Here is a 109,764-nt window from a genome sequence, read left to right as displayed (position 1 = left end):
CACCCCTCTCTCTCATCGCTTTTCTCATTCAACATATCCCCCTATCCGGACTTATATAATAGATATCACCCTCCCCACCCCACCTTCTGTTTATTGTTGTTGGCTAGTTGTATATCTTATTTCTTCCTACCCCTCCCCTAATCATTTTCTTCTGCCCACATTCTGCGTGTCCTTTGCTTATTTCAACATTTGGGAAACATACCGCATCATCATACTCATCATCATCACCATCATCATCATCATCATCATCATCATCATCATCATCATCATCATCATCATCATCATCATCATCATCATCATCATCATCACCACCATCTTATTCTCATCTGTTTCTTCTCATCGGGCATCCTGCCTGTGGCTTGATCCATATTTATTTCCCATCCCCTAATTTAAGTAATACACATTTTGGCCTTCCCGAGAAAACAACCCCAAGGAATGATTAGTCTCCAAACCTCATCCTCTTTTCGATTACCATCCCTCTTCCAGATACGGTGTGAAAACCCAGTCCGACTCATACACATCCGGTCCTCCTCGTCGTGTCCTTAATAGTCCCTCCAGAAATCCTTTTACAAGCTCTATTGAGAAGAAAGCGAAGAAATGGCTCCCGCTGCTTTATCCGGTAACAATCCACAGACAAAAAAGTCAACTGCCCCTCCAGAGAGGAAATACAAATGCCAGTTTTGTTATCGTGCCTTCAGTCGAAGCGAACATCGTAGTCGCCATGAGCGATCACGTACGTTGAGATTTTTTTCTTTTTCTTATTTACTGTTCTTCTTGTTCCACCATTTTCAAGCTTTTGTTTTTTGGCCCTTGAGCAGTGTGGGGGTTAACCACCGCCCTCCTAAACGCGTTCCTTATCCCCATCATCCTTTTGAGTGGAATTTTTCCAACTCCTTTTGGTGGTCCCTTGCACTCAGCTCCTCCGTATCTCTCTCCGTTCCACTATCAATCTATGTGGGGCCAACTATTAATAATGAATATTTTACCTGACATATACAATCATACAGATACTAAGGAACGACCCTTTAAATGCTTGAAATGTCGAAGTACCTTTGTTAGAAGAGATTTGCTCCTCAGACACGACCGCACAGTCCATGCTAAGGATGGAGGTATACCGCTTGTCACTGAGGGCCGTCGACGTGGTGGACAAAAAGCATCGACAGCATCAAATAAACCGTCGAAACCGTCTATCACAATAGATCCTGCCGCTCTGGGTCAGATCGACGCAAGCAGCGACGGTATGGTAGATATTGAAACCGCTGCGATGTTGATGACAGACTTTCAACACAAGGCCGCTGCGGCAGCCAACAACCAACACCACGACGGCTCTGGTCGTGAACCTACGTATTCGCCTGACCATGCTGTGATTCTGGAACCTTCCGTCGCATACCTATCTGGTAATGCTACTTTACCACAGATGCCTTGGGATACCTTTATGTCTACCCCGGATGTTAAATCGCACCCTTCAAGTCTTGAGTCCCAGGACTCGTCGCACAATCAACACCACCGATCCTCCATTGACAGACATGGCATGGGCTCTGATAGCCTAACCCCAGCCTTACATTCCTTAGTCAACTCGCTTCCAATCTCTGGAAACTCTACTCCAAATGATCTTTCACCTTATCACTCGATGACTGGCCCTGTTTCTCCGGTAAACTATCGACGGTCTCCTGGTCCAAGCCAAGCCCTTACCTCACCGAGAGCCCCACAGATCGCCAACGATGCTGATCGTGATATAATTATCGATCGAGTCAAAAGTGCCGATGTACTCGGGTCTCTCCCTAATAGCTTCCAACTACCATCAACTGCAACTCTAAATGGATACCTGACAACATATTTCGACTTGTACCATCATCACTTACCGTTTCTTCATCAGGAATCGTTCGAGCCATCCGCAGAGTCACCACCGCTCCTTCTTGCCGTCCTGTCCATAGGCGCTTTGTACACCTTTGAGCGCGAGCACGCTTTCATGCTACACATTGGATCCAAAGTGCTGGTTAATCAGTTCCTGCAGCATAAGGAGAACTTCGACTCGCGAAAGTGCCCCCTTTGGGCGATGCAAAGCACTCTCTTGAACATGGTTTTCGAAAGTTGGAGTGGCGATTCCAAGGGTTTGGAGTGGACGTGTTCTATCAAGAGTCTCCTTGCGAATGTAAGATACATATACCATACCGCCCCTTGTTCCATTCATAATTTCAGGTTACTAACACTTAATCCAGATGGTTGCTGGTAATCGTTACCAATTGAAGCTTCGAATAGATGCCCGAGAAGGCAACCGACCAACTCGTGAAGAATGGATCGAGGATGAAGGCTGTCGACGAACATACTACGCTGTATACATCTTTTTTGGAATGCTGACACTGACCTTCAACCATACACCTGCGATTAGTTTTGATGAGATCGAGTCGCTGGACCTTCCTTCGTCAGAGTCAATGTGGAACCTACAGATTTCGAATGATGACGCCTGGCGACGGGCCCTGAGCTCATTATCTCCCGTAACCGTCAGAGAAGCCCACGACAGCCTCTTCCGTGGTGAACCACTGCGATATAGCGCATTTGCCACTCGTGTTATGGTTAATGCTCTCTTTCTTCAAGTTTGGTCTCACAAACGTAGTTCCCAGGCTCTGCAGGACGTTGTGACAGAATTTAAGTTACGTGTCGCCATTGAAACTTGGGAGAGGTCGCTTGAGTTTTGTGAGCCGGAAACAATAGTTGTTCCCCTCAGCACCCCTCAAAGGAGCCACCCACTTATCTTCAATTCAATGGCCATTTATCGCAACACGCATGCCCGACTTGAAGTCGATCTAAAATCGATCCAGGAAGCCCTTCGATATCACTCCCCGTACGAAGTTGCCGCAGCCATGACAGTGGCCCGCGAAAAGGTCAAACGATCCGAAGAAATGAATAAGATTATTCAGCAATGCTTTGAATGCATTGAAATAGCTGCCATTCAAGGCATCAATTGGGTTGCGCAAACGTCTGCAACCAATTGGAGTGTGGAGCACCCCCTCTGCGGTTTGGATATGATGGTTATTCTCAGCCTTTGGCTCTACCGTCTGGAACATGACGCAGAAAAGGCTAGTGAGGCTGAATTGGCCATCTATAACAAAGTGCGGAATCTCTTCGACGACGATGCTGTTGACGCCTGTGGGTCGCATCTCAGTTCCACAGTCGCACGGGTGTGGGGGAATATTCTGGATGGTGTGGTTGTTTGGGGGTATGATTCCCTTCTGTTTCTTCCACAGCGTTTTTTTTACCTTATGATTAACTGACCGTATGCTGACGTTGAAACAACAGAATCACCAAACTAATGGGCGAGGCATTCAAACTGCACTCGCAGGCATTGGTGGGATATGAGGATTCGATGGTGACCTCTACTTCAGAGAATACATTGGAGCCCTTACCCTCCCAAAGCCTTGTAAGTGTAGGAGCAGCATATTAATCGAACCATTTCCCCCTCCCTCCGCTCATTCAAGACTGATTCTCGAACTTCCATTCAACTGTTCTCTATATATTCTCTTCTACTTCTTTCGTTTTCTACGTGCATATACATCTGTCTACTGCAGTTTAATTACCATTTTGTTATTCTTTCTTATTACTTTATTTTCTCTCTCATTTATATTCCTGCAGTAGCGTTCATCACCGGAGTTTTCGGACATCTTACTGTCGTAATACTCTTTCCCTCGCGTTCGTTTAACATCGCAATTGTTTTATGTGTTTTATTCGTCTTTTGAATCAACCTTTTTTTTTTTTGTTGAAGGCCTGATTTCCCCGAAACATCGCATCTAAACGCTGCATTCTCTGGGTTTGCCTCGTGCATTGTCTTCCCCAGTCGATTGGATTGGACCTTGGCCTTTACTGTTGCATTTTGTCGTTTCTTTTCTTTTCTAGTTATCCTTTCCTTACTGATCCCTTTTTAAAGAAGAGCACACAGGAGTCTGGTCTGGTCGGTTTTACTGCGTTGATGGGCTGTCGTATGACAGCATGTATGTTTTACACCGGCTGGTCCTGCGTGTTCTTACCTGGTTTCATCCTCCCTCCACTTATCAAATATATTCGCATACGCACACACAGTCCCTATTCAAAGTATCTCTAATATTTAGGATTTTCCCCATCATATATATATATGCTTTACTTCTGTTCTCGTGCGTGGGAGATAATATGTTTTCCTCCCCATTTGCCTTTTGATTTTGATTTTGGCTTGATACCTTCTTTGTTTATTGCTTAATTCCGCGTTCTTGTTGACTTGTATATATTTTTCGATTCGTTTCCGTTTTGCTCTGATTTTTTGCTCTATTTCCTTTTTCTCGTTTTCATGTAGCTTTTGTTTCTGTTTTCAATTCTCCCTCTTCTCGTCGATCTTTTACCAAAGGTTACCTCTATTTATATTATCGTATAAATCCAGCTTTTAGGGTTATTGTCCTTTTCCTCTTCTCAATCCCCGCTTTGCTATTTTAATTTGGCAGGCAGCCCACACTCATCTATTTTTATTTTAATATTTTCGCATGCTAATTTTCTTAATTCTGCCAGAGCCATTTCTTCTCTATTTGAGTTGAAGCGGTCAGTCTTACTTAACTATCATCGCCATTATCAATCCATCCATCCTATCTATTCGCCTATCAATTTACCCATCTACTTGATTTTATGCGTCGTTTATACTTTTTTATGTCTCTTTTAGCTTGGTTCCCTGTCAGTCTCTCCCCTCTCACCCAAATTGTCCTTCATAATTTCTGCCGCCTCGTCAATGTTTTGAGCACTATTTTTATGGTCTCTAGCTACTCTTTTTTTTTTTTTTTTTTTTTTTTTGTTTGTTTGTTTGTTTGATGTGTTTAACTTAACTAGTTTTCAAAATGCTGAGTCTTTTTGGTTGGTAGGTTTCAATTAACTTACCCCTTCTTTCTCTCCTTAAGCTCTGCGTACGTCTCTTTCCAGCGATTTTGTTTTAACCTGCAATACGGGTTTATATAATATTTCACACAGAAGGTATTTTCCTATTTTCCCCTTGTTCTCGTCTGTTGATCTGTTTTTCTCTCTCTTCCTATTCAAATAAGATGCCATCCCATGTACTATATAGTCACTTGAGTAATACATTTATTTTATATCGGATTCATGGCTTTTGTAGTTCATTATGATTTTTGCATATCATACCTGCGTAGTCTGAAGATTTGACAGTGAACCACGAGTAATTGTTGATGCTGAAGGTTGATATGAAAACAGGATAATTACCGCTTAACTCCCACGAGGGTGATTAAAGTTAGTTGGCATGCAAGCAATTTTGAAAGGTCGATTCACCCCGTTCTCCAAGTTCCTCAAGTAAAAGGCCCTGTTATATATAGCCAGGATCATGACTTCTATTACACCAGTTAACTTAAACATCACGTAGAACGACAGACAGTCGCGAGGTGCTGCATCCATGTCGATGAACGTATGGTTTACATTTATTTTCATGCGCGGGGAATTGAAGTTGTTCTTGCGGGACACGGAGTGAGGTGAACTGCCGGTAGTTAATTACTGCAGCGGATAGATAGATGCCCTGGATCAACATAGCTCCGTCCGGCGAAGTCGGAACGCCCCATTTCCAGGGGAAGCGGTCAGTTCGTCATATCCGTTTCCCCGCGAAACTCTTACGTTCTCGTAAGTGACATATGTGAAGTTCACAAAAGGGAATCAGAAAATACAAGAGGGACAGAAAAGAAAAACGAGAATAGCCGAAAAGATAACCCGAAATTAAGGCATTGTTTGCCCCCATTCCCCTTTCTTATGGATGCACATAATGAAGCTGTTGCGGCGATAGCTGAGCAAGTCCGTCGGTTCCATGCCAACCGCACCCCTTTTCGCATCTACCATGGCTCCACAAACAGCACACGACCCCTCAGCTTCCAGCGCGACAAGCTCGTTGACACTAGCTCTCTCAACAGGGTGCTGCGAGTAGACAAGCAGGCGCGGACGGCGCTGGTGGAGCCCAACGTCCCAATGGATCAGCTCGTAGCAGCAACGCTGGATTATGGTCTGGTGCCACCGGTTGTCATGGAATTTCCGGGGATTACGGTTGGGGGTGGATTTGCGGGGTTGGCTGGGGAAAGTAGCTCGTTTCGCCATGGGATGTTTGATGAAGGGGTGAATTGGATTGAGGTTGTGAAGGGGGATGGAGAGGTTGTTATTGCCTATTCTGCTGATGGTGGTGCTGATGGCAATGGGAAGGGAAGTGCGGATAGGAGAACGGATCTATTTCATGGTGTCGTTGGCACAATGGGGACATTGGGGATCACCACATTACTTGAACTGCGACTCATTGAAGCCAGGGCGTTCGTCGAAGTTACATATTGGCCTGTATCCACCGTGCATGAGGCTGTAGAGAAAGTCCAGATCGAATCCACCCGGCCAGCTGGCCAGGTTGATTATGTGGATGGCATCCTCTTCGCTGCTGACAGGGGTGTGGTAATCTCTGGCCGTCTGACGGATTCCATTACCTCTCCGGGCGGTCGGATTCAGCGCTTCACACGCGCCCGTGACCCGTGGTTTTACCTGCATGCGGAGGAAATACTATCTAAATCAATGCCAGGGACCCAACCCTCTTCACCACGAGGCACAATGCCAGTGGGAGACGCAGAGGCCGATGGAAAGTCTCCTACGATCGAAACCATCCCTCTCACGGATTACCTCTTTCGCTACGACCGCGGCGCCTTCTGGACAGCCTACTATGCCTTCGAATACTTCCGCGTGCCCTTCAATTCCTTCATGCGCTGGCTGGGAGACCACTTCATGCATACCAGAGTCATGTACCACGCCCTTCACCGCAGCGGATTTGCTCAGAAGTACATCATTCAGGATCTGGCGTTGCCACAGGGCCAGGAGGCGGAAGAGTTTGTGGAATTTGTCCAGGAGGAGCTGGGTGACTGTTTCCCTCTGTGGCTGTGTCCGCTACGACAGCGGAAACGGAGGGGCGGGGATGCATATGGCTTAATCCATCCGAAGTTGGCTACATCACCATCATCTGGGGCAGGGGCTGGGAACTCCCCGTTAGGTGAAAAAATGCTACTCAATATCGGCGTCTGGTGTCCCGGTCCGACTGCACACGAAGCATTTGTCAAGGTCAACCGTGCGATAGAACATAAAGTTCGGGCGCTGCGCGGAACCAAATGGCTTTATGCTCATACTTATTATACGGAAGATGAATTTTGGGAAATCTATGATCGAGAGTGGTATGTGGCGCTGCGCGAAAAGTATGGGGCTGGGTATTTGCCGGATGTATACGAGAAGGTTCGGGTTGATGTTGAACGGGGGCAGGGGCAGGGGAAAAGTGTGCTGGGCAAAATAGGAGTTTGGATGTGGGAGATTTGGCCTCTGGCTGGGGTTTATGGGGTGATGAGTGCTTTGGTTGGAGGGAGGGGATATTTGGTCGAGGCGGAACGGAGGGGAAGGAAAGTTGCAGTGGGGATGGGGATTTTGGGGATATTCTTTCTGTGGCGGTTGTGGGTCTTAGTTGCGGTTGACTAGGGGTATCGGGCTTTGAGAAACTCTGGTTTCAAAGTCTTCACGGCATCGAAGTCAAGTAATATGTTTTTCAAGCTGCTTACGCTGTCAAAATTTGGCTCATCAGATGGGCGCCTACTGTTTTCGATTACAACTGGGCATCCGTGTTAGACTCTCTTGGGTCTGGGGGTATTCTGGAGGCTGGATATCTTTCTAGCGGCGTTCTAGATTGGAAGAACATAAAGGGGTGAATGCGTCGAAGTCTATGACCCCACACCGGTCGGTCAGGTATAAAGGTTGCACAGGAGCTCTGTCTATGAGTGTGAATTTCCTAAGTTCCACACTTTGGTGGTTTTATGTGGAGTTGCTGCAGCAGTTATGCATGTACAGTACATCAGGCATAGATAATATATGTAGCTATGTTGCAGACGTAGAGATACATCTATTCATGAGTTGTTGAATAATGTGAACAACTAACTGATGAGTAGTATTGTTGTCAATCAGATCTCCACTGAGAAGAAGAGTTGACTTTCCCAATGAGGATACATTGAACTATGACCATGGGCATTGTGTAGGGATTGGATTTGAATATAGGATTTTTTTATGAATAATTAAATATTTTCTCTCGTCGGAGATGTGAGGGTTACTAGCCTCTTATGGTTTACTATACTAAGCTAGCTAAACAACATTTCATAAATAGACTGGGAGATCTACCCTGACATATCTATGCCATCCTGCAGAGGCTAACTTCGTCTGCTGCCAATGAATTAATGACAGATCCTACTTTGTAAAGCCAATGCCTTAACAAATGAGAATATTGAAAATTTAATTATAGAATAGTTAGTTACCCCAAAAGAATGCAGGGCACGGACCATTCCGTAAAATTAACTTCAAAGATATCTTGAGGAATTGCGGAGGGAATAGCTTTTGGTGCAAACCGAGCCTAACTCAATGAAGGGAAAAAAGAATCAGAAAGATTTTTGATCTCAAAGCGGACCAAGAACGGGTAGTTACTGTAAATTCGATCATCGTAGGCATTGGCATCAGATGATTGACTCGGAAAGTACGCTAAAATTAAGCTTGTTTTCGATGGTTAACCTTAATTAAACGAAAGGTTCCCACCACACCCAACTTTTCGTCTACAGCTGTTTTTCTATGCACCGTCATCCTTCATATTCACTGCCCATGCATTCAGGGTCTTGAAGAGGTAAAACAGCCGTTGGAGGCAATCGTCCATGTCCCGAATGTTTAACGAACGTTTTGTGTCTCTGCAACATGAGCATTGTCTTATTTTTCTGCATCATTCTCCATCTGAGCATTCTTCTTTGAAATCCTAACATAATTTGGGGTTATATTGTTTCCGTGCCGCGGTTGCGGACGGCATCTATTTGCTAGAATTAATTTGTTACACCGTAATCTGTACGGAACTAATAGTGGAACCAAAAACTGCTTCTGAGCTACTTGAAATGTTCTTAACCCACGTTTGAATATTTCATCCCTTACATAATGTACAGTTCATGTACCTTGCCTTTTCCTCCCTCTCGTTTATTTTAAACGCACGAAAAGAAAATGAAAAGGCAACACGAGAACCCCTTTGTCGCCGCTAATAGGTGGCTAAAAAAAAAAGAGTTAACTTTGTTAACTTTCTGGATGAATTTTTTGGGGAGGACCTTGCCTCGGCAGCACTCATATGAAACTAGAACGGGATCACACAATCCGTCCTCGTATGGAGTCGTTCTTTTCATTTCGATTTCACAGAAGTGCAGATAAACACGAATTCCTTCTTAACTGAAGGCTAGCCTATTCTGCAACCTGTCTTTCAGTTCCGTAGCTTGAGTTGAAGCTAGTCTTTGTGTGTTTGACACGTTGGCGCACCATGCGCCTCCCGCCTTTCTCGGGGATCGGGCTGTATAGATATTGTTGTTCAATATCAAAGTTCGATGTTGACAGGCGGGTGATCTACAAGCCTATCCAGGCAGAGGGCATGCTGATATCTGCAAGTAATTAGCCACACCCCTTTAATGCGATGGATATAATGACTGGTAGTTCTAGATTTCTCATTTATTCAAAGAGAATGGTTGTTATGAGTACCAGTGCCCTTCCGGCGGTTCTAAGGTGTTTGTACGAGGGGTCTCCTTCAAAGAAGTCGCCAGAACGGGTCCAGGTGTCAGCTTTGCATTACAGACTGACTCAGCGTGCTCCGTCCATACATATCTGGGTCATGTACTCGTACATACATACAGAGCGCCATGGTCGGGAGTCTGTCTGTGCATTTGACACCTTGAGATTAGCTGCGGCTGTTCTTGGAGTTACCGAAACATATTTCCTGTAGTATACCTCGATTGGGATGTATATAAGTGTGCCGTCTGATTCTGTTTCATATTATCTCTTCAAGGTTGGTATTATCAACATCTCCCTTACAATCGGCTTATAATTCTGTCATTTTCAACCGGCCTTCTATTTCTGCCACCATGACTTCTCATGTGCGATAGTATTTACTGTTGCTTGCTGTGTTCGCTGCCCCTCCAGCGTCTTCCAGATCGTTGGGGATACTTTCTCGTCTCATCTTTCTTTGCCTGTCTACCGCCTTTCAAAAGCCTGCTCCATTTGCCGTTAATATATCCTTTTCGCATTGGCATAACAACTGCGTGCAAGCTCGAGAGGAACTACAAAATTTTCCAATACAACCGCTAGACGTGGCCCTCCGCTTCCCCTTCCGTCCCCGTTGTGTATCCACCTCGCCAGCACTGAATCAACTGCCGCTAATATCCTCCTTGCCCTCACTCTTGATATATCTATCCACAATTGCATACATGCTCATATTCGAATTACACTTCAATGGCTCCCTCAAGTGCACTTCAAGCGCTTGCAACGCGGGTCGAAGTTTTCAACCCAGCAGCCCGTGACATAGTCATTGTAGAGCTTTTAATGCCCAGTGTCGCCCTGCTCTTGGTCATAAATCGCGTTTCCTTTCGCTTGTGGCTCGCTAAATATCTGGGCTGGGATGACTATACTATTGTAGCGTCTATGGTGAGTGTTCTGCCTATTTTCCTACGTTAGATAGATGCCTTTTTCCCCTATTCCTGCTTGGTGCTGGGTAAGTCTTCGTATATTCAGACACTAATTTTGAATCGAATATATTGGTTAGATTGCTGGCATTGCGATGAATTGTTTCCCTCTCATTGGTATGCATCAATCATGCTCGATTTTATTTACAGCTGGTGCATGCTGATTTAATTCTAGGCGTTCATCATGGCTACGGGAAACCCCTTGCTGAGCTCTCCAAAGCCGACGGGATCATGGTTATGAAGGTGCACTTTAAACGACTCTATCTGAAGTAAAATTGCCATCACCCAAATTAACATCTATGCGTTTTCTAGATGTTCTGGGCTGTTCAGATCGCCTACAAGTGTTCCTTGAACCTTTGCAAAATATCTATCCTTCTGCTCTACCGCCGCATCTTCGTCACCCGCAAGTTTCGGATTGCCGTTGACATCTCCTTAACGGTTGTAACCGTCTATTTCATTATCACCCTCCTAACCAACATTGCCGAATGCAGACCTATTGCAAAAAATTTTGATCATTCAGTCCCTGGAAAGTGCCTGAGCCTGACAGCCCATTGGCTTGCAAATGCTATTGCAACGTCACTCACAGATATTGTGACTCTTATTCTCCCCATGCCTGTGATTCATAGGCTACGACTTCCTACCAGACAGAAACTCGGCTTGATAGGTATTTTTGCCCTGGGAATATTGTGAGTGCAACCCATTTCTCCTTTCTTTCTCCCTAGCGAGGCATATGTAAAGTATATATGTAACAATTGAAGATTCTAACCATACTCTCACAAACAGCGCTTGCACACTCTCCATAATACGCATGACAACTATCCCTGGTGGCGGGAAGGCCAGCGACAAAAGCTCCGGAACAAGAGTCACCTTGAAGTGGGCCATGGTCGAATGCAATACCTCGATAATATGCGCATGCCTGCCCATGCTCCGCACACCACTCTCCATGCTATTCCCCAATCTCTTCCCGTCATTCAACTACGGTGGCGGTGGATCATTCTCGCACCAAAGTTCCTTAACGGCCGCTGATACAGCTGAAATATCTCAGAACAACCAACGTATACACGAAGATGAGTTGTTGAATTCTCTAGGTGGCACGAAAACCACCACAGTACAGGTGTCCATTTCTCCGAAGGATGAGGAGGATCTGTGTGCACCTCGGGAAGGGGAAATGGATAGCGAAAAAGGTGGTATGCGGGTGTCAGTGTCATCAAATCAAAACCATAATCATACCCAGAAAGGTGGTGGTATACAATATACTACAATTAGTACCATCAGTTGTCCCAAAAATCCCACGGTTGCTGTACCCCTTTCCTCTCCGCCGGCAACTCCGCCACCGCGACGGGTATAACCTTATAACCTGCCACAAAGATTGTTTAAATCGGATCATATGTCGCGCAAAGTGATTTCAAGAAACCATACGAACACACGAGGCTAACGTGGATATGCACAGTCATGACCCCTTGGATTTCCATCAGCGCTTTTTCGCTTTTCAAACTACCTATATACCTCTGCAACGGATGCTATATTACTTGTTTCAGCTGTCTGTCTACTGGATGATACGATGCTATACGATGAGATATGCTTTTGCTGATATCTTATGTTTTCGTCCATACTGCCTAGCGTATTTCTGTTTATGTTAGATGTTTGCGTATATTTTCCCCTTTACGCCATTCAATTCTCAATATTGCACCGCTTTTCGACCCGTTTCAATAACTGGGAAGACATTTTATGTATGTATTCAATTTTATAATGATTCCTTGCTGTTTTCCTTTTTGTTTTCATATCTGTGCTATTTATTTATTACCTCGTGTTGCTGAGGAAGAAAGCTAGCTACGTGCTGGCAATTGCATTCAAGCACTGGCTGAAATAGTTCAAATGGATGAATATATGAATAAATGAATATATATTTGCACCATTTTCTATGGGCGTTTCCGCGCCTCATTTCTGTCACTAGCTTCGTTTTTTTTATGCCGCATTTCTCTTTATTTTCCGTTTGAAGCTATGGTAAAGGTGGACTGAAAAAGGACGTGGGGAAAGGTGGAATTCTACCAAGTTTATTGCTCTATGCCACAGTAGCAGGCCTGCAGGGATTAAGTCCGAGGCAATCTGTTCAATATTATCTATCAGAGATAGGATCTAGTAGGGCTGTTAGTCGCGACTGTAAGGGAATGAAGTCATTTAAAATGGATTGAGTTGGATAGGAAAGGGGGTATCTGGTGTTGGTTTTCGTCTATGAGCAATTAATACATATTTTTGGTTGTAACCGGTCGACGGATGAACATCTCATCTCCAATAGGCGCAAACGTGAGTCGGAAGGACATAAATAACGTGAAGAGATTTCGGAATCGAAAGAGAGCCATTATTCTATTTCACTGGCGTTCCATGCGGCAGGATGGAAAGTTCAACCAAGATGACCACCAGAGAGATTTGCTAAAAATGACAGCATAGAAACTCTAGCAACAGGAAGGACTCCACAACCCATTTCCCATGCCTCCTTACCTATCACTCTGCCCGACACCATGGAATAGTGCCTTCTTAATCTCTGCAGCCATAAGTCCATTCACCTCATCACCCACAATCCTCTGCCCCTCCTTAACCACTTTCTCCAGCTGCTGATCCTTCTTCATCAGCAACGTAGCAATTCCTCCACCGAGACCACCCCCAGCCACCCGTGATGAACTATGGTCAATCTGCCAAGTAACCTTTTTCATCTTTTGCCCCAGGTCCAGGATCTGCTTGCTCTCATATTCACGATTCGTAAACAGGGGGTTCTGACTGATCGTTGCGACCCAGTACTTATTCCATAGCAGCGATAATATATTAGTATCGAGCGTGCTCTTGAAATGCGAGACCTCGAGCGCATAGTACTGGGCCGCATGCGCGCCAAAATCCTCTACCTTATGCAACGGAATGCTTTGGTATCCATCGTCATCGTCATGCTCGCTTTTGGGCGGCGTGTAGTCCTTTGGGAATGTCCTGAAAGCGCCAATTTCGACTTTACCAGCGGATATTGTGCGATCGGGATCAATCACGACAGCCACGAAGGGGTCGGAATATGTCTGCTGCGTATCTTGCGTGGAAACATCGATGCCTGATAACCAACATCCATATCCAGGATGACTGTGATACCACCCAATGGCATTCTCAAGCCGTCCCGAGTCTCTGCATGCTTGTAGATACGTGACCATATACTCATTTGCCTCATCCTGGGCATTTACACGGGTCTCTGTGCCCTCTACTGGTAAGCGGAAGGCGTCCGTGACAATGAATGTGTTGGCGGCGACGTATCCCTGCATGAGTCCCATGACTTCTAGGTTTCCTCCGGAGCGCGCATGCATTACCATTTTTAACAGAGCGACGGCCGAAATGCGTATGTGTTTGAAGTAATGTGGGTCTTTAGACCAGGGTTTTGCGGCTGTGAGGGCGGCGTGGGCAGAGGGGTTGTAGTTGTAGAGGGCATCACGCTGCGGATCGATGAGTTGAAGGGAATTTTCAAACTCTGTGATGGTTTATTTTTAGTTAATAATGATTTTTGATACTTTTTCTTACTTCTCCACCTTGCTTAAATTAAATTATATACAAAGCAGAGCGGAATATACCCCAAGATTTCATGCCTGCCTCCATGGTCGGTCGAGGCTCACTAGGAGCTCAGGATTGAGGCTCTAGTCGGACTCTTATGTAGGATATGTCATCGGTGAATGCAGATAATCGAGCTGAAAAGTATGGGTAAAATGGAAGCAATTTGATGAGGCAATGATGGATAAATCGCTCGTTGTTAAGTTGGTATAGTTACCGGTTCGGTTGATGATGTAGGTCAAACAGCTTTTGGAGCTTCCAAGATGGGGGGCATCATTTTCACGTGATGTGGGGTAGTTGGACGGAACCAGGACGGTGAGCAGTCTTAGTCAGCGGTTGTCGGGGCAACTTCACCGACGTCAACAAATGGACCGCATCCAACTCTTATGGAACAAATAAAGACGAAGCCCAAAGTCAACAATCCACATCCGTCCCCACCACCCGCAGCAATTGGCGATCCCCTCGGTTCCATACTCCTTACTTTCCTTCCTCATGCTCTCTTTCTTTCTCCCTGCCGTCCTGTTGCTTTCAAGCTAATCATGAGTACAGTCTTCATCGCGGGGCCATTCAAGTCTTTCTTTCAGTTGCTTCCTGCGCGCCATCGTTATTATTTCTGAAACCCCAACAATAGCAACAAGAGCATTTGCGGTGCTGCTCTTGACCCTTTCAAACTATATCTAGCTATAGCTTCTTTATTGCGACTGGTATCTGGCTTACGCGCGTTCGCCACAAGCCTGATTTGTTAGGGATGACAATGGATACCAGCTACCTGACCTCTCAGGTCAACTCCATCGTCGGTCAATTGCATGGACTGTTTGATGAGATAGGCGTTTGTAACCATGATCGTAAGTCGAGAGAGCAAGAGGTAAGCAAGATATTTTAAACACATTGGGTGAAAATCGATACTAATATACCTTTGTATAGCTCTTTGCATCGCTATCAGACACACTCCAAAGCCACTTACGCCGCGCTGATTGGTATGAGAAACCAACGGGCATTTTCTCTTTGTCTACGTTGCTAATTGGTAACAAACAGTGAAAAAAATGACATGATCAGCGAAGCGCAACAAATCATCGAACTGATTAAACAGATGGAAGCATCTCTTGATGACGTCGCCAAACACGACCGCATGGTTGAGGATCCAGAGCTCCGCGTTACTTTCCCTCTAAATCTTTGTCTCAAAGTGTTGAAGGAGAAATACGCTACCATCAGTAAAATCCACCGTGAAAGATTTGAGCAAATAAAGAGTAAGTTGTGTTCTGTTCTCGAAATGATTGCGCAGCAGCTGATGTTTTTTTTTTTTTTTTTTTTGTGTGTAGAGCTAGCCCGAGCACTTGAATCCTATTCCTCCCATCTTGAACCCTCATTTGTGATGATTCCACTTCCCCCAACCACTGATGGTGCTTCCATCCCAACTTCATTTGATCTCTCGCCATCCTATGCGGCCGAACTCGATAAGGAGTTTACCAGAGTTTATGAAGAATATACACGTCGCGTGCAGGTAGTTCAAAGCATTTCAGAGGAAATAGTCAAGCTTTGGGTGGAACTAGGTACCCCGCAAGCACAGACCGATGCGTCAATCGTTAAGCATCACCGCGAGTCCCCAGAGCAGTTGGGATTGCACGATTCAGACCTCGCTTCTCTCAGAGAAATACGAGATAAATTAATAGAAGAAAAACGTGGACGGGAACGGAAACAGAAAGAACTACGAACTGCGGTCGAATCACTGTGGGAACGCCTGGGCATCGAAGAATCCGATAGGAAGAGTTTCCTTGCTGCAAATCGCGGATGTAGTCTCAGGGCGATAAATGAATTCCAGGATGAGCTGAATCGACTGAATGAGTTGAAGAGGCAGAACCTTCACCTGTTTATTGAGGATGCTCGCTGTCGGCTCCAGGAACTTTGGGATAGCTTATATTATTCCGAGGAAGAGATGCTTGATTTTACTCCTGCGTTTTCAGACGTCTACAGCGACGCTCTACTTTTAGCACACGAGGCAGAAATCGAACGTTTAGAGACACTCCGAGAACAACGGGCGCCGACACTTGAACTCATTGAGAAACATCGCACCCTTGTGAATGACCGCAATACCCTGGCTGCCTCTAGCCAGGACGCGTCTCGTCTGATGGCTCGTGGTAACAAGGGGGAACGTCGTGACCCTACCAGACTTCTAAGGGAAGAGAAGATGAGGAAGAGAATAGCGAAGGAGCTACCAAAAGTTGAAGCTGAACTGCGTAGAATACTTGAGCAATGGGAAAATGAATACGGAAGACCATTCCTAGTTCACGGTGAGCGATATCTGGATGAAATCCAACCTCCTGCCCCAGCAAAAATCCCCCCAAGATCAAAAACGCCATGTGTGCCCACTCAGAACAGCCGGGCAAATTCTGTTAGAACTCCATCATCGATGCGTGGCGGAGGATCAATTAGGGGTTTACAGCCTCCTTTCCATTCAAAAACGCCTACCGGAAATGGCACCCTTAGGCGCAATGCTGGGAATCCAACTATTGAAAATGTCATCAAATCGCCTACTAAAATCCCAAGCCGCGTTCCTCTTAGCAACATGCCTTTTGGGAACAACTCACCGGATCGCCGTCCTCCTCAATCACATTCTTCAGATTTCCGGAGCAAAATGCCACCACCCCGGGCTCCTCCTCCTAAGATGCGTGATCTCACTTCAGTTGCGCGCCAGGAAACTCCCCAGAACTCATTTTATGCGGATACGGAGCGCTGCAACAGTGTGATGTCGTTATCTACCTCTTATGTTAGGCAAATCAGCCAGGAGGATGTTTATGATGATAGAAACCAGCACAGCTACATGGGTTCTTCCACGTCCCACTATAGACCGGAATCACCCCATTCCACTTTCAAACCGTTCAACCCAGCTGCCAGTCTACAAGATTCGAACTACTATAACCATCAGAGACATCAATCACAACCTCAGCCAACATGTTACATGCAACAATCACATCACCCGGAGCCAATGGGCCCTCCTCCCCGGCCATCCAGTCGCCAAATTTCAAATACCTCTACCGTTACTACTAGCACATCTAGATCCGAGAACTGGGAAACATATGACGACGCATCTGAGCCCGAAATTGACGCAACAGATGTTTATTACGCAAAGATGAGAGCCGCACAGGGCAAGTTGCACAATGCGGATTCAGGCACTATGAACGGTAAAAAGTTCAAGGGGATCCGTGGTGTTGGCATGGAAGAGAATTTTGTCGAGGAAAATGGACAGATTACGAGAATTGTGGGTAGCGATGCTGGATGGACTGATGATATGGAAACCTATTGACGCAGAAGTCACTTCACTTTGTTTTAATACCAAAAAGGAGCCTTGACGCTGAAACAAGTTCCCTGGTGTGTTTGATCACGCGTGAAACGTCGTGGTGAAGGCTCCCAGTTCTTCTTTTAAAATATACGACTCTACAGGGACGGTTTTATGAACACGATGAAATGAGTTGTTTTCCCTGCCTTGCCATTTCCATTTTTGCCCTGGCTTTCCTCCTTCGCCGTCATCATCTTGTATAATGTGCCCTCCCCGCCCTACCTTACCAACGGATTCCCTTTCCTTTTCTTTCTTTCGTCCCATCGGATGAACGTTTGATACAGGGGTTCTCCCATATCACGTCTTTTTCCCATTAGCACACTTTCTAACCTTCTTTCCGATTCCTGATCTGCCAGGAAATCTAGCCATCTCTTCCCCTATTCGCAAACGGCATGTCTCCATCCAAGGGCGAAAAAGCTGGCAGTTTACGGCAGTTGTTCTTTTGCTTTTATCCCCATTTGCGTTTTTCGACCTTATGACTGGCCTATTAGCTCTTTTGCATGTTTCTTTGATGACAGACCCTTGAGCTCGCTTCACCTAAGCTTGACGCTCTATTTCGTTATTGTCCTTTTTCTTGCTTGTCTTTTATTTCCCCTTCTTGTGTTTTTCAATTGCAATGTTTTGGCGTTTGGTTTATGAACAAAGTTTCGCGTGTTTGACATATTTTTGGCAGTTTTGCTTCGGGATGCTTTTTCTTGTCTGGCTTGGTTTAGTTATTGTGGTTTTCTGTTTCTCTTTCTCCTTGACGTATTCTTTAATCGGTTTCGGTTCTGCCCTTTGCTTTCTTGGTTTGCCATTGCTTTTAATTGCCTGCCCACATTTGTTTTTGTTAAAGAACATCTTTCTCTGTTGTTTATGGGCATCATCTCTTATTTTCCTCTTATAATTTTGCTGTTGATATTGGTACTTTTGTTCGATTATCTGTTGTTTTAATATCTGTTTTTGTTACTGTTGGGTTGTGTGTCTGTGCCGGCTTCGAGAAGCAGCTACGGCTATTGATTCAAAAACAAAAAATCAAATGTGTTCGGCTGTTCATTGCCTCATTAATTACTGTCTAGTATCTCTATTTACTATTGAATCCTTCTTTTAACAACTCGCCAACCGATTTCCGCAAGAAGAATACTTTATATTCTCGTCTGGTGGGAGAATACATTGCAAGGGTTGGTACGCAAGATATGATTTTTAAAAAAGAATTCCAAAAGTCATAATAAAAGTAATTAATATACGAATCTATATCCTCTATACTAAAAGCAATAGCGACATGATAAATGGCTAATACGTTATAGTTAGCCATCATCAAGCATCACTATTAGCAGCCTGTTTCTTCAATGCATCCCAACTCCTGCCCCCGCCCTTCAACCCCGCTCCATCAATTCCACCCTTCAAACTCAAACCTTCCTGCTGCATTGGCATCGTCAGCTGCCGCGCCTCCTGCAATCTCCGCACACATTCTTCACGGCCTAGAATGGCCATCGTTGCCGGGATGTTTATCCCTGGTGCTCCACCTAATAAGGCCCAGCGGAGATAGTGGTAGAGGTCTTTGCGCAATTGTTTTTCGGAGGCAGAGGTGGAGTGTGGCGATGTTGATACTGCAGAACTTGTAGCGCATGGAGATGCGGATGGGGATAGGTTATCGGTAAGGAGGTTAGATATGTTTTGCTTATGGGTTTCTGTGGTCCAGTGTTCGTCTGGCACTAGGCAGAGGGCTGCAGCGGCGGCGTGGAGGACTGTGACCGGGGTAGCGGTCGAAGCATTGGTAAGAGGGACTGTACTGGGTGTTTCAATTTCGGGTTCGAGTTGACTTCTCTTCTTGGATGGAGATGGGGTAACTGGATCGTAGGCTGGTCGGTCGAGGGTGTTGGTGAAGAATGACTTGTTGTCATCGATGAATTTTGACGCGTTGATGTAGGTGCGCGCCCCGCCTTCGCGGATTATGGAGGCGATGCGTTCGCGCAGATTTCGTTGACCTAGGAGCTGTTCACTGGTGTATCGATTTTTCAAGGCCTTTTCTATTCGATCGATCATGAACTTGATTTCGGGGCCTCCTTTGGTTGCATATCGCTGTGCGTGTGCGCTCTGTAAGAACCAGAGTTTCTCGAAAGAAACGATGGTATTTCCTTTCGTGAGTTTTAGGTCAAACTATTGCATAATCTATTAGCATTTACAAGAAAAGGCCTTTTGCAACGGATGGGGCATTCGAATTTCCATACCGTTTGTTCCAGCTCCTTCAGGCTAAAAATGTCGGTTTTGCGGGAATGGGACCAGCCCAGCAGTGCGGCGAAATTGTCCAAAGCTTCGGGGAAAACTTCCTGCCTATCTCTGAAGAGCGAGATATCGATATCCACGTTTCGCTTGCTGAGTTTCTGTCCGCTTTTCTCGGTCAGGAGAGGGACATGGCCGAATGCTGGTGGTTCCCATCCAAAGGCATTATACAATGCAACATGCAACGGTGTTGAGGACATCCATTCCTATACAGTCGATACGTTAGAAAATACACCGAATGGCAGGGGATATTTCTCATCGTACCGTGCCCCGAATGACATGGGATATCTTCATATGATGGTCATCAACCACATTAGCAAGATGGTAAGTTGGATAGCCATCCGATTTGATCAAGATCGGATCGCTCTGCTGGCTACTGAGCCGGCCAGCACTCGCAGTTATATTCTGGCCAGTTTTCCCGAAAACGAGATCTGTGAACATAGGAAATGGCCCAGCCATACGCAAGCGGACTACGTTTGATTCTCCATTCCTAGAACGATCTTCAGCCTCCTCTGGTGATATCCCTCTGCAGGTTCCGTCATAGCCAGGTGGCAATCCCAGCTCATTGCGGTGTCTGGCAAGAGTATCGAGCCGTTCCGGTGAGCAAAAGCATCTATATGCATGTCCCGTAAAAATAAGTTTTCGGATCTCCTCCTTGTATATACCCATGGACGTTCGTTCGGACTAAAATCAGCGACCAGTTAAAATCCACCTTCGCCATTCCATCTACCACAATTGACTACACAAAAGTAGCGTACCTGTCTATAAGGACCATAAGGGCCACCCACAATAGGGCCTATATGCCGTCGTCAGAATTCCAGATGATCTTCTCCCCTACTAGCAATATCAATCAACAAATACCCTCATCCCACTGAAGTCCAGCCCACTGTAAATCCTCACACAGCCGCTGCTCGGCCCCAGCAATTGTCCTTTTCTTCGACAATCAGCACGGAAGGATTCAAAAAGACGCTGTAGGTGTTAATGGGAAAACCAACCTGATCCGTATCCTCTATGCGCAAAAGAAACTGTCCGCCGGTTCTTTTCGCAAGGAGGTAGTTAAACAAGGCTGTCCGCAGGGAGCCAAGGTGCAGGTAGCCCGTAGGAGATGGGGCGAAACGAGTGCGCGCCGGGAAATCTGGGAGCAGCCTGCTCTGTTTGCGCCCATGACTGGAGAAGAAACTTGCGCCGCAAAACCTACAGGGAGCCTTGGTGAGTATAGGACGAAACGGCGGCCTCATTGTCCGGCGTTCCACATTCAAAGGAAAAACGCAAAACAGAGCGCTGAATACTCGCAATGTCGATTCATCTGTAGTAAAAAGAAACGGGGGAAAAGAAAGAAAAAGAAAAAGAAATCTCCCGTGAAGACCTGTGTCGGGGCGAAAGTCCAGTTCCTGTTAGCGACGTTTACTTAGCGGCATGTTGCATGGCTGATTGAGGAGTGTCGCAACGAGAAAACTCGCCGCCCGCTGCCAACCAGTGTTTTTATTGCACTTTAGTTTTTCTTTTTTACTCCTCGAGGATAATTAATACTAACAACCTCCACCAAACAACACAACAACCCCTCATGCACAAAATATCTTCTGCTCCTCTCCTGGTTTTCTTCAAGTCGTTCATTTAACTGTCAATCCTTCTTCAAATCAGAGCCCTAGAGAGTGTAAATTTATCAAATTTATCAAGTTCTTTCCAAAAAGTGAGTTTCTGCATTGCGCCCGAGTTAACTCCCTGCTGACGAGAAAGCCCTTTGTCTGTCGTGGCCAGTCTCACTAATTCACAACAACAGTGGACTTCACCAATGGTGAAACTGATTTATACAGTTAGTCCCCTCTTTCTCTATATCTTATATGTATACATTCATGAGTGGTCCATGCAACTAACCAGTACCAGCTGTATTGAACATTGAGAGATCCGCGACCAAGGAGGAAATTCGAAAGGCGTATCGCAAGGTAACGAAATCCCTAAACCCTCCATCTAGAAGTTCTTTAGGGACCACGAACTAATGAGCATTACTGTTTCTTTCTATAGGCAGCTCTTGCACACCATCCCGATAAGGTCTCGCCAGAAGAAAGAGAACAGGCTGAAGTACGATTCAAAGCTGTTAGCCAAGCTTACGATATCCTTTTTGATGATCAGAAGAGACACATTTATGATACCCATGGAATATCGGCGTTTGATGGGTCGGGGCGACCGGGAATGCAAGGTGGTTCTGATCTTGATGACCTCCTTGCGTCGATGTTTGGTGGTGGTTTGAACATGGGAGGCGGCATGCCAGAGTTTGGCGGACAACGGTCGAGCAGAACTAGGAAGGGCCAAAACGAGGTTCAAAAATATGCGGTGAGCTTGGAGGATTTATACAGGGGCCGGACCGTCAAGTTTTCAAGTACGAAAAATGTCATTTGCACTCTTTGCAAGGGGAAGGGCGGGAAGGAGAGGGCAAAACCAAAACAGTGCTCTCCCTGTGGAGGTACAGGTAAGGGACCCTGATATGCTTGAACAGAGTAGTTCAGTGACTAATAATGAATTTTAACGATAGGTTACAAGGAAACCCTGGTGCAAGTCGGCCCGGGCATGGTTACCCAAACCATGGCAGAATGTAAGGTGTGTGAAGGTTCAGGGAGCTTTTTCCAGCCAAAAGATAAGTGCAAGAAATGCAAAGGGAAAAAGGTTACGGAAGAGAGAAAGCTACTTGAAATCTACATCCCTCGAGGCGCGAAGTATGTTTGGATTGCCCTTCCTGACAGAAACCAGTCCCGCCGCTAACCGTTTCATAGACAAGGTGACAAAATTACACTAGAGGGCGAAGGAGACCAGTTCCCAGATATAGAGCCGGGAGATATCGTGTTTGTCTTGGAAGAAATCGAACACAGCACGTTCCGAAGAGCCGGTGCCGACCTGATGGCCGAGATTGAAATCACGCTGGCGGAGGCAATCTGCGGATTCTCTCGTGTGGTGCTGAAACACCTCGACGGAAGAGGAATCGAGATATCTCATCCTAAGTCAAACGGCGCCATTCTAAGACCGAATCAAGTTCTCAAAGTCGCGGGCGAAGGCATGCCGTTTAAAAAGAGTGATGCAAGAGGTGATCTTTATCTGAAAGTCAAAATAACGTTCCCTGAGGATGGTTGGGCCTCGGACCCGACTGTCCTCGCAAAGCTCCGGGAGGTTTTCCCTGAGCCCAGCACAGCCATCGAAGCTGAGACGGTGGATGATGTCGAGTATGACCCGAATGCAAATATCGAGGACTTCGGATCCAACAACAGCCGGGGAGACTCAGGTTGGGAAGACGAGGAAGAGGAAGAGGGCGGGCAGGCACAGTGTACGACACAGTGAAGGATTTTCTACCTTTCACGCTGTCTGACTAGCCCCGGGGCCGTATGTTATGCCTCGTACTTCCCCGTATTGCCTTGCCATGGCTAGGATAGAGCGTGCATGATTGTGTTGGAAGTCTGAGAGCCTAATTGCCCTGTTACTTTCCTGTTCATTCTGTTCTTCTGTCCCGTTTCTCTGTAATATCTTCTTCGCCGCAAATCAGCGTCGGGTCGAAGGTTTTTCCCCGGAAACGAAGAATACTGTCTTTAAACGTCTCCCAAGGTGGAGCATGATATTCTAACGATTCTTTGTTATGATGATGAATGCGGTTGGGTTTACTGCCATCACATGAATATGTATCATCCTTGTTCTTCCCCCCCACCTCCTTTTTTTATTTTTATTTTATTTTATTAAAGTTTCCATTGTTATCGTTGGGCATCAGGATTAGATCGGTCGGAAGGATTATTGACCTGGGGTCTATAAAACAGAAGGGTTAATGTTAGGGATCAGAACTCGATGAAAAAATTTCTGAATGTACATGTCATGTACATTACGAAGGGTTTAGCCCAGTGCTAGAGACTATCAACCTTGGAAATATGACAGTAACTAGAGTTCACTCATCTCTGGTTCGGAAAGCTTGGTCTTTGGAATCTGTGTGATACATTTTTCTCTATTGAGATGTGCCAAAACTTCTGCTTGACGTAGGCCCAGACACTCTCAGAGCCATAACTTACACAATAACCGAAAATACATGCGAGTGCATCTCTTTTTCAAAAGGAGCACGCAAAGGATCCTGCGCCATCAAACCAACGAAACTCACTACAACTTCGGTATCCCTTCATTCTCTACCCCTTTCACCACCAGCCTCTCCAACCCCTTTCGAATTCTCACATCCATCCCCTTCTTCCCACCTGCGTCTCCGCCCACTGATCTTATCCCTCCCTTCTCCACAAACACATGTGTAAATCCTCCGACGGCTTTAACCGCATCATCTCCACGGCGGAAAATGCCAACTTCGTACTTCACGCTTGAGCTGCCGAGTTTGATGACGCGCAGGCCTAGATCTAGAACATCTGGAAAAGAGACAGAGGAGAAATAATCGCAGTATGAAGAGACAACGAGGCCGATTTGGGTTGGTGGAGATGGGGTTGAGGATGTAGAATTGGGAGTGACCGGGATAGCTGATGGCGAGGGAGATGAAGAGGAAGACCGTGCAGAGAAAGGATCCAGACCGCAGTGGTTTATTAAGTAGGTGTTTACAATGGAGTCAATGAGAAAGGCGTAGATGCTGTTGTTTAGATGTGCGTACATGTCGTTGTCGGACCTGTTGGAGAGGATATCAAAATTAGCTTTGCTTCATATGGGCATTTAATTTTCGCACCAATGACATTTCTACATTCCAAAACAGAGGCAGATATCCATGGATCATGTCTATCAGATACGTAATACGCTAACATTCAAGGTTCGATAATCTATAGACCAGTTTCACTCACCATCTTGTCCGATATTCTAAGTGGAACACATAATCTTTTCTCGTCTTCCGCTTCTTGAGTTCAAGTTCTGTCGGCGCCATTGCATGGCTTCCTCATGCAAAAGTATGTTTTACGGAGAGTAAACTGGCAAAAGCGCTCCTGTTGACCGATCAGTGGGAAGAAATTCTACTTTGAACGCGGGAGCAGGAACCTCGGTTGATTTGAGAGATCGATAAGATAAGCTTAACTAATTAATAAGGATAGTCACATGATAACCTTATTTTAGCCTCAAAAACCATGTTTATCCATTAACATTTTTTTTTTGGCATTTTTTTGACGGGTCACTAAGAGGAGCAATGTTTGTTAAGATAATATATTCTTGCTAACTTTATTCACACTTTCATTTCTCATCTCATCCCTTCCTTTCCTTTCCCTTCGATTATATCTATTCTCTGTGTTATTCAAATCTCCAACGCCCGTGGCTCCCTCTCCCCGCGTTCTCGCCTACCTGGCACAGCGGGGTCGATATCCGACTCCCAGCATGAGTCTCACCACCGTCGATCACTCGTTTCCTTTAGGAGACGACTCTTTTAAACCTCCGCCGGATGTCGTGGTGACACCTTGTGACCCTTTGCCTAGACCATATTATATTGAGGGTGGCTTGCGCAGAGTCGCACCATATCACTTCACTTATAATACTTATTGTAAAGAACGGTGGCGGGGAAGAGGGTTGTTGGATGTTTTTGGAACAGAATTTAGAGATAGGCCTCGCGAGTATTATGTATGTCGATAATTTTCTGCCGTTATTGCTGTTCAGCCTTGCTGAGCTTTCCTGAGAGGCGAATCATTCCAATGTAAAGTTACTAACAGTTTGGACTGTAGAAAAAAGCTATTGAAGACGGCGCCGTATGCATAAACGGAAAGGCAGTTACAATAGATACGAAAATTCAAAACGGCGACGTGATTTCGCATACCCTCCACAGACACGAACCGCCGGTCACCAGTCAACCGATAGGTCTAATCCACGAGGACAATGACATGATCGTAATTGATAAGCCTGCAGGGGTGCCTGTCCACCCTGCCGGAAGATATAATTACAATTCAGTTCTTGAGATAATGAAAGCAGAGCGGGGACACGGATGGGTTCCTTATCCATGTAATCGCCTCGATAGGTTAACGTCGGGTGTCATGTTCATCGGTAAGCACCCCAGGGGTGCCGAACAAATCGGAGAAAAGCTCCGTTCACGCACTGTGCGGAAGGAATATGTTGCACGGGTGAAAGGGAAATTCCCAGATGGCGTGGTATTGTGTGACCAACCTATGTTGAAAATCAGCCCAATTCTCGGCCTCAACCGAGCGAGAGCTTCAGGAAAGGAGGCTAGAACTAAATTCCGTAGAATCGCATATTATCCACCGTATGAACCGGCGGAGAAAAGTTCAGTTTCGTCAGCTGAACCGGCCACCCCACCTGCCACTCTGCCAAATGAAATGAATATCAGCAACTCATCGACCGCTACGCCGACGGGAGTGGCTACTCCTGTTCCCAAGAGCTCAGATGAGGAAGGCTACAGCATCGTCCATTGCCTCCCGTTAACCGGACGTACCCACCAAATCCGTGTCCACCTTCAATATTTAGGATATCCAATAACCAACGACCCGATCTACTCCAACCGTCGAGTTTTTGGCCACAGTCTTGGCAAAGCAGATGCAACTGGAGAAAACGACGAGCAGATAATATACCGGCTGTCTAAAATGGGCAAAACCGAGCCCGCCGACTCCCTCAGTTACCAAACTTTCCAAGCACCTCCGCCCGAATCGGTTACCAAAAATGACCCTGCCGTTGTGGATGACCTGCTGGCCAAAGAACACGAAGTGATGGTTAACGACTATCTGAAACGCAAAGGGGAGAAGATGAACGGAAAACAATGCGAGACGTGCGGAACGGAGCTGTACACTGATCCAGGCGTGCATGAGTTGGGAATTTTCCTGCATGCCGTGGCGTATGCAGATGTCACTGGGGCATGGAAGTACAAGAGTAAAATGCCTGGATGGGCATTACCTCCTGAGGGCATGGAGGGTCCCACTAGTCCCCCGGATTGGGTAGATGATGGAAACGAGGAAGTTATAGGAGAAGGACAGCATGGGGACGCAGCATTGGTGGAGGGGCTAGGTGCGGTGAACTTGCAGGAATTGGTTGATAAGAATAAGAAAGAGGTTTAGGCGAAGGAAAAGAGGAACTATGGTGATGGCATAGGGGTTGCTTGAGAAGTCTGCTGCCGTCTCAATAAAGAGGGGCTGTTGTCAGAATGGATTGATGAGTTGGTGCATTGTTGGCTTCAATTATTTCATATAACATACCAACTAGATAAAGCTACGCCTATTTGGAGGCTTTGGTTTAACCATCAAAATATATATATATATATATATATATATATATATATTTCTATCCTCGAATTCCCCTGTAGAAAGTGCCGAGTTGTCGAAGCTGGTAAGAACAGGCGACTACCTTAGCAATGACCACCTGGGCATAACTAACTAACTAATAGGCGCCCGCCCTGGAAGACTGCAGCTGCACGGGTTCGCTTTAACAATCCTTCTTCTCTTCCGTCCCCGAACCAGTCGCCCTTTTATGGAGCTCCGTGTCGGGCAGAGACCTGCTTTTGTGGTTAAAGGCACCCTGAGAAAACGCAGATGAAATTTCGATGCTACCTTAATCTCTAGTTTGCTTTGCTGACAACAGCTAATTAACCTCCTAAAAAACTCCCTCGCCTCACAATAATGTAGAATGATAACTTCTCAGAGATGCATCGCGTCTTTTCATCTGTTTTGCATTATTCTGTTTGATTCAGATAGTTTCAAATGAGCAATCTTCTCACTAGGGCTTATGAACGCAGGGAGACATCAGAAAGCTCAAGCAATTTGTTTGATTCAGATAACTACGTGTTGCGCTCATAAGAAGTGTGAGGCTGTTCCAATAACGAAGTGGTTATAGTCAGTTGGCGAAGAAGATGTAGTCAATAATGAAGAGGATGTAGACAGACAATTTTCAGTCTTACGACTACATTCTTCTACATGAGATGTTTTTCTGATGTACAAGATAATCACCTACGGAAAAGAAGGTTTGATGGCTTTTGACCAGATTTGGTTCAATCTCATCACAAATCCCCGATTCCTATATGACATTCCTTGTGATAGTCTCTCCCTCATAACAGGAGATGATTTCCCACAGAAATTAATCTACGTTAAGTGAAGCCATGATAGACCATTGACTTCCCTGAGTGTATGCAGGGGTTGCAGGGGTTCCAGCGGGTTAGATGAAAACTGCTACCCCAGTGTGGGTGTGTTAAAAGGGACGGACCTCTTAAAATGTGCCATCAAAACCCTCCCTTGAATAGCTTAAATAGTTTGGATTCATGAAATGGCTGATGTTTCGGAAGCCAATTGTTTTAACTCCATTGTTTTTCAAAGTGGTGAGATCCCAGGAGGGGGGGAGGCAGCGGAAAAGTTTAGGTTTCGACCCGCTAGAACTTCAGGGTCGTCTACATAGTGAACAAGGCTGGAGCAATATATGAAGAACAGAAACAAAGTCCATAATAATATGCGGATATTTGTGATGATCTATAAATTGAGGACCATCTCTGCATCTTCAGAGTTAACCCTTTCCGAAGGAGAAAATAAGCAAAATGAAAATGAAACAAGGGAAAATAAAAAAAATGTGAAAAGTCATCACGCCGGAGAAGCACATAAAATAGCAATTTCATTCCGTTAATTAATTGGAAATGGGGTTTCAAACGGCTATTTTATTTCTCTAAATGCTTTCGTCAAATCCCAAGCCTCCCATCCCGTACATATAAACGTAAAAGGGAAAAAGCAGAAAACAAAAATTGACTACGACTCTGTCGTGAGTCTGCCCTTGGGGTTGGTGACTTTGACACCGAGTGCCTTGGCCTTTGCGATGATGTCGATTCTCTTCCCTGATGAAACAGCATGTCCGATCCTAGAAATAGAGGACCATATTAGTATTGGACATAGGATAATGTCTACTTCCCTCGTTGACTTTTGAGAATGATGCGACCAGGTAGGTAAATGTGAGGTTCAACGTACTCAGCAGCGTATGTCCGGTTGTGCATCAACAGGAGTTCGACATCTTTGGGGTTCTGAACGAGGAAGACCTTGTGGCCGGAGGGAGTCAAGTGTCTGGTCTTCTTGTTGCTTCCGTAACCGATCTATATCATTTCCAAGATGGCAAATCGTCAGCCATGAATCCTAGAGACCCAGTTTCTCAAGATTTCCTTCATGTCTCATCGTGCTGGAGTGACCGGAATCCCGTGTCCCGCCAGGTCAGGCATATATTAATCGTACCTTTGGCATAGCAGCCTGGCCACTGAACCGTCTACGGACGCGGTTGTCGATGCCCTTTGGTTTTCGCCATGACGGATCGACACACTTGTAGCGATCCGACTGGTGGCGGTTGAAGCGTTTCTTGTCTGTATGCCCAGAAATCCTCAAATCAGCCTTCTGATCCCTTCCAGATCCCATTATGAACATTCCCAGAGTGTTGTCATCTCCTCCACATAATTCCCCAACACTATTTCCATCCGTATTCCCACCGACTGTTGTCATAGCTTCATAACCAACGGATATCCCGAATCCTGAAAGACACTGGAATTAATTGGGGGTACGTACGCTTCTTCACGATCGGGATATGCTTCTTTGCGGCGACCATCTGTTCAATTCCCAGTTATTAGCTCGCGTTCCAAGCTCCCAGACAGCCCAAAAATCGATTGCCGCCCGTCAGCGAAGAGCAAAAACATACCTTGACGGTATTGTGCGGTCCCGAAGCTGGTCGTGGGAGGTTGTCGTCGATGGGTGAATTCGGTCGATGGCGGACTATTCGACGACGTTGTCTTTGAATTTTCCAGCCAGAGTGGAATTTCGGCGCTAGTTGGCTTGCTAAGCGAGACTGCTCGACTAGGGTTTCTTAAGAAAGCCCTAATGCCTTTTTGGGTATATCACATGACCGATATTTGCACCTTGGGCTATTAAGTGAACTAACTCAACTTCAACTTCCACCAAGAGAGCCATACCATGGCACGAGAGAATCGAAAACCTGCCCATATAGCACGCAGAAGGCCATGGGAATCAGAAGGTTGCATGACACACCCAACCATGTGCCTCCTAGCTCCCTGCAGTCAGGAGCCAGCCTCTCCTGGTTGTTTCTAGGCAACCTCGCAGCTGGTCCTCCGGTGGTTGTGATGTTAGCCATCCGCCCTTTCAAATACAATGTGATTGTTGGAGATACCGAAGTTATATTCCAATAAATTCAAATATGAGATTGTTGCCAAATGACAAACTATAGGACGACCCTGGAATTATCATAAGGTCGTCGCAGGAAGAACCTCAAGCACATGACCAGAGTCATGTGTAATAGCTACAATGATTGCGTTTTGTTGGCTATAAATGTATAGAATTTCCCACATGAGCCTTACAGATGGAGTGTCCACTGTTTCTTGGTGAAGTGAAATTCCAAATCTCTGAAATGCCTCTGAAGAAATATCTTAAGTCACCATCAGAACACTTTTGTATGCCCCGATACACTAGACAAGCCAACCTCATTGATTTGTCCCCGCTGTCTGCCCTGTTGTGCAACGGAATTATGGGGGATCTTTCTACTGAGATATTTAATGCAATCAGGTAACCTGGGGGCTTACAATCCATCGCGAGATATACATAGCCAGGTGCACAGTCCAAGCTAACCCTACTCACCAGGGACCATCACACATCGTTTGGCAGCATTGTTGTTAAGCGTGTCCCGCTATGTATTCCACCCCACACCGATACGCCAGAGCTCTATGCTCTAGGGATATCGCGTTTCGCAGAAATATACTTTGCCTTTGAATCAGCCTGGCTCTCACAGCTATCTCAGGCTCCATCTACTATAAACTCCAGCAGCCCAGATGAATATGAGATCCTGGATTCCTTCGTAAATGATGAGCACGGCCGCATTAGGAGTATATTGAACCGGATTTACATTCCCGAGTTACTACGAAGCGACAAACTCAAGTCAGACTTGCGCGCATTGGGGCTGTCACCTGGAACAGGGGACGCAGGACAGGACACCTCTAGTGACGACAATACATCAAAGGAAAAATATAGTGCGCAGGGCAATGCCGCATCCGCATTCGCAGCACATATCAAAGCAACCACAGAGGAACACCCGCATCTAATCATAATCTACGCGTGGATAATGTACCTGGCGTTACTCAATGGCGGACGTCGCATCCGCACAAAGCTCGCCGCGGGTGGCCATGACTTCTGGAACTCCGGCACCCGTAGGAATGAAGATGGCAGCAGAAACGGGATCCCAAACGGCCTATCGTTTTGGTTCTTCCACCGCGACGATAAGGACCTGTACGATGACGAAGGCATCACAAAGGAATTTAAACGACGTCTTCTTTCTGCCTCGTCGCTCCTGACCATCTCGGAGCGGGCGCAGATCATCGCTGAAGCGGTCAACATCTTCCGACATTGCAGTCGCATCGTTGCGGAAATTGATGTCGAGGTTGAAAGGGCCGGGCTTGTTCAGAAGAGTGGCGAGAGCCATCGGAAGACACGCGGTGGGATCTTTCCTTCGATCAAGAGTAAGCTGTCCCCCATTGCATCTGGGATCCTACGAAGGCCAACAGATTCATCGACACAACCACGGTCCAGGAGTGGGATTCGTTTTCGCCCCGTTCTGGTTGGGGTTGTAGGGTTGTTGGGAGGGATATGTGCGTGGTTGTGGTCAGCGAATGCAGACACTGCCCAGGGTAGGTATACGTTTTGGAAAGGAGGGAGTGAGCATGAGAGATAGGTTCGGCCTCTCTCTCTCTCTCTCTCTCCTTTTTTTTTTTTTTTTTTCTTCTTTTCCAATTCTTATTTTATTTATTGTTTGGATACATTCTCGTTCTGGATACGTATTTTGGTTTTTACATATACCCCCTGCATTTTTATATACCCATATTGTTTTGCTTACTGCTTTTGTTCTCTGTGATTTCCCTCCTTGCATCCATTCCTTCTGCTCTCTGTACATTATTGTATCATTAAACACTGTACTCTATGATTTCGTATCCTTCCCACAGTCTGCACACCTCCTATTTCTACGTCATAATTCCCTATCCACTGTACATTTTCTATTTCCTAAGCATTTACTATACCCCTGCTCCCATAGATGAACCCCCCGTATCACATCCACCCCTTGCATAATTGCCAGATATATACCTTTTCACTTTCCATATTATTATCATTGTTAGATTGAAATACACCCTATTTTTGATTCAGTATGTTTTCTCTTTGTATTTTTTACCCTTCATTCATAATATGCCTTCTTCCTCCATTGCACTTCTGCTACCTTTCATTCATCTCAACAAACCATTCAGCCCCCTTGAGAAGGAAGTCATGACATTAAAATATTTAAAGTTGGTTGTCCATCCAGTTGATACCCGAGATACAGAGAGTAAAGATGCCACCAATCCATGTCCCATCACAGTAATGAATTCATACTCATACACATAACTACATACACGATAGATATCCCGAATGCACAAAAAAGAAATGGGCATAAAAAGGGGAACAAAAATTTAGGGTAACACAAGACCAACTGACCAATAACAAACAAGCATGTTGGCGCAGCGAGCGCGCGCCGGGCTCATATCCTTGAGTTCCTTGGATCGAGACCAAGATATGCTGAATATATATATATATTTTTTTCGGATTTTGGGGGGGGAGGGGGGGTGTTTTGGGGTGGGGTGTGCTTCTCCGGACAAAAATAAGCGGAACAACGGGCCGGGGAACAAACCATATCGTACCTGCATTTCAACCCATCCCAAACACCCAAAAATCATTCTTATCATATCACCCATTGAAACTTTTTTTTTTTTTTTTTTTTTTTTTTTTTTTTCATAAGTAAAGAATTAACTCCTCCGCCCCTATACCCACCCCGACCATCCCGTCACCAATCCATGCATGTCCCAAACAGAAAAACAAAAACAGTAAATAAAAATAAATAAAGTAAGACACACGAAACACCCCTAACCCTGTATCTCCCCTCCCTCTCTTCTAACCCCCTTCCTGCGGCCACCTACCCAACCATCCCCCTGATCCTCTCCACCCTCTCAACAGCCCTCTCCAGCCTATCCAATCTGTCTCTCTTCTCCGCATCCCTCCGTTCAAGAACGTCAACCCTCTCCTCCAACTTTGCTCTCGCCCTGCGCTCCTGCGCAACCATCTCGTTCGCCTGACAGAAGAGTTGCGCAGTGAGTTCTTCAAGCTCGGAGTTTGTCTGATTGAGGCGGGATTCAGCTTGTTTACGCAGGGCTTGTTCGCGGGATAGGGCACTCTGGAGGACTGTGTCTGGTTCCGGCTGTGGTTGCGGTTGCGGCTGCGGCTGCGCCTGCGCCTGCGCCTGCGCCTGGTCCTGGGGCCGGAATTGGGATTGGGATTGATTATTACTATAATTGTCGCTGTTGTAGGAGGCGGAGGGGGAGATTGGGGGTCTGTTGGTTGGGCTTGGCGAGCGGTTTAGAGGAGGTGGGGTTGGGGCGTTGCGGCGGGCGTAGGGGAGGAGGGAGGCGAGGGTTCCTAGGCGGGATTGGGAGGGTGGGGTGGGGACTTGTTGGTGTTGAGGGGGCGAGGTGAGGAGGGTATTATTATTATTGCTGTTATTATTACTGTTGTTGTTGTTGTTGTTGTCTGTCTGGGAGGAGGAGACGAGGGTGGGAGTTGACGGGGATTGGTTGGTTATTTTGGAACGGAGGAAGCGGATTTCGTCTTCGTAGTCGGCGAGCTTCTCCGCTGCAGAAAAAAAAGGAAAGGTGTTAACGGGAATTTGGTAGAGAGAGACAGCTATATACCCTACGAAGGTATATGGGCGGGATGGGAAGATATATAATATATAATACGGAGTATCCTATCCAATGGAGGAGGATACGGGGCATATTAAAATAACAACAACTCACCGGTCTCCACAGCCCTCTTGTTCAGGAATTTCACCTGTGCCTCCAGCTCAGAGATACGCCGCTGGGCATGGTCGCTGTCCAAGCGCAGCTCAAAACCGCAACTTGGACAACCTGACGTTGCCGTTGTAGTAGTAGTAGTAGTAGTAGTTGCTGTTGTTGTTGCTGTTGCTGTTGTTTTTGCAGCGATGGAAGTGATGGACATGGAAGCCGTGTCGCCAACGAGCAAAGTGGTGGTGGAGCTGCTCATGAGCCGCGGTGGCAGAGGCCAACGGACGTCAGTATGTTCAAGAGGTGGATGGAACACAGGTCAACCAAGAGGAGAAGCAAAGGAGGAGGGCAGTAATATAGAGAGCGAGCAGTCCCCATTCGAAAGGCTAGGTTGTTATAACATTTCCGCGTGGGGTAAAGTTATGTGTGGGTTTGTTGAAAGTAAATTGTTTTATCCATAGGCTGAAGAATTGGAAAGCAAGAAAAACTGGGTTGGCGAAGTAAATCAAGTTTGGCAAAGACCCCTGGGCTTTTGACAAGTCCAACACGGGCGGCTAAATTGATGGAAAGCAGTGAATAAATTATCCGTGTGTGTCGTATTCTCCCGTCCTTATTCGAAATAATTGGATTCAAATTTCCACATCACGGGTTTCCGTACTTTTGGCGGTGACACTGCCCATGCGCGGTGCCAAAGGAGTTCACAGAATACCAAACACTTAACTTATTTCCTATTGTTTGTTAAATGTTCCCAGCCCCTCGGGATGTTGGGCGGATCATCATCCATGGCGATAAATATCAGTTATCAACGTTGGTTACTCCTGCATATCCTTGTTAGGGCCGCAGCCCCGCTGGTCTTGGGTATAAATATTAATCTGGGAGAGGAGATTTTCATATTTAACGGCAGAGAGTAACGAGGGGGAACAAATCGCCTATAAACCAACCCAGATATCTACTCTGGCTTAAACTAAATACTCGATTGCACAGCACATAAACATCGAAATGCACTAATCATGCACACCCGATCTACGGTATCCTTACTCAATCCCCACCATCTTCCCTCTCCCGCCCTCTTCCGCCATCTCCAGGCCGATCTACATCAGAAACAAAGTCTCCGTCGTCCCGATCACCCCAATCGTCGCTCTCACCACCATCTTCATGTTCCGGCTCAACCCTAACCCTTCCAAGCTAAATGTCGGGATTTCCGCGTTGCCCTCAGTATCGTCCTTGGAATGTTTTCTCTGTGTTTGATTGTTTGTGGGAGCCCGCAGGGAACCGCAGCCGTTGCTAGAGGGGATGGCGCCGGTGATGGAGAAGTTGCTTTTGGCTGTTGGTAAGATGGAGAAAGTTGTGAGAGAGGGAGAGGACGAAAGAGAGGGAGAGCATGTTTTGTAGAAGGAGTAGGCTGTGTTGATCGTTGCGGAGGTTAGTTTTGGACGGCGATATGAGTCGGAAGACGAGGTTAGAGGAAGGTTGAGGTCTCGTGGTTCGCCAGCCTATATGTATCTATATATAAATAACGACGGGTCTAAATCTCTATTTCTTAAATGTGGACAGTCGTGGCTGATGGATTGTATATATACGAATGTAGAATCCTGCTGATTGCAACTTGTTCGACGGGTAACTGGGATCTCTCAGTGAATACAGATTCCATTCCGAAGGTGGAGTGTAAAGACGATGTTGGGGCCTCCCTTTCGTATTTATCGCGGTCGGTTGCTGTCCAAGGTGCAAGGGGATGTGCCATCTCGATTTGTCGTAGTTGGGTTGCACGGTATGACTGTCATTTTCGTTTTGCAGTTATGGTTGGACTTCTATGCTTTAAATGTCTGTGTTTAAAATCGAATCGAAAAACTCCAGTTATCCAAAGCACTATCAGAACATGGAATCTACCATTCAATTATTATTTAACGGTAAAATGGGTGATCTGTAACTGACATAAGAGAAGTAAGGGCGAGGCATAGATGGCGGAAATGCTGGGTGACCCAATGACTTTCCAGCTAAAAGTGTAGAAAGAAACCCGATGGGAGAAAGAAAAGGGGGATTTGAAAAGAATAAAAAAGGGGGAAGAAAACCACATTCCCTTCTTGAAAGCGCCGGTTGGTTGGTTATTCTAATAGAAACAGCCAGATACGAAAATAAATACTTCGAGAGAATAGGCGTTCAAATTAATGTCGCCATGCCATTAAAAGAGGCAGTTAAAGGAGGAAGAAAGATGAAGAAAATAACTAAATAGAAAGATGATGCCATTTTGTATTGAAAGAGAAAATTTTTTAAAAAAAATCAATCAACTAACTCCACACTCCAAATATTTCCCAAGGGCATCATCCACCACTTCCCCTTCTTCTTGCACCATCCCCGTTCCCCTTGACGACTGCTTTCATGAATCCCATAAGAAGAGTAACTCGAGACAAGTCATCGTGGGAAAATGTGTGCTTCTATATGACGCTGGATAACATAAGACGCAACGAGAGCAAACGGGGAACTTCCTTAAACAAGAGGGGTTTGTTTTGGTTTTGGGGGGGGAGGGAAACCGAAATTCAACCTATTTTTGCTCCTGTTAGGCCTGTTGATATCTTATTTCTGGTTGGCAACGACTAGTTTCGCCACTGAACCCCGCTTGTAAACACACAAAATACTCGTAACAGCAAAGAACAGGACGGGAGCGGGAGCGGGAGCTAGAGCGAGAGCTAGAGCCATTTTGTACTAGGCTACAGGAGCAGGGGAGAGAAAAGAAGGAAGAGAGATCAAACGTATTCAAGTCATTTAGGGGGGATGCGCCTCGTTGGGAAGCCATAAGTGAGTATGACCGGTGGTGAAAATAACAACTTTACCAAGCCTAGAAGCCTAGAGGATAGAGATGATGGGTAGTGAATGAAAAACAAGAAGATTGGGAATTGCTGACAGCAAAGCGGAAGACATTTCTTAATCGTCAGAGAGAAGAAGACGAAAACCCCATTTAGGAGGAGGGAATGTGTGGAAAAATTAGGCTACTAGAAAAGAATCAGACGGGAAAAAAAAAAAAAAAAAAAAAAAAAAACCCATCAAAGCTAACCAAAAGGGAAAATGGACAAGCAACCTTGGAAAGCTTGGCCAAGCTGGCGCATGAGTTTTCTTTCGTCGAAAACGTCACATAGATAGACAGGCCATAAGATGACGAGAAAGAATGATAAACGAAAGAGAAATAGGGAAAAGCAAAAACGAAAACAGGAAGATTTACCCGGACCCTAGAACAATGATACATAGCACGCGGGATTTGGATAAGCTGAAGAGCCGAATGGATGGCATTTCGAAGTATTTGGATTGAGATGGAAGATGGCACCATTTGTGATGTGTTTTGAGATTTCGTTAAATTCTCGTCACGTTGAAAACGTCTTTCACATGGAGGTAGGAAGCTGGGACGGGGACGGGGGTATGGAGGGCGGGAACGCCGTTGGGCCTCATTATCAAAGTGAGAAAACAAGGACAGCTCTTCAGCCGCGAGCTTGGTTTCCGCGTCGGTTGTTGCGCTGTTTGCTGCTCACGGTGCTCCAGCCCTCCTCCTCAGGCTCAGCGGGGGTAGCAGGAGTAGGAGCTGGCACGTGTTCCTGCGCAGGGGCACCTCTCTGTTGCTGAGCCTTGGCATGGCCCTGGACAAAACCTCTGGGTGGCGCATGACCATGGCCCCCGCCGCGAGATCGGGCGGGACCATTTCGCCAGTTTCCGTTGGCTTTGCTTGGGGGTGCTGATTGCTGCTGTTGCTGTTGCTGTTGCTGCGGTTGTTGCTGGCGAGCCGCCGGCTCTTTGGGAATTCCAGGCTTCTCGTTAGCGGCTGGTGCCGCTGACGCTTGCTCGACTACTGTGGCTTCTTCAGTATGGCCCGTCCTGCGAAGGATCTCGATATTCTTCCCAGCCTGTGGGGCGTCTGAGCCATCCTCCTTAGCGCCATTTGCAGTGGTGATGGCACTTCCACCCTTGACTGCAGCTTCTTCCTTTGTCAGCTGCTCCTGTTCCTTTGCTGCCTTTTGTTTCTCAGCTTTCTCAGCCTTTGCTCTTTCCTCTGCTTCCTTCTTTTGTCGCAGGGCTAGCTGGCGTCTTTCCTCAACTTCACGCTCTCTGGCAGACGTATCAATGGGACGAGCCCCACCGAAGGGGCTCGCCTTGGAGTCGCCAGTTGTGGCTGTGGGGGAAGCGGGTTCAGCCTCAACTGTTCGTTTTTGTAGATTAAGCTTGGGTCGTTGGGCTGGTGCAGGAGGGGCAGCCGGGACAGCTTCAGGAGCTGGGGCGACGGATTTGGGAGCTGGGGGGTCTGGTCGCATCCTTGCTCTCCATTGGTTGTCTAGTTCAGGAGCGGTTGGCGTTCTCTCTGGGGCTGGTCGCTCATGGAACTCACGTCTGGGAGGCCTTGAGCCGTCTTGGGAGCGCGCCTCTCCCCAAGCAGGTGAGGCTTTGCGGAATCCAGGGCCGTCTTTGCTTCTTGGGCGGCCTCCTTCGCTAGCTAAAGATGCAGGGGCAGGGGAAGGGGAGAGGGGTCCCTTGCGTTCCCAATTCCCATAGTCTCTAACTTTACCGTCAGCGGGCTCAAAGGCACGTCGTCCGGTACGGTCTCCGACATCACTCATAGCGTCCTGTCCTCTCGCTCCAAAGCCCGGGCGGTCGGACACTCGTCGCTGTGAAGGAACATCTGGAAGTGGGCCTTTGCGGGACCAGTCGCTGAAATCCCTCGTCTCTTGTCTCTCTTTGGCTGCAGAAATGTTAGATGTGTTTTAAGACTTCATCGCAAGTTTTTTTTTGGGGGGGAGGGGGTGTTATTCCAATAGACATACGAGGTTCTGCGACGCTAACTCTGATATTTCTTCCCTGAAGAGAAGTTCCTTGGAATGTGAGGGCCTTCTTCAAGCCTTCAAGAGTAGCAAATTCGACGTAACCGAAGCCCTTTGGCGCCCTGGTCATTTTGTCCTCAACGATCCGAACGTTTGTCACCTGGCATTCCTTGAACAGCTCCGAAATGTCGGCTTGGGCTGCCTCGAAAGACAAATTGCCAATGTGGGCAGTGTAAGGAGGCTGAGTGGGAAGGGGAAGCTCCTCTCTGATGGCGTACCCACGGTGGTCACGTTCTTTTATGAGTGTTAGCTACAGTGTTCGCAAAAAGGAACAAATATAGAAATTTAGGCTCCATACCTATACCGCCCGTGTCGTTGCCATATCCGCTGAACGCACGTCGTTCTCCACCATAGCTAGCACGGGGTTCGGGAACTATTGACATTCAGATTCAATGCTAAAGATATATGATTGTTCTATAACGGGGTGTGTGTGGAAGAAGGGGGGTTAACGGGGATATAGAGTTTTTCTACTCTTACCGGCTAATGGGGAAGACGAGTCAGTAAAAACCAGCCAAACAAATAATTCAATCAGGAATCGCGACGTACCAGGCAAAGGGAATTCATCCATTTCATCGGCCCACGAGCCAAAATCTACCCCGTATTAGTTTGTGGTAAACCAAAGACATGCCAGGGTGAAGGGCACATACTCTCGTCGGCCAAGAAGGTCCCGACGGACATCTTTTGCGCTTTCGGTTTTGCAGGGGCTGGGAGCGAAACAGTTAGCTACAGGTAAAGCAACCATGATATCTACTACATGAAGCTCGATAGCGATGGAATGACAAGCCAGCGTGGAAATACTCACCCATGATGGCAACTTGGATGACGAAACGCGCAAAGGCGTGTGCGCGTCTCTTTTGGGAACGAAAGGGGATGGAAGATCCGAAGGTCTTTCAGCGATGATGAAAGAAGCCTGATGGGGAATCACTGAGGCAGTGATTGGGAGTGGAAAGGCTGATGTTGAGTGGTCAAAAGGGCGGCCTTGAAGGTTGAAGACACGGAGGGGAAAATTGGTTTGGATCTTTCGAAAGGATAAATTTTAGTGATGACGCTAAGGAAAAGTCAGCCTTAGTGCGTCAAGCGGCAGAGAACCGAAAAAGTAAATAAAGAGATATAAAAAAAAAATCTTGAACCGCCAAACCATGGACCCAACCACAAGGTTGTTGAAATAATGGTAGCATTCACCATTAGGAACTCTGCAAACCTGCAATCATCTCGCATACTTATCGCGGTTGCTGGTAGAAGTGATTTATTTTGATGTCTTAAAAATGAAAATATTTTAGAGATACCCTAACCACCAAAAAGTCGCCCGCTTAACTGCTTACTGCCACAAACTCACTACTAATTATTCTCCGTATCAACAGAACTACCACAAACGTGGACGCAACAATGGCTCAGCTATACATAGGTTAACGTTTTCTCTACGGGCTTCCATTGAAACCCCTTTTTTGTACCCAACTATGGAGGCCGGCAACTCTAACAGAGCCCAAAACCATCCCTTTGTGGTAGGACAACTTTGCGCCCAGAGTTAGAAAGTCATCCATCTCCCTCCGCAGGTACCTTGCACTGCCAGTGCACCGGGGAAACAGAGATCAACGTTAAACGCCAACACAAAGTCAATCCTGACTGGGAGATAGGTTCAACATTCACCCATTAACTCCATGTTGACGGAATTGACGGGCAATGGCGATGAATGGGGATTGGCGGATCATGCATAAAACAAGCCGATATATATTTGATACCCCGGGATTTGCTGGAAAAGTTGCGTTCAACCTGCTTCAATTGGGAATTACGTTAGCAGGAAGGCAACACAAAGAACAACCAGGATATTCTACAGAGCGAGACTCAAATTTGGTTTACTTCAATATATTAGTATTTCATTTCAGTTGTAATCATCAACAACAGCAACTAAAGGGAGTTTTATTTAAACTAAACTATACTAGGATTAGAACATTTTTTTATACATTCAATAATATTATAGATATTGCACTTTTATAAACTATAAATTTGTAATTATAAAATAAAAGAATTATTAATTAATTATATATTTAATAAATACATTAAGAAAAAAAAATAAAATATAAACCTTTTTATAAGATTTATTATAATAAAATATTTTTTTAAATTTTAAATTTTTAATTTTTTTTATTTGAAGTAAATATATCTTAATATTATTTTTTATAAATTTAAATTATATTTATTATTTAATTAAATCTTTAAATAATTACTTTAAATAATAAAAATGATTATATTCATAAATTTCATTAACTAAATAATTGAGATGACTATTAAATAACACTTAGAATGAGAAATCAAAAGTTGTGAGTTTAAATTCTATAGAAATATTATCTCATATCTGATGAGATAACATTTAAAAATCAAATATGTCATCTGGTTCACATCAGATGACATCTAATTGATATCTTTAGTACTACATCATTTCAACTATTCATGAGCCTTCTCCACATATAAATTGCCACTATATCTAAGTTGAAAATGATGTAATGTAAATTCAACAACCAGTTTTTCTTTAGTAACTACCTTTTTATAAGATTTTAGATATAGTTATTTATCATATAAGTATGCTTTCAACATTAGATTTTATTATATAATTAATTTATGTATTTATACATATTATTAACTTGCAATAATTAACTAACTAGTTACTGATTGTATATAAGTATAGAAAAGAAAGAAGAAAAATATTAATAAGTACTTAATATTAATAATAATTTTGATACTTGTGAATATTATATAGCAAAAATTATTTTATTAAAATTATATTTTTTTAAAAAAAAATTAATTTAATTTCAACTAATTTTAATATTCTTATATTTTATTTATTTATAATTATAATATCTGAAATATAATATTGAAACTTGAATCAATATTTAATTATATTCTCAATAAATATTTGCTAAAATAGTAGTTTTTATTTAGTTAAATTAAAAATTTAATAAACTTATAGATTATCTTTAGACTAAGTTAATATAAGTAATATATACATAAATTTACTCATGCTGATCAGCTATTAAATCTATTTTAAAGTAAAATAAAATATATATGTATATATATATATAACTTTAAAAATAAAAGAGAATTTTTTCTTTTTAAAAATATTTATCATGAGTTTTAATTTTTTTTTTTTTTTTTTTTTAAATCTCTATAGAGTTTCTAGTATTTTTTATTTTGAATTGATGGCATAATTCCATATAGCATATATAAGTTAGGAAATTGAAAATATTTAGGTTTGGCAGTTTGCTCAAGGGTTGGATTGCATACATTTAACTGTGAAAAGTGATCTCTCATTTAATAAGCAAAAGTGAAATAACTATGAAACATCATGCGGCTTTGCACCTTTGCAGCTTTGTGAATAAAGATAATATCATTATTATTTTTAAGAAAGTAACTGTGAGCTCAATTCTGTTCTCTATTTCTATAGTGTTTCTTTATTTTTTATCGTGAATTTGTGACATTCTGACTTGTCAAACAAGGTAGGTAGGTAGATAAATTCACTACGCAAACAGAGTTGATGTACCGCTCGGTTGAGAATTACTTTTAGGATTTATGTGGACCACATCTGAGTTATTATAGATGGCTGAAAGCAAGGACTAGGGCGCAAAATCTTGTATTCTGCAGTAGACTTAGGGCCATCTGGCAAGGCAAAGATGGCTTATCGCCACTGTTACTTCTCCATTAGATATGGAGCGGGGTAATGTCTATTTATAAGGGCAAGGTATCTTGTGGGGTAACAGTTATCCAGTCGGATCCTAAATCCCCTTTGTATTTGAAATTTTTGATAATCAGGCTAAAATGCCAGGAAAAGAATTGCAGTGGAAACAAAATAATTACAACCCTAATGATCTCAACACTATGCAACATGCAGACATAGACTAACTACTTAACTAGTTAGTTAAATAACTACCTAGTTACCTAGTTAACTAATCCTGTATGCTATGTCAGCAGCAACAACCCTAACTATGGCCCGCTAAGCGGGATAACCCGATTGGGGTGTTCTGAGTCACGTGCACCTTCATTTGCCTACCCAAATCCCTACTCACATCATTTGTCTCATATTATCTCATCTCTTCACCTAGGAAATCTCACTGTATCACCAGGCCAAAAAGGAGGGCTGAACAATCTTGTCCCTTCATGTATTAGGCCTTAATCTATGCCCTGCCGGATACACGCCGCATACGGCTGGCTGACATCTGGCGCAGAAGCTGAGGATGCGTGGGAAAGGTGCTCGGGATCATGAAAATGATCGTGACCAGGTGCAGAGCCCGTGGACGGCGATGCCTGCGTTGAAGGTTGGGACTTTGAGTGGTTGGTACTCTCACTTTTTTTCTTTCACTTTTATTTTATTTTATGTTTTAAATTTTAATTGTTAATTTTTTCCTTTCTTTGAGATGTGGGTTTTCTCTGTGTCCCTGCCGGGTTGATAGGATGGTTGAATTGTGACATGATATATTCTTTGGTTTTTATTCTTAGAACAAGTACGGGGTCGCTGGAAGATGCATGATATTTTATGCATGTGATCTGTTCTCCATGAATTCTTTGTTTACTATTAAATTTTCGCGTGCAATATTTTTCCAACTTCAATTCTAATATTTTCAATATACAGGTGCATTCGGACTCATCTTTGGAGGGATTACGGGCGTCTTACGCTCACCAAATCCAGCGATCCATTCGATTGCAGCTGGCATCCATTGGTTTGCTTTTGGAACCTCGACATGTTGTAAGAATGGCATTAGCTTTGTCCTGGCTTCATCTCCCTTTACTGAATTCAATCAAACCGATAGGGCTGAGGAGTAACATCCTCCGAGTGCAATTTGACGACAAACCCACTCCCGGCCAACGGGCGTTTGCAAGCTCGATTGCCAGTGGGTTATCCGGGGGAGCAATTTCGTTTTCTAGCCGTAAGTATGAATAAAATAACAAGGAGAGGATCATCGATTTCCTCTAACGTTAGATATCTGTACATCATGTAGATCGCAGGTTTGTTCCTGGAGCGGTAATTTTTGGATTGGCTGGCTTTCTGGGACAGAAGTCATACGATGTCATTAATGGATGTTGGGTATCTCAACATAAAGCTCAAACGGGCCCCCAGAAACCCCTGGCTCAGCGCCTGCTAGAGTCCAAATGGATGCTCTTGAAGCCGCTGTCGGACGGTGAGTATATTGTGATGCTCAATGAGAAGCTTCTGGCTATTGATGCTGAGATTGCGAATATTGATGGTAAGATAGAGGCACTAAGGAAGTTGGAGTCTTCGTGAGATCGATGGACGAGGATATGTATGTATGCATGTATATCTGTATTTATATATTTCTTTTTCCGTATTTTCTGCTGAGGTATGCATGTCATGACTCAAGCTGGAGAGAGGTGTAGGATATTTTAGAAGTGTGATTGGGCGGTTTCTAGTTTTCCGATAAAATTGCTTGACCTGTTGCAGCATGAAAAAGAGGGAACTAAAGAAATAGCAACGTAAGCGATCACCTACATACCGGAACACCTACCTATATTTAAAAAAAAAATAAAATAAATAAAATAAAAATAAAAATAAAATAAAATAAAATAAAATTAAAATTAAGCAACAATTATATGGAATTACTCATAGAAAATTATATACATTATTCTTTAACCCTATGGGCATGCAGCGGCTCTATGTCCTGTATTACCACATTTACTTCAGCGTGCTGGTGCTCACTTAGTAGATTGATTTGAATCCTTCACTACCCTCTTCACAGCTTGTTGAGCAGTTTGAGCCCCTAGTAAATCCTTCCCCTGCTGTTAGTATACCCTCCTAAGCTATATTGGAATGTCCTCATTCTCACTTGTGTTTTGCTTCTCATTTGCAGTCTGTAGGGCCTTGTTTTCTAGTGCAGAATAAGCAGCACTATGCATGACTAACTGGCATTCTTAAACCAGTTGATTAAAGTTTGATTGATTGAGCTAGAAGGGCTCTGTGTATGATGCTTGATATACTACTTGATTTTGTTAAACTGACATTCTAATTGAGTCACATTGCAGGGGGTCTTTGAGGTTTAGAAAGACTGAGGATTATGTAATGTACTATATAAAGTGGGTATATAGCTGAGAATGTAGATGCATAAGAATCATCTTTGTAATATATAATATTATTTTAAATATATTTCGGAAATATAATAACTGAACTTTATAAAATTTTCTTAATAAAATTATTTTAGTTTATATATATAATATTTTAATTTTTATTAATAAGTTTTCAATAAAATATTAAAAATATATTTATCAAATATTTATAAAATTTTAAATTATTAAATTATTAACTGATATAAATAAATATAATTTTAATATAAAATTTATAATTTATAATAATTTTATTATTAAAGTTATTGAAAATATAAATATAAATTTTAAAAAAATAATTATTATTTAAATAATAATATTTAATTTTATTAAATTTTATTAATAGTTTATAAAAAAATATTTAAATATTATATAATTACTAAAAATTTAATTTAAAAATCTATATTTAAATAAAATAATAAAATAAATATAATTTTTAAAAAATTAAAATAAATATTTATAACTATATTTATTTTAATTATAATTAATTTTATTTAATAAATAGTTTTTAATATTAATTTTTATAAATATATTATTAAAAATATTATAATTATATATTTTTATATTTAAAAAATATTTATAAATTATTTTATAATATATATATATAAATAATTATAATATTTCTATAAAATAAAATATATATTTATTAAAAAAAATAAAAGCTATAAGAATAAATATAAAATATTTTATATAAATTAAATTAAAAAAATAATTTAAATAAAAAATTATTATTTAAATATTAGTTTATTTTATATTTATTATATTAAAAAGTAAAATTTAAATTTTATTAATATTAAATATATTATTTAAAATTTTTAAATTATTTTTTTATTTATAATCTACTATTATTTTAAAATATAGAATATATTTTTTAATAATTTATATAAAATATAAAAAATTTAAAAATATTATTTATTTAATTCTATATTTTTTTAAAATTTAATATTATATAAAATTAATTATATCTTTATTATATTATTATAATCAATTGTTAAATTATATTTATTTTATAAATTTTATTATATATTAACTTTTAATAAATAGTTTTAAGTAACTATATAAACTATATATAAAAAAGATAAAAATATTTATTAAAACTTTATATAAAAACTAATATTTTAAAAGTATTTTATTAATAAAAAATAATAATATTTATTATTTAATTAAATAATTTTTTAATAATTTTAAATAAAAAAATATTTATATTTAAAAATTATAATAAATATAATAAATAAAATAAAAATATTATTTTTAATATATTAATAATTAAAAATAAAATATTTTATAAATTTTATAAATCTAATTTATTTAATATTTAATTATTAAAATTAATATATATTTTTTAATTATTTATCAATTTATTGAATTAGTTTTTTAAATATTAAACTTTTGAAAATAATATATAAAAATAGATTTTAATTAAATATATTTATTAATTTAATAACTATAATTTATTTATAATTTTTAAAATAAAGAAGTTTTATATAATTATATTATTTAAAACTTATAATAATTTTAATAGTTAGTTATACAAAATCTCATTACATATTTAATCTTATCAAAGTTATAGATATTTTTAAATTAAATTTTATATTAAGCAAAGATATTATTTAAATTATCAAATCATCTTTGAATAATTGTAATATCTTCACATTTCTCTCAATTGTAATTATAGTCCTTGAATATTGACTTTGAAGCTCTGTACAATGTTTATGAGATTTGAAACTCTGTTCTTATCAACATGAGAGGAGATAATGTAGAATCTCATACAGCAAGAAGATGATTTGTCATATTTTTCACAAATGCAGGTTTAGGGGATAATCCTCATTTGACCAGGCTCAGTTCTCATTGAACAAGTATTTCCTCTTCAGTTTCAGTCAATCAGTGTGAATTTGCCTGTAACATTGTGTGAGAAGAGCAGCCTTTCAATCAATTAGCAAGAGTAGAGTGTGGGATATCATACAGTCTTGCTGCTTCATGAATAAAGGTAATTTCTTTATTTTTCAAGGTGGATATCTCGAGTTCAATTTTTCCCTCTCTTTCTATAGACTTTCTTTAGTTTTTATTGTGAATTGATGGCTTTGTGACGCGTCTAAGTAGGTAGGTTGATAAATTAGATACAAGTCTCTGGTGTCCGACTCGGTTTGGAATTATGTTAATAATTTCCAAGATAACTTAGCTTAGTTATTCATATTTTCCTCCTTTTCGTGGAGCAGCAAACGTCGTATTAGTTGGCTGTTTCAGACTGGACTTTGCCTTATGTCCAAGATTAAATCGTATTCCAAAACATTCGGCCGTTTTTGTTGGGAAGCCATATGGTTGTGCATTGACAGTGGCGATTACCTGGGAGTAACCCCCTAAACCCTCTGTCAAACGGAAGAGACCTCCATTCCCAAAGGGAAAGCCAATATTTTCCCAAGGGAAGCAAGCCAACCATGGTTCTGGTGTGGAATGCTGACGGTTGGCTGCCCGCACCGAGACCCAGCAGTTGTTGGCCAGCACCGCTAGTTAGTTAACTAAACGAGCCGCCATTCGGTGGCTTAAGTAATCCACCGGGCCCAATGAGCCGTAACTCCTCCTCCTGACTTGTGGGAGTAATACTCTTCAGCAGCAAACTGAACTTAACAGCTTCTTCTCCACTTTACTTCCACTCACTTAAATGTATGTAATTCTCTTTTAATCGGACTGCATTGCCAAGGCGACTCTCTCGAGCTCCTCTTCGTCCTCCCTTTTCACCCCTTCTCCCGCAAGGACTTCGATCATGATCCTCCTCCTGCTTATCTCTGAGCTTCCTGCCAACTATCGAGTTTGTGGTAAACTTCACCTTTTCTTTGTTGCCGTCTGGTCTTATTCGGCCGTACCGCTTTTACACTGTTCCTTTGACTTATTCAAGTTGGCAAGTCTTGGAATGTGGGCTAGTCGAGCTTAACTATACTGTAACTTCAACTGTTCTGACGGTTTTCTTACTTCTTTTCTTCTCCCCCTTAGGCTCGAGCCTCCTGATCTAGGTATACTCGTCGATGCCATGTCCCATAGCTTCTGTCAAACGGACTCAAGCCTGTCGCAAGTGCCGTACCGCTTGTGATCCATTATGGCAGTCTGGAGCCCAACTACGGTCTTCGTAGCTCTCCTTCTTGTCTACCTCACCTCCTTCATCTTCCTTGCCATCATTCGCATCGCGACCGGTATTTCGATACAACGAATCGGCTACTTCTCCCTCCGCCGCATTGGATACTCTCCAAAGGAAGGAGTTAAGATCAGTATCCGTCAGCTGGGCCTATCGATCCATCGACCGTCGTTTGCGCAACCTACTTACATAAGCGTGAAGTTGCGGGAACTGGCAGTAACCATTGACCTGCCGGCTCTGAACAGCCACCAACGTGACGCAAAGAAAAGGACACTGGCAGAGGAATCTGATGATGTTTCGGAAAAGGATGATGTGTTGGGTGCCGGTTTTCAACCGGGCCCCGGCCGCAAGACACGGAGTAAGGCCTGGAAAATGCTGACGATATCCAAGGAATGGATTAAAATCCTTCATAGACAGATACAATGGTTGGCGATAGTGGATGTTGTGGCTACAGATGCGATCCTCAAGGTTGTGGATGCTGGGGAGATTCAGATTGGAGGACTCACAATGGCTGTTGACACCAGGAAGAAAATGATGGCGAGGGGCAGGCTGTTCCGACACAAGAGGGATCCGCATGGGGACCGACGACCGGCGGAATGGATTTTCAATGTTCGGAATATTATGCTTGCTGTCGATGACTGCGAAGCAGTGGAAATATTAGACAATCTTGGCCTGACCATCCATGGCATTCTCCACAAGGATCTGGAAGGACTGAGGGACGTTTCAATCGCCGTAAAGGCTGGGAGACTTCATGTTCCGTATGATGACTTGGTAAAACTGGGTACGCGTATGAAGGAATCACTGCCGATTCAAAAGAATGCAGATGGCGAACCAACAGGCGATGGGATATCCTCTGAGGACACTGTGCAGGAACTGGATCAGCCGGGTAGTCGTCAAGAAGCAATTTTCCAGACCGTTACCGATTCTAGGGAGTTTCTTAGTTCGTTGTTGCGTGGAATACAGGAAATACAGGTAGCACTGAGTTTCTTCCGTCTATCCCAGGTTGTACAGACAGTACAGCCTCAAAGACCGCTATATCTCAACATTGTCACTCACGAAGTTGGGATTGATTTGCATCGGATGGATCCCAATCGTCCTGCGCATCGCATGTACTTTCAACGAGATGACATCGCCCATCAGGCTCTTTTAGCTGCAATATCATTGTCCGTTTCCCTCGATGATAATATTGGACAGACCGATAAAATCCTGTACGTCCCCATGGCTACGACTACCATTAAGACTACTTTTCCTTCCAAAACCGTATCCTACTCCGAGCACAGAGGGGTTGCTGAACGCAATACCAATGTCTTATTTGCCAATCTTGTTGTGACATCCCCATCAATCGATCTTGAGCCAAAACATTTGTCCCAAATACGAGATATCCTGCAGAGGACAAAACCGCGTTCCCGAAGCAAAGTTCGAAACAATCACATTCTCATCTCTCATATTCTACCAAAAGCGAGTATTAAGTTATCAATCCATGAACCAGTCCTTCGTTTTGTTCTTCCTTCCCCCGAAACAGGCAAGGATAACAATTACAATCTACTTATTTCTTCCATATCGTCGATTTCACTGGATATCGAATCTTCGCATTCTGCTGAAGACGGAATCCACTATTCTCTATCTTCCATTTATCGGGTAGCTTCACACCAACTTTACTACCAGACTTTCTCTGGAAACAAGCATCGACTATTAGCCACACAGACGATGGAAGTAAATATCCATCTCAATGCAACCCCTGAAGTTTGCGTCGTTGCTTCGGGGACTTTGAACACCTTCTCCATACATCTGGTTAGCGGGGAAGTTAGCCGTGGTGTGAACCAGGTGGTCGACCAGTTCCATTCTCACTTCCAACCAAAAAAGCTACCTTCTCTCGAGGCCAACCATCCAAGCTTCTTCAGGCGTTTACCTCCATGGCTTCTCCAATTTCAGTTCGAGGCCTCCGGCTTCAGCGTTGAGGTTGCCGGAATCGACAATAGCATCGGTACGACTACTCGTGGTATGGTTTTACAGCTTCAAGGATGGACGGCCGATTATGAATCGCAGAAAGCAGAACCGAATCGAAGATCTGTCAAACGTCGAACACCAAGCCATTCCGCCAGTTCCGACGACCATTCCTTCCGATTTGCCTCATCATCCCCTTCTCGAAAGTCTCAGCATGGCCCGGCCGATGGACGACGTCTGGCATTCCATGTTCGCGGTCTGGAAGGCTTTGTGATAGAGTCAGCCGACTTCATGGAGCCGGAATCGTTCGTATCTGTACCTCGCTTCGAAGTGGCATTAAGTACGTCGAGTGACCTACAGGGCCCGATATTTCATATCAATTCTACAGTCAAGTCAATATACCTCGACTGTTCCCTCTACCAGAGCTATGCTGTTGGGATCGCTGTTTCAGTATTACGGGATGCCCTTTTGCGACCAACGACTAAACCTACAACCACTTCTGCGCCGACGAAGATTGTTCCAATCAAATTCCCCATTAATCCTTCATCCGCTGAGATTATTACAATTGATGTTAAAGCATCGTTGATTCAGGTAAAATGTTTGATGCCGGCAGACCCCTCAATGATGCTTCAAATATACGGATTTGCTGCCGGTCGTCACCGATGGTCTGCCCCCTTTATGCGATCACAACTTATTCGGCTTCACGCTGAAGCTCCGAAGTTAAAAGGCGCGTGGGCTCGAGTCGTGAGTGTAAATAACATTCGTGTGGGATTACGGGAATCGCAACGCAGACCAGACGGGACAGTTATTGAAGAAAAGTCTATTGATATTTCTACCGAGTTCATACGACTTGCTGTTCCCCATCAGATGATAATGTACCGAATATTCGATAACTTCATCAATACCGCAAAATCTGTGCAGCAGCTAAATCACCGTTTCAAGACAAGGACGAATGAGTATGTCTTGGAGAAACATCCTGAGGGTCCCAAGCATGTCCCCCGCATATCGCTTCGCAGCAAAGCTTTGCTCTTTGAATTGGAAGATGATGCTTTCGAATGGAAGATAGGAAGCATCTATCGTCTTGGCCTATTGGAACAGAAGCAACGTCTGGCTCGGGAAGAGGCATTCCGCATGAAGTCCAGGAGATTAGAGGAACTTCAGCAACGGCAGGCATCGTCTCGATACCGGACGCAGTCGATCAACGGTATCCCAACTTGTTCAACGGCACGCTCGAGGAAGAGCAATGAGCATGTGAGAAGAAGTAAAAGTGCTGATGGGCGGAGACCGCACACCAGATCACAATCGAGAGGCAGGAGGCCAAACCGTGCCGTACGATATAACCCGGAAGGTGTACCAGCAATTTCTGACTCATTCAAGGTAACCTCCAACGAAGCGTGGTTTAAACTACAAGAACACAATGCCCGGAGTTGGAAAATGAGTATTGACAATAACATGCGTTTTCAAAACACCGCAATCAAAGAAATTCGACTTATGTTTTCCGGCGCAGACGAACCACCGGAAGACATGCAGGACGATGAAAACATCCTTTCAGTTCCCGATAGACCTGGTCTCCTTTCAGCCCTGATTAATGATGTGCATCTTGTTATCGATAAACCTTCTTTCCCTATTGACGAATACCCCATTTTCCTCCATAGAATAGGAAAAGGCATGCCCCTAGACATGAAATATTCCCTGCTGATACCCATGAACGTACAGTTGGATATGGGCGAAGCCCGAGGAAACCTACGCGACTACCCCCTAGATCTAATACACATCCCCGCCTTACGCGCTGGTCAATCCTCTCGCCTCCCAAGTTGGTCTCTGCGCACTGATTTTGTAATCGCCGAAGAGTTCCGTGACTATGAGTCCTCACGCCATGTGATAGTTAACGTTGTGCCACCAAATGAAGTTGCAGATGGCGTCACCCATCCTGGATTTTCGATCGATGTTAGACGAACGGTGTCGCCGGTCAAAACTTATTCCGATGCCATTATTGAAATAAATACAAATCTGCCCACTAGTATATCGTGGGGAATGTCCTATCAGCCGGTCATACAGGATATGATGAAAATAATAGAGGGCTTTTCAAAGCCGGAGATTGATCCTTCGGAGCGTGTTGGGTTCTGGGATAAGATTCGATTAAGTTTCCATTCTAGAATAAATGTGGTTTGGAAAGGGGATGGGGATGTCCATTTGCGGTTGAAAGGTATATTTTGGTTTCATGAGGTTTGTGTTTTCCTTACAACCCAGGGATTTTACTGAAACGATTTCATAGGTTCTCGCGACCCATACGTAGTCACTGGATTTGGAGCAGGTTTCGTAATGTGCTGGAGCAAAGATGTGCAATGGGAAATACACACGAGAGATGACCCGAGAGAGTTCATGGCAGTTACAAGCGGCGAATACGTTCTCGCCATTCCAGATTATAGCCATCAGGCCCGAAACTCGTACGAAGTGACGTTAGATTATGGGTCTACTTCGTCCAGGTGTATCTCGAAGGATTGTGCGTTGTTCAAAAAAGTGATAATGAAACTCTCTGGAAATGTCCGGTGGCTTTCCGGCCTGGTTTTCGAACGAAACGTCGATGGTTCGGAACGGTCGTTTGTGTTCAAGCCGCATTATGATGTGGTTTTGAAGAATCCACGGTATATAAGTCCTGACGAACTAAAAGTATGTTTTCCTTTTTCTCCTTTGACTTACTTTATTAAGCAGCAATCCACGTTAGACGTTTTCAGGGTTTGCTGATATGCGACAGGATTATGACGCTTTCCGTGGATTCCGAAGTAACCATATTCATTTGTCGCTCGCTATTGTCGCGCCAGTAAGTCGGGTTTGGTCCGTATCGAATCGTGAACCATCGACCAGCTACAATACTGTCCATTTGACTCCAAGGTTCTTCACACACTTTTTCAGCTGGTGGTCACTGTTTTCCGGGGTCATGTCATTGCCAGTTCGTCAAGGTTCTCTCTGGCCTGAGTTGACCAAAATAAGCAAGAAATTTGGCCGCCACCTGGCAACTGTCAAGTATAATCTATTTCTCTCGCCATTGTTTGTGGCGCATATTTACAAACACAAGGATGCCCATGATTACGGTGAAGACGTGGCGTCCGCAACCGGAATAAAGGTTCGCCTTGACAGCTTTATGTTGGACCTCCATCAACGGAGGGAACAGGTCAATGTGATGGTGAAAGGTCGTTCGAAACAGACAAAAGCAAGCGAAATGCGAATCAATAGAGCCCAGCTGGATTTTATATCCGCTGATTTCAGGGCGGTATCCGTTTCCATTGCGGGAACAAACCCGGAAGACGGAAACGTGGCCAGCGACATCTTGTCCGCTTATCAACAACCAGTCCCTCCAGCCGATCTATCCCGGTTCACGATCCCTGATAAAGACCTCAACTGGGTTGACATGGATGATTTTGTGGAGCTTGACTGGATGCTTCCGTCAGAATCAAATCCTCGCACTCGAATTCTCCCTCTTGCATACTCTCCCCGATTTTCTTATTTCAGACAAACGGACCATGAGGAACGGAGTGTTGATGAGACCGGATACAGTCCGTTTGGAGACGAGCCGTCACATTACTGTGTGATGTCGCAAGATAATGATCCACGAAGAGTCCAGATGGAGTTGATCAAAGAACGACTTGATATGATTGACGCACAAATAGCTGCTCATAATCGGATGATTGGAGAGCAGGAACTGCGGATAGTTCGAGATAGCCAAGCTGCCGATGGTATTAAGAGCCAGTTTGAACTCTTCGTCAGACAGGGTGAATCGTTACGGAGGCGGAGAAAGTTCTTGGTTTCTGGGCTTCGCCGCCTTGAAAAACATCTCGCTGGCGATGCAGAGCCGAATGGCCTAGGAAGTGAAAGTATCCACAGCAGCCCAGCTTCGGAATCAGAACCATTCACCTCGTCCGAAATTGGAAGTAATGATGCTGATATAGATGGCCTCTATGCTTCACCGGACGAAGAGTTCATCAGCGATTTTGATAATCGCTTCATCATCCATAACATTCAATTGAAATGGAACAACTCACTCCGGAACATCATTCTTCGATATATTCATCAGGTAAACCAGAGGCGAGGATTTGTTTACTACATGTCTCGACGTGCGGTGAAGTTTATTCTCGATATTGTGGAGGAGCAAGGGAAATCAAAACAGCGGCCTAGAGAGGCGGGTAAACAGCCGCCTACTCCGACTCCGTCGCAAGAACACGAGGGACATGATGGCGACGATGACATTTCCATCGAAGACCGTATCGAGCAACTTCTTGGCAATGCTAATCAATTTTTTAATGCTGACGACTCGACGCCTAAAGCAGCTAGACGGCGATCTTCGGTAGTGGGCGGTGCTGAAAAAATTGCTCCAGACTTCACACCACAAAATAGTTACCATCTCCGCCTTATTGCGCCGCAGATTCAGCTTCAAAGTGAGAAGAACAAGAAAGCTGTCGCTCTAATCACGGCCAAAGGCATGCAGTTGAAAGTTATCTCAATTATGGATAAACATCGTGTATCTGATGATGTTTCCGGCTTGGTACAACGTCGATTCACTCTGGATATGGACAGCGCTCAATTCTTTGTTACTACCCAGAAGAGTCTGTTCAAACATCTTCATTTATATTCTGGTAATAGGTACGGAAATGCGCCAGGGTCTGCGTGGCCTCCATGGGTGTCACTGGAAGGTATGGTTGATTTCGACCTGGAGCCATCTGGCTTTTCAAGAATTATCCAGAAAACGTCCGCAAGCCTCAGATATGACAAGTACAATACTCTGCGATTGAAGTACAATGAAAAGATTGCAAGTGGTGATGATGACAGTAAGGTACACCTTCCAGCAAGCAACGAGAACCGGATGGATCAAATCTTGGTCGAGTTTTCCCATGTACGCGCAATCTGCGATTCGGATCAGTACTATTCCATGTACATCATAGTGCTCGACCTATTGCTCTGGAATGAGCCACTTGAAAAAGTGCGGAGCGAGAAGCTGGAGAAGATCATGCTTGCATCAGATTTCAGTGATCTAAGAGGTGCTCCTCAACTGGTGAGCCGGCTGCAGCAACGGATACGACAACTTGAGGAAATTAAAAATGTTTTCCAAATCCAAGCCAAGTATCTTGACGTTCACGGTTGGCAAGATCGTGTCGCCCTGGAAAGAGATTTGACACATTGCGAGGATGAATTGTTCTTTATCATGAAAGCTATCACGACATCACAGCGCAAGAATGAAGAACGAGCAACGTCGCAATCTAGTGGGGTATTGAGGTGGGCCTTGTCTGCTTCCGAGATAGTATGGCATCTCATGACGAGTCCCAAGGACCCTCTTGTGGAATTTCAACTGCGGAACGCAACGTATGCGCGAACCGACAACATCGACGGGTCGAACCGTAATACAATTGAGATTCAGCGAATAAACGGTCTCAATCTTCTCCCCAGTGCTCTCTATCCGCAAATGATTGTACCGTACGTCGATGAGCACCGAAGACCGCCGCAAAGTGAGGATGACAACATGCTTAGGGTTGATTGGTTCATGCTGGAAGCTGTTGCTGGAATACCCGTCCTGAACCATTTCGAAGTGACATTGTTTCCCCTAAAGGTCCAACTGGAGAGAGAGCTTGGAAAGAAACTGTTCGAATACATTTTTCCTGGGATGGGCTCAAACGCCTTTGAAAATGGGGCCTTTTCACCGTTTATGATAAAGCATATGCGGCCTCTGGGTGAAGAATCAGGGAGTGAAGATGATGAGAGTATCGCACCCGTCACTCCAGCCATTAGTATTGCAAGTTCCTCTAAAGATGATTCTCAAGCATCCACTTTAGGCCCAGGATCCATAGAGTTGCGCCTAAAACCTACTCTTTCGCTAGCGGACCATCGCCCTTCAGGTTCCCCGTCAAAACGGATCAGAGGCCTCGAGATGACTCCCCTCCGTCGAGAGCCGGTCCGGCAATTAACTCCTGACGATGGACCACGTTCGGCTTCTCGCCCTTCGACAAGTCGTATACCTAAGAAGGCATCTACTGAAAGTCTCCGTCCTGCCAGCGGGCAGCAATCTGAGATATCATTAGTGAGCAATCAAAGCGTAATTGGATCGGAAGGGAAGCCCAAAAAATTCGGTTTACAGAGGTCCTCTGCCAAGCCTAACATGGCAAAAGGCGATAAGGCCTCTGACGATCTATCGCAAATGGTGTCTCGTGCTTCCAACTTTATGACCCTGGCGCATGTTAAAATCAACGATGTCGTTCTTTGCCTGAGTTATCAGGGGAAAGGGGAGCGCAACATTGAAGATGTGCATGATTTTGTCTTCAGGCTGCCCGTGCTTGAATATCGAAACAAGACCTGGTCAAACCTTGACCTCGCCCTTCGACTCAAGAAAGATGTTATCAAAGCTCTCATCTCCCATACACCAGCGATCCTCGGAAACAAGTTTTCCCACCATCGCCCCACGAAGCAACAACAAAAACGTCTTCGAGAACTCGCCTCCTCATCTCAAGTTCTTAGTGTGACCGACATTGGCCAGGAGATACCCACTGCGCCATCGTCAGATGGAGGAGGTAGTGTTATTAGCCACAGCTCTGCTAGCGAAAGATCTGAATCCCCACCCCGTCGTTCCTTCACTTCAGCTGCTTCACCCCTTGGCCGATCACACTCGGTGTCATCCAGAGGGGCTGCTTCTTCACCGAATCTCCCCGTAGCATCAGACTCACGGTCCGCCAAAAGTGACCACATTTGTAGTCGCGATGATGTATGTAACCCCACGGCTTCCATACTGATCCACATCACTTAACTAAATATTTAGGGCTATCATCTATTCCGTGATAGAGTCTCGAGACAAGTGGCGGGCGACCAACGATCTGTCAACCAAAGTAATGGCGATGGTCATGATAATGACGTGCCAGATGAAGGGTGAGCCTACTTTCTTTGCGCTAGTTTTTAATCTTATTATTTTTGGATGATGTTCTTAGCATATAGAAATGATCAAAGAAACTGATTTGGTGTGTTTGTGTCTTTTCTTGTCTAGACGACTGAAAAACTCTTTCTCCCACTTTGGGCGGAAGCTGCTGGGCTCTCGGGACTCGCGGGACTCGAGATGCTCTTGAGAAACAAGGCTGCTTACTCAAGTCAACATCGTCCTCACCTGCGTCTTCACCATCGACTTTCCTTCTTCGTATGCCTCCCTAACGTGCAACTATTCGAATCAAAATATTCGCATATATACCCTTTCATACCTCTCTACACCGGTCCCCTATTCCCTCAACGTGCATTCCATAACTTTCCAACATTATCTTCACTTCCCGTTTCATACAGAAACTTCTTTCATAATTTACTTGCTCCATTTAGTGTTTCCTTGTTGTATTGTATGGTGCATGTCGACGGGATTGGCTTCATCGGCGGGCAAAAGAGATGACAAGGAAACTGCATATAAATGGCGTTGCCCGAATCTCTTGTGTTGCATCCATTGTCCCACATCTACTATCCACAATATATACCCCTTATCATTCCCTCCGTCACCATTATCACAAAGCCCCCTTTGGGCGCTTTGAATGTTGGATATCTGATTTATATTTCCTTGAACTATTTTGTTTGTCTTTCCTTTCATGTATACCTCCTACATCATGCATTGTCACTGGCGCATTCTTGTTTAATTTTACGCCCTTCGTGTTTTTAATCACAGGTAATTTCCATGTCTGCTTCTACTTTCAAGCCATTCATCTTCTTTGACCTTATTCAAGCTTACATATACTTTTAATGTTCCTGTACGCATCGTTCAACCTTGGGGGGATAAAAAGCAAAGCCACAAGGGCGGAAGAAAACGGCGCCTTGTTCCTAACAGCACTCACTTCGTGTTTTTATGCAGGCACTTCTCTAGTCCTCCGTTTGGCTTCCACATATTTTTTCTTTCGTCCTCATTCCCTTTTGTTCAAGATTTTAGTATGACGCACTTGGATGTGTCTTGTGATTCTGTATGTGCCTGAGGAGATTTCGTCCTTTCGTCCTTTCAAGTTTCCTCCCTTGGCTTTGCTCTCTTTTTCTGTCTAATCCAGTCTACACTCAGTACATAGCAATATCGAACGTGTAGTTACGTTTCGAAACAAGTTTATATTGAGGTGGATAATTTATATGATCAGAGTATAAATACAGAACTGGTGACTTGCAGAGCTCCAGAGTTTTGAGCTTCCAGTTTGCTTTCATCAGTTGCTGTAAAGTTACTCGTTTACCTATCCAGGTAATTAACCAATTAAAAGTCCATTTGGGCTTACCAGGTAGTTAAATGGGCCTCCTTCTATTTCTCTTGAAGGTATCACTGCATTGTTGAACAGCCGATTATTTTGTTCGGTTTAACCAGAGAATATTTTCGAGAATGGACAGGGAGCTATTGTCCGCAAACTCATCAAGGAAGATGCGCAGGACAGAGTCTACGACCTCATTTTCGAGGAGTAGTTCCGCTGAACAGCTCGAGAAAAACCTCAACCAACGAAAACGAGCTACCCTCGGGACTATCCGTGCGGAATCACAGCCTCATAGAAATCAGCTTCTATTGTCTTCATGTCATTTTCATATTTCTTCTCCACCCTTTGCCAATGATCGTCACAATTGGAGCACTGCACCAACTGTCTTCAATTACTCTCTCTTCCGTTCACTTTGTGGATTTAAATTCGTTATTTTCATGTTTTCTTAATGGATAGCTAGAAGTTGAATTCAATCCTATTTGTTCATGCCATCATTTCGATCTGTTTGGTCGAGAGACGGGTATTCCTGAGTGATAAAGCTGACGTTCTGCTTTGGCCGACTCCGGAATTCTCAGAGGGGTCGCTCGAGAAAGAAAATACGCATATGGCATCTCACATCTTTCAGATATCTTTTGTTATCATCATAGGGAGAAACCTACAGATACTGAGAAACGAGGCCTATTTCTGCGATTTAACTGTTGCAGATGAAGTTTACATTCCTAGCACACAAAAGGGAAATGTTGTATGCAGCTTTGAAATCCATGTGCTGCGGAATTGTTAGGGATTTCCTGTCTCAGCTCTATGAATTTCTATGTGCCACGCAGTGTTTTATATAGTCCTAAAATAAAAGCCGAAAATAACGCGAAAACTACTAATGATACAGGGACAGAAGAATGGTAGGTAATGAGGATATAAGGGTTAATGGCAGACAGACAAAGGCCAAAAGTATGCGGAAGATATATGGAATCCCAGGTCCCACGTGCCAAAGAAAGTGGTAGGGTACAAAGTATTATTACAAACTGTTTAGAAAAGCTATAGATTTCATCAAACTTCTTCTGTTGGTGGAGGAGACGTTTCCTTCATCTCATCTCTGTTCTCATCTCTACTCGTAGGTACTGGTTTGTGAAAAGGTCGCATGGAAAACAACCGTCCAGAGGTGGAGAGAAATCGGGTTTCGGGCTTGGGGCCCATAATGGTGTCAGCGTAAGGCTCAATGTTTCGAGTAGCATTTTTTGCCCAACCGGCCTTTTCTCGCCGCAAATCCGCTTGTACCCAGGGAATGGTGATTAGGGTCCATATCGCGGCCCAAACAAATGGGAGAGTCCATCCTATCTAACCAACCAAAACGGGAGAGCTTGTTAGTGTATCATCACGGTTTTCTAGGGATTCAGATTCAGGTAATTAAACTAACCACATAGGCAGGATCTCGTGGTGTTGTAAATATTAAAATAGTCGTAATTGTACCGAAGATGATCGAGCCACCTGCCCAGAAACAGTTCATCTCAAAAAGCATTTCTCGAAAGTATGGGCTTGCTAAATATCTATCTCGCAGTGCTCGTCGATATTTCTGACCACCTCCGCCATCCACTGCGACGATATCTTCTATTAGGACATACAGAGCTGTCGGCATTACTGAGCCTTTGGGCGTGGAAGATATCCGGAATGGCGCTTGGTATCCCTTGGCACGTAGAATATCGAGGGACAGATGTACTATTCCAAAGTAGTACATGACTGTAGGTAGGGGCATTGCAAGGAGGCGGACTTAAGGTTGATAATGTTAACTTTTTGCAAAGCGCTATGCCGCCAGAGGGTGCTACAAGCACAACTTACTAGGTGGATTCTCTTGGACAGTTCCACTGTGAGGACGTTAGCTGGTAATGGAAGAAAACTTCATGGTTAGTCCAGGGTAAAAGACGTACACTATCAGTTCAACAGCCAGAATGAGCCATACTATGGTGAAGTTGATTTGAAAGAAGTCCAGCTATGATATTTATTTTAGTAGTTGAGACACAACATGGTAGATTTCCGATATCCGACCACTTACCCATGACCTCCGCGCATTCAGCGGTCTTGATACAGACCCTTTTCTGAACAAGTGGTAAAATCTATAAAAGTATTCGGCGATAGCAACTCCTCCAAGTGCAGCAGTACTGATAGTAAAAACTGAAAATGAATTTATTCAAATAGTTAGTCCAAGCTTTCAATATTCTGCGTACCAAGGGAAGGAGAGACATGTAATATCAAACACACCTAAATTAGGAGATAAATCGGTAAGATACCATAATGTGAAATAAAGAATCAACGGCTGAGCAAGCGTATCAATGACAAAAACGGCCCAGAAGAGCGCAATTGACCGCTTGCGATCTCTGAGGGAGTAAGGTAGCTCTGGCGGACCAGAAACTGGAGGAACCATAGATTCGTCCATCAAATTAGGGTTAGACAAGATAAGCCTGGTACATGGTAAATATATTTGACAACAATCACAAGAAATTGGCGGTTGTCGACCAATTTATAGAATAACGGATATCAAGCAGAGTCCGGGGTTTTAATAGTAGTAACAAATGCGTCAGTGGGTGGCGGGCATGGGGCTAGCTATATATTAGCCCGATTAGATTTTATGTCCAACATATCAAGCCACTTCAAATAAATATTCCAACCGATAAACAGGCGTGGAAAATGCCTTCTTTTTACCACTAGGTATGAAATTGTAAGTTCTGCGGGCATGGCGTACGTACGCTGTATTGACGTCAGCCGTTGACATCATCCGTTGCAGGGAGCTAGTTAACTAGTGACGTTTTTCGTGTTGATTTTTGAAGACGGACGAATGCTGGAAATATGGAGAAAATTTACCTCGAAGTGGACAGGAAGCTTTGCATATTGGGTCCTGCTGCTTGCCTTATAAAAAAGAAAGATATTGCATGTTCTGAAGGAGAGATGTTTCGAAGACCTGGCAAAGCCAAATTCAAATTCTCAACTGCGAAATCACTTTTCCGGGAATAGCAACGCCGTCTCGTGTTGTGAGTGAACACTTAACGAGTGGACATGCGCCCTCAACATCAGGGTTAGGGGTTAGGATTGGGGTTAGTTAACAATAAGGGCGTCCTTGGGGGGAGAATGTCGAGTTTATTAGATGGAACTGGTCATCAAGTTCCCTCTCAGGCACGTCGGTTCCTGGAGGATATAGTTAACTGATAGTTACATTGGTCGATCCCCTGAGAAGGATCAATTGCAATAAGGCCCAATCAAGGGCGCTCTGGATCTTGCTGGTACACGATTTGTCATACTCAGAATTTTATTAACTAACTAGTTATGCATAAATGCTCCGTAAGTACGGCCGTAAATCCCAGTTGGAAAAACTTAATGCTAGACATGAAGGCATTGGGATGATGCTGCTGCAAGGAAGAAACGACTCTATGGGCACAGCCCCGATAATTGACCTCCAGAGGGATTGCCCGGCCCATCCCGTTCTTGATGTCAGCCAAGTTGAGAGATTCAAAGCGACCAGCCGTTCGACGCAGCGCAAGCTTGAAATGCAGATATGTATCTCTCGCTCTGTGGTTTGTGTCTGAATCGGGGCAATTCTTTAGAACGATCCCGAGGTCATGTGAGGACGTCTGCCATATTACGTAAGCCCGCGATGTTCGCCACAAAACAGAAGATCTGCGGAGTTCCTGTAAATTTTAATTCGACCTCACTGTCAACCTCTACGCCGCAAGTTCGAATCCCGTCATCGGCATCGCGAGGGGAATGGAGAAAATATATCTCTAGTGTTAGAGTTCCTGGCTGACAGGGGAGAATGGGACAATGGCTCGGAGTTTGAGGGATCTTATCGATTTTTTGCTCGCGGAGATATCGCTCTGTGGCGAGCGAGGTGCGTATCACTTTATTTGCTCACCACCCTCTTTTTCCTGCTCTGGTTTTGAAAGCGTCTTAAGGAAAGGGTGGTGTTCACATCCAATTTTTGTGATATTTCATGCGAGAACTTCCTGTAGCTCATAGATGGGCAACTTACTGGAGCTCTCCTATCTGCTGTTTCCGCTACTAGAATTCTTTTTGGATTGGGACGGAGACGTCCGCGTGGCGAAGAATATAAACCAGCTGACACACACACAGGTGCATCTCCGGCTGATGTGCTCTCCTTCATTGATAACTTCTATGTTCCATCACCTCAGCAAAGCCACCTGCATGCTCAGCATGACGGGGTTGCTCGTCGCACCCCAAATGTTGACCATAGATTCAAGCAGAAAGCCTGGTTATGGCTGACAAGGCACCCAGAGGTTTCGGTTGGCAAGAACAAGGAAGGAAACAGCCTTGCGTTGGATGAAGTGGAAGCCCGATATGCCCAAGTCTCTGCCGGGGAGCAGCAGTCTTGTAATACACCAACTGCCTCCCCACCAGATGACCCTGTCCATGTTGACCCTCAGATTTCCGGGTCTATTTTGGCGAAAGGTATACCCCCGAATTCCAGTGGTGCACTCCGAGTGTTTGTTTCAGAAGAGCGAATGTGGCTTGCAATTACGGGCCATGAGCGTGACCACTCAAGGGTTCCTCCTCTGGAGTTTGATCTTTTATCAATCATTGCCTCTCGAAAATGGCAGGGCGTGATGCAACCAGAGTTGCCTAAACTTAGCGGCCAAGATAAGCGCTCAGTTCCCAAACGAACAGACTCTTTAAGTCGGAAAGGATATATCGAAAAAAGGCCTGTTCAATATATGTCGGCACGAACGAGTTTATGCACACTCCGGAAATTTGTCCGCTCAAAATCATCTGGTAATATTGTTGGATTGCCTGTGGAGAATGTGGACTCCGTGCCCCCTGAGCTGAGCACTGTGATTGATTTTCCTGTTCTTCTCGAAAGGCTGTTCCAATGCTTGAAGGAATTCAATGTCATTACTCGTATTGATTTGAAGGCTAAGCTTGGAATGGATGGTCGTTGGCGGGGCAGAGTTCTGGGAAGAGCAATTCGAAAGTTAGAAAGGATAGGTTGCATCCGTCGTGTGAGAGCCGTGTCACAATATTCCGATATGATGAGGACTCGTCATCCGTCTGTCATGCTTATCCGGGATCTTACCGAAAATGATCTTAGGCTTTTCCTAGAAGATAGTCGCAGCCTGGTAACATACCTGGAGCAGGAGGATATGGATGCTGTGGAAATGGACCAGGATCAAGGCCAGCAGGATACTGTGGATGGAATTCCAGAGATCAAAAGAGACATTGCCAGCCCACCTGAGGTACAATATTTCGAGCAGATGGGACGGGTCGTCCCTAGGTGGATCCCAGACCGCACTTTGCCAAACATGATATTTGACATAGTCGACAAAAGCGGGCGAGAAGGTAGTACAAATCATGTGAGTGAGCCAGAGATTGAAACCACTTTTCCTTTCAACTAATCCCGATATTCAAGGATATCACCAATTCCTGTATGGGCGCATTTTATAGGCGGCCAACTGAGTCACTGATGAGCCGCCTTGTTGAGACCTGGCAGCTTTCTCAACCCCTTCACCTTCGACACCTCGCGTTGGTCCGAGACGTCGCCCTTCGGGGCACGGTTTCAATGTACATCCATTACTCTTTGCGCAATTTTGCTTCTCTCGTAAATGAGGGTCAAGTTTCCTGGGAAGCAGTTAAATTTTCACGAGAGGGAAAAGGTGTTGCTAAAGTTCCACCAGTTGATGCTATTCCCCAAATTGATGCGTACGGTTTTCCTGCTGACGAGAGGCCATCCAACCTTCTGAATGACGGGGACGCAACCCTTAAAAGCTGTCTTGAGGCTGTGAGACCCAGTGATTATACTCTTACGACGTTTGATCCTGTCATTATAAAACGCAGAAATGGAAGTTATGGTACGTAATCATAACAGACTATGCGTTTATTAATTTGGTACTGACTTCTCAAAGGCGTAAGTTTCAGAGGCAAAGAATTGTCCGGAAAATCCCAAAAAGCTTTAGGCCTGTTGGGTTTAGAAGCCAGCTCCCCAGCTGCTGAAGGGGAGTCTCCACGCGGTGTTAGTTACCAGGGACGGAAGCGGAAAGAAACCGCAGCAGATGTTGATGAGGAATTTGCGGAAGAGGCAGAAGTTGTACGATCATCAAAGCGCCGGCAGAAGGCGGAAGAGTTTGTTGATCCATACGCTGGAATGACAGAAAAGGAGAAATTAGAAGCTCAAGGGTTTGATGAGAGTTGGACTGAATATAGCGTCCTCCTACTCGAACGACCTGGCCCTGGTATCTTTTTAACTCCAACAGGGAGACGGCGACCCATTGGGAAAGCAAGAGGTCGCCCAGGGAGAAGTCGGATTGCTATAATCAAGTTGGAAAAATTGAAGAAGTTTGATTGGTTTGTTAATGAGCAAGACACGGAGATCCCGCCGGCTGGAGACGGGGATCAGGGCCAAGCCTCTGCAGCAATTAGTAATGCAGAGTCCATTGCAGATCAATCAACATCACAAACTCAGCAGAGAACTACAACAACTCAACTGACTGATTCATCGAAATTAGCGGAAGATGTGGATCTCCAGGAAGTAATCCCTCTTGGTGCTCAGGCTCCAGTGAACAGACCTTTGGTATCCAAAAAAAGGAAATATGTTGCAACTTGTGAGAATGAAAATGGGAAACTGGGAACCTCCTTAACACCCCAGCCAACTCCTAAAAGAAGGGGTAGGCTGGTGAAGAAGAACCCCAAAGTTGCGAGTATCGACGCTACATTGCAGAACGGTGACAAGCGTTTCGACCAGGATACTGTGGCAGGTCATACAAGAATAACTGGTCATGGCTCTCCTGCTCCTCAGCTCAGTGATAAACGTCAGCAAGCCCTACGAGATGTAGCAGCAGAAGTCACACAGACCAAAGCCAAGCGCGGGACGAAACGAAAGTTTGTTGATAATGTTGCGGACTCAGAGCAATCAGCATCACCTCCAACTCCGGAAATCGTGTCAAGTGGGAGTGGCGATGTAGGATCTCCATCTTTTGACTTGGCTCCAGTCCTACCCTCTGAAGATATTCGACCTGTCTCTCAGTTGACTGATTCTGCAATTCATCCACTTTCCACCTCACAAACGTCAGAGGGTGGTAAGGAAAGAATTCCTCAGGGTCAGATAATGCAGAATGAAATCCATGCCACCGACAACGCATTGAATAAAGCAGGCGATGGCTCCCAGGTTGTGGAACATGAAGGAGAGGGTATAACCGACACCACCCACGAACCCCCTTTTCGAGGTGCATCCAATTTAAACATCATAAATATCGATGGAAATAACGAAAGCAGGACAGCTCAATCCCAAACCCAAGACATTGATCTACGAACTCCTGAACCAGTTTTGGCAACCAAGGGCAAAATCAAGTCCAAGAAGTCGGATACCCAAGCTGGTTCAATCGCGTTTCTTCGAAGGAAGATCGTCATGGATATTGTTGAGATATCTGGTGGGGTTTACCCTTATGGCACTGAGCTCTGGTACCCCTTTACCACGGCATGGTTTAAAACGAAACAGACTGGGAGGCCCGACTTCCGAACACTTCGAACTACAGTAAAATATATGACCGAGAGCGGGAAACTTAGGCAACTAACGTTCAGCGGAAGAAATAGTAAAGGGTTAGTGGTTACAAAGTCCATAATTGCGAAACCAGAGATTGCCGCAACTGATTCAGTAGTTATGGATTTGCAGAGAGCAATGTTGGAAGCTGACCCGCAACAATACTTCCCACCCGGCCCTGAGATTAACCCGTCGCTTAGGAAGTCGCATCGGATCGTCCAAATTCCAGAAAAGAGACTTCCAGAGATAGAAGAACAGGTAACCGTAACGTTGCATCAAGTCCCTGTGAGGGCTCGACCTCCTGAATTAAAACCACCGCGTGTCCAGCGACCAAGATCAGGACCTGTAGAGCGTCTAAAGAGTACCATGCGCCGGTCACCTTCACATTCAGCTCTAAATTGGTTGACATCGCCGAATTCTGGCATTGCAGAAGGGGTGCCTCGGCCTTTAGAATATGTATTTCGCGATCCTATTTTATCAGGAGGTTCCATAACGGACTTGGAACTCAGTGTCCCCAGAAGACATCTCCCTCCAAGATCAAAACCTCCACCATATGCCACCATCCTACAGTCTATCCAGTCATTTCATCGTCCAACTGGGACGTTCGGGACTCTATTTGACAACAGGTTATGGCGGGGACCACCAGGAATAAAGCCCCGACTGGGTCAGATGGCTCCAAGTTTGCCTACAACTCTTGAAGATATTCTTTCTATGACAAAGAAACGGCCGTTCGATATATCAAATAACCCAGATCCCGTTTCTACTAGGGTGTTTTCTGAGATAGATGCAGTAGGCAGATGGGAATCAAAACATCCTGAGGTATTTGATTTGGAGAAAGACGGGTGGACGTACATTAACCATCGGATACCGGGCCCCTTCGAGAGTGCGCCGCAGGAGGGGCCTATACGATTTGAACCCAGTGAGCTCTCGCGAGTATCGAAGGAACGCTCAATGCCAATTTCCGAGGCTCCCCTTCGATCTCTAGCATCAGCGTCAGCCAGGGTGACTCAAGAAGAGCAACCTAATGATCACCTACCCTCGTTCCGCGGTCAGAAACGACCCGAGGGGCCCGTCAATCGGCGTCTCGAACAATTCCAGGAGTCTAAGACGGAGAAAAGAATTCCTAAAGCAGTTGGTCCGACTTCCCGAAGGACTAAGCTTATTAAGGTCCTCTCTAGCGACATAGTACAGAAGGTTACCGTGGCAATCGTCGTCGTTCGAGTTTTGGCTGGTGGAATGGAGGGTAAAATGATTGACTGGCAGCTCGTTACGTTGGCCTTTCCAAACCATGACCCTAAATTTATTAGAGACCGGGGAAAAGCTATTCTCTCCAGAAATCGACTTCAAATGTCCAAAATGCAAGGTGATTTCCAGGACCGGTTCGCGGAAGCGTATGAAAGGGATCAGGTGCCCCCTATCGACTATGGAGATCTTACCTCGTATGATTGGCAATGGATTGTCGATTGGGCTTGCACTCAGCTCGAGGGTCCACGAACCGATACGCTTCCAAGTTTACCAGCCACTCGTCAACAGTTCGACAGCCTTTTCGACATTCGCCAGGAACCCATACAAACTCTTGATGAATTGTACCAACACAACGCCCCAGCCACGATTCCTCGCAAGCAAGCTTTGCTGACTGGCACAAGCTTCGTAATTCCCGTTTCTCAGACCAAGATGAAATGGGAACATTCAAGTACTGAGCGACTGAATATAGCTAAAACTTGGGTACGAGCTAATGTTATAACGCCGGAGGAGTCTTATAACCCAGCGGATGCGAGGCGGATTCTCGAATGTCTTGGTGAAGAGCTCATCGGTCAGGCGATACAGTCTCTCATCACTGAACGTGTCATCTCGATGGGCAATAGGGGTAGAATTACTCCAGGACGCAACTATGATGTTACAGAACATTTCGTACACACCTTCGGTCGCAAACGTGCCATCGAAGCTACCCAGTTGAAACGGGCTTTGACCTTCAAAACAACAATCCTAGACACACAATTACATTTGGAAAAGAAATGCGCTGTGAACTATGACGCAGAGGATGGGGATATTCTAGTTCTTATTAATCTATTTGCGGAAGGCAGGATAACAATCTGGCCCGTGGACCCCCCAAAGGATAAATACGGTCTGACCGACGGCGGCTATCTCACCCGGCTCATGGACAAGGGCAAGCTCCGTTTCGATATCCAAGTCCTTCCTGTTCCAGATCGTTACATCTACGGAAATCCTGTGAATCTACCGAAAACGATCCCAAGGGGTGATATGCCCCCTGATTTCCCACCGCCCACTGGCCCCCCACCTCTCTGCAAAATCCCCCTTTGGTTTGACATCCATGGCAACCTTGTAAAGATGCTTTGGGATATGGCTGTTGCTGGAGTTGTAGGTTATCTGGCCTCTAGGCCTGGACTTACTACAGCTGATATTGGTCGCCTATTTCAGCCACATATTGCTGATTGGGAGGTGGCGTTGGTTCTGGAGTGGATGGAAGAAGCTGGTGTTGTTGAGAGACTTGGTGGTTTGTCCGGTTGGGCGGTGAAGGAGTGGTGGTGGATGATTATTCAGAATTGAATGCTCTTGGTTTAGTTGTTTAAGCATAAGTTGTTTCTCAGTGGGTGCAATAATTACTCCAAGAAGGGAGCAAAAAATGTATCATTATATCTTTTACTTTCATCGTTCTGTATATATAAATTGCGATTTGATTAATTAAAAAAAAAAAATAGCTGTTTCTGTGCGCAGCATTTCATCCACTGTTGAATATCCAATGCTGAAATTGTCACGCATTTGACATCTTTTCGTCTGCATGACTACACAGCCAAAAGTCAACGAGATAAAAGAGTCATCAGGCCAGAGGCATTATGTTCCAACCCGTCTCAGTAAATACGAAAAGATACTATCGAGCTACTACTGTCTTCATATATAGAGTAATCAAGTCTTAATTAATGTATGGGTAATTAAAACGGTGATATACATTTATATCTAAAACATGCTCGAACCAGTTATGTTATGACGCATGGGGGAAACAAGGAAAACGCCGTATCCACACGTAGTTATCGTTCATTAAGGAGTACCTTTAAGAAAACAAATGCCGTCCATGAATAAAAAAAAAATATCAAACGGGAATCAATCCCAATGCCGCCATTCATCCTCGCTCGTAGAACGCCCAGGCACACTACAGCCACCCTGCTGTTTATCAGGCGTGCTTTCATTCTCTGACACAACCTCCCCTGAGCGAGGATGGGGAGAGATGGAATGCAGAGTCTTCATCGAAAGGCCAGTTCCCGGCCGTTGCGTATTAGTTGCTCCATTGGAAAATGGGTCGCCATTACCAAGTCGTCGTGAGACATTGCTATGGTGTGTAGATGTTGTATGGGTAGAAGATGGCCAGTTTTCATATTGTGAAGGTGGTGGGACAGTGGCCGGACGCTGATGTTGTGACTGATAATGGTTTAACCGTTGAATTCTTCTACTCTCTATTCTTTGCTTTATCTCAAGCCAGTTGGAGTTTGTTTCCCAATGCCAGCCATCACCGGTGGTGTTACATAAGGGTAGCGCCCAGAGGAGAGGGTTTTCGCCGAAGAGATGTCTCAGGTTACGGCGCCAACCTAAGTCGAATGCATGTGGGAGATTTTCTTCATCTTGCTCGTCGAGATATTCGTCATATCGCGCTCTTTCACGAGCGTTCTCAAGTTCTTCGTAGGAATGATGAAGTGATCGTTGTGCGGGTGATAGTGGTTGATTGTGATTTCCGTATGTTTGTCCCTGCTCCGGGTCATCGGATCGTCGACTGGGAACGATTGGCGAACTCCGTTCTTCGCCCTCTTCAGCTCGTATGACACCAGGGGTGGCATTGGAACGCGCAACAGGGAATCGATGGCCATGGCTGTGATCCATCTGTCCAGGAGCAGGGCTAACCCCTTCTTGCCGGTAACGATCAAATGATCTGCGGATAGGAGCGAGGTATCTAGTCTTTTCTAGACATTCTATCGTAGTCAACCCTCTTGCCGCAAGGGTAATATGCCAGATCGTGAACGCCGACAAGACAAGGCCAATTATCCCAGAAATGAGAGCCAGTAGAATATTGGAGACCGGAACGAATGATTCGATGTATTGAGTCTGGTCCAGAATCTCTGTCCAAACCCAGGTTGCAGAAACTGCAAAGCATAACCAGGAAAACAAACATGTATATATCAAGAATAGCAGGAATGCTTTGTAGTTACGAAATCCTACGCAGGTAGCTAGCCAAGGGCAATGGTGATCCATCTTGAGGACACACCGCTTGCATGACGAGCAGTGGTGAGTCCGATCCGGTTTGACATTCTGACACTTTTTACAGAACCTTCTACCACCAGTTGAGTTTACCGTCAGGGACACGAAATCCGGTGCTTCTATGGAGGGGAGGGAGCTATATTCATGTCGGTTTGCATAATTATTCTTCAAAGGTCCTGTTGAAGGAGAACCCGGGTCCGTGAAGACAGCAACAGTATAGCATGTATTTGAAAGAAGGTAAAGAATTATTCCTAGAACCGATGTTGCAGGACCTAGTTCCCGGTCAGTAAATCCGTTTTGGATATAGCTCGCACGAGCCAGTCGTAGTCCCTCGAGGGGGGGGGGGAAGAAAAAAAAAAAGGGCAACATACCAAACCACCTACTTTTTGACGACTGCATTCCTATGCGTGCCTCGACAAATACAGACCATGTCGTGAGCCCATACACAAACGCCAACGGAAAATATAACAGCACGTTACAACATAGGTGTTCGCATCGTCGAGAAGGATCCCGGCACTTCCGCCTCGATGGCGTTGTTGTGGCCACGGAAGAAAATGCGTCCATCGTGTTAAATCTCCGGTTTAATGGAATGGGTAGAATATATGTATCTCATGAAGAGAATCTGATGGCGGTCATTGTTACGGCGAACGAAGATGTAGGCCGTGGGGGAAAAGGGCTCTGTTTATTCGGATCGTGGGCAGGGACTAAAGTGCTCAGGCTTGCCGAAACGCTGAGACTCAGTGTAAAGGATCAAAGAAAAGAAAGAAGACGGCTATCGTAAATGATGGTGTATTATGTCTTGTCGTCGTTGTTTATTGTTATTGTTATCAACGACCCTCGAAGTCGACGTCCGACGTAAAACTTGGAACTCGGCTCCTACAATTACATAATCATAACTAGTTAACTAGTTAGTTAGTTAGTTGACCCCTAACTATCACCATCAAACATGCTCCGGGTAAAGCCACCGCGTTCACGGTCCACGATCTGAAAGCTTCATCACTCTATTTCTTTACACGCGAGGGACACCGTCGTCAATCTTAGCTTCTTGAATCGAGCGATCCCATAAGTTTGTTTTCCATTCCTTCGTATGAATTGCGGGTTTGTTGGCGGTTGACACGTCCAAATATACAGATGCGTGCTTGACCCGAACAGCTTCACTTGTGTCGAAAGTTTTTGCTCCTTGATCGAGATTTGCTGTTCCTGGGTCAACGGCGACCCAGATCTTGTCCAATAAGTCAACCAGGACAAAATCGGCGATCATTGCAACGCGATCGTTGGGGAGACAGCGGTATTCTGGGAATGCACGTAGTCCATCATCTCAACCTCCCGCTGCTGAAAAGAAGCCCGCTGTTTTGAGAATTTGATGGCAACAGCGCTTCCATCTGTGTGATGGCTCTTGATAACGCAGTTGCAAAGATACTCATATATCAACTGCCCGCGAATCGGACCGTCATAGCGACATGCTCCGTTTTCTAAGGGGGTGGTTTTGCTGTCCTGGACATTCTGCTGGCCGAATTTTCTTGAGAACAAGGCAAGCATTGATGGGAGTGCAAGGAGTGGCAGGTTCGCTGACTTGCTCACTACATAAATAGACGGAAAAGGAGACCGACCCGAATGGGGTGTAGCTGAGGGACGTGATGTGTTTGCAGGCAGGAGAGCAATTGTAATCGAGGTGAATTAATTCATCGTATGCCCTGCAGTTCTCAACGTGTTGTATAGTACCTGTCTCGCCATCGACTGTATGAACACACTCAACAAACCATATACTTGGGATCACGGTATTTAAAACTACAAGATTAGCTTTTCTACCTTTTTGGGATTGTTGTACTTGGGCTTAGGAATTGATATTGCCAAAGCTTTTTAAGCGTTTCCAAGGAAACGAATAGTTAAGTGGGGAAGTTTTACTTCTGTAATCCGGATATAATCCTCACCCCTCAGCCTCTTCATACCCAAGCAGCAAGCAGCACACACAATGGCAAACGAGACCCCTGTCCATTTCTTCGATATCAACTCCAACCTCCCAAGTATGTATATACGTACATGCGCATACATCACACAGCGCAAATCTAACTATTCCCCATTATGAAACCCCCAACCCCTCCCCCCCCACAGCTAACCCAATCAAACACAGTCCCCTCCAAATCCTGGTCCCCCAACACCCTTCGAACCCGCCTCGTCCTCAACTTCAAAAAGATCCCCTACACCCAGTCCTTCATCTCCTACCCAGACATAGCCCCCCTGTTAAGGTCCGCCTCCGTCCCTCCTCTCCAGGGGAGCAGAGTTCCATACACATTACCCGCAATCGCCCATCCATCCAGCATCGGCACCTCCCACGGCGTGCTTAACGATAGCTGGCCCATTGCCTTGCATTTGGAGAAGACATTCCAGTCCCCACAGCATCCCACCCTATTCCCATCGGCAGGCAGCTATGCGCTCGCGCTAGCGGTGGCGAGGGTGTTGAACGCCATGCTCCCCCCAACGCGAATGATCATCCTGCCTAAAATCCCGCAGATTCTAGATGAGCGGGGCGCGGAGTACTTTCGGCGGACAAGGGCTGAGTGGTTTGGGAGGTCTATGGAGGAGATGCTGTCGGACACTGAGGGCGTGGAAAAGTCATGGGCGGACGTGGAGGTTGAGTTGAAATTGTTGGCAGATATGTTAAGGGGCCCACCTGGTGTTAGCGGGGGCAAGAAGAAGGGGCCATTTTTTGAGGGAGAGCAAGCCGGCTTTGCGGATCTTTTGTTTGCGGCGTTTTTGGCATGGTACGAAAGGGGCGATCGGAAGGATTGGGAGCGTGCAGTGAGCATTGGGGATGGGGAGATTAGGAGGTTTTGGGATGCTTGTTTGCCGTGGATCAATGGGCAGGGGGAAGAGAAAGAATATGTCTTTGACAAGTAGGGTTGAGACGCAATTTGCATCCCTGATTTTGCGTTGCGTCAAGGCCCCCTTCCCGCCCCCAAGGGGCATTAATAATAATTGCCTGTGGAAGGACGCCCTTTGGAACGTATTATTTAGGGAACCTTCGTTCGGGATATAATATAACCCCGGACGCCAGGACAAATACCTATCCAAAGTGGTACAAGGAGGAAGGTACTTGGAATCAATTAGTCCCCCAACTAGATATTGAAAAGCGTAGGACACCAAATGGGAGAACGTAGTGTATTAATTTTGTATACAATGCGCAATCAAAGAGTGTGCCTGCTCATACATATGGTTATGTATATATCTACGCCTCGCTCTCCCGGAGGCCAGGGAGAAAACAGTAACCAAAAAGATTATACAAGAGAAACGTATGTATGTGCCACATGGCTTTTATTTATAATATCACGTCCGTACCTTGGGTACTCGCCGCATGAGAAAAGGAAAGACACCAGAATAGTAACGGGGGCATATTCCGTAAAGGGTACCCGGGTGCTGTAAAAAGAAGGGACGTAGAAAGCGAAACAACACAGGAGAGAAAAGGAACAGAAAAAGATAACGCCGATGATATATGCAACTGGCGAAATGCATGCCCCAAATCTTAAGATAGTAGTAAAACAGGGCGAAAAAAATATTAAATAAGTACGTAACGAACAATGAAGAGCGGGGTGAGATTAACAGGAATGTGCAACAGTTTGGCAACGCGAATCATCAAGCATGAAATTGACGAGAAGTCCAATCTATTAGAGTATGGAAGTTGGTATTAAGTCCGAGGAATTATGACTGATATCTAGTATCGGAATGTCATGTTCGGGTATCACAAAGTCGAAAAACGGAGGGCTATGCAAGGCAAAAAAGTCATCGGTAACTTTATTGGAAGCAAAACACGGTGGAGATCCCATTCAGAGGATTTAAACAATCTTTCCAACATCACACCAATTCTTGCCTTGGATAGGCTAAATAAAAACGCCAAAGGTCAGGTTAGCCATATAATGGAAGGATATTAGCGAAGCGGCAACCAGCCTCCGAAGAAACGGCATATCGGGGTAAAAATAAAAACAAAAATAAAAACACAAAGGGGGGGGGAGAAAGAACTCACCAAACACGACAAATACTTGCACCACCCACACTTCGACCGATATTTGTAAAAATTATTCAACAGCAAAATAAACGCAATAACAATTCCCACAAGTGTCCCCGCACGCACAAGCCACCACACCCACCAGAGGGGCTTACGCCCCGTAAAAAACTTCACAGGCTTCGTAGCCATGAACTTATTCTTCTTCTTCTTCTTCTTCTTCTTCTTTGATTCAACTCCGTCCTCGATAAGCGCCCCACTGGCAACCACAGGTTCGTACGGGTCCCCAGCAGCCCCGATGCGCCGTAGTCGATCAGGTGAACGAAGAAGGGAAATGCCCAGCACAAGTCCAACGAGAAACCCTCCGATATGCGAAAAGTTATCCAAACCAGGAAGCAACCCGAGGACAAACGATATCGCAATCGTGATTAGCATGATGATGAGTTCGGTGACGGGTTTTGGTCTGCTACCCCACGTATAAAAGAGGTCTAAACAGGCGAGGGCCAGGATGCCGGAAAGACATCCCGAGGCGCCTGTAGATGCGATGCCGGATGAAGCAAAGTTGGCACCGAGAATAAAGCCAAAGATCCCCGAGGCGAAATAGACGATGGCATATCTCCACCAGCCGATTGTTCGTTCCATGTCCGCACCAATGGTTAACTGGGCCATCATGTTGAAGCCAATGTGGACCAGGCCCGCATGGAGGAACATGGGTACGATGAAGCGGAACCACTGGTTGGGTTCTGGTTTCTGCTTGATGCTCCCGTTGGGTTTTGGATCGGGAACTTTGTGGCGTTTCCTGAACCCGCAGAGTTCGGAGAGGGGACATTGGTTTTCGGGAGCGATGGGGTCTGAGGAGGTGGTATGGGGGCAAGGGAAGGGGACGAGATCGCCTGTGACATTCTTGTTGTTTTGGACACCTTCCTCGTTCCGCATGCAGGGAACGAATCGGGCACCCATGTTAATCTGGATATAGGGTGACGGACCGATCATAGGGTTAAACGCTGGTCTAGTCATGATGGGGGAACCTGTCAATTTGGCTGGAAGAGCAGAGAGACAACACATGAACCGTCAGTAACAAGGTATTTTTCTTTCACAAAAACCATATCATACGGTTAATCAATCGATCGAATAGGGATTTCTTTAAGGACATACCACTTCGCACAAGCTCCCCAATAAAAACCGCAATCTGCACAGCTGTCAGAAAATACGTAACCCACGGTATTTTCTTCTTAAACCAGCGCCTCCCCTTCCAGCCTCTAGGATGATCCCCCATCGGGTTCGGGTTCAACGGCACGCGCTGGCTCTCACGGTCCGGGCGGTAATGCGTATCTGCATGCATCCACTGTGGCTGTCCACCAGTGGCGGTCTGGACATTGTTCTTCAGAGGGATATCGTCTGCATATTGATCAGTCCTATGCTGCCTTCCCATCATGACATCGGCAGCAGCACCACCTCCTGTCACGACGCCATGGCTGTGGACGGTGGGATAAGTAGGATAGTCAAGATTCGAACCGTGAGAATACTGACTAGGATCCCGGTCAAATGGTTTTCCATAGACTCCGTATGGCGAAGGAGAGTGTGCTGGGGGAAAGGTATCGGTGTTGGAGTGTGGATATAACGGTTGTTGAGAGCCGTAGGGATTGTAAAATTCGTTAGCCGCCATCTTCTAGAACCTTTCTGGAGCCTTTCTGGGAGAAATAGGACGAAGGGATGGAGGAATGGAGAGTCGGCTTTTGATGCGCTAAAGGCAAAATAAAAATAAAAAAAATAAAAATAAATAAATAAAAAATAAAAAAAAAAAAATAAAAAAAAATACGCGGAAAACGGAGATGATGGATGGGATGATGCGCAGGACGGGGCAAAGGTAAAGGAAGGTTGTGAATAGCCGTTGTTCAAAACAAGCACGAAGGCGCCTTCTCTGTTGCACCAAGGTGTTCGACGGCTTTGGTGTCTCTACTGCGTCGCAGGAAGTAAAACGAACGTGGTTGACCGTGTCTACAGACCAGCTCTCAGCCTAGCTCTCAGCCTGCAGTGGGAACAAGCGAAGGTTTGGAGTGTTCCGGGGGTTGAGATCAGGAACAAGGGGCTGGGGCTGGAGGCTGAAGCGGGCGGTTGGGTGTCACATGAACACCGCAGGTTGGCATTCCCCAGAGCAGCTTAGCGTGGGAACAGCCCGGCTGAGGCGGTGTGCAGAGGGGCAGAAAGACAGCGGGAAGCACCCCAGTTCGGGGGAACGGTTGACCTTGATGCTCCTACACGGGGATATGCGGGTAAAGCCAACTGGTTATATACACTGCTGGGCGTTGGAATATTTAGATCCACTGGTTTATCAAAATGTTGTTGTTCGTCTTTGATCGCCGGTGATGCATGCCCTCAGATAGAACTATTTGAGTGCAATTGAGTTACGTGTTGTTGTGGCTGGAGAAGCATGGATAGTTGGAACTAGTCGTTAATGTTGCAACCAGCGTCAATGCTAACGTCAACATCAATATTTTTCCCACTGAGCAAAATCGACACCTCACAGAAATTGTATATCTGTCCTATTGATATCCCATTGTAGCCATCGATCCTCAATCTAAGGCAACCATCTTTCTTTCTGTTTATGAAACAATTTCAATCCCTTTTCCTCGTTTCAATGCCATTCCATCCAAAAAGGCGACCTGCCAGGCGCTAAACTAACACCTGGGATATGATCGTGAAACTCAAGATAACTTCCTATGTGGTGATCCTATCTAACCAAGTCCATTCCAAATTCAGAAGTGAAGGGCAAGAGATGAGAAAAATCAAAATCGTCCATAGGGGCTGTGGTTGATGGTGCATCAACCAGGATCCATCATTAATTGATGCAAAACTTGGAGATCCCGCGTGATAATCCGTTCCCTCGCCCGGTCCTCCAATTCCGATGAGTGCACATGTCTCCCTGAAAACACGGGATGGTTCGTCAAGGCCTAAATCTCAAGGATATTTCCATACCAATAATCATCATTATGCCGCTACCATTACTCCTAAGTAAAGGAGTTGCAGGAGGAGCGAAATAGTGCATCGCACCAGAGCACCCAAGGGGATTCTCGATACATGTTTCGGAAAGTGGATGTGATCCGGGGAACGACGATCACAAACCTGAGATCCGGCAGGGAATGCGTCATAGTTGTTTGTTTGTCTTTGCAACCATGAGTGACCATCTCCTCCGCTTTCCAATGGGTATATGTACCTGACCGTGTACCGTTCTCTCCCCGCTCTCCTCCCCCCCCCCAACCACTCTCCCCAACACACACACAAAAAAAAAAAAAGAAAAAGAAAAAAAAAAGAAAAAGAAAAAGAAAAAGAAAAGAAAAGGAAAAAGGAACAATGCCTTTCCTTTTGTTTTGCCAGATGACAAAGGCGCATAGAGGCAGAGTAGAAGATAAACCAAAAGAAGTTCTGCTACTACATGGATGATTCTTTGTCAGCAATACCTGCCTAGGCCTGATAAAATGACAGGAATTCATTTTACCTGGTCACTTATCAACATTTCCAATGGTGGGCATACATACCGGAAGCGAAAGGATAATACAAAAAGCCCCCCCAAAAACCAAGTCTTGCTTCCTAATCCGACCCCTCTTCACCAACATTCATCGGAGCTGATATAACCTGTCAAATCTGTGGCAGCGAAGGCGTTGGCGATATCGCCGCTTCCGCAATTCCGGCACCAGCACAAATCCCAGTTGAAGCCCCCGTCACATTTGCCAAAGTCAACGACACAGTAATCGACTCCTTCACCCCATCCGTCCCCGTAAGAATCCAAACAAGCCTGCTAAGTTTCTGAAACAGCAATGGCGGGAAATACAGAAACAACGCCCATACCAGCAGTGAGAGAAACACGAGCAGGAAGGAATTGGCGACGAATTTCTCCTCGGGCGTCATGACGTAGATGCCATAGGTGACTTCATAGCGGTAGTAGGCGAGCTGGAGACGGTTGGAGAGGCGTTTGAGGATGTTGGGTTGGCGGCGCCGGGAGGCTGGGTCGTTTATGGGGGGTGCGTACGGGTAGGTCCTGGTTGTTGTCATTGGATAGTGTTTGATCAGATGGTTGTATTGGGAGGGATCATAGGGCTTGGGTTGAACTGGAATAGGAGGGGAATGAAGTGTTGATGTTGACGTCCACGTCGAGGTGATGGAGGCTAAAGCCGACGCAAAGGGAAAAGAGAAGCGTTGCGTTTTGGTCGCCATCGTGGATTGAGTATAGAGGGGCATTCGGATGTTGGGGATATGGGAAGGAGATATTGAGATATCCGGCAGCAGGAGCGTGAGAAAGGGAGTTTGCGCTGTTCCAGCAGTTTGGTTTGCTGGTATAACTAATCCGCACAGGTGGCTGTTGCCGCTGTGAAAAGCAGGCAATGGTACGGGTATGGGAGTTGCAGCCACCCACGCTCACCGACTGGCTGCAGACTCGAGAGGAATCTTTTGCTGGGGTCGTAAAGTAGTAGAAGAGAACGTGGGGAAGAACCAAATAAATAAATGACAAGGGCCAAAGTATGGAAACTGGGATGGCAATTTCCGACAACACTTCTATTATAATTGGGGTCTCTTAAGGTAATGAAATCGAACCCCTATTCTAGCAATATTAACAATGGTATGTTCTATTTCGTCAGGCAAAAATCTCCCCGATGCTCAAGCTTCAGTAGTTGATCCAAGAAGAACATGAAGGACATGCAACGAAGGGCGGATGGAAGTGGTTTCCTTGAATATCTAATTGTTATAAATCAAGGTTCCATCCCTTCTTTTTTCCCGAATTTATGATATTCATATACCCCCGGCTTCCAGCCAATCGCTGGCGAGACCAAAGATGGTTTACTCCTGGGAAACTGGTATCAAGGAAAAGCGGGTTCTGGTAGTCGGGCGATCACATCTTGCCAGCTGAGCCTCAAGCCCTAAATTACCGGGTAAGTCCCCGCTGCTTGCAACCAGGAAGAAGCACAACATATGCCGGGGGAGGAGTGGGGTTCGAAGGGACCCGAGGAGGACCCGCAAAGTCCTGCTGGTCGCACCAGTGAAAAGGGGATTGATAAATAATACACTCCACTACCCGGCTAAATACGCTCTCTCCTCAAAAATTAACTATTCTAAAAAAAAAAAAAAAAAAAAAAAAATCAAACATAATTAGCTGAAACGTAAACCCGAAAATAACTAAGCGTTTCAATATAGTCAGTATGTGCCCAACCCCTTCAAACGTCTCAAAACCTGCAAAACTCTCCACAGCGGGGATTGTGAATTGATAAAGAAGAATTATCATCAAAACAGCAACAAACATTCAATTCTATCCTAATTCGTGTTGGGAAAAAAAAAGTAAAAAATAAAAAAAAAAAAAGTAAAAAATAAAAATTACATCTACAGACCTTTTATTCTCATGATGTCGTTTATTACTGTCAGCAGTGCGTGCTGAATGATGAGGAAATGACAAAGTAAATCAAGAGTTAATTCTTTCTTCATGACAGTGAATATGAGGAGGTTGAGTATAAAAAACAGCTGAGCTTCAGCAGTTCGATAGCAACAGATATTTCTTTAGAAAACATCAGCAAAACTAGTATTTTATTGAAATCTCTGAATTAAATAACAGGTCTATACTGTCACAGTGAATAATAGAAAGCTGGCCGACTATGTTAATATGGAATGTAAAAGTATTTGAATATATGATCATCAACTTCAAAACTCAGTCAACAGGGACTCAATATCATCTTGTCTGCTTATCACTCAGAGCTAATCTGTTCCCCTAGCTATACTATTGTCAACAAACTTGAGATACTTCACGGTCACCCCCCCTGTCACTGCTGAGCTGCATACAGTCTATATGACAGATGCTGGGCAGGTAGTTGGTGGCAGCAGCACCAATTCCCCTTCCATAGCGCCTGTAATCCTTGAAGAATATTCGAGAAAAATAAGCTGCCATCCTGACCTCCTCCCTGAACTCCCGGGTGGAGAAATCGAACTGTCTGAAAAGTCCCAAATTTGATATTTGAGAGGAGAGCAGGGACGCAGGAGTTGATTCATTGGATAATACTCTGGTTCTGCAGAGCTGCCATCTGCAGAGCTGCCATACGCAGAGCCAAAGCCTGGCACGAGTGGATTGAGGGGAGGATGAATTTTGTAGATATTTCAGATTATTTTATTAGCAGTTAGTGGATTGGGGAGTTGAGCATATGTTGGAGCTGCTGGGTTTTTGTGGAGCTGGAGCTGGAGCTGGAGCCGAAAAACAGAAAAGTTAGATGGATGTTTATTATTGAACCGTTTCTATTTATTCCGAGAAGCGGCTTTTGAATGTTGATGATAATGATGTTGAAGATGGGCATCACCTCAAGAACAAAAAATATATAAAAACGAAGAAAAATCAAGAATAGGCCATGATCGAACTAGACCAGGGAAAAAGAGTTTGACAGATGTGACTTTTGCTTCTTCCCCCCTTTTGTTGTCATTATCTGCCGACCAGCAACTCTGGGGTCCATAAAAAAAAAATGCACTGCCTGGTCACCACAGCGAGTGTTGCCATTCTCCACAGGAAAACCATGGAGGCAGCGCGATCCCACTCAAATTTTGGTGACACCTGCTGACCCATGGCAATGACATGAAACAATCGTTCAAGCTCAGTAAACCGATGAAAAACGGTTTGGCGATTGTGTTTGGATTGAGATTCCGACTTTATTAATTAATCTCACAAGCACTCGCCGGAGGTGCACACTTCATCAAACATCGCAGAGAACGACGCTGGAAGAAAGCTTGGTTTTTCCGATGGGTTCTTCCATGGTCTTACAATTCATACATATTGTTGTTACACAGAGTATCGTAGGCGATTTTCCATTTTTCCAACAAGGGATCCGGATGCATATGTTTTGCAGATTCAAGTTCACATGGGGTTATGGACAGAAACAGATACACCGACAGACGGGACGACACGGCATCCATAACAGTGAACTTATGTAACTACCGGATCATATGCGCAATGAACCCCGCGTTTCCTCCTCTCGATCATCCTTTATCTCCAGTAACGAATCACTTACTACTACCAGAGGCCTAGAGCCCATGTGAGAACGAGAACTACTGATCAAGCCGACCTTGGAAGACCATCCAGAGCGATGATCCGGACCCCACAACTGGCGGCTTCTCTCTAACTAAAAATATCAAGAAACTTCTTGAAGCTAACTAACTAACGTCACTCCAAGAACGGGATAATGGCGTCAAAGGGCGTGTATACGATATGGGGTTCCTTGCTCAGAGAGGAGCGTGAGAGGATAACCAAACAGATGGACTGTCTTGGACTGCGGTTGCGGAAGGAAAAGTCTTAATGAAGAGCATCGAATGGCCCAAATACATGCGATTGAGGAACCGAGGAAGCTAGTTAACCAACTATTTAACGGTTTGATATCTAGCTTGAAAACGTCGTATTCGATGGGTCTCTTTAGTCGTTTGCAAGGTGAAGGTGCTCATTCCCTTTTATATATATATATATATATATATATATAAACTTAATGGCTATCCTACGTTCGATTTTTGATTGTCATAGCTGCCTTTATTGTAGTTATAGTTATAGGGCCGCTCCCGCTCCTTTATCTCTATGATCAATCGCTACTTTGTCAACTCTTAAATCTAGTTTAGGCACAATTGAGAATCTTGAAGATCTTCACCATACAAAACCTCCCCTCCGACCACAACCAGCACGCTATCTTGGCAAATCTACGTACCAGTTCCAGCAATTGAAAGCCCCAGATTGTGGTTCCGGACAAATAGTTAGTTACCCTAACTCCCTACAGGGTTCAAGTGCCTAGACGCCGGGGTTGTCGGCCAATAAAATGACAACCCGATAGCAACCAAGGTGGCAGTGAACAAGTGTCCGGGAATACCGCACCATCCCCAAGGGATTTTAAGTTGTTGGGCGGATGGAATTGACATATACAGAATCAAGGGTGAAAGAGTTTGAAAGAAACGGTGTAGCAACGCGCTGACTGCAAGGTTACCCACTTGAGACGATTTAGTACCGAGAAAGCAACATCCCTTGCTCCGGATTTTGTCAAGACAGAATAATATATATCAAAGGGGGGTGTTAGATTTTCCTTCTGATGGAACGGCAAATCCCTTGACGATTACCTCATACTTTCGACAGGAGGATACGGAGAATGGCGCTTGCTCTTTTGTTCAGGCGGGTGTTTTAGGCTAGGAAGACGTTTCGGGGGAAGAGGGGTGTATGCTGATAACGAGGAAGTGCTTTTAAGGCTTTTTTTTAATCCGGATAGATTTGTCCGGGCTGGTTTGGAAGATCTGACGAGACTGGCGTTGAGGCGGTATAATGATATCTACAATAGCGGAGCCATTGTGAAGTGACACACCAGTGCTCTACAATACTATCTTCCACGCTACCCTTGGGGGGGCCTTTTTTATATTTGGGATTGTGTGCTCTGTACGTAACTTACATCGATGGTCTGATTTGAGATTCAAAAGGACCAAGGAAAGATGGGAGGGATGTTGATTGGTTGCGGGAACCTTCCAAAAGTTATGATGCACATCACGTGGATAACTATTACATCATCCCCCACCCGCATAGACTCGGGATCATCTTGTAACAACCAGCGACGACGACATCCATGGTTGGAACGAAACCCATCAGGATGATGTACATATGATTGAGAATGTGAAGGAGGGCTGTATTGTACATCCACTATCCCTTATTATTTCCCATCTTCCTGATTTTGGTACTGTACTTCTCTGTTTCTCTGAGCCAGATTAGCAGCTGTCAATCGTACAACTGGCTTGAAATCTCAAATGATAAAAGATTATTCAATAAGGCATAGAGACAACTGCTCACCCTCCGAAGTGCTGCAACCATGGCCATTGACGAGCGCGATGACCCTCTTGTCAAGGCACTCCCTCCCGAAACAGATTATCTCACATATCTCACAATTCTAGAATACCAATTGACCCCCGAACACCTGCCAATCTTGCACAATCTGCTCCAGGATGAGAAGTTAACGACGAATATTGGCTGGGATTTAGTCCAGCTGCTTCTTCCAATGGTTCCTGCTTCGCAGGAATGTCTTCAAGATGTGGCCAGACTTGGGAATCCCAGAGAGGTTATTTTGCGGGTTTCCAATTCGTTGATGAAGCTAGAACCCGTGGATGAGGATGGTGATAATGAAGGAGATTATGAAAAGGGGCTCAGTGAAGCGGTTGGTGGAGTCAGGCTGGAGGAAAACGCAAACGCGAAAGACGATATAGTTATACATGATCAAACTACAGCTACTCCCAAAGTCCCCTTGCACATCTTGCAATTCAACTGCCTCGTTTCCATGCTCGCAGTTCTCCACTCCCGCATCCAGACGAAATATCCCAGTCGTTTTGTCGCTACCTCTCTCCAAGCTGTACTAGAAGCATACACTACTTTCCCGACTGTGGAGACGACTGCAGCAGTGTTGGAATTTTTCAGAGACACAGCAGGAAAAAAACGGCCACGTCTCCCACCCCGGAATATGAGTGAATCACTCGTTCCGCAAGTGACTAAGGAATCAGCGCCAGACCCAGAGGCTGAATCGCATCTGGGGACCGCAGCATCCGAGGAATGGGCCGTGATCCAAAGGCTTATGCAGTTTGGTCTTGTGGAGCTTCTGAAAACATATCTCTTGCACTGTATCGACGAGCCACCTGCTGGAATGCGGTGGGCGCTTCGATTACAGGAGAAATTAGATGCAAACAATCGGATTCCAGCGTCATTAAGTTTCACTGAGGATTTCGGAAAGCTCGAGAGTTTGAAAGAGCGGGATATGGCAGTTGGGAAAATTATTGTATGGTTTCTTAAATAAATATCCGATATCCTGGTTTTTGAGCATTGATTATTTCTAATTTCTTTTTTCAGGCATTATCACGAGACTTTGGCATTGAAACAAAAGAACTTCTTGAGATCATTTCCAAGCCCAACGATCAGCAACTACCGCCTCTAGATTTTGAAGAAACGCCTAAACGAGCTGAAGATATTCCACTTCAAAGACATGGCTGTCTTCTGCTGCTAGCAGCGCGGTGTGCAGCTGATAAACTACTCTCTTCGGGCCAGCCAGTGGAGCCCATTCCCGTCTTCCCTGATCTTGCTGTCATATTTTCCAATTTTCTTGGAGAGGGTGAATCTTCATATTCCACGGTTATCTCAGAGCCCGAAGCTCTCGTTGATTCACTCCTTTCCCTGGCTGTTATCGCCAGTTGTGAACCTGTTGCACCTCCCCATAACCAAACTGAACTTGGCCAATTCATGCTCCAGCTCACTGCTTGCATCCGTGCACCAAGTTTCCGGAGTTTCAGTCGTATGGCCCGGATCCCATCGCAGATATTTCACAGTAACCCTGACTCCCTCTCCCGATTCAACCTAGTCTGCAGAATTCTCGACGACGACAATTTAGAATACTCCCGAGAGACAGCGATGGGATGGGTGAAGGAGGAACTTATTGCAGCAACAGCACCAAGCCCACCGGATCAGAAAGAGAAGAGAGAATGCATATTTACTGATCCCAAGTCCTTTGCCAACCTATTCCCAAAAATCTACAAGCCCATTCCGGACGGGTGGCTTACGCTCAGAACAGCCAAAACCGAAGACCTTATCAACATCTGGATGACGTTTACTCAACATAGCCTCCCCTTCCATCTTTCCATCCTGAACCTGTTGTATTTCCTCACCCAATCGCAAGCACTACTCGAACATCTACAAATGAAAAAACTTTACCCGTACTTCCGGTCCAAGTTTTTGGAGCCGCTTCAGGCATTTATGCAGAGTATTTTGACAGACGCGGAGATCACGGCACGAGTCGAGATGGAAGTTGGCGATGAGGCGGTGCAGGTGGGGAAAGGTGCGGCGGACTTAGTCTTGCATATTATTGGGGAAATTGAGGAAGGGTTAGCAGGGGTATTAGGGGAATATGGAGGGTTAGAAAAGGGTTCTTGAGGTTATTTGGAGGTTTCCACTGGGGCTGACCTGAAGCGCCATTTTCCAAGTTTAGAGGGGTGATTTTGAACCCTGACGTATTTTTTCAAGGAATCTTTCAATGCATGCATGTCCTGGCTTTGGATCAATATGGTGCCAATTGGGCTAATTGGAGCCTTCTCTTCCATAGCTGTAGTTTCCAGATATATATTTTTGTTCTTGCTTTGTGTTATTTAACAGTCGGGCGAAGTCAATATTTGTTTGGCCTTGAGATGTCATTGGTGTCAACATCAATTTTTCTGCTTTGAAGGTCGGGAAATATTCGCACTTCTTTTCCAACTTCTGGGCTTAAGACAGCGCTGCTCGAAGTCAAGACACTGTCTCTTGGTGACTCAACATCCTTGGCATCTTCGTAACTATCCTGAGGAGGGCTGACCATCCCTGCACTGCAGCCAACCTTGGAACATAGCGCGACGACTGATGCGACAAAACACGAGCACTTTCGCTCGTTGTTTCATGGCGAAAATAACACGATTCTTCTGACGAAAATCTCCATTTGAAGACACTTACAAAACGAGGCTCTTTCCTGACCATCAACCTACACCCCAGCTCTCCTCAAGCTCCGAACACGCGGGGTTGATGCCAAAGTCAACAGAGCCAGCACCTGATTTTCATAGATATGAAATAACTATATGCGACAGAATTGCCGATTCCTGTCACGTTAAGCAAACAACCCATTATTCCCATTCTAACCTTGGAGCCAACAGCCTCCTAATCATGATATTTAAACCGTCCCGCAAAATCCCCACCAAAAAACGCAGCTCTCTCATTTTCTACCACGCTCCTCCCCGCTGATACCTCCATATTCCCCATAATTTCAAACTCTCACATATACGCCTGCACCTTAGAGAACCTCGATCCTTCGACGACAATCAACCATTCATTCCTGAAACACTCAACTGTAAAATCCAACAAGCGTAGCGTAACGGAAACCTACGGTTCCAATAATGAGGAAAGCGACTGCTCCGCTGACAGCGGCGGCTGCACCATTTCGCAAAGCCATCTCTCCAACAGCACTATCTCCAGCAGTCACATTTACTGCTGCAACGTGAAAAGTTGCACCCTCTCAAACGCAGGGTATCTCTCAGACACGCACCTGCGCAACTCAACTCTTTCTGGTACCGTGCGAGTCATCCAATGCAAAGTCAAGGCGTCGCAATTCATATACGCATTGGGTGATGACTACATCCCAGATTCTATCACAGAAACTGAAGGACCCGCAATCCAAAAAAGTGACATCCGCAACTCCATAATCGGCCCGTCACCATGTACAATTAGTCGAGCACGACTACGTAAAGTGAAGATCTCCTGCAGTACCGTTGCTGATGCTTGTTTGGATGATTGCGATGTTGCTGATTGTATGATATCAAAGGGGAGGTTTTCTGGGTTATGGTTGAGGAATGGGATTTGGGAAGGCGGGGAATTGGTTGGAAAGATGAAGGAGGGGGAGGATGTGGTGATCAAGGCGAGGGGATTTGCTGAGATTGAAGAGAAGGAGAGGGAGAGAGAGCAAGAGAGGTTTGGCAAACTTAAAGAACAGGGCGAAACGGGGCAAATGATAGGTGTGGGGATTGGGGATGCTGCTGTCCGTGGTGCGCAGGGAGAATTTTCTGTGGAGAGCAACAGCAGTAAAAATATTCCTTTTCGCGAGGATTCTACAGTAAGTGCAGGAGAGAAATCATCTCATGCGTTCCTTTCCATATCTTCTACTTCCCAAAAACTGTTATGTACAAGTTAGCTAACTGTTTACATCGAAATCCAGTCTACCAACCAACCACAAGAACCAATCCAGGTCAATTATGCCTTTCCAATCCCAGGACCAGCAGAATCCCTTGAACAGCTAAACCAAAGCCAACAACCACTTGCCGCTGCCTCAAAAGAACAACCATACATCAGCATATGTGAAGGTACCCCCTCCCCGCCCTCAACAGTCGGCTACTCGACTTCAACAGAAAGTCTTGTTGAGGTTGACGAAGACCATGAATTTCCCCTTCATAGTCCCGATGATGGAATGGTAGGCATTGGTGACGAGAAACTGCCACCCTATTCGCCATAAAGGAACTCTGTCCACAGGCTGATTTATTTTATAATTGGGTTTTGTGTTTTTTACATAGCGAGGAATTTATGGCGCTACTTGTTTCCAAGAACCAACCCCCCTCTTTTTCTTGCGGGTGTTTGTGGTCTACTCACCCTCAAATGGTCCACGATGTCCTACGAAATTATTCACGCAAGTGATAAATGAGGAAATAAGACAAGATTAAAAGCAGACTGGTCCCCCCACCAAATGTCATATAGATAAGCAAGGATAATCTCCTCTTTGCTAACTAATAAAGCGAGAAAAAAAAAAAAAGAAATACTGAAAATGAAAGAAAACGCCCACCAGTGGGAAAAATAGGATGTATATGCAGCTTGTGGTATTTTATGCACGGCACAGCACCTTACATAAAGCGGAGTTCCATATCCACACTGCACACTGGTCTATCCAGCTGTCCACACTGTGGTAGTATGTACAATTCGGCCGGTCCTCTTATGTGCGAAGAACTCAAAATAAACAAAATAAACTAGACATTGCGGAATCCATCGCACGAGAGGTGAAGGTGGAGGAGACAAACGAATGTCGTAATATGGTATACTGGGTAAAGGAACGACTCCACAAGCTGGAAATGGGAACACCAAGAGAAAGTCAAGGAATAGAAACTTCACACACAAAAAAAAAAAAAAAAAAAAAAGTAGAGAGATTATCTGTGGGCGATCTGTTTATATGCATGGGCTGTTGGATTGGACAGGAAGGAAAGAAAGACATTCCATTTTCAAACCAAATATCCAACGACACACGCATATATACATACACCCAAGATGGTTACCCTGTTTCTTATGCACTCCTAGTTTGTTTCTTCGAATACCTTATGTTGGGTCTCAAAGCGCTTTGAAGTCGAAGTGCATGTTGGGGGCTTGTGTGAACTGAGGCCGATACACTGACAGGAATTCGGAGCGGAAGAACAAGACAAGGATGACATGGTGATATGTATCCAATATAAGTAACAATAAACACTCCCAGAATACGTAGGAAAGTCAACAGTAAATTGGTTTGTTTGATTACATTGCGCAAGGTGGGAGAGACGATCAGGGTTTTAAAACATAGCGAATGAACCTAAGATAAAAAAGATTGTTGTGAAGCCTTGGGGAAATGTTCCACAGAGTCTTCGTGCCAAGGTCGGATACATTTGGTATGGGAGAAGCAACAGAATGAGCGTGGATGCGCGGAATCCTGTAGAGCACAGAGAAGAGCAATGTGTCCGTGCGTATCGTGTGTCCGGTGGATACGTAGGAAGGTCAAGTTCTTCCCAAATGGTCTGAGGGAAACTTTTCGGAGTAGACGTTCGCCATTGATGCTGTGGTGTTCCTTTCCTGGTTATCGATGTGATATTTTTCCCGAAGTGAGCAGTCTGCCTTGTTGTATGTGATGTAGGGATTAAGGTCGCGGCGCTTTTCATCTGAACGGAGGAGGGAAGAGAAGGATTCTATTTGCAAGGAAGACAACAAATGGTGTTTGTTGATGATGTGTTTCCATATTTCTGTTCCTCCGGCCTATCAATGCCCCAGCCTGGTCAAGTCCAGGAAAGCGGATAAAACATGTAAAAGAAGCGGATCAGGAGAAATGGCGAATTTCATATATCCATGGTGTGCAGAAAGAGTTTGCGGCGTTCCATGTGAAAACGTATCCTAGGTCGAAGCAGTCTGCAAAACATTCCCATTTGGCATATGCCTTGCGTGGTGATATAGAAAGTCTACATCACGATACACTGGCCTCCGCTGTTGCGGTAGAAAATTGGACCTATAACAAGGTTAGCCTGGTTCACAGGAGGATATTGATGTGTTCAAGAGAAAGGAAGTTAGGCATAGCAGCGGTCTTACCGGTGTTTGGGGGGGTGGGCGCCGAAACGTTGACAGTGTCTGGAGACATTGTGTTCGAAGGTTGCTTGGTATAATCTGAGAAATTAAGTCTCTTGCAAAGTTTGACAATTGGAAGAATTGTTCGGATTTTCCGTTTAGAATATCTCGTAAAATGACCTATTAGAGTAAAACAAAAGAAAAGAAGATTGAGAAAATGAGGGGAAATGGTTCATTCTTATATGCTTCATACTCCGCATATTGCAGCTATTGGCGCCGGTGAAGGCAGGGGCCTCTTCAACAACGGCGAGGCGATACCCAGTAACTTTCGGTTATCATTCAAAGGATGGTAAAAACTCAAAAAACTGTATGAACTCCCAAGGGGCACTGATATTGTTGGTAACCTCCAGTCACTCACACGTAGTTTCGTTATCGTATTATGCATTGTGGTATAATATCTAACACAACAACACGGCCTCCAGAGCCCAATTGTTCCCAAAGGAAACATTATCGGATGATTTTATCTAACTCGAGTCATGGAGAAACCTGGAGAGGGAATGATGGAGAACTCATTGGGGAAAATTAGGCGGGGTGTTCCTCAGTGGCCTGGTAAGCATTGTTCCGCTTAATATTGTTCTTTATCAAAACGGAAAAAGAGTGTGGAGACTGAAACAACCAGCAATGAACTGAAGGACGAATAGAAGTGAATAATGTCATCATCGAGGATTTAAAGTAGGTTTAGCTAAGGCATAGAGGACGTGGTAAGTTGAACATTGTATACGCAACCGTTTGCGGAGGATCACCAAACGGTCTCTTGGTGGGAAATCGCCGGAGGTTGTAATAACGACAACCCGAAACCAGATCAGAGACCAAAGAACGACTGGGGAAAAGCGTCTCCTCCCCAAAAACACACCAATGAAAAAGCCTCAGAGTAAGCTCTTTGACCAGAAAGAAAATAAGAGAATGAAACAAGTTGCTGAGCATATACTTTATGCGACTAAACCTGACGAAATAAAATATGGTTTGGCTGCAAGTCAATTCATTTCAACGTTAAGCTGTGGGCCCACGTTATGTCAAATGCTCCTGTATCCAAAGTCAAAGACATCCAATAATGCAGGCTCGATGCCCATGCCCTCGCTGATAACTTTCTCTTTGAAGCCAGCTGGCCTCCTCAAGCACGCTCTGAGTAGACCCTGATCTGAAATACGTCAACCGAATCTAAAAATTTAAGTTAAGCGTAAGCAACCCCAAAGATCGCGTGTAATGTTTGCTCCTACCTACGGATCAATATTGGTCTCGGTAACCGGGAACGGACTGAACTTGCATCAGATCGAAGGTCCCGTCAGGTCGTGGGCGTGAGATAAATGAGAATACCCTGGGAATGAAACGCGTGTAACAGCGACGAAAAGGTAAAAACAAAGAATGAAAGAAAGAAAAAAAGAATGAAAGAATGAAGAAAGAAAGAAAGAAAGAAAGAAAGAAACAGATGAATCCATCCTATCTGGCTTCATCGTGCCATCACACCAGAAAACTGCCGGGACAGGACTCCCTGCAAGAAAGCTATGTGTGTCCATATCATTTAGAATTAACACACGATATACTGGCCCTTGCTTATGACCTTAGGCTCAACCTTTGGCTGCTAGAATTGCATCCACGTACGCCCGCAGCTGCCCTTTGCAGGAAAATATGCACAATTGTCTGGTGTCATATATCACAGCTCCACGTCCGGCTGGACGCAGAAGAACCCCGGACATTGATCATGATAGTTACCCGATGCTTTTGCTTGGCGACATCTCAACAGAACCATGCCCAAAAGCAAGCAATGGCCCTGACCTCGCCACAAACCTCATCTCCAGGCTTCTGAGTTTGATAGCGAAATGACTTGCAGTAACGGGAAGCCAGGCGGGTTGCAATTGAAACCAATCCAGCGGCGGTCATCGCTCGATATCTTATCCACGGCGCTAAATCAACCTCAAATATTTCCACAAGACTCCACCGGTCCAAGATAACACTGCGGCGGGACCATGTCGATTCAATCTCCCGTGCCCATCAGACCGGGTATGGGATATTCCATAGGGACCCTGTTGTAATGTCCTGAGGTGATAGGGAGTTGTTAATGAAGCATGTCGTTGGAATTAACTTCGCTGGTTGACTCCACCTAACCCAAAGACGTCTTACTCTAAGCACGCTATACCACATGCAAATCAAGTCTCAATCAATAAACCAATCAGAAGTAAGACCTATCCTTGAAAAAAAGAAAAGGCCTCAATCTAAAAGAAGTGATGTGGAAATAAAACGTTCAGCTTACGATTGTTCTTTCGCTGAACAATATCAAACCCTAACCATATTCACCGAGCTTTCACCCCGGACTTCACAATCACTTCACCACGGTGAATAGAGACCTTCCTTCAACTTGGTAAACTGACCAGTCGACGACGAAAGGGAAAATCGGAAACGTCAAAATTTGCGGGGGAGGATGGGGTAGTTATGAGTGTTAGGGAGAAGACGTCATTAGCGAATGTCTACGAAAGCCATAGCTTCCGAATAGATGCCCCCACTACTGGCCTTATTGGAAAGAAGAGATAAGATAAATGTCGTGAATTCACTTTGCATCTCATGTCGTCATTCGTTAGAAGAAGCGGGGGATGTAACCAAAGTAAATCCTAGAGATAAAGGCCAAGATCGGTGCTCATCACCGCAGCGGCCACATGGCTGCCCTGATATATCGAATGATCAAGGAAACCGTTCTGCAACAGGTTACTTAGCCAAGTACCCAAGGTCACCAGTAGTGATCACACATCCACAAACATATCGTATACAAAGAAAAACCCATAAATACAGCATCATATCAAGAAGAAATGTATTAACAAAGCAAACATGTAAAATCACGAAAAATAAGAAGAAGACGGGGAACCGCTTTAGGTATATAGCGTCGCCGTAAGGCTGTTAAATCCAATCCCCTCCTTCGCAATATCTTCCTCGATCAAAAACATCAACGGCATCTCCACAAGGCTACCCTTCACCTTACTCAACTCTTCTTTGACCTGCTGCACACCTTCCGGGAAATCGTCGCGAATGACATGTCCGACCAAATACTGTGGAGTCTCCGCAATCCCTTCCTCTCCTTTCTTCTTTTTTGTCTTGTCATCGACGGGACTGCGGAAATAATATTCGTAGAACTCCTTGTAATCGTTCCAGTTGCGGACCGTGTCATCTGGGACGGCATGGAAGACCTTGCGGAAGACCTCAGTATTCTGCTTCGCGCGGGAATTCCACAAGCTCTGGAACGTATCTGACAGAGGGTCGGAGACGACTTGGTCCTCGGGTGAGTTCATGTCGTAGAGGTTGGGTACGCCGACTGGTTCATAGTTGGGAGTCGGTCGTTGATAATCTTGGACGGGAATCAAGCCCAGGTGCTTCCGGCATAATTGGCGACGAAGGGTGGTCGCAAATTTGCTCACAAGGAATGGTTTTCCATTCATATGGGATTCGATAGGGGTGGGATCCTGGATGATAACAGCAATTTCGGAATCGTTATCTCCCAACTGGGAGCGATCATTGAGATTGGCACTTCCGCAGATAACTGTCCGATCATCGGCAATCAAAACCTACATCCGAGCATTAGAGTCAACATCAGGAAAACGAAAAGTAATGCTCGGGCTAATGACAGGGACACAAACCTTTGAATGCACGTAGAGTTCCTCGCTGACAAAAGCGTCGATTTCAGAAACATCACCATGATGCTCCCAGGGTACCTTGCGAATATCCTCGCCACCAAGCATATAGCACTCACTTACGCTATTCCAACGCCCTGATCCATGCGACTGCGGCTGTGAGACTTGCTGGGCAGCTTGCTGATAGGGTTGATAGGCAGCAGTGGTATCGAACGCGCTGGTTTGGTTCGCAGTAACCTTATTGTCATACTGGTTCTGGGCAGCCTGGTAGTAAACACCACTTTTCTGCTCCACTTTTCTCATCTCCGCACTTGTATTGATCCTGTCATAGTTGCGCAGGTTGTAGAAACGGATATACTCCATCGGATTGTACCCTTCTCTGGCAATTAACTCCATAATACTGTGGCCACCACGGTTAATAGAAGTATACTGAAACTCCATAATCGCGCGAATACCAAGCGCGGGGTCGCTACGGAGCTCGCCCGCAAAACAGGGAATTGATGGGATTACGACAATCATTTTGTATTTCTGTCCCGCCCTTGCAGCACGAAGGATACGCTCGACAATTGCTGCTCCAATCTTGTTTTTGATGGGCTTCTGGGAATCACCTGTAGCTGTGATGAAAAATTGATTCTCGATGTAAATGAAATGTTCGCTGTCACGGATAATAGCAACATACGCATCCGCAATAGAGTGCTCCACCGGGATTCCATGGCTCCATTTGGCGGAACTACGCACAATTTGGCACGACATATTTCCTGGCCGATGCCCTTGCTTACCTGGTGCATGTGAAAAGTAGCGATCCTGATATTGATGCACCTGCCCCGCAAGCTGGCCGCGAAGGACATTACCGAAATTTCCTAGATCATGTTTCAAACCACGAAGCTCGGCTGTAAGGCCACGCTCCTGCTCTTGCTGTTGGTGCAAGCCTGGCTGAAAGCTTTGCTGGTACCCAGGATCGTTGTAGGATTCAGGCCCACGAGATTGCGAATGCTGACCAGCTTGAGACGGTGGCGGAGGGTAGTATGGCGCCGCAGGCTGGGGTTGTTGAGGCGCAGCACTCCATTGTGGCTGGTCCTGTGAGTAGACACTGCCATGTGGAGGTTGGGGGGACGGATGGTGATATTGCTGGCTATGAGTTGCAGGAGGGGGTTGATGACCCTGTGGCTGTTGTTGGTGTTGCCCCTGCGATTCTGTAATTTCCCCATAGAGCACCAGCTTTGAGTATCTCTTATCCTGGCGAACGCGGTATTTCTCGTCATAGATAAAGTTCCATCGCTCAACGAAATGCTTTCGCAGATCCTCAACGACCGGGCCGTGTAAACTGACAGAAATATCAGACCAGCCCATTCGGGAGTTGCTTTTGCGGTCAAGTTTGTTATTCTCCCAATTAACCACATCATTGAAGTCCAGAACACGGGCATTGTTATAATCCTGCCCAGGGAATACAGTCTCCCTGATGTCATTTGGATGGACATCAGAGAGGGCATGTTGATGGGTATCCCAACGCCCATAACATAGATCAAGACCGCCCATGAACGCAATTTTTCCGTCAACAAGGCAAAGTTTCTCGTGATGAGCCCAGTAAAGGACAACGTCACCACTCATCCCGTATAACCCTTTCAAGGCATCTCCAGAAAGTTTAGAAACCCCAGCTGCATCGAGAGTCAAATTCTTAAAAGAATCCAAAACAGAAGAATGGATAGTTTGCCTATCGGGAAGATGATCTGGATGGCGGAACACAGCGATATTTGGGTGAAGATTTTGCAGGGAATGTTTGGTGTGGGAAGAAGACACTGTGACAAGCAATCAATCATCTGTCGCCTTTAAATTCGACAGACATCCATAGCTATGGAGTTGGGGTACCGAGTTAGATACTTACTGGTCAACGCCTGGGTCACCTCCTTATACACAATCACATTGACGCGAACTCCCCGCTGAGCAGCAGCCTGAAGCATTCGATCGACGCGGTACTGCTCATTCTTCGCAGGAGGGCGTCTCAGATATAGTTCTGGGGACAACCACCCTGTACAGATAACAAATATCATTAATAAAAGATGTAGAGTTAATGTGTCATCACAAAAATCACCTACAATCCAAGATCCAAATAGACTCCCTAGCAGTCTCCAATGCCATGGAGACTGCCCACATATAATCACAGCCATCAACATACCACTTGGCATCGCAATGGTCCCTCGGAGGAGCAAAGCTACCAAATCGGTTATGCGCATTTGCAGGTGGTGGGCCATACTGGGCGTACGCCTGGGGGTCCAGACTAGAGCCAATCTTCTGAGCTACACCCGAGCCAATGTCCTGGATCTTGCCGAGCAAACCAGTTACCAAATCAGGTTTGGATGGTTTTGCTCCGTAGTAGGGAGGATTCTGCGGCTGTTGGCCAGGTGTCGCGTAAGGTTGCTGAGACTGCTGGAAAGCCTGTCCATAGCCATGGGAGCCGGATGGTCCCTGGAACTTTGTCAGCAGAACGTAAGCATCAACATCAACATCGTGAAAATGAAATCAACAACTTCGTATATCGCACTAATTCCACAGTACAGCTTCCGGAATACCCACCTGAGGCCCACTTTGTGTATCGAAATGCGATTGTTGATATGGCTGCTGGGAACCAGACCCACCGGAGTAAGTCTTATATTTATCACGGAACTTGCCCAGAGTATCGCTTAAGATACTCCTATCCCTTCCTCCGTCACCAGAACCTCTCTGGGACTCCTCCTGCCCCCCATAATGACCGTAGGCCAGAGGGTCTTCTTTTCCGGACATACCTAAGGGCAAGCTGCGGCTGACTTTAAATTGGTGCGGGGCAGCAGATCGAGAAAGAATGCACTCAAACTTGTTGAAGTTGATACTGTGTAGGTTCGACGGTACCAACAATAGAGATGAATGAACAGCCTATCGCATTGCTCAACTAAGTGTGCAAACAGGATATTCACAGTGATAAAGGAAGCAAGCAAACTGGGAGGAGTGCTGTTGTTAATATATATGGCTCCATGGTTCTCCATCTCGTACGATGCGAAGTTGGGGGGGTTGGTGGTGGCTTGCTCAGCCACTGCACGTGTGGCGTCAACTTCCACCCGCTCCGCGAGAAATTAATTAGTTAACTCCGTTAACTACTGACAGCAAGAGCCATATTCTACTCTCTGCGGGCTCATCTTCTTCAAATTTGATTACGCTGTCAAGATACGTTGATGATTCATGAAACGTAAAACTACACCAACTCGAAACACCTGCGAGGGAAACAAGCAATCCGGCAGCGTGCGGCACCCGCCTAATTGCGGATATTCAGCTTGACTGGGATTCGCATCGAATAACTAGTTTAAACATCAGTTTGGATTATCCTGATGCTAGGCATATACGTTCACCACCAGCAACACCACTGAAAGGTTCAGCCGTTTGGAAAGGATTCCACATATATTTCGTAGAGTGGTTGTCACTCATCCAGGTTGATACACGCAAATAAATCCTTTCATTAGGTCCAGGGCTATCCCAACCAATCGTGCATGGGGATTTTAATAGTTACGCAGTAAAGGGCGAGGGTGAGTGAGTGTGGTCCATGCGAAACCGAGAATATTAAGTTATCGAATGCTGTCAACACTGACCGAAGTAAAAACGGCTAGCCCCGAATTTGTATTGCAAAGCGTTTTCGGATACCAATTTAAGAAGGACATTTTTGATAAAAATATGGGTCTAAAAATGACTTCCGTATGCGCATATTTCAGAGCTCGACTGGAGAAGATATGAAGTTAATTATTATCACCATTTTAGGATTGGTCACCCATTGCTACAACCTAGAACAAACAAATTCTCCTTCATCCATTGTATCTTATGAGCGATATAGGTATATATATCATAATGTTTTCCGAAGGCTACCATGCTCGCTGAGATGTGTATAGCACGGTCAGCGTACACCCGCTGGAAGGCTCTATTCGCTCTGCCATACTACGCCCAGTCGGTATGACAGCAAGCGGTCGGGGATGCAATCCGAAGGCGGTTGACTCTCATTCCAACATTGCTTGCTGCACCGAATCGTTTGAATCACGGCGGGGGAGTACTAAACTCTACCCACCATACCCCTGTTTGGATGCTGCAGTGAGCTTGATTCTTGCGCATAATTGCTTGGCAAACTGATGTCCAAACCCCGCACCCAATCCTCTCCAAACCCCCTTTTCACCGGGAAGATACTCCCCAATTCAATTGCAAGCATCCCGACACCACAAATAGTCGCTCCGAGACACCAACTGCACAATGTATAAATTTCTTGGAAAATTCCCTTCTCTCAGACTGCACTTAACAAGAAACCAGCAAAAGCTCCGAAAATCCTGAAACTCCCAATCAATGTATCACCCTAACCGCAAAAAGGGCTCCAACAGCGGCAGTAATAACCAATTCCCCTTTCCCTTTCTCTCTCTACCACCCGAGATCCGCAATCAAATCTACTACACTCTTTTCAACTGCGACCTGGCTATTCACCTCTTCCACTTAAAAGACAAACTCTACCTCGTCCGCTGCAGCCAATCCACCCCGCATGTCGACCATGCCTGCTGCCGGCACTCCACTCTAGTTGACCGCAGGCTGCAAGAACTAAGCTATACATATGCTCAGGCATTACAGAACGGCAACACGAACAAGCCCATTGCAGGCACGCCTCAGTTTTTCCTCACTCGTCTGCCCACCGCCATCCTATACACCAACAAGCAGCTCTACAACGAGGCATCCGCAATGCTGTACGGCGAAATGTCCTTCGAAGCCGCAGAGCTAACAACCTGGCTCCTATTCGCGCACATGGTATCAGCACGACATCTAGCACTCGTCAAACGGCTGCGGAGTACCTGGGTGGGTCTTCCGTCCCTGACAATGGCGCCTGTGCGTCCTGGTGGAGTTGGTTATGCAGAGTATGAGCAGTATACGTTATGGGATGAGCCGTATGAGGAGTTTTGGGAGCTTGTTAAGGGGAAGATGGAGGGTTTGGTGGAATTGGGTTTTTGTATGAACTATGAAGGCCAGTATTTGGATCGGTCAACGGGGGCGAAATGGTTGAAGCCATTGTTGGAGGTTAGGAGATTGAATAAGTTGGAGGTGTGGGTTAGGGATCGGATTGGGGGAGAAGATGGGAAGGGCGGGGAGGATGTGGTTGCGGCGAAGAGGGAGGGAGATGTTTTGATGCAGTATTTAAGGGGCGTAATGTGTCAGGGGAGGGAGGAAGGGTGGCAGTGACAAAGGTTGAGGGTGTGGAATTGCGATTCTCAATGAATTCTTGTCGATGCTGTGCTGATGAGATATGACCAGATAGTGTAACTGGTCGTATGATTAGGGTTGACACAGGGACGGGCCAAAAGCAGCCGGATGAATTTTTTTTTTTTTTTTTTTTTTTTTTTTTTAACCTATCGTTTTATCAGTCCTGACAACCCCGCGTACCTAGTGTTCGTGTCATCCTCCGCAAGGCTATCTTGCCTATCTGGCGCTAGGTGAAAGATACTCACAAGAGCTATCTACATTATCCCCATCCTACGCAGCTTTGCAGTGCCGCGCCATAAGTTTGCATCTGTCCACAGATAGTGTTACGCACCATACCAACCAACTTCAGGTCCATTGCACATACATCCTCTACCGCCCCTTACGGGGCATGCAAACTTACGGCGAGGCACTGTATTAAATGGCTGGATTGTGCCAATCTACGGAATTGAGATTGTGGTCTCCGTCTCGCCGCTGCTACTGATATCAAAGCAGTTTTCCGAATCTCAACATTTGCATCTACCTCATATTCATTATTGAGGTAAAGTCAGAATCTCACAGATAATAATTTCTTCCGCATAGTGAAGGTTCGCGTAGGCGTCATGGGCATCGCTGAAGCTTATACCAGGATCTAGTTTGCAAAAACCAGATTCCAGCAGGACAATCACCTCAGGCTGCTGCGATTGAAAGTACTCCAAATGAAATGTGTTCGGCCCGTTCGGTCTGAGCTTATGTCGATTTTTGGAAACCTCTCTGACGGCCAATGAAATTACACTTGCTGCTTGCAGATCTTTCTGGTTACGTTCAAAGATGATGAATAGCCATCGCCAGCCCCAAGTAAGAAATCACTCCGGAGGTTACATCCTAGTTACCCATTTCTTGATTGAAGAATATTGATATTCTCATAGTTCGCTGAGCACTCATCCAAACACGGGGTCGTCAAATGCCTCTCAATATCTCTCTCTTCTTAGTTAGATTGTAGATTGAGTAAATAGGGTGGAGATAACACATACTGCAGAGGAATCCAAGCTAATGAATCTTGACTGCTTCGACAATCCAATCCAGCGCCCGTGGCTGGAGAAGTGGATAAGAGAAGAGCCGGTCACAAAAATGCATGTTTGCAATGTCAAAGTGACTTGTTTAACTAATTAGTGCTGCTCAGGCACGTCCATTGAAGGGCTAATTAGTCCATCCATGCATCCGGGAATCAGCAAACAGAAGAATGAACAGGCCGTGGTCCGCTGCCGATGACTATTCCATAACTATTCAATCCAGCTTTATTTCTATCGAATCCCGAGCCCACTCTTGCAGGCTGGAGGAGCAGTTCCTCTGAAAAGAAAATGCATGTACAGGTCTAGATATGCAGCTGAAGTCGATTGGATACCCTCCGGAAACATAGAGCGCGGTAATATCGACTGCTGTGAGTGAAAGAGGCGGTATTCAGCCGATTTCGTCGAAAAGGTCGTGTTTTCTTCCCAAGATTCTCACCCATGGAGGCGATACTTCTCTAGAATATCCCCGCGAGACAGGTAAAGAACGTGTTATCACATCGATTTCGAACATTTATATTTTCAGATTTGGTGGGCATTGACCCGTTAACAAAGAACACACCTGTCCACCATAGGGTTGTGTTATTATTATTGGATTAGACCTGTTATCCTCATATCTCAGTTCTGCCAAACATACGGTGGCCGCTGCAAGCCTCTCCCGATTCCCGAATCCGGATTTTGGAGTTCCGCCATGCCCAACTTGCCGGATCCGATGTTGTCTTCGTTAAATGGCCGATTGGTGAACGGTTTCGAGGAATAACTATATAATCCCCATAACCAAATCAGATTATACACCAGGTGGCAAGTGGAACTTCCATCTTCTCCACAGAATCGTCGAGTTTAGATATCCACCATCATATATTTTTCAAACAAGAGGAGTGTCTTTTTCAATAAGAAGATGGTGTAATTGCCAGTGGGTGAAACAAGTTATGAGATCTGGTTTTCCTGCTCGATTGATATTACCAAAGTCGGGCATATTATTAACGATTCGGGCAGCCATTGTATATATATATAGAGATGCATCACTTGACATGCTCTGAACCAAACTCTGTGAGCTGAGGGGGATATATCTCCGTTGCTATTTGCAGAAGTTTCCGAAGGCTCTAACTTCTCATCGAATAGTCAACAAAAATATAGAGCTACAAGCAAACACCCTGACCCTATATCTGTACAGAACCTTACCTATAGGTCTACGCTTACAGACCATTGCCGTTTTCTCCCACTCATCCAAGTGCAGAAACGACCGGAAATTTAATGTCAACGGTTGTCCTCGATGGGGGATTCCAAGCTGAAAGTCGATGTCTTCGCTAGACGAAGTGAGAAATCATCATAGCCCTAACCCCCTTTCCAATTGAAAAAAAAAAAACCCTTCATCCACTTAAAACTTTCTTTCATGGAAGGATATACATATTCAAGTGCCTGGGATCAGCGACAACGCAAGCACAGTGTAACTGCTAGATATCACAATTTGAACGGCTCATTCAAACTACGGCTCTTTGACGTCAACTCGAGAGAATTTCTTCAAGGAGTAACTGAAACGCTCAAAACAATGAGTTAATTGTGTTCCGCCCGTGCAAAGAGTTGTGGAGGAGGGAGTCTTCCTGATAACGGCATCTACGGGATCCTCCAGAATCCGTCCAGTCCCAACTGGCAAGCTAGTTAACTCAAACAGGTCCAGCTACTCCGTTAGTGTGCTGCGGCTGGGATCCCCCGACGCGTTGGGTGACAAAAGACCTGCATCTCTCCGCTGTGGATTAACCCCCTGCATGCACTGTCAAATGAGCGAGTATAAAAGACTTGGCGAAATCCTTGATTTCTCTACGGCGAGATATAAAAGTGTCCTTTGATCTCTGCTTATTTGTTAGACATACAAAGGCTCCGTGCCATGTATTTTGAAGAATATTTATATATCCATCCCGAAACTATTTGGATTCCATCCAACCTTTTCCGATCAACCAACTTTAAACGTGCTTGCCACACGTAATAACCCTCTATCCAATCCCGATCCAGAAATGGCCCAAAATTCCTTTCAGCCCCTTTCCCAGCCGCAAAAAGTGCGAGCCCTTTCCCAGTTTGCAGTTTCCATCAAATCCTCTGTCAAAGCTGCAATCCGCGATAATTTTACCATCAGCACATGGCTATTGTTCGGCGGAATACTCCAGGGTATCGCCATAGTGCTGTGTGGATATGTTTCTCTCATACCAGGCGCAATAATCCTTGCCTACCGCACGTGTGACCATGTTCTCATGGCTATGGGCTTGAAGAAGAACCGCTATATCTCAGGGGTATACCTGACAAAGTTCGGCGCCCAAATGCCGCGTGATGATGGATCCTTCGATGCGACACCTGCGGATGGGTCCGTTGTCGTATTCATCATAGGAGCCAAATCCCACCACCCATTCGGAATTTTCGATGGCGTATACAAGAAAGTAGTCGACTATTTTAAATCTATGGCAGCAGTGCTGGAATCTTCTGAAGAAAATGGCCTTCTAGGCATGTCACTCTGGATAGGCGGAATGGAACACACTGCCAATGAGACCATGAGCGTCATGTACTTCCGGGATCTTGAATCGCTGCACAGATTTTCACACGGACCTGAGCACATGAGTGCAGTAAGGTGGTGGTCGAAGGTGGTTGCGGACAATCCCCAAGTCGGCATCTATCACGAGACATATATCGTCCCTAAAGGGAATTGGGAGAATATCTATGTCAACTGCAAGCCGACGGGAATGAGTGCGACTTCTTTTCCGGTCCGTCCAAAAGAAGCGAACGGAGAAACTCGATGGATCAGTCCGGTTATCGACTCGAGGAAGGGACAGCTCCGAGTTGCTTCAGGGAGGCTAAAGAATCATGTGCAAGGTTATGATACTGAGGAGACTGACACCATCTGGGACGAAACCTACGCAGACAGTTATGGGATACGTACTACTTGAGGCATTGATGTCTTGTGCTCTTAGACTGGGTTTAAGAAGTTGGACGCGAACTAGCTGTTTTGCTTGTTTCCTAAGGATTTTCAGGATGTTACCCGCTCTTGAAACGGTATGTTTGCCCACTCCAAAGACAGAAAAAGAATACAGTACGTCAAACCACGATGGTGTTATGTATTCGTCGGACGCAGACGCTCAACACGCTTCGTTGGGAGGTTGATTTTGCAGAAGACCCATCTCCCGAGTCTTTAATCAAAAATGAACCAAATTAAAAAAAAAGGGGCCATTTTAAAAGCAGTAAATGACATCATATGTTTTTCGCACCAAGTGAGCAAAAACGCTTTAGCTAACTATTATACTACATGGGTGAGATGAGATGAGATGAGAGATAATTTATTTATGTTTATAAATGCAATTTCATTGTATTTCTTGTGAGAAGAGTCTTGAGATGCGAATCAAAATATTGGCCCTGTTTCTTGTTCCCCCTCACTAAATTACTTACTTACCCCTCACCTTCTTCTGATGTACCCCGCGGGCACCATTAAATATGTTGGAGAAATACATGTTGTTATTAGTTTAACCGTTCAACCAATTGTTACAGAATTCTTAGTAATAGAATCATATATGCCCCGCAGACCCCGGTTTTTGGAGAAGCAAGGAGAAGTGCTTATTGAAAGGAAAATCGTCACTATTCGTGCCTCTTTTTGACAATCCACAACAACCTCACAACACCATTCCCATAAAGTCCCTAACGTAGCCCACGAGACACGATGTCAAACATCAACCTCGCAACACTTGACGTAAGGCATCGTCACAAATAGACCATCTCTCTTCCGTAGAACAAAGTGGCAAATAAATTGACATATTTAACTTGACTTCTAGATCTCCGAGCATCCTAATCTCCCTTCATCTTCCGCGGTCCTCTTCGAAGCCAAAGCCAAAAAGAAGCTCTCCTTCGAAGCCATCGCCTCCGCCATTGGCCGGAATGAAGTAGCCACCGCAGCCATCTTCTACGGACAAGCAAAGGCTTCCGCGGAGGACATTGTCAAGCTGTCTGAGGTTCTTGGCATCGACCGTTTCTATCTAGAGTCACTTCTGAGCGGGTTCCCGGACCGGGGCAAATCCGTGACATTCCCGCCCAAGGACCCGCTAATCTATCGCCTGTTTGAGATTGTGCAGAATTACGGGTATGCCTACAAGGCGGTGATGAATGAGAAGTTTGGAGATGGAATTATGAGTGCTATTTCATTCTCGACGACGGTGGAGAAGGAGACAGATCTTGATGGGAATAATTGGGCGGTTGTTACATGGAGAGGGAAGTGGTATGTGAATTGTATTCTTTACTTCATGGGACTTTGCTGTCATTTTCATTTTCATTTCATTTTATTTTATTGTTCCTTTCTTCACCAATCCTCATGAATCAGAAGAGTCAGAAAGGGTTTGATGAATATTTTGAACTGACAATGCTGAACTAGGCTTCCTTATTCGCGGTTCTGAACCAAAAAAAAAAAAAAAAAAAAAAGCTGTGCTTAGAAATGAACATCAGCAGAAGCATCAGTGAGATTACAATGTGCTGACTGCTCTGTGTGCTGACTGCTATTGCTGAGATTCATGTTTTTGCACATCACTGAGATATAGTTGTCAGAGTCTCTGTTGTTTACATCGTTACTATGTAGCTACTGGAAGATAACAACTAATCACAAACAATACTGCTATAATTTCTTCATTTCAGCTAGCAAGCATCAAAAGCAGTGGAACCCAACATCTAGATCTTTCCAACTCCTATTGTATTATCTTCTCTCTTCATCTCCGGGGATTATACTTCTGAGATCTCAAACTCTCCACCTCTCCTCGTTTCCCCCGCGTGATCTATCTCAAGGTGGCTCCTCCTGCTGAGCCTCTACTCTCTTCATATTAAATTTTCTTTTCCCCAATACTTCTCTGTGTAGTACTATCTTACCTCTTTATCGTACCTTGCTTCCAAGCTGAACACACACACACACACACACACACACACACACACCATTATCAACAAGTAAGCCATCGACGACTCCCGGCGCTATGGCGTCCGAAACAAGGGAACCCAAGTTCAAATGCCCCTTCAACATGTGCAACCGTTCCTTCGACACTCAGAAGCAGGTTCGGAAGCATAAAATGGAGTCTTCTGACCATGAATACTGTGCTCGTTGTAACCTGGACTTCGAAGATGAGAAAGAAACTGCTAGCACATAAACTTGAGAGCAACAGACACATTGTGTGTCCTGTTTGTGGAGAGGAGTTTAAAAGCGATGGAGGTAAAAACACCCATTTTGCTCAGGTAGGGAATGTTCTATTTTTGTTGTCAAAACAACCTCGCGCTCATTTCTTCCCCTTTCATTACTACGTGTCACTCCCTTGCACAATTTGCGAAGAGGAAAACAGCTCCTGACACGTATATCTCTACAGTTTCACCCAGCCAATCAGGAGATGGTCTGCACTTTTTGCTCTGGCAAATTCAACCGTGCTCAAGCATACATGGGTCACATAGAAAATGACCAGTGTACGGGTTTCTCTGCGATACGATACAAAGAGCAACGTGCCAAAAAGGAGGCCATCAGAACCATAATGTCTCGGATCCTGGAGCCCGCGGAACGGGGTCTCATGATTCAGGCTACATCCAACGCGTCTAGCGTGGACGGCGGGGTTCAGGTTTCTCTTTCGGATTCGCAAGAGATGACGACTTCCACTGAGATTTCAAGCAGAAAATCAATTGATACACCGGGTAGTGAATGCGGAACTGAGGCTGTCACGATGCAACTTCGCGGTATGAGCCTCTGGCCTGCACCCGGGGAGAAGCACGATGTGGAAATGGACCCCGAGGAGCGGAGCCTGATGACCTTTTCTGACATGGAGCATAACCGCGATAAGGAACGACCTGGGAGGAAGTATCATCACGAGAACAACACCGGCAATTTGCCTATAGCCCCAGAGCCTGAGACTTCCATTCTGGGCAGCATCAATGGGTCAGCTTCAGAAGTGTCTGTAAAGAGCTGGGCAACCTGGCAGAGCCGATCAGTCACATCCAATGCGTCTGGCGGAAGAGAGATCGGCGAGAAACGCAAACAGGAGCCGTGGGATGCCAATAAGTTTTTCAGCCAGGCTATTGGGAAGTGGATGTGCATCTGCGACAAACTGTTTGATACTGAGAAAGACTTCAACAGCCATATTAAGTCTGGTATCCATCTGGCTGGCACTTTTCGGTAAGATATCTTCCTCTCCCTTCTTCCAATCACTTTGCACCGCCCTATTTCTTAGCTTCGACCACTGTCCATATCTGCTTAGGTCAATACATAAACCCCTTTGCAAAAAAAAAAAAAAAACAGAGCTTCTCGAAATCAAGAAATCAGTGTCTAACATGATTTCCCCATCTAGCTGCCCCAATTGCCTGCGCATGTTCAAGAGCGTCACGGCACTAACCGCCCACTGTGAATCGGCCTCTGTGCGCTGCAAGATAAACAAGGATAAAAATTACGCTGCCATCATGGACGAGATCTCCGCAGGACTGATCGGGGCAGATGGAGAAAACGAAGATGGCTCCGTCAGGTATAGAGCCATCTCAGCAGAGGAAGCTGGAATTGATTTGAAGAAAGTCGATTGATAGAGGGATGATTCAGGCCTAAAGGCAGGTATGCATGTCAAGAATATGGATCTGAAAACGGTTTACATCCGACTTTTTCAGCAAATGTTGCTCGTCAATCAGCAGCGAAATATATGTCCATAATTGGAGTGTGATAGGAAATGATGCGGAAGAGAAGATGAACTTTAGGGGAGAAGTTAAAATAGTTACGGATGGTTGAAGGGTGGTGAAGAGAGAACGGAGATTAACTAGTTAACTACATGTGGAACCAAGGCTAAGGGACAGAATGGATTGAAATTGAAATAAAAATTGAAATTGATAGTTCTTGGATGATTCTTTGATATTCTCAATCATCAGGAGACAAGGAAAGTAGCAATATTTTACGTCTGCAAGTGGAACGAACGATGAATGCCGTGTGTAAGAAGCGCTGATGCCTCGCATTCCGTGGAAACAGGCGTTGCAACCATGTTGCCGCCCGTGGAAATAAGAAGAAGCTCATACCCGGAAATGTTCAAGGGACCGACCCAATTATTCTCTGTCAACGTTTTCTCACCAATATTCTCTCAAATTCATGAAACTTATTCAAAAGCTATTTGTCCATTCAGACTACATTCATACGGGTTGCAACTATTAGGACCAAAAGACGATCGATCCGAATGAGCGAACAAGGCTTTCGCAACCTCTGAAGATAAAATATCATAGTTATTGGCCGAACTCCGTACAATAAGGGCCATCCTGACAATGCCGACTGACTCTTCCTCCCCATCGCAACCGCCAACACCAAGCATATCCACAACGTCCACTCCCCCGCGCAACCGAGCAGCGGAGTATGAGAAATTCAAAAACTTCGCCGCCTATACCTTCCTCATCGCCTCGCCCGTCTGCATTGCCCTCCCGCCCCGCAAACTCGATTTCTACACCTTCAGCCTTGGCGCGGCCTTCGTCGTCTCCGCAAATCACATTTCCTCCGTTCGCACAGGGAGGGGTATATTAGGACATATACAGTCGCGTATAGTCGACCACGGTCGGCCCAGTGTGTTGCGCGAGCTGCCTACGCCGCAAGCTGAGGCCGTGCAGGCGCAGCTGCGGGCTGCGAGGGGAGGCACAGCAGGAGACGCGAATGGGAAAAGTTTGTGGTGGAGGAGCTGGAGAAGGTGGAAGGGGAAGACCGGGGGGGGGGAGCGGGAAAATGGAATATGGTGAAGGAAAATTTGGGGGGGCGGGGGAGAAGGAGGGGGTGGGAAGGAACGGAGGCTTTAAAGAGGAAGCATCGGCCGTTGGAATGAGGGGAAGGGGGGATTGGGGATTTGAACCTAAAGAGCATATCTGGGAAGGTGTGGAAATTGGGGGAAGAAAGACGACAAGCGAGCGGATGGGTGAGGAACAGGGAGAAGGGGGTACGAAGAGAAAGGGGAATGAGCGGAAAATAAGGCTGTCTAGCCGGTGGTTGGATGGGATTGTCTGCCTGCATGAGGCTGTCTGCTCTGTCGGCCTCCCGGATATCGAATACCAGCACCCGTACAGAGACACGGATGGGTATATGTGACCGAGAAATACCATTTAACATCTCTACCACCAGTTGAATCCCATTGTTGGTGAATCTTTGCGGATGGAGATTCTCCTGGCTGTCTTCTCACACCTTCAGACTGTTATTAGAGCACCTAATCTTAGGTTTATTACCAATACCTTCCGCTATTGCCATTTGATGATGAACTCCACTATGGATGCATATATGGATTTGATAGAGCTGTGGTCTAGTAGAGATGAAGGCACCTCAACGGTGCAAGCTACCCAGCATCAACTAATGGGTGGCAGAATGATTATCTAGCCTTAGATAACTTCTAGTTGTACAATATTTACAATATAGTTTCGGAATATATAAGTACATAGCATTGGAAGTCTACTCCTCTGGTTTAATGCTCCAACGTGGATATTTATGCAAGAAAAGAGTTGTGGGGAAAATCTTGTTCATTTATTTCCCCTTTCCAAACACCTTTAACCAACAGTGACATTCCCATACAAAAATATTGGCGATACAGGCCCATCTGAAAAAGGTTCTGAAAAGTTCCAATTCAAAGCACCGTTGTTCCGATTTGCCAACAGTAGACAAATTCCCAGAGACCACTGAAAAACGCCCATTAACCTCCTCCCAACCATTACAACTCCAATCCAAATCCATAGAAAAATCTCACTTTAACATGCAGTCTTTGTCTTTGAACAAAAAACAAGTTTAAACATGCTTTGCGAAAAAATTCTTTGAGAAAACTTTGCAAAACTTGCGAAACGGGGGGGGGGGGGGGGGTTTGAAAAAAAATTGAAGGTTTTTCGAGTTGCCCCGAGTATATCCAGCTCCTGCCAGAATCCAGATATCCTCTTGAATGAAAACAGATCATTGTACAAGAACTTGTGCAGAAACAGAAGCATTGGCGCAGTGCAAACGTGCGAGTGAGTGAGAAAGAAAGAAAAAAGAAGAAAAAAAAATATAGAAGAAGGAAAACATTTAAAAAGGGTTGAAGTTCACACCCAATTCTGCTTAGCGGGCATTGGCGGCATTCATCTTCATGTCCTTTTCTTCCTCCTGCAGAAGTTTAACATAACTCATGCGCTTGGTGGGAGTTTTCTCCGCATTTTCGTACCACATGCCAGTAAAGGCGTCCGGATCCTCTTGACGTCTTTCATTGGTAAAGCATTTGAGCGATGCAGTGAGATTGCTTTTGTACTTCTTAGGAGGCGGGCCGTCGATGCTAGATGAGGAGGCCAGGTGTGACTGCCTCCGCTGGAATTCTCTTCTTCGTCGAAAAGTGTTCCATGGAGGAGTGTCTGGTGATGTAGATGGAGGGGTGAATAGCTGTCTTGCTCCTGGTTGTAGGCCAGCCTTTGGTGGAGGAGTATATGGTGTTTTCTTTGCTGGAGTGGACGGTTCTTCTGCGATGGGACTCAGATGATTTGGATTATGCATTTCTTGCGTTGACATTTCTATGCGATCCACAACCCCGGAATCATTCATCGGACTGTCCTGTACTAGGGGGTTGACGTCCACACGATTAACAGATTGTGTTTTATCGCACAGAGTGATGACTTGTGGATGTTCATCGCGTTGCTGCACAACTTCCGGAATTCCCTCTTTGGTCGTCTGCTCGAAGAATAAAAGATTGGGAGCATTTTCCAGGTCTATCGGTTCGGGATGTGCATGCTGGACTTGCTCAATTTGCTCCATAGCATCCTCCATTGGGTCGATGACTTGATTGCCGAATAGGAGATCAAAGTCATTGTCCAGGTCAACTGTATTAAATTGCGCTTGATGCCGTTCCTCAAGCTGCTGTACAAGATCTTCGATTGGCTCGTCAACCGGAAATTCGGGTATGGGGTCAGAGATAATCTCCAGATCAAGCGGATCAAATTGACGTTGGTTTTTGTTGTTCAACGCGCTGCATAACTTCCTGGATTGGCTCGTGGACTGGAGTGTTGGGGATGAGATCGGGGACATCTTCCAGGTCAGGTGGTTCAGCGTGTACATGATGAGTGACGGGTGGAACCAATGGCAGGCTCCCAATGGACGAATTCGTATTGGCCCCATTGTCGTCGACGTCTATACATATGGGAGTGTCTGCCGTATCTCCGTACTCGGGCATAGGATGATCCGCAAAATTGGCTGTGGTGAGCAGCAATATTAGTCTCAATGTAGAGTGCTTTCACCAGGGTAGCTCAAATGCTGGATGAAAACACGTACTCTCCATGAAGTCCGCATAGTCGCCCGCCGCCATTACGGCCCCTTGAAGGGAAAAGACGTAAAGGGTTGATTCGTCAGTCAATCCCCCTGACTGGAGGCCAAGCGTGCGATCATGTGGCCGAGGCATCCCGTCGAGAGTCGAGCTTCGAAAGCAGCTGAATGTACTGGGGGAGGCGCACTTCCTGCTGTCCTTTTCGTGGTCGTGCGCCCCTTACCGGGACTCGGAAGGTTTCTGATGCCTGAAAGATCCAAGCGAACCAACGGTAGTGATGAGTAATACCGTGGAGGGTGATTGGGACGACTCAAGTAAGTACACTGAGGGGAACACCTAAGCCGATGCCGTATGCCTTTTGTTGATTGCTGCAGGAGCTCTGCAGAATAGAGTTGGCCCCTGGAAATCACCGTTCAGACAAAATAAAATACTGCCAAGAAATGTCGATGCGGCAGGAACAATAGCCGAAAACAACCAAAACGGGAAGGGGTGTCCGTAGCCAATATTAATGGGCAGAAAAGAAAACCTATTTGTCAGGAGGGCGGTCTGTCGTTGGGGAGGGGGGAGGGGGGCAAATCCCCCTGAGAATTTTGCCAAGCGAAGTGTATCAGTAATCAACAGGCAGAGCGACGGGGGAGCCAGAAAGGGCGGAGAGCACAGACTGACGTAATCTACGCTGGGGAAGCAAGCGAAGGACTGGGGGATGTTGTAAAGAAGATGGAGGAAGGAGAGGCCTGAGGCTCGGGAGACGGGTCCTTTTATACAGGCGAGCCCGGGAAGCGAAAGCCAAATATTGCTGGGCTGCTGGGGCTGGGGGGAAGCACATCGCCCACGGGTAAAGAGACAGTTTGGCGACAAAGTATATTATGATGCCATAGCCATTGGGGGCATTCTAAAGGGGAAGGCGCGATCGGTATCGCATATGCTTTCCGGGGCGATGGCGGCAAGAGAGAAACAGCGGGGGACATTTGAGGGTGCAGGCCCGTTTAGGAAGGAACCCAAGATCCAAGCTGCAAGAAGGTGAGTAAGAGGGTGCTGGAGGCAGAGTTTAATCCTGTAGTAAGCAGAGAACACCGTTAGGCAGGGAGGCAACATAGCAAGCAGGGGCGGTAGGTGGCA

The 109,764-nt window shown here is 45.2% G+C and overlaps 33 protein-coding genes and 1 non-coding gene across 34 annotated transcripts; 18 read left to right on the top strand and 16 right to left on the bottom strand.

The window, feature by feature from the left end:
* Positions 1-597: 597 nt before the first annotated feature.
* PAAG_06637 (hypothetical protein) lies at positions 598-3,442 on the top strand (the record flags this gene model as incomplete). The annotated part of the gene is made up of 4 exons (XM_015845950.1): positions 598-733; positions 1,008-2,152; positions 2,220-3,217; positions 3,298-3,442. 4 exons carry the CDS (start codon positions 598-600, stop codon positions 3,440-3,442), a joined length of 2,424 nt encoding a protein of 807 aa, XP_015700176.1.
* A 2,318-nt stretch (positions 3,443-5,760) lies between these two features.
* Positions 5,761-7,497, top strand: PAAG_06636 (FAD binding domain-containing protein; the record flags this gene model as incomplete). Its single annotated transcript, XM_002791420.2, has 1 exon — positions 5,761-7,497. The coding sequence occupies one exon, from the start codon at positions 5,761-5,763 to the stop codon at positions 7,495-7,497; it is 1,737 nt and encodes a 578-aa protein (XP_002791466.2).
* Positions 7,498-10,311: 2,814 nt separating this feature from the next.
* Positions 10,312-11,889, top strand: PAAG_06634 (hypothetical protein; the record flags this gene model as incomplete). Its single annotated transcript, XM_002791418.1, has 5 exons — positions 10,312-10,503; positions 10,622-10,658; positions 10,717-10,784; positions 10,854-11,227; positions 11,325-11,889. 5 exons carry the CDS (start codon positions 10,312-10,314, stop codon positions 11,887-11,889), a joined length of 1,236 nt encoding a protein of 411 aa, XP_002791464.1.
* Positions 11,890-13,036: 1,147 nt separating this feature from the next.
* PAAG_06633 (COP9 signalosome complex subunit 5) lies at positions 13,037-14,165 on the bottom strand (the record flags this gene model as incomplete). The annotated part of the gene is made up of 2 exons (XM_002791417.2): positions 13,037-14,040; positions 14,141-14,165. 2 exons carry the CDS (start codon positions 14,163-14,165, stop codon positions 13,037-13,039), a joined length of 1,029 nt encoding a protein of 342 aa, XP_002791463.1.
* Positions 14,166-14,871: 706 nt separating this feature from the next.
* Positions 14,872-17,418, top strand: PAAG_06632 (hypothetical protein; the record flags this gene model as incomplete). The annotated part of the gene is made up of 4 exons (XM_015845949.1): positions 14,872-14,982; positions 15,042-15,094; positions 15,153-15,364; positions 15,437-17,418. The coding sequence occupies 4 exons, from the start codon at positions 14,872-14,874 to the stop codon at positions 17,416-17,418; spliced, it is 2,358 nt and encodes a 785-aa protein (XP_015700175.1).
* Positions 17,419-18,747: 1,329 nt separating this feature from the next.
* On the bottom strand, positions 18,748-20,951 carry PAAG_06631 (glutamyl-tRNA synthetase, mitochondrial; the record flags this gene model as incomplete). The annotated part of the gene is made up of 6 exons (XM_015845948.1): positions 18,748-19,590; positions 19,662-19,919; positions 19,978-20,397; positions 20,472-20,509; positions 20,575-20,647; positions 20,709-20,951. The coding sequence occupies 6 exons, from the start codon at positions 20,949-20,951 to the stop codon at positions 18,748-18,750; spliced, it is 1,875 nt and encodes a 624-aa protein (XP_015700173.1).
* Positions 20,952-21,505: 554 nt separating this feature from the next.
* On the top strand, positions 21,506-23,040 carry PAAG_06630 (chaperone protein dnaJ 3; the record flags this gene model as incomplete). Its single annotated transcript, XM_015845947.1, has 5 exons — positions 21,506-21,530; positions 21,598-21,656; positions 21,736-22,180; positions 22,244-22,424; positions 22,482-23,040. The coding sequence occupies 5 exons, from the start codon at positions 21,506-21,508 to the stop codon at positions 23,038-23,040; spliced, it is 1,269 nt and encodes a 422-aa protein (XP_015700174.1).
* Positions 23,041-23,838: 798 nt separating this feature from the next.
* PAAG_06629 (thioesterase family protein) lies at positions 23,839-24,592 on the bottom strand (the record flags this gene model as incomplete). Its single annotated transcript, XM_002791413.1, has 2 exons — positions 23,839-24,343; positions 24,513-24,592. 2 exons carry the CDS (start codon positions 24,590-24,592, stop codon positions 23,839-23,841), a joined length of 585 nt encoding a protein of 194 aa, XP_002791459.1.
* A 440-nt stretch (positions 24,593-25,032) lies between these two features.
* Positions 25,033-26,711, top strand: PAAG_06628 (pseudouridine synthase; the record flags this gene model as incomplete). The annotated part of the gene is made up of 2 exons (XM_002791412.1): positions 25,033-25,272; positions 25,374-26,711. 2 exons carry the CDS (start codon positions 25,033-25,035, stop codon positions 26,709-26,711), a joined length of 1,578 nt encoding a protein of 525 aa, XP_002791458.1.
* A 1,668-nt stretch (positions 26,712-28,379) lies between these two features.
* On the bottom strand, positions 28,380-29,114 carry PAAG_06627 (60S ribosomal protein L32; the record flags this gene model as incomplete). The annotated part of the gene is made up of 3 exons (XM_002791411.2): positions 28,380-28,488; positions 28,596-28,717; positions 28,854-29,114. 3 exons carry the CDS (start codon positions 29,112-29,114, stop codon positions 28,380-28,382), a joined length of 492 nt encoding a protein of 163 aa, XP_002791457.2.
* Positions 29,115-30,030: 916 nt separating this feature from the next.
* On the top strand, positions 30,031-31,344 carry PAAG_06626 (hypothetical protein; the record flags this gene model as incomplete). Its single annotated transcript, XM_015845946.1, has 2 exons — positions 30,031-30,185; positions 30,261-31,344. 2 exons carry the CDS (start codon positions 30,031-30,033, stop codon positions 31,342-31,344), a joined length of 1,239 nt encoding a protein of 412 aa, XP_015700172.1.
* An 803-nt stretch (positions 31,345-32,147) lies between these two features.
* On the top strand, positions 32,148-32,219 carry PAAG_12249. The gene has a single exon. It is a non-coding gene; the product is annotated as a tRNA-Met (tRNA).
* Positions 32,220-32,610: 391 nt separating this feature from the next.
* Positions 32,611-33,734, bottom strand: PAAG_06625 (hypothetical protein; the record flags this gene model as incomplete). Its single annotated transcript, XM_002791409.2, has 2 exons — positions 32,611-33,323; positions 33,488-33,734. 2 exons carry the CDS (start codon positions 33,732-33,734, stop codon positions 32,611-32,613), a joined length of 960 nt encoding a protein of 319 aa, XP_002791455.2.
* Positions 33,735-34,566: 832 nt separating this feature from the next.
* On the bottom strand, positions 34,567-35,216 carry PAAG_06624 (hypothetical protein; the record flags this gene model as incomplete). The annotated part of the gene is made up of 2 exons (XM_002791408.2): positions 34,567-34,968; positions 35,028-35,216. 2 exons carry the CDS (start codon positions 35,214-35,216, stop codon positions 34,567-34,569), a joined length of 591 nt encoding a protein of 196 aa, XP_002791454.2.
* A 1,726-nt stretch (positions 35,217-36,942) lies between these two features.
* PAAG_06623 (translation initiation factor 4B) lies at positions 36,943-39,137 on the bottom strand (the record flags this gene model as incomplete). The annotated part of the gene is made up of 6 exons (XM_015845945.1): positions 36,943-38,192; positions 38,275-38,565; positions 38,630-38,704; positions 38,878-38,922; positions 38,979-39,035; positions 39,134-39,137. 6 exons carry the CDS (start codon positions 39,135-39,137, stop codon positions 36,943-36,945), a joined length of 1,722 nt encoding a protein of 573 aa, XP_015700171.1.
* Positions 39,138-42,557: 3,420 nt separating this feature from the next.
* PAAG_06622 (hypothetical protein) lies at positions 42,558-43,603 on the top strand (the record flags this gene model as incomplete). The annotated part of the gene is made up of 4 exons (XM_002791406.2): positions 42,558-42,654; positions 42,953-43,066; positions 43,131-43,247; positions 43,320-43,603. 4 exons carry the CDS (start codon positions 42,558-42,560, stop codon positions 43,601-43,603), a joined length of 612 nt encoding a protein of 203 aa, XP_002791452.1.
* A 3,924-nt stretch (positions 43,604-47,527) lies between these two features.
* On the top strand, positions 47,528-56,417 carry PAAG_06621 (hypothetical protein; the record flags this gene model as incomplete). Its single annotated transcript, XM_015845944.1, has 4 exons — positions 47,528-51,713; positions 51,783-52,177; positions 52,263-56,252; positions 56,307-56,417. The coding sequence occupies 4 exons, from the start codon at positions 47,528-47,530 to the stop codon at positions 56,415-56,417; spliced, it is 8,682 nt and encodes a 2,893-aa protein (XP_015700170.1).
* Positions 56,418-58,782: 2,365 nt separating this feature from the next.
* PAAG_06620 (hypothetical protein) lies at positions 58,783-60,163 on the bottom strand (the record flags this gene model as incomplete). Its single annotated transcript, XM_015845943.1, has 6 exons — positions 58,783-59,070; positions 59,150-59,499; positions 59,569-59,594; positions 59,658-59,719; positions 59,783-59,901; positions 59,989-60,163. The coding sequence occupies 6 exons, from the start codon at positions 60,161-60,163 to the stop codon at positions 58,783-58,785; spliced, it is 1,020 nt and encodes a 339-aa protein (XP_015700169.1).
* Positions 60,164-61,542: 1,379 nt separating this feature from the next.
* PAAG_06619 (hypothetical protein) lies at positions 61,543-67,834 on the top strand (the record flags this gene model as incomplete). The annotated part of the gene is made up of 4 exons (XM_015845942.1): positions 61,543-61,609; positions 61,738-63,086; positions 63,143-63,581; positions 63,636-67,834. 4 exons carry the CDS (start codon positions 61,543-61,545, stop codon positions 67,832-67,834), a joined length of 6,054 nt encoding a protein of 2,017 aa, XP_015700168.1.
* A 552-nt stretch (positions 67,835-68,386) lies between these two features.
* PAAG_12248 (hypothetical protein) lies at positions 68,387-70,096 on the bottom strand (the record flags this gene model as incomplete). The annotated part of the gene is made up of 2 exons (XM_015847763.1): positions 68,387-69,804; positions 69,904-70,096. 2 exons carry the CDS (start codon positions 70,094-70,096, stop codon positions 68,387-68,389), a joined length of 1,611 nt encoding a protein of 536 aa, XP_015702613.1.
* Positions 70,097-70,541: 445 nt separating this feature from the next.
* Positions 70,542-71,071, bottom strand: PAAG_12247 (hypothetical protein; the record flags this gene model as incomplete). Its single annotated transcript, XM_015847762.1, has 2 exons — positions 70,542-70,754; positions 70,817-71,071. The coding sequence occupies 2 exons, from the start codon at positions 71,069-71,071 to the stop codon at positions 70,542-70,544; spliced, it is 468 nt and encodes a 155-aa protein (XP_015702612.1).
* A 433-nt stretch (positions 71,072-71,504) lies between these two features.
* On the top strand, positions 71,505-72,430 carry PAAG_06617 (hypothetical protein; the record flags this gene model as incomplete). The annotated part of the gene is made up of 2 exons (XM_002791401.2): positions 71,505-71,556; positions 71,664-72,430. The coding sequence occupies 2 exons, from the start codon at positions 71,505-71,507 to the stop codon at positions 72,428-72,430; spliced, it is 819 nt and encodes a 272-aa protein (XP_002791447.1).
* Positions 72,431-73,362: 932 nt separating this feature from the next.
* Positions 73,363-75,195, bottom strand: PAAG_06616 (DHHC zinc finger membrane protein; the record flags this gene model as incomplete). The annotated part of the gene is made up of 3 exons (XM_015845941.1): positions 73,363-73,407; positions 73,551-74,557; positions 74,685-75,195. 3 exons carry the CDS (start codon positions 75,193-75,195, stop codon positions 73,363-73,365), a joined length of 1,563 nt encoding a protein of 520 aa, XP_015700167.1.
* Positions 75,196-77,165: 1,970 nt separating this feature from the next.
* On the bottom strand, positions 77,166-77,741 carry PAAG_06615 (hypothetical protein; the record flags this gene model as incomplete). Its single annotated transcript, XM_002791399.2, has 1 exon — positions 77,166-77,741. The coding sequence occupies one exon, from the start codon at positions 77,739-77,741 to the stop codon at positions 77,166-77,168; it is 576 nt and encodes a 191-aa protein (XP_002791445.1).
* Positions 77,742-82,381: 4,640 nt separating this feature from the next.
* Positions 82,382-86,575, top strand: PAAG_12246 (hypothetical protein; the record flags this gene model as incomplete). Its single annotated transcript, XM_015847761.1, has 4 exons — positions 82,382-83,335; positions 83,407-84,472; positions 85,368-86,179; positions 86,282-86,575. 4 exons carry the CDS (start codon positions 82,382-82,384, stop codon positions 86,573-86,575), a joined length of 3,126 nt encoding a protein of 1,041 aa, XP_015702611.1.
* Positions 86,576-88,307: 1,732 nt separating this feature from the next.
* PAAG_06611 (hypothetical protein) lies at positions 88,308-88,855 on the bottom strand (the record flags this gene model as incomplete). Its single annotated transcript, XM_015845940.1, has 4 exons — positions 88,308-88,354; positions 88,435-88,590; positions 88,664-88,735; positions 88,831-88,855. The coding sequence occupies 4 exons, from the start codon at positions 88,853-88,855 to the stop codon at positions 88,308-88,310; spliced, it is 300 nt and encodes a 99-aa protein (XP_015700166.1).
* Positions 88,856-91,328: 2,473 nt separating this feature from the next.
* PAAG_06610 (phospholipase D Active site motif protein) lies at positions 91,329-94,862 on the bottom strand (the record flags this gene model as incomplete). Its single annotated transcript, XM_015845939.1, has 5 exons — positions 91,329-92,018; positions 92,091-93,880; positions 93,967-94,110; positions 94,178-94,547; positions 94,656-94,862. 5 exons carry the CDS (start codon positions 94,860-94,862, stop codon positions 91,329-91,331), a joined length of 3,201 nt encoding a protein of 1,066 aa, XP_015700165.1.
* Positions 94,863-96,434: 1,572 nt separating this feature from the next.
* Positions 96,435-97,313, top strand: PAAG_06609 (hypothetical protein; the record flags this gene model as incomplete). Its single annotated transcript, XM_002791393.2, has 1 exon — positions 96,435-97,313. One exon carries the CDS (start codon positions 96,435-96,437, stop codon positions 97,311-97,313), a length of 879 nt encoding a protein of 292 aa, XP_002791439.2.
* A 551-nt stretch (positions 97,314-97,864) lies between these two features.
* Positions 97,865-99,380, bottom strand: PAAG_06608 (hypothetical protein; the record flags this gene model as incomplete). Its single annotated transcript, XM_015845938.1, has 2 exons — positions 97,865-98,125; positions 99,252-99,380. 2 exons carry the CDS (start codon positions 99,378-99,380, stop codon positions 97,865-97,867), a joined length of 390 nt encoding a protein of 129 aa, XP_015700164.1.
* Positions 99,381-100,392: 1,012 nt separating this feature from the next.
* On the top strand, positions 100,393-101,313 carry PAAG_06607 (hypothetical protein; the record flags this gene model as incomplete). Its single annotated transcript, XM_002791391.1, has 1 exon — positions 100,393-101,313. One exon carries the CDS (start codon positions 100,393-100,395, stop codon positions 101,311-101,313), a length of 921 nt encoding a protein of 306 aa, XP_002791437.1.
* Positions 101,314-102,077: 764 nt separating this feature from the next.
* Positions 102,078-102,804, top strand: PAAG_06606 (cyanate hydratase; the record flags this gene model as incomplete). The annotated part of the gene is made up of 3 exons (XM_002791390.2): positions 102,078-102,107; positions 102,190-102,629; positions 102,783-102,804. The coding sequence occupies 3 exons, from the start codon at positions 102,078-102,080 to the stop codon at positions 102,802-102,804; spliced, it is 492 nt and encodes a 163-aa protein (XP_002791436.1).
* Positions 102,805-103,477: 673 nt separating this feature from the next.
* Positions 103,478-104,944, top strand: PAAG_06605 (hypothetical protein; the record flags this gene model as incomplete). Its single annotated transcript, XM_015845937.1, has 3 exons — positions 103,478-103,624; positions 103,753-104,546; positions 104,719-104,944. 3 exons carry the CDS (start codon positions 103,478-103,480, stop codon positions 104,942-104,944), a joined length of 1,167 nt encoding a protein of 388 aa, XP_015700163.1.
* A 720-nt stretch (positions 104,945-105,664) lies between these two features.
* Positions 105,665-106,751, top strand: PAAG_06604 (hypothetical protein; the record flags this gene model as incomplete). Its single annotated transcript, XM_015845936.1, has 3 exons — positions 105,665-106,052; positions 106,129-106,459; positions 106,580-106,751. The coding sequence occupies 3 exons, from the start codon at positions 105,665-105,667 to the stop codon at positions 106,749-106,751; spliced, it is 891 nt and encodes a 296-aa protein (XP_015700162.1).
* Positions 106,752-107,456: 705 nt separating this feature from the next.
* Positions 107,457-108,780, bottom strand: PAAG_06603 (hypothetical protein; the record flags this gene model as incomplete). The annotated part of the gene is made up of 3 exons (XM_015845935.1): positions 107,457-108,380; positions 108,439-108,575; positions 108,654-108,780. The coding sequence occupies 3 exons, from the start codon at positions 108,778-108,780 to the stop codon at positions 107,457-107,459; spliced, it is 1,188 nt and encodes a 395-aa protein (XP_015700161.1).
* Between the last annotated feature and the right edge of the window lie 984 nt (positions 108,781-109,764).

The sequence above is a fragment of the Paracoccidioides lutzii genome (genome assembly GCF_000150705.2).
Source record: "Paracoccidioides lutzii Pb01 unplaced genomic scaffold supercont2.19, whole genome shotgun sequence".
Taxonomy (NCBI): domain Eukaryota; kingdom Fungi; phylum Ascomycota; class Eurotiomycetes; order Onygenales; family Ajellomycetaceae; genus Paracoccidioides; species Paracoccidioides lutzii.
The sequence above is the reverse complement of the archived record's forward strand: the minus strand, read 5'-3'. Positions and strand labels throughout refer to the sequence as shown.